The 144,179-nt window shown below is 47.0% G+C and overlaps 2 protein-coding genes across 2 annotated transcripts; both read left to right on the forward strand.

The window, feature by feature from the left end:
• Positions 1–5,777: 5,777 nt before the first annotated feature.
• On the forward strand, positions 5,778–17,144 carry LOC144163847 (uncharacterized). The gene is made up of 2 exons (XM_077694530.1): positions 5,778–6,333; positions 17,077–17,144. Exons 1-2 carry the CDS (start codon positions 5,778–5,780, stop codon positions 17,142–17,144), a joined length of 624 nt encoding a protein of 207 aa, XP_077550656.1.
• A 12,635-nt stretch (positions 17,145–29,779) lies between these two features.
• Positions 29,780–115,949, forward strand: LOC144163848 (uncharacterized). Its single transcript, XM_077694531.1, has 10 exons — positions 29,780–29,990; positions 40,585–40,718; positions 47,258–47,459; positions 57,605–57,714; positions 64,838–65,040; positions 73,077–73,245; positions 74,950–75,225; positions 77,183–77,327; positions 85,628–85,885; positions 115,783–115,949. Exons 1-10 carry the CDS (start codon positions 29,780–29,782, stop codon positions 115,908–115,910), a joined length of 1,836 nt encoding a protein of 611 aa, XP_077550657.1. The 3' UTR covers positions 115,911–115,949.
• Positions 115,950–144,179: the final 28,230 nt, after the last annotated feature.

The following is a 144,179-nucleotide window of genomic DNA, read 5'->3' on the forward strand; positions in this document are numbered from 1 at the left end:
ACCAAACACGTTCTTCTTATTGACTTTTTTACATGGGATGCAGTATTTCTCCTGACTATTGCTTACGGTGTCCAGATGTCAAAATGTTTGCAACAGGGGGAGACAGCCCTGAGTGCCGAAAGGAGTTTTGCTGCTGTTTCTGGAATTATGTGTGCTAATCCTGGCCATAAACATCAAACTGCGCATTTTCGCAAACTTTGGTAGCACTTCAGCGATTGTGGTGTGTCACGTCACCGCCAAATAAAAACTGTTGAATTGAACAAAGATGATCATCACTGGTCAACCCACATGTTGTGCTTGGAAACAAGTAAGTGCAAGACGAGGCCAACATCAAATTTAACAGCCATGAATACCAGTCAGCCATTTTTATGTAAAGCCAGACATGCTCCCGCAACATTGGTGCAAGTGACAAGAAAAAAATTCCCGCGCCTTCCCGCGAGGGGAAGACGAGTAAATGCAGAGCATTGGGGCCTCAGTTCTGGTTGAAGGCAGTGTTTCTTCCATCGCTTCTTCCGTGATGCTGGAGTATCAGACACGAGTAAACGTGGGGGCGAGCGTCAACCAAGGAAGGAAGGAGCAACGCAGTAACTGAAGCACGAGCGACCGCTAGACGCTTTATATTTGCAACGCGCGCAGTAGAGGGAGAGCAGTACGGGGGGGGGGGGGGGGGGGGAAAGCGTGCATGCGCAAGCAGCGCACGCTCTTCCACTCCCCACCGCTCTGCTATCACATACCTGTTATGCCGAGACCGCGACGGAGCGAACGGACTGACTACGACGCATGCGTGCGCCAGCTGCTGTTGAGAGAGAGGAGGGATCGAGGAGAGGCGCCCCTGCTGCGGACGCGGAGCTGTTGACACCGTCCGACTCAGGAAGAGGCGAGCCTAAGAAATGCTCTGCATTTAAAAAGGGGCCGGGCTGTTGCAGCCAACTGGAATTTGGTAGAGGAATCAGAGGCTACGTGTAGCCAATGCAAATTTTGTTGGCTGGTTTTTCAGCCGATTGAAATTTTGATTACAGGCCCAAATACGGAATTCTGGAGACGGTGCTTTTTTGGCAAGTGAGCCAGCCAGTATGCGAGTCATCACACATTAAAAAAACGTTAAGAGCACGGCATAACCATCAATGTGAGCACGGCTCGGAATATTGGCGTTTGGGGAAAGTTACCTAATGCAATATACTTTACGATGTCAGGGAGGAGATTACTAACAAATTGTTCAGAGGCAAATTGTTTTTAAACACAACGACCAGAGCTAACTGCACAGGTGTTTAGACGGCCAGCGTTTTTCAGCCGTCCGAGTGTTGACCCGCCTTTATGCTGTAAATAGGCAACTTATCCAGTGCAGTACGACTGCTATGCCAAGGTATGAAACGTGCGCCACGTAGTATAGCGAGACACGACCGATAGCCTGCACAATGTTCGTCAACGATATTGAAACGGGCAGGATTGTGGCTTCAGCGCCGGATTCATGAGTTGTGAACTTGTAAAAAATTTCATCAATTTACGTGGAAACGGCAATGGAACATGTACAGTTCGTCGACATTACACCCAATTTGCAGTTGCATTGAACAAACAGGAACTGTACCGTAGCAGTAAAAACGTTCTGTTTACTTAAAAACACCCAATATCCCTGGGGAAAGACGCCCGTATATACGGAAGCCGTGCCGCCACCCATTTCCAGCGCAATTTTTCAGAGCACGATAAACCTGTTTCATGCATTTGTAAACTTGGTTTCACAATCGTCTTGCTCTGGTGGGCAGCAACAAGTTATAGCTGCGGCTGTGTGTGCCAATTACGGCGGGCTCCATGCTCACCGTGCAGGCAGAGTGCTAAGGTGGTGCGCTTAATGTTTCGGCCGGTAAAATACACTCCGTGATTTTGACCATAAATTCTGATCTTATAAATGACAGGGTATGTCAACATGCTTAGCTAAGTTCATGTGCACGGCGGTATTCGACATTGTTCCTACAAAGATATGCTGTGCCGCACTGTCGCTCGCATAGATACCTTCCAAACAACCGAAACTGTGCTGGCGGCTTCCCACACTAAGAATGGTGATTGTCTGCAGCATTTGTTGGAACCCGCCAATAGTGGGGCCGTAGTCGAAGCCCGGTTGCTCGAACTCCCACTCCACTGTGCACCAAGTAAGCGAGCCACTTGCGCCGCCTTGTGAGGTTTATGCTCCCGGGCTCCCCGAAACCGACTACATTGTCATCTGCGGACCTCTCGATGGCCTGAGGCTAGACACTTTGAGTGATCGGCAACTAACCCACGGGCTGCAGCAGGCTAGGAACATCCCACAAAACATATTTGACAAGCACGCCCAGCTACACGTCTGTGCTACGCAGAACCTTATGGTGGCTACCTTTCGTACACCTTCCTGTGCCGCCACCATCGACGAGGTCACCAATATCCAACTCGGAACCACTACACTTGCGCTGGCGCCATACCTCAAGCCTTTTTTGACACTTTCTGATGTGTAATTTCTGGCCTAGATATATGCGCAACTACCGAGCAGATGCCAGACATCCTCGCCTCACCACGTCACAAAATCCTACAAGCCGGAGATCTTTTCTCGTCTCCATTGGCGGTACTCTATTTTGAAGGGCCACACATCTCTTTCAACGTCAATCTGAACAGTCTACAAACTAGTCGTCGGCCACTCCGCCACTCAATGCAATGTTGTGCCATCTCCGAGGATGTGGATTACCGCCGTGACATCTGTCCACAAGCTGACGTCCACATCGGTTCCCAGGGTGATGAACGCGGCCAGAGCAACAATCACCAATCCGCCCCTAAATGAAAATTTTATGGCATAGAACACCCAACGGCAAGCAAGAGGGGTTGAAAAAAATTCAGGCCTCCTCCACCCCCGTTACGAGTTTGCGAACGACTTGCCCAACTCCCCCCCCATCTGATGTATCAGCCAGCCACATTCCACCCCGCTGCTCAACGTATAGACGCTGCACCATATGCTGCGTGCTCCGGCCACGTAGCCTGTGTAGTAGTTGCACATACTGACCAATGGATCAACACCGCCACTGCTACTGCAACCTGAATTGATGTCGCTGAAGAAATAGCTATTTCCCTGGCCTCTACTCGTCCACTCGCAGATAGCCAGCCGAAATTATCAGATTTTCCGCATCTTTCTAGGAGCGTTACTGATCCTCAAAAACGGCTCAACGACCATTGACATCCATTTTGTCTAGGCTCCTGACACGATGCCATCCCGGGCATGAAGGGGCTCACGCCACGAATCGAGATTTCACGCACCGAGCCCTTGCAGACGGTGGCCAATTTCTACATCGCAACAGGAGCCCCACCCATTGACTGGCTGCACAGTACTTCTCGCTTATCATAGGCACACTTGCCGCAGCCTACCACCTCCATGCTAGCGCCTGTCCCAAGACGAAGCTACGCCCTGGAGGAGGCTCCAAAAATACCTACCTCCATCCTAGCCGCCTCCATCTCACTAAATCCCCACGCAACAACCTTTCCTCTGTGCTCACTCCCCCTGCATGACACTTTATACCACATAGTATGGGCGTGCCAACGCACTCGAGTTACCTCCCGTTTCCAACCCAGCTTTCGAGTAGGGGAGGGCTTCCCTAGCCAACCCAGACCAGGATACGCACCTCAAAGGCAAGTACAGCCAGCCAATGCCACGGAGGATGCCTTCCATGGGTAAGGTGCATACATCAGCCCCTGCTCGACGAATGACACATTTCTCTCACTTTGTCCTTTTGCTCTTCAGTGTTGCTCACCTATGGACAAATAATACCATACTAAAGGTTAACACGGAAGCAATACCAGCAAACTCGGCAAAAAAGAAAACGCAATCTCGCGCAATTTACATGTTGAAACCTTCTGAAGTTCACTTGTACATAGTAAACTCCCCGGATGTCAATTTTAACGTAAATGCAAACCTTGTGAAATCATGAGAAGCTGGTATACAAGATATGGACGTGCCACAGATACCAGGCGGAACACACACCATAGACGCTTGGGTGGCTATAATTTTCAGCACAGATCTAGAAACTTAACGGACCATCATAGGTCAAACTACGGCAACCGCCAGGTCCAGCAGATACTGGCGGACTCCTCGAAAGGCGGTTTAATGGCGCTCTTTCATAAAAATTAAATAAAAGTTGCCTATTATCATTAGTCAAAACACAGTCATCTGGGAAAGCCCAAGGATCTATAATTAACATTGGAGTTTATAAAAAAAATTACACCATCTTCCCGCGAGGGGAACCATGGGTATATGCGACGCATCGTGGAGTTTCCGTTGCGGGTCCTTTATGTTGTTTCCGTTTAATGTGTCAATTTGTTGTTGTTTCCAATGTATTACGTACGGTTGCGCATACCATCGCGATAGCAGGCCTGTTAGTCTCCATTCAAATCATCGGTGGTCATTGGATGTCATCGGAGCAGCGCAACGACTGAGCGGAGCGCCGCAGTTACCGCGTTTATATGTACCGCGCGCTAACGGTAAGGGGAATATGAGAGCGCAGCGCATGCGCATGTGTTCGATGTTTAACCGAGCTTACGCACAGCTGGCACGGCGACGGGAGCGAGCGCTAACACGCAGATGGCGCTGCAGTGAGACCGGCGTTAGCGCGCAGCTGGCGCGGCGAAGAGAATGGGGGAGGGATGCGGACTACGGACGACGGAAGACACCGGAGGGCAAGGCGAGTTAAAGCGATGCGTCGCATCTAAAACTCAACTGACCCGCAACATCTCTCGTATGACGCATCACTGGTTGCCTCAGAGCGGATATATAGCACACCTCGAAGTCTTTCTAAGCATTCCGCCCCGTCTACTCACGTCAATAAGCTCGGCCAGCAAGTCGGTACTTCCAGCTTTGCAAGGACGACTACTGGACAGATGCTTCGAGGATAACACACAGTTTGTCATTATAACTTGCTTCACGTCTGAGAGGTACTGAATCGTAGTTCTAAAAAAATCCTTCTACTCTTCCTCACGCTCGGCCCATATAACCAGATGAAACGCCATTCGATGGTGTTCAGCGATATTCGCACAAGAAGAAATGAAGAAAACACATTACCGGACTCTTTCTGCACAGAGAGTTTTGTCAAAACCACACAACAGGCAGAACAGCTGGCTGATAAACGCCTAGACATGAAGAGCTGCACTATGATTAAGGTCTCGCTGTTTCTTTCAAGTTTTGTTTCTAGCTGCAGTGCCAACCCATCCGAATCAGGCTGAGCAAGTAGACGCTACACCTGAGTTTGCTTCCTTTTGTCGGCGACCCCTCGAATATTAAGCCCAGCAAAAGGTCAAGGGTCGTAATCAGCACCCTCTGGAAGCTCACTAGCCTCCGTCCTCTCACTATAGAGTGGCCAGGTGCACAATACCGCGCTCTCTGCACATATTGCCACTGGTTCCAGAATTGTAGGATCATAGCATGCAGCGGGACACGCGCAACTCTATTTTGAGGAAGCTTTCGTGTGTGTCGCCAGCCACCATGGCTAAGTGTTTCGTGCCAAGGGAGGAAGAAACTATAGAGAAGAAAGTGATAGAGAGAGAAAAAACGAGCGAACGCAGTGCAGCAATAAAGAATCCGTTGATAAGTATAGCCAGGTCTGCAAAGTTCGTAAGTTAACTTAAGTGCCTTAGTAATTTTGCTTCTGTTCTTGTTGCTTTGAGGCTGCCAGTGTGCGCCTCGGAATAAAGGCTGTTCCTGAAAGAAACCGGCTCGGCCGATGCTACAACAAATTGGAGACGAGGATGGGATTCGTCACGACGCAGTGAAGATGGCCACAGCCCCGGCAGCGATAATGGCTTCTAACTTCGGCAAGCTTCCGGAGTTCCAGCCGCACAGCGGAAACATCGATGTTTATCTCGATCGTTTCGAGCTGTTCGTCACCGCCAACGACATCGCGGAGATGAAGAAGCTGCAGCTATTCCTGACAGCCATCGGGGAAAAGGCCTATGTCAGTCTCCGCAGTCTGCTCCTGCCAAAAATTCCGAGCAAGGTAACTTTCGAAGACGCTACCAGCGTGCTTAAAAACCACTACGCTCCAAAACGTTCAGTGGTCACGGAAAGATACCGCTTCAACCAACGTAAGCAAGAGGCACACGAGAGCGTGACGGAGTTCGTGGTCGAGCTAAAGAAATTGGCGGCCACATGCGAGTTCGGCGCGTTCCTCGAGGACGCTCTTCGAGACCGTCTCATTGCCGGGATACAAGTGGATGCCATACGGTGCCGACTTCTGGCCATGACGGATGCTGAACTTACCTGGGACTGGGCCTGCAGCATTGCTACAGCCATGGAAACCGCAACGCAAGACACGAAGAAAGTGTTCACTGGTAACAACGCTGGACGTGCGCCTGGCGACACCGAAGTGCACTGGCAACGACAAGAAACGACATCGGGGCCAGCGGCGAGAAAAGCACCGTTCAACCGAACCACGCCCCCCAAGCCCGGCACGCGGAAGAAAGCAGAGCCAAATACTTTTCACCCCGGGTCGAAACCATGTCACCGGTGTGGAGGGCCCCATGCCTTTGTAAGTTGTCCATTTTTGAACAGTACTTGTTTTAAGTGTGGCAAGAAAGGACATGTTGCAAGAATGTGTAAAACGAAAGAAGTGAACCAGCTGCTAAACGAGCGCTGTGATAACGAATTGCGAACGATTTCTCACACGGACCGCAGCTCGGGAACGCCTGCCATTGTAGTCAACGTAGAGTTAGACGGAAAAGAAATAGCTATGGAACTTGACCCTGGTGCAGCTATGTCTGTGATGTCGGAAGCCGAATTCGCGACGCATTTTCCAAATGCCACTTTCCGGAAAGCTAATGTGAAACTCGTAACGTACAATGGCACGCCAGTACCGATAAAAAGTATCGTGGATGTAACAGTGCAATACCATGACCAGGCTGCGACTGCCCCTGGTTATCGCTAAAGAAACTGAGGGAGCAAGAATGCCTTCTTCGTTCGGGCGTAACAGGTTTGAGAGGATAAAGATAAAATGGCAGGACGTGGGCCGAGTGAAAGCAGTTGACGCTGAAGTGCCCCTGACCGAAAAATATCGGGATGTGTTTGCACCGGGGTACGGCTCGATAAAAGGATTCAAAGCTAGCATTTTACTCAAGGAAGGAGCGTGTACCGTCTTCTGTAAGGCGCGACCAGTGCCGTACGCTCATCGCGATCGGGTTGAACAGGAAATAGCGAAGCTGGAAAAAGTGGGAATAATCTATAGGGTCAGGCCCAGTTTTTGGGCCACACCACTTGTGATCGTACCTAAAAAGGACGGCGTAGGTCTGAGGATTTGTTGCGACTACCATTGCACAGTGAATGGGGTTATAGAATTGGATCATTATCTCTGCCTGTGCCGAGGATATTTTCGCAGCACTGCAAGGCGGAACCGTGTTCTCGGTCATTGACCTTTCCCAGGCGTATTTGCAGCTCGAACTGGACGAGCGAGCACAGGAATTGCTCACTGTCAACACGCATTTGGGCCTTTTCAGGTTCCGGCGATTGCTTTATGGCGTAGCGAGTGCCCCGGCTGCTTTGCAGGCCATGATGGATCAGATCCTGCACGGAATGGTAGGCACAGCCTGCTTTCTAGACAACGTGATAATTGCAGGCAAAACGCACAGAGTGCAAAGAAAGAGTGGAGCAAGTGCTCATGCGCCTCAGTACGCACGGTATAAAGGTGAACGCCGAAAAATGAAGTCTGTTCGAACAAACAGTAACGTACTTGGGGCACGAAATTGATAAAAATGGCTTACACCCCACCTCAGAAAAAGTGTTGGCTATCAAGAACGCGCCAAAGCCTGCAAATAAGACTCAACTGAAAGCTTTTTTGGGCTTGGTTAACTTCTACGCGAAATTTTTGCCAAATCTAGCCACTGTGCTGGAACCCTTGCATAAGTTGCTTCGCAAAGAGACAGCATGGCACTGGTCACGTCACTGCGACGACGCATTCGAAAAATGCAAGATGTTGCTGACTGATAAGAGTGTTCTGCAGCGGTACGATGTGAAAAAAGAAATACAGCTTACTTGTGATGCGTCAGACTATGGATTGGGAGCGGTGCTATCGCACAAAGTAGATGGTGAAGAAAAACCGATTGCCTTCGCATCACGATCCCTTTCGAGAGCGGAACGAAACTACGGGCAAATTGAGAAAGAAGCGTTAGGCATTATGTTCGCGGTAAAAAACAATTTCACAAGTACTTGTACGGCAGATCATTTCAGGTATTAACAGACCACCAGCCACTAACTAGACTGTTCGATCCAAACCGTCAAGCAAGTGGTGTTGCTGCAGGCAGGATACACCGCTGGTTAGCATTCCTGGCGAATTTCCAGTACAAGGTAAGTCACAAGCCTGGAACAGCAATTAGCCATGCTGACGCTTTGTCGTGGCTGCCTCGGGCTGAAGAGCAGGTGGAAGATATTTTTTATTTTTCTCCACTTGCTGAGCTGCCGTTGACAGCTAAAGACATTGATCGCGAGACGGGCAAAGACAACCTGTTAAGAGTGGTTCGAGACACGATACGGCATGTTTGGCCCAAAACTGTTTCAGATGAACTGAAACCGTTTTGGGTTCGACGGTTTGAACTTTCCGTCAATGATGGATGTGTTGTATGGACAAACAGGGTTGTGATTCCTGAGTGTTTGTGTAATGTGGTGCTGGACCTGTTGCACGAACAACACTTGGGAATAACTAGGATGAAAGCGCTAGCCCGTTCAATGGTATGGTGGCCAGGGATGGATGAAGCTCTCGAGCAAACAGTGCGCAAGTGCAAAATAAGCCAGAGTGTGCTTCCTGCGGCACAACCACCACCACTTTCGCCTTGGCAGTTGTGTGAGCACCCGTGGGAGCGGGTGCATTTGGATTTTGCAGAGAGGGAAGGTCAGATGTTGCTGATAGCGATTGACGCCTACTCAAAGTGGTTAGAAGTGAAACTCATGACCTCCACAACTGCCACAAAAACTGTCGAAGTTGTACGCTGTTTGTTTACAGCGCATGGTTTGCCAGTGGCTGTGGTAACTGATAACGGGCCTCAGTTCCGCGCGGTAGAATTTCAAAGTTTCCTAACGGCAAATGGCGTCAGGCATCTGCTTACGACTCCCTACCACCCGCAATCGAATGGGGCTGCCGAGCGCGCTGTACAAACAACAAAAAAGGCGCTGCTCAAACAGTTACTTGAAGACAAAGAAAAAGCAACCAGGAGGTCGCTGCAACACAGGATCGATAATTTCATGTTTTGTTATCGAACAACGCCCCATATGTTCACAGGAAAAACGCCCGCAGAACTGTTCCTGCGCCGGAAACTTAGGACTCGGTTATCATTACTACACCCAAATGTGGCGAGCACTATGTCACAAAAGGTGGAAAGAGTAAAAATGTCGGTCGATAAGCGCAGAGTGGGGCCACGTTCGTTTGCAGTTGGTGATCGAGTACTTGTGCGTTCTTTGAGGGGGGAGTTGTTGCGTTGAGGCTGCCAGTGTGCGCCTCGGAATAAAGGCTGTTCCTGAAAGAAACCGGCTCGGCTGATGCTACAACAGTTCTTAATTTCTCTGGACAGCTTCACAGCTTTCCTACATTAAGCAGATTGGCACGCAAACGCCGTAAGAACTTTTAGCATTCATATCCTAGGTACATACGGAAGAAATGTCATAAAGACAAACTTTCATTCTCCGACAAAATCAGTAAGCGTAAAAATAAACGGGTGATTAGGAAGATGGAGCATAGGAAATACCGTGCTGAAGGATGTAGGTTTGTAAAAGCTAACACACAACATAAAAGAAAAACAGCGGATGCAGAGTTAAAATAAGAGCAAAATGTTATGATGACTACCAAGTTATGTTTAACTACTTTTAAGCCAAGCAAGTACATCAGTTAAAAACACGATAGCAGGCCATGTGTACGATGACGATTATTATCATGAGTTTCCGATCTATATCTCAGAAAGAAAATGTGCACCGTACCACTGTCAGATTTTGGGAACCACAAACGCACCATAAACATCCATAGTGGTCTGCTCGAGATGGCCCTTAGACATAACAGCGCCATCAGTGCATGGAGAGGCGCAGCATGCGGAACTCCGAAAGAACCGACTGGACTTCCGCCGCTCGTCGCTGAACCCACTTGGCTTGTATCTTCTATTATACAGAAAGACCGCGCGACCCGAGTAAATTGTCATGCTCCCAGTTGTATGTCATGCTGTCGCTAGTCGGTGCATTCCCCGAACGCAAGATACCGCTGTGTTGAAAAGAAAAGATGGACGGTTCCATGGCCAAACGAATATCTTGGCGTTACGGGATAGGCGATGGGCTCGTTTGGCTGTTCATTCTCAAGTCTCAGTATCTCCCCCAACTGGCCCGCCTTGGATCCCGCAAAGTGCGACAGCACACTTACACGGACCATTCTTTCGAGATATGAATTTCAACACAATGGGCGTACCGGCCACATGTTCCAAACCGAGAAGGTGCATTTAGAAGAAGCTGCTGGTAGCAGATGTGCAAGATACTGATTGGGCAACCGTGCCAGAACTCCTTGGTGCAATGCGGGCCGGCCGTGCAAACCGCCAACTATTGGGTAGCGGGCGGTGACCAGCGACAAGGGCTCGGGGCTGGTCCGCGCCGTACGCCGGTGCACCAGACTGCGGCACGAACAAGGAGTGGGAGACCGACCCGCTTGTGCCAAACAATCGACTGTACCAACAAGTGGCCGTTTATTGCCGATATCCCGCAACCACACGCCTACACACGTGCTTGGTAACCTCCAATTACGTGTGGTGTTCGACAATAACATCTATTGAAGGAGGTCTGGCACAGCGGCGCACCTAGTGCATATACGCTCCGAAAAGGGGGCCACTTAACTACTGCACATTATCTCCTCCGTCGACATAAAAGTCAGCAAAACCAAAATCTCATATTCCTGAAAAAAGCACTGGTTGACTCGGACACAGTCTTATGGTCCACAAAAAAGAAGATTCACTCGCGCTCGAGCAGTGGAAGGAGGAGTGGAAGTCTGTATATTCTACATGTTGGCATTACTACATGTTGGCAAGAACACGAGAGAGAGAAAAGGAAAAGGAAAGGCCATTTCTTCAGCGGCAGAGTGAAAACTACAAGAATATAAGGGAACATCCTTATGAAAAACCGAGTAAAAAACACACACACGACACATTTCCCGTGGTGTCACGTCGGGGACCTACATCAAGCCATGGCATCATCAGACATTCTACGTACGCGAACTAGGGCACAAAGTCGCTAAGCCACTAAGGGCGGTTGTTATCACGGCGTGGACGCATAGAAGTAGAGAAGGAACTTGGTATAGCGTGACCCATGTCGGTCAACTTTGAAGATCCAGACACCCCCCTTTCCCCTTGATGTATTGGTTAGTTGGTTACTAGAAGAGGTATGCTCAAGAGAGTCCTCCTGACAACCCGAAGTTCCCCGGAGCACAGCTAATTCAGATCTTGCGGCGAAAGAGTGCTTTTACGTATGAGAGCCGGCGTGAAAACCTAGGGCGGACACATCCGGGCAAGGTGAACTAGTGGACTGACTGGCACTAATAACAAAGTTAGCAGAAAGAGTACAAAAATTCTTTATGCCTACGGGAGAGTCTATCTTTTTCAGAATTATGTGGTGCGGAACCCAACTCTTTGGGAATGTTTGTTAGGTTGGATGCGTTACACGTCTATCCATCACTGAGCACGCAAGTGGAAACTGCAACCAGAGCGCAAACTGTAAGAGGCTTACGATGCTTCATGAATCCTTTCTCATAAAACTTTATTTTCACTACATCTCCTACCGCTATTCAACTCTTCTGCGCACCCTTCCTTTTGCCAAAATACTGATTATATTTTTTCTACTTCGAGGCGTCCTGATCTTAAACATTACGCAGGAAGCTGTGAAATTCTGATGCCTTTTGGCCTACCCTAAAGTTTCTGACGTCTACTTTAGAACGAGGCTGACTTTCATGTGAAAACAAGCTATCGAAAGGCCTGTCACAGATTGTGGTGGGACCCTAAACGAACCACGGAATCGTGTAATGCTTTTAGAAGCATCTTTGCCTTCCAGGTTGGAAACCTGTAGGTGTTCTTTAGTAACCCGGTTAACCGTTCGACTTTGAAGTTAGCATGGGGAGGACAGTTAGACCAGAAGACATCGCGGATGCCTTTTTGCTTCATCTAATTCTGAAATTGTTTGGAGACAAACTGTCGACCATTGTCTGTAATCAAAACCTCTGTAAGCTCTTCCCGCCTAAAATACGAGTCCAACAACCTAATGGCATAGTGTGAACAAATGGAATTATGGTCCAGAACCGTTTGAGTTTTAGTCGGCTAAGTAACGAGATAATTAAGAAGACACATTTCATAGACCCCGATGGTCCAATCGTAACTTTTGCAAGGCCTTTCCGGTCCCTCAGTACTGGCTACATGGGGCTTGGCAGACTTATCAGCGACTTGAAAGATGTGACGATGCTTTACAGGTTCTTCAACAGAACGATCCATTTGGGGCCGCCAATACCGTTCATAGAGAAGTTGTTTTGTACGTACTATTCCCTGGTGATTTTCATGCGTTGACTGGGGAATGTTGGTACAAGAACGCTAGGAACGACTACAAGGTTACAACGCGAAAGTAAGCCATCCACAAGAGAAAGTTTATTAACAACACGAAATGAGCTGTTAAGTCAGTGTTTACGCTTTTCTTATGTGACCAACCCTTGGACATATACTCAAGAACTTTCTGTAGTGTCACATCTTCATTTGCTTCCAGCTGAATGCTTTATTTATTGACCACTGAAGTCACCAGTAAGACTTTTTTTTTCATTCCTAATGATTACCTTACAGTTCTGAGTTGGTAATCTGCACAAAGCATCAGCGGCTACATTTTCTGACCCCTTGCACTATTCAATGTCAATGTTGTAGTACAGAAGTAAAGCTTGCCACCGTGAAATTCTCAAAGGCCTCCGACCTAAGTCTGCTGAGGCTAACAGAGCAACTACGGCCGGATGGTGAATTCTGAGGGTGAAACGACTGTCCCACTTGAAAATATGCCATTTTCCGACTGCGAACAAGGAAGCAAGCTCTTCGCGTTTCCCCACAGAGTTTTTTCTCTCAGTTTGTGACAACGTTCGACATGCGAAGGCTACGGTTTCAAGCTTACAACCATGCCGCTTCTGTAAGTCGGCTTCAATTCTTACTTCACATACGCCAGGTGTAACTACCAAAGGCAGTTCAGGAATTAGTACCTTAATAAAAAGAGAACAAGTGGGGCCAACCTTCAGCTGGTTGAAACTGCCCTCGGCAGTTTGAACCAGCTGAGTTTCTTAGTTTCAATCGGCAGTTTCAAAAAGGATTGTAAAGACGATGTACGTAGGAGCCGGGGCATTGACCATAGCTTTACCTAACTTTCTAGAGGTAAAGTTCAATCACTTGAAATCCTATGCCGCCCAAAATTCATTTCTTTCAAAGAAGGAAAAAGACATTTGTCAGTTAAATTCATGTCAGAGTTGGCTATGCAAGTTAGCACATTAACCAGGCAAGCGTCATGCTCAGGCTGAGTCTTCCCCATACAAGAATATCGTCAAGGTAGCAAACCACAATTTTTCTATTTTTCAGGACTTGAGGCAGCATCTTTTGAAAGACTGCAGGCGCCGGTGCCAGACCAAAGACCACACGTTTGAGCCTCAAGAAGCCTCTATGTGGTATGTATGTAGTATCGTCTCTACTGCCCTCTTCCAAGAACAGCTGATGATAAGCAGACGCTGAGTCTAGCTTCAAAAAACAGACAGCTCGATAGAACATTTGCAACAACTCTTCAACATGCGGTAAAGGATACCAATCAATGACAACTGCCTGATTTGGCTCCCTGAGGTGAACACACAGCCTTATGTCACCATTCTTCTTTGGACGATGACGAGCGGCGAGATCCACTCGGAAGCGTCGACACATTCTATGACATCACAGTTTTCAAGGCGTCGCAGGTCATTGGACACCTGATCACCTAGAGCTAAAGGCAGTTGTTACAACCTGGATGCAACCGAAGTCGCAACTGGACGCCGTTGGATACGATAGATGAAGCCTTTGCAGATACCAAACTCGTCGTTGAAGTGTGGCTCGAAGCCTGGAGGCACGCTCACAGTACACTGCACTGAAAAAACTGATGCCAGTCGACAAATCAGAGACGCTCCGTTGATCTGGATGCCTAGCTACTGAAGGGCGTCAAAATCAAGTCCAATGTGGCTTTGTCGGTGATGTGAAATGTAAACTATAATGACACAAGATCGTTGCAGAACTTGGCCAGGAGCTTGAAAACCGCCGATGACGCTGATACGTTGTTCAAAAAATTCCGCAAGTCGACAACAGCTTTTGATTGACGTACTGTTCGCTGAAGAGACGCTTGAAGACTTCGGTAATCGTCAAGGACACTGATGACGCGGTATCAACCAAGAGTTACATGGTAACACCGCTGACTTCACCTTGGACGAACTTCCTTGGAGAAGTGCAAACTGTTAACACGGACGTCGAAGGATGATCATTAGGTGACCGTGACACTGATCTTTCGAAACTGAGTTGACATCTGCATACCGGTGATGCTGAACAGGAAGGTGTGGAGTCGTGAAGTCAACAGCTTTTCTCGAACACACTCGCTGCACTTGCGCGGACTCACGGCACACCGACGCGAAATATCCTTGTGTTGCATGCGTTGCAACGCCGATTTACGGCTGGACAATTTCGAAAACTTGAGTCGTGCGTCTGCTACCGCAGCGGTCGCAAACTTGCGGCTGGACGTGGCTTGGAGACTTGTTTTGCTGAACTGGACCACGGGTCTCTGAACACGGTTGCGGCTGGAGGCGGCCATCTGGCCTTCCCGAAATAGAGTGATGTCGTGGCTTGCCTGAAGCGCTGTGACGTAACGGCCTGCCCGACAACCCAGCCTAGTTTTCTTCTTCGCGCCTATAAAATGAGAGGAGAGACCAAGAACCCAGACGTCCCGGTGATGCGGTGGTGATCTATTTTCAAGATGGCGGAATGAGGCAGATGAAGCAGCCCAAGCGAGAACTGCTCACGAGAGAATATGGGCACTGATGATGATATTCGCACCGGTGCCGCGATGATGATAAGAAAGTTTCTTCATATTCCCTGGCCCCATTTGCCCCACCCGCACAAAATCCGGGTCAGCCCGCATCCAGTAGGGGCCTTAAGTTTGTTCGTTCTTGACGGATACACTGAGGCAACCGGTAGGCGAAGCTGCATCAGGGGCCGTCTTCGAACCACAAGCCGGCAGTGTCGGTGCAGACGACGAAGCCATGCGGCAATTCGAAGTTTATCATCGACGCCCCTAAAATCGGATATGTACACAACCATTTTATATAAATCTCGACCGGAAAGCAGCTTCCTAGCTTATTCATGATTCTTTCTGGACGTTTGCAATTTCCTTGTTGGACTGTCATTGTGAGATGCATTCCGTTTCATAAAAAGGGCTGCTCGCAAACTCCTCGGCCCTGTTGTACGATGCGTGTAACGACAATCCTCATGCAATATCTCTCAAAAAGGTCAGTATTACACTGTAAATCGTCGTCCATCGATAGTATTTTAGTTGAAAACACGTGCGTCTCATCTTCCCCTTTGAGCTTTCCAGGGGGTACATCCGTGCTGTCAGTTTCGCAACCCTCTCGATCCGTAGCTTGTGGTGACGTCGAGGGAGTCGGGGTGATGCCTGACCTGCTCATGGGAGTGTCGGCAGTTACTTGGAATGCACAGAATATCAAGGCATCTTCTGTCTAAAGACCACGCGCCGCCAACGAAGTTGTCTCATTTTCACGCTGTTCTTGCGGTAGGAACTGTGGCTCATGCAAAGTTTCTATTGCAGAGGCTTCTAGGAAATTCATCACATGAAGCGGGTCATATAAGTCTTCTGTCAATGTATAAAACTTATTAAAGTTTGTACAGTAATTTATTATCTCGTCGATCTGGCTCGGTTTTTTTGTGTGGTACTTTTTGTATATCGATTCATAGTGGATACAGATCATAACATGAGTGATTTCATCTTTATATTCTGCATTGGTGGCATATTCCTCATCCTGGAAGTCTATGTCAATAAACGGTTTGATATCTCCATTCAGCAATTTCAATATAAACACTGTTCTTCGCAACTGGCGCATAAATTCCTTCAAAGCATCACATACCTCCCTAGTCATTACGGTCAACCCGAAAGTTGCTTCTCCGTCTCTGCATAGTTTTCCACAAATATCATATCTGTTTCCGTTTTTGTATATATTTTCTGAAGGCGCATCCTAGAAAATGAAAACTCGTGGTTCCAGATGAAGCGTCTTTCGTTCTGCACTGCGCTGCGGCACTCCCATCACCGTTTTCTTGGAATCGCTGCCCTTTGAGAGAAATTGTTGGAGGTGAGGATCTGTCGTCGTCGAGTCCGCCGAACGCCTCAGTCACTTTCAGGTACCGGCACTTGTTCAGGCGATCATACCGGTCCATCATCGGTATCAATGGGTCCGTCCTCCTTTTATAGACCTAATTACGGAAGATTCCGAATCGCAGAGGGCCTTCTTCCCGGATTTTGGCACCCTATAAAATAAAGAGTTAAACACCAAGGGCCGGGACGTGCCGGTGATGCGGTGGTGTTCTATTTACAAGGATGGAAGAATGAGGAAAATAAAGCAGCTCGAGCCAGAGCTGTTTACCAGATTTCCGGTAGCGATGATGATATTCGCATCGGTGCCTCGATGATGATTAGAAAGTTTCTGCAGCGCCACCATGTTGCGCGCCCTGACGTACAGCCTGAACGTGGTGAGTTTCCCTGGGAGCAAATGCTTGATTTCCAAGCGACAACGCCTGGACGTTTCGGCAAATTTTAAATCTATTGATAAAGACTGGCCATATGCGAGGACCCTCTTTCCTGTTTGAGGGCTGGACATCCCATGAATGATCTCCGTACGGACACGTTCCGCCGAAGTCAACCCAAACTTACACCTTACAGCTTTCTTCTTGAGAACGGTCACATAGTGGAGAACTCTTTCCCTTTGGAGCTGTAAACGACTTGTGAACTCGCTACATAGTACCTTCCTGTTCCAGGACGCGGTGAAAAACCGGTCAAGCTGATCGAGGAGTTTGGCGTACTTCGAGACGGCCTGGGACGATGAAACGGGCCCAGACACGGGCGGGGACGCGGCGTTGCTTGAATGGTATGGGGCTTTTTCTCGTTCTGCGTAGGCGAAGTATTCTCCTTCCCGTCCCAAGAGGCTAACGAGCTCGGACGCACGCCCAGCGTCACTCCAATCGCTGCCACCAGCCGCTTCGAGGTGGGCCTGAACAATGTGCTTCCAATTAGCCCACGGCATCGAGGGGCGGTCCCGGTAATTCCAGGAACACGGGAAGGCGGTCGAAAAGGGCCATGCTGAGAGGTAGGCAGTATTAGCAGAACCCGAAGAGTGTGAGAGTTGCTATGACGTAGGTATTAGCTCGCAAAAGTCAGCACACAAACCACGCTAGGCCTCGCGCCGCTGGACGCGTAAAACAATTCACAAAGATGCAGTGGTACCGGGACCACACTCGCGGGTTCTTGTTTCCACAGCCGGAACCAACTGCCGAAGGACATCATCATCGCCATGATGTGTCGCGAGCGGTGACTGCCGACAGGGGCCCGGCGACTGCAGTGGACCCGACGTACGCCGGCAGACCAGACCACGGCACGAGCAAGGAGTGCGAGACCGACCAGCTTGAGCCAAACAATCGACTAAACCCGAAAGCGGCTGTTTATTGCCAATGACCCACGACTGCACGGCTACACACGGGATTCACGCGTGTTGTTCTACAACGACTTCTATTACGCAGGGTGCGGCCTAGCAACCCTAGTGTACATGCGCTCCGTAGCGTGTCGCCCCTAAACTACACCACACCAATAAGCTCTACCTACATGCACAAGAAGGTTCTCACGGCTTCGAAGTTACCAGCTGCATCCCATGTTTGCACAACGTCTTTGCCATCTTTCGATTGCACATTCGCCGACTGATGGAGTCATAGCCGAAAAATTAGACTACAGTGACAAAACGTGCAGGCGGTAATGCAGTGGAAACGTTCTAATACGTATAAAACCACCGAGAAGGGAAAAAATAGGCATTGGTAGTCCTTAAAGAAGAATTACTCGGACTCCAGGCCCGGACTTAAGGCCAAAAAATACGAAGGACCATAAGCGGGTGACATGCAAAAGCCTCATACCGTGATATAATCCTTTTGTTAAGGACTGAGTGGGCTCCTTTAAAATCTGTTAAAACATTTTCTGTTTCCCATATGCGGAAAATGTTTATTGGAAGTGAACTCGTTGTTTCACAGTGTCTCCGACCGACGCGTCTTTTATTTAGACCAAGAAAGTAGCTGCATTTTGGCATCGGCAATGAGCTTACCTGTTAGATAGCGACACTTACCATTCAAAGATGAATATTATTCCTGCGAAAACATTTACTCCTTTGCGAATATTTTTCTGCAGTTCACAGAAAGGTTTTGTCTTGTCGAGACTGCAAGGAAGAGATGAAATGGGACACCTCCCAACCATACCGCTCCATGAACCCGACTTTCGCGTCCCCGTTTAAATGATTCCCTCTTGTAGCTGTCAATGCAGAAGCGGCGCGGGGCCAACACAACCACTTTAGCACTCGGGAATTGCCCGTGTACGCACTATGGTGCAGTAGCATGTCTAATTCCAAGTGCAGACAGACGATATGCTGTGGTAGAAATGTTACTGTATCACAACCTATAACAATAGGGTGCAGCTTGCTTTACAGAAAGGCATGTTTTCTTCGTGAAATAATAATGCTACGTTGGAAATGTCCGCAATGGCGGTGAAGGCAGATATAAAAGGCAACGTATCATGTGGCTAACCCTGTTATGCACTGGGTGCGAGCGCGGTTTTGCGACAGTCAGACGTCTTCATTGCCTGCGGCGCGTCATGTCGCAGGAATAGAAATATCAGAAAGCCAACGGAAATTCGATTTCCGCTCTAAGATGCGTAAGTATGCGGAAACAAGTCCTTGTGACAAAGTAATGAAATGAGCTCCAACGTCTCAGACCGCTAAACTCATCTTCTTGTGGAATAAACTTACAATCAATATATTCATCGAAATTCCCTCGCAAACGTAGAGATAACCTGGGAGGTTGCCCATGTCGTTTGGGCAGTGGAAGGTAGAGAAAAGAAAAGACGTGGACATTAAAGGGCAATGATGACTGAGATGGCACGTGAATTCAGAAGGCGAAGCGTTCAGTTTCGCCCACCCTTCGCTGCATCGCGCAAGGCCGCAGCAGTCGCCACCGATTCAGGAAGTTCCGCGCGTCTCCCCACGGCCTCGCATTTCAATGGTAGGGGTGCTGCTGCACCTCTTGGGTTCGAGGCCCAGCTTCAAATTTAAAGGGAATTGCACAAAACGCACAACGGAGAACTGCATTTGCCCAAAAGCAGTTGTCACCGTATCGGACATAATGCTCACGTATGTTATACGGCAGCTAATGATACACTCCATGAAATCAGGGGTCTATTCGAAGAGTCCAACACTCATTGTACTCGTGTAAGCGTTGGCGCACTCCCTTCGAAAGCTGCGGGGGGTTGGATGCAATGTTCGCTCACCAAAACTGACCACGTACTGCTCTCGTGTAAGGCGGAGTGCAGGCCCAGGTCCGCTCCTGCACCAACGAAGAGTAAACGTGCGCATCGTCTCCCTCTTTCCAGTACGAAGAATAAAATTGCAGTTCCATTCTTGTACAGTGCGGCAGTGAGCATGGAGATGCACTCCTACCATTTAACCACACCAATGCATCACCTATGTTTTATTTGAATAAGTATTTGCATAATGCAGTTGTGCAAATGCGCCCCGGCCGTACGTGCCTTGTTATTCTACGAAGCCCGCTGGAGCCACCTGACCATTTCCTGTACAACGGGTGCGTACTTCGCCCACGTCCATACAAAGCCGGAGTGGTGCACTATTATCGGTGCTTTCGTCAGGGACACATAAGCTAGTCGTGCCCATTCCCTGCACCAGAACCACCGGCTACCGATGCATCAGAGCCACCAGCTACGCAGTTGCCTGTATCGCCGCAGACCGAGTTTCGGTGTGGTCTGTGCCGTGCGATCACTGACCATGCGATCACGGATAAAAAATTTCCCACTAAATGCAAAGCTATTCGTGCTAAGCGAAAGGCGTGGCGGCACCTGTCTGGTCCCAGCGGAATTCCTGCGTTTAACCGGTTCGGTTGCTTGGAAGATGAGTAGCAGGACATAATGGAGGAAGACCATGTGTCCCCTCCGGAGAGCGCCCAATCTCTCACTACAACGTTGTCCCGACCGACGTACCTTGACGTGCTCCGCCGCTCGCGCCGCCAGCGGAATAAGCAAAGTCAAAGTCAAAAGGAATATCTGGATATGGACGAGCTGGTTGAGGCAGACTATCAGTTGGCCCTCCTGCAAGCTCAGGTCACGAAGCTCACCCAGCGCCGTGCTCGGCTAATTCATCGCCCGCAGCGCCAGCAGCCCCCACAACGAGTTGATTCTAATCAGACCCGTTTCTCACCCTCCAGCCTGACCTCGGCCAAACCAGTATCCTCTGTCCTTAACCACCAAGACCTCCTACACTTTGTGGTGCAGCAGCTACAGCAATTGGTGTCGGTGTTAGCGGCCCAACTCCGTTATGCCTGACCCACAATACTTAGTGCAGTGGAACTGTCACGGGATCACAACGAAAATTGCAGAGCTTCGGGAACGCCTTCGCCTGGGAAAACTTAGTGCTTGTGCTTTCCTATTCCAAGAGACCAATTGCCTGCCTCGTCTTCCAAATTTCACCGCTCACGCTAATATATCCATACCTGATCGCCGCTGGGGCCCGACCAGCTCTTCGCCAGGCAAAGCCGCCGTTTATGTACTTCTGTCTTTGCCACAAACTCCGATCCCCTTACTGACGTGGTGCACGGCATGGCAAGAAATGGTGGCGGTTAAGGCGCAACTGCCCCGGTGCGCTGTGATTCTTGCGTCGTGTTATGTGCGCCCACACTGCGTGCGTGCACCTCGGCTACGATTGGACTGGCTATCCTCTCTGCGCCGTTAGAACGCAGCCTGCCCCATAGAGGTGGCTGGTGATTTCAATGATCCCCATTGTGACTGGGGGTACCCCACCTCAAGTGAACGCGGGCGTGTGCTACTAGAACACTTCAGTGATGCTAACGTTACGCTTCTTAATGACATTTTGTGCCCTACGCCCCGATGTATTTATCCTCGGATGCCACCGTACTCACCTGACTTAACATGGTGGCTTGGGGGTGTAACGGTATCATGGCAGCGAGAAGCAGACTGCTGGGGCAGTGACCATCACCACATTACGATTAGCATTATCCCGAGCTCGACGCGTCGCCTTCGCGGTAGCTGCACGGTTGTGAATTGCAATGACTTTAGGGGTAAAACCAACACAAACCTCACGGCGCTCAGCCCAGAAACCATCGCTGTTATTAAGCATGCTCTGAATGACGCCTCTCAGAAAAGTCGGGTAGAGGAGTTCCGGCAAAAACCTGACGTCCGACTCTTGCAGCTATGGGCCCAGCGCAAGCAAGCTGAAGTGGCTGCCTCACAAGATCTCTCGTCTGTGCAGGCTCGAATGCGCTTGCAATGGCTAAATGCGGCTGCCAGGCATCATGAGAAACGTCTGTCAAGGCAGCGATGGCTGAGCTGGTGTGAATCACTCGGCCAATCGGCGACTACATCATCCATCTGGTGCACCTTTCGGGCTATGGAATGTGGAGGCTGCACTCCGTGTGCAGCAGCCAGTCCATGTCTGGACGCGGGCAAGACTCCCGACCAATACGCCACCGATGTTGTCTGCGCCTTGTACCCTGCTTATGACATCCTTCCAGCCAGTAGACCGTGCCCGTTTCTTCTGTCACATCGGGTTGGTTCACCGCCCTCTGACCACACGGCTACTGGAATTCAATCTGCTTTTACAATGGCTGAACTCCTAGCGGCGATTGACCACGCAAAACTTCGGACGACTCCGGGACAGGACGGCATCACATATGAGGTGTACAAGAACCTCGATGAGCCAGTGCTTAGCCATCTCCTCAACTACATCAACGACGTTTAGCTCTCTGCCCAAAGACCAGAGTCGCGGTTTTACGCAGACATTGTGCCTATACCGAAGCCAGGGAAATCACCTGACCATCTTCCCAACTTGCGCCCAATCGCCTTGATGTCCATGCTTTGCAAGCTTCTGGAGCGCATTCTGGCAGCCCGCCTTCAATGGTGGTTGGACACCTTCCAATGGTACTACCCAGACCAGATCGGGTTTAGACCTCGCCTGGGTACAAAGGATGGGCTGGGCCATTTGTCGTCAATGGTGCTACTGGGAGGTCGTTCACACAAAGTGCGGACAGTACTTGCTATGGACATCCACAAGGCGTACGACAACGTCAGCAACGAGGCAATCCTGGAAACTCTCCAAAGTCTTTGTCTACCAGGCAAGATGTGCGCTTTCATCGAGACCTTTCTTACTGGAAGATCCTTCTCTGTACGACTCGGCGGGGCAAGCTACGGACACTTTACACCAGTTTGCGCAGTACCTGAGGGGTCAGTTATTTCACCCCTCCTCTTAATATAATATGATGATGCTGCCGCTTGCCTGGCATCTGGGCTCCATACCGGACCTGCATTTCCAAGTCTACGCAGACGATATAACGGTATGGACCTTAAACCCCGACCTGCATCTCCAAAACGTGTGCCCTCAACAGGCCTTGAGAGACACGCAGACATGGTGTCAATACGCTGAACTGACACTTTCAACGGAAAAAAACAGCCGTTCTGCCTGTGGATAGTGTGTGGGGCCGTCGCAAACTAGTTATTTCTCCCCTCATACTGCAACTTTCCGGCCAAACCGCACGCACCACCGCATCTTTTCGTGTGCTAGGTTTGGAAATCTCTGTGTCGGGGTCGACTGCCATGTGGCTTCGATCTGCCCGACAAAAAGCAGGCCAGATGCTTCAACTGATTCGACGCATGTCGCAGAAGTCTGGTGGTTCCTGCTCTACGATGGCGCGCCTCCGGCTGAGGTCAGTACTGCAGCCTCGACTGGTTTATCAGGCCCAATTCCAGTACATGATTTAGACGGAGTGGGCCCGACTTGAGGCTATTAACAGAGCCGCTATGCGCACCATCACCGGCCTTCCTGCAATGACCCCGATACCATCGCTCCGAGCTGAGGCTCAGCTGAACAAGCTTGACGAACTCGTCGAACAACGTCGCTCAGCCCACATACACAAACGTATTTTATTTTGCGGAACTAGCAGCCTTGGCTAGCTATATTTGCTGTTCCCTACCTGCTTCACCAGATAGCTCTGTAACCAGGCCGCCATGGCGGTATCACCAGGTGACCCACAATCGACCACTGACTAGACTGCACACTCGAACTACTGGAAAAGCATGTAGGAGATTACCCCTACTGACGGCTGCGGCCCAGTACGAGACGATAGAGGCCTTCCTGGACGCTGGTGCCCAGGATGGCGTTTTATCTACGGCAATACAGTGTCCCGTTTATCCTGACGCCTTTCAAACGTGTCTCTACCAAACCATCCGCACCCTGCCCTCTCTACTAACGGAGCTCACAACCATCCGGGATGGCCTACAGGCACTAACGCCGGCCCTACAGCGCGCCCCCGTGGGTTCCATCCTACATCGTTATACGGACTCCACCGCGGCGATACGGAATTTACGGCAAGTATCGAACAATTGTACTATTTCAAGGGACATCCACACACTAATAGACACGTACCCCTGCCCTATTAGGCTGGTGTGGGTTAGGCGGAATACGCTCCTCGCGCACATTGCAGTGAGTGGGGGGCTTGTCACCTGATTTCGACCAGCGGACAAAAAGGAATGATGTACTCGCAAAGGCTAGAAAGCTGAGAATGACTGCCACGGACCTTGGTTTCGAGTCATCTTTCCCTGTCTACGTTAACGAGCACTTAACGAGACAGAGCAAACAGCTTCTTGGTGCTGCGGTTCAGAAGAAAAAACAGGTGAATTGGAAATTTGCGTGGACTGCTGGAGGGAAAGTGTACGTGCGGAGAGACGAACAGGCTCCCGCCTTGAATATTGCTAGCATGGCAGACCTGGACAAGATGACCTCGGTGCCGGGGCGAAAGGTGTTCGTTGACATGACGTGGCGATTACAGTGTTTAGTCACAAATGCAAGTTTCTGAAGCAAGTGAATATCATGATCTATGTGCTCTAAATATTTTTGTTTAACGATCGTCCTAAGCAGTTTTCTGTGTTTCATTTAAACGCGCGGAGCCTCAGGAACAAACAAGATGAATTGTATAGTCTATTCCAATCCATTTCCTACACTTTCGATGTCTTGCTTTTTAAGGAGACATGGGTGGGTGATAAAAAAGCCCCAAATTTCCCCAATTATGTATATAACGGGCTGACGCGTTCACATGGCAGGGGTGTGGGCGTTGCCATTTATGTTCAGCAAACAATACCTCATGAAGTAGTAGCAGAATTTTCTTTTATCAACCCTGACATCGAATGCTTAACAGTGAATATGGGTATCTGTACCGTTGTTATTTATCGCCCACCCGCTGGGAACAAAGTTCATTTTTTTTAATTTCTAGAAGACCTATTTTGCCACCTTTGCAGCAACCGCAGGTCCTTTGTAATTATGGGTGATTTAAACATAAATATGCTGGTAGATGATGCTCCATCCCTACAGCTTAAAGAACTTATTAATTCCTTCGCTTGCACAAGCCTTATTACTAAGGCAACACGACTCACTGGGAAAACCGCCACGCTATTGGACTTGTGCATTTCAAATGTGCATCCACCTGATATCGCTGCAGGTCTCTTATCACTTGACATAAGTGATCACTTGCCTATTTTTTGCTTCTTGCCGGTATCACGAAAAAGTGAAAATAAACAGCATGAGCTGACGCGTAGGATTGATGAACACAGTCTGAACCGCTTTCGCTTACTTGTATGCAATACAGATTGGAGGTGCATACTCATTGAAAAAGACCTAAACACTGCGTACAACATGTTCTATGAAAAGTTTTTTACATGTTATGACTGAACATTTTCTCTCAAGCGAGGTAAAGCGGGCCTTAGTAAAACACGAAAGCCCTGGATTAGCGCAGATTTGTTGAAAAAAATTAAAAGGAAGAATAAAATGTATCATTCTTCGGTAAAAACCGGCGATAGAAATAAGTTCAACTCTTATAAAAAATTTCGGAATCAGTTAAACGCTGAGATAAAAAAAGAGAAAATCAGATATTACGAAAACTTGTTCTCCAAAATTAGTGGTGACCCGAAAAAAGTGTGGAATGAGATAAAAAATCTGACTTAACAAAGTATAGTAGCCCTACGCTTAATATAGAAACGCCCACTGGAGCGTTGACGGGTGACAGTGCTGCTTCAGCAATGAACACATATTTTGTAAATAGTGCTAATTACGATGAAACTCTTGTTGATGTCGATGTACACACACTCTGCTTGACCGAGTTTGCGCTTATGAATTCAGTAGCCCTAACACCTGTCACACCGTCCGAAATTGAAACAAGCATCAACAACATTAGGAATAATGTTGCCGCTGGTATCGACGAGATAAAAGCAATTCCAATTAAATATGAGCCCGACATCATATCTCCAGTTTTATCCGCCATCATAAGTACAACTTTTGATACTGGAATTTTCCCCGACCGTCTTAAAATAGCCAGAATATCTCCTGTACATAAAGGCGGCAGCGTAAATGAATTGTCAAACTGTCGACCGATTTCTGTCCTACCTGTCTTGTCGAAAGTATTTGAGGGTGCCATAAAAAACAGATTAGAGAATTTTTTCAATAAACATGAGGTAATTAGCAATATGCAGTATGGTTTTCAGATAGGGAAATGAACAGAACAAGCACTTCTAAGTATCAAACATGACATTATACTTTATTTTGAGAATAGACTGTACACTCTCGGACTATAAGTTGACCTACGCAAAGCATTTTATTCTGTATGCCACGATGTTCTCTTGACTAAGTTACAAAAATACGGTGTTCGAGGCGTTGTGCTAAAATTAATTGCAAGTTACTTAGCTAACCGCAACCAATTTGTGAAAGTGAACCAAGCGTCGTCATCAATTTTAGGCATAAAAAATGGTATACCCCAGGGATCCCTACTTGGGCCATTGCTGTTCATCATATACATAAATGATCTGTGCCATTATCCTGGCTCCCCCAAATTGATCATGTATGCCGATGACACCAATATATTTTTTATAGCATCTTCGCTTATCCAACTCCAAAAGATAGCGAATGCTTATCTAAAACAATTATCTCTATGGCTTCACATAAATAAGTTACAGCTGAATGCTAAAAAAACCAAATACATAATCTTTGCACCTATTTACAAACCGTTGGATAAAAACATCGATATTGTTTTTCGTGGAGTTAAGCTTGAGCGTGTAAAAACCGAAAAATTCTTAGGCGTGTGGTTCCAGGAAAACTTGAGTTGGAACACTCATGTCGATAAAATAGCTGTGCAACTTAGCAAATCGATTGGTTGCTTATACAAATTGTCACGACTTATTCCACTATGGTTAAAGGAAGTTCTGTATTACACATTGTTCTATTCTAAGTTAACTTACTGCACGCTTGTATGGGGCACCACGACCTGTAGAAACTACAACAAACTAACTATACTTCAGAAAAAGGTTTCAAGGCTATTCGAAGGATATAAAGGCCCACCTCGACTTCTCCATACCATCCCACTGTTTAAAAAACATGATATATTGCGAGCAACCCAAGTTTACTATGTCAAGTTATTACATTACATCAGCTGCAACAAATTACACGTTAGCGACACTAGCGCCCTAACTCCGCATTATACTTTCCGTGAACCGCAATTAAAGAGACCACTCACTAGAACAAACTATGGCAAGCAAGACGTGAACTACCAAGCTCCTACCCTTCTAAATAAAATCGGCCACCTCATCGACCTTAGTAATATAAGATGAAAGAAGAAATATAAAATACTACTCATAAAAAATGACATACAATTGTAGTAATGTTTCAGATTGTGTATGTAAACAGCATTCTCGAATTGTTTTTTGTTTACAGCTGCTTCACTTCCAGGCAAACTTTGTATCTTGTATCTTTTTTCTGTGTCTTTGTTGCCTTTATGTAACATGCTAACATCGCACGTTTTGATTTATTACGAGTTGTAAGCTTTTTAGAGACTGTGTTATTTTTGTTCATGTACGTGTACAATTCTGAAATAGTGTTTCGGGGTACATCAAAGATGTGTGCTGTGTAACTTTTCCTAACATGTTCTTGTGTAAATGCATAGCGGTGCAAAACTGCCATCGGGGGAAAAGCCTCTGTCAGGCTTCTAGCCTTTTGCTTTTTCCCCGGTCTTTCCGTCATTTCGCCCTGTATGCGGAAAGAAAAAAAATAAACTTCAACGTATATTCCTCGGCCGCTGCCAATGTTAAGAAACGGTTCGATAGAAAACTTTCTCCAACGGAAGGACGATCTGCGTCGCGCCACACGTGCCCTCATCCCCCCGTTAGGAACAACCTCCCCAGTAGACTTGCTCGCTGGGAAGAAGTTTTGCTGCGCAGACTTCGCGTTGGAGTGGCGCTTTCACCTGCTGTGACCCGGGCGTGGCCACCACGCTACCATGCCCGTTCGACGACACCTGCCCCTACTGCACAGGTCTGGCCGCACAAGCTGATGCGAACTATCTCATATGGGCGTGTCCTTCACTGGCCTCAGCCAGAAAGCGACACCTCAGAGCCACAGGCCTCCATCCTGGAAGACCCCCAAACCTGCAGTGGTGGCTCTGGGGACCCCACCACCGCTCCCTTCTTGGCGTCCTTCGAGAGACGGTTGCCCATGTATATTTGTAAATAAGTTATTTTCTATGCCAACGGGCATTCTATAGCAAAAAAACGCCAGATTACATCCTGCGGGTTTTCGAACGTGCAAGAATATGAATTCGTGTAACGATTGCTCGAAGCGTTCAGTGACATGAACGGTGCAAGCATGAACGGTGCAAGCAAGAAAACGTATGTCTCGGTTTGGTTTTGTTTTTGTTTTTTTATTGTTTTTCCTCGGTCATGACTTCGTTATCGACATTTAAAAAGCAGCCAGACTATGCTTCATAAAAGGTGCGCACTACGGAGGAAAGAACACTGCGCCCCTATTTCAGTGGAGATGCCGGCAATTTTGGCTCGCTGCGCGCGGCACCGTGCATGCCAAACATGCATGCGTGCGTAAAGGCCAGTATACATGGAGTGATCGTCCGATATAAATACGACGAAAACCGTCCGGTGGCGCCCGCCCGACGTTCGGCGGCGGAACAAACGTCGTCCGCCGCCGATATAGATGTGTCAGGAAAGTTCGGCAGTGTCGGAGCGGCGGTGAGCGCAAACCGAAGGTATCAATTTACGAGCAGTTTCAGACGGCCGCTTTGGGAGAGCTTGATAGACGCACGCTTGTCCCGCGCCTAGTCGAGCTAACGAGACAGATTGCGAATCCGAGGTCTATTGAGGAAAATGGTGTTGCAAGAACTAAAGTCCACGCTCCCCTGATATATCAAGCCGCAAGCGCAAACACGGTCCCGACCTAACTACCGTGGCTTCTGTCGCCGAGATAGGCAAGCATGATAGCGTTTATTAGGTTAACCAAAGGAAATCCGGCTACATAAATAGCAATCACAGCAACATGGGGCCCAACTGCAAGATCGGCGTGTGAGGAACAGGCAATATCACTGCCAGGGCATCTCCAATAGAGAAAATAGAAGCAGCCAGTCGGATGTATTCAGAGCCAAGCTTGACATGACCGATGTGGCACTGAAGCGTCCTCTTCCTCTGGGGAGGTGGAATTGAATTACAACGCCGGTTCAATGTTGTGGGAGTCACTGGTTCGAATCTCCCCGGGGATGCTTTTTTATTTATTTGCTGCCTTTACCACTTTTCTGAACTGAAAACGCTTATTTTAGGAGAAGAAATGCCCCGAGTCAGGCACAGTCGTCAAACGACGTACGACCCAATTGGGAAGATCTTTCACTGGGTCTCTGTACTGAACGCCGACGTTGATTATTGGCATTGAATTAGCCACACTGCCAGCATTTCAGCGGCGGCGCGGAGGTGGACGCTGTGTCTTCAGAGTGGAGCCCGACGAACATACGGCGTCCGCCACCCAAGATTTTCCGCCGCGCGAACGTCACCGGGAAAGTTCGCATTATGTATTCTGGCGTTAAGACGTCGGCGGCGATCGCGATGATCTCTCGCGTCTACGTTGAAAACTGACACAGGCGGTGTACCCGTCAAGACCGGGTGGGCGACCGACCACAGAACAGGTCGGCCAGACCGTGATGGTCCGCCAGTGCAGATTACAGGGCTGCGCTTTGTAAACAAATATGTGCTACGGACGAACTGGACACATACTTCTTGCAACATGGGAAGTTGGCCCTGCTCTTGTCGTAATTCTTGCTTCTACACAATACGAAGCGTGCTCGCCAACAGCTTGCATGCCTGTGCGTGAGTGCAACATCACGAACACGCGATGAAGCCGTATATTTGTTCGTACGTGCGTGCAGCTAGTTTTTCTTTCGGACAAACATCGCAGAAGTGTCGGTGCGTAGGCCCATACGGAAACAATGTGCACGGCGCAGCAATGAGCGCCGAATTGGCCGGAGTACATTCGGTGCCTTATCATACTCCAAACGGCATCGACAACGTCGCCTGCCTATATACACCCAATGTACAATGGACGAGTACCCGAGTGACCTCTGCAGTGTGTGCAAGAAAGGACCGGCCAACTGGTGGCACATCTTGTGGGACTGTGCCACCGACCCAGACGGCGGGCACTTCGAAGAGTATCCGGATGAACTCCATAGAGCCCTCGAACCTACAAGCAAGACCGACCAGTCATGGACCATTCAGCAGGTCTTCGCCGCCCTCGAAAGGCACGGGCACGGTAAAACGGCCTTGTGACAAGTAGAGTCGCAGAAGAAGGCGCGACGCTGGGCAACGTCGAGGCGGAGCCGTGTACCCGGCTCCTGCCTACTGCAGGAATTGTTTCAATAAAGTTATTTCCAGTCCAGTCCGGCAGGCGTCGAGCCTCAATTTGGGATCTTTCGCCGCTATTACGACCTCGGATTTATTTACCGGACAGAGAAACGCTGCCCAGAAGTAGAGGTAAGCTGTTGGTTAACCTCGTCTTCTTATCCTATGTATTTAACGAAGCATAATTGCTCTCTGACTTCCGTCAGCGTAAGCGGTTAGCCCTAAACTTTTCGTGACTTGTTTTGATTGTTGGGTAAATTTGAAGGGCGCCTTTTGTACCCATCTGAAAGCAGCATCAATTCTTGCACCTTTTAAATCCCTTTGTTTGGAGAAGTGTTGCTATTTTAGCCGGATGTTTTTGCTAGCTGAATGTTTTAGCAGGTAAGAAGCATGATAGCACGAATATTGGCAGCGCTATCCTGTAGCTCTAGCTCGGCGGCTAGGCTTAGAGTGACTGCCGTGTAGTGCCTGGCTGCCTTCAGGCCTACAAAGAATAAGCTGAGTGATAAGAGCGCGGGTAGCGCGTGGCCGCCTCTAAAATTACAATAATTTTTTGTGACCGGCGCGCGTACAGCAGCAGACTGAAATTCTGTCCAGACAGGTTTCTTGCGTTTTGACTGAGATCACGGTGGATGGAAACAGGACTATTCAGGACGTACGCCCCGCACAGGTAAGGGGTAACTACATGTGTCTACGGCGATCAGCGGCGCGAGAAACGTCACTAAATGGGTAAAGCAAACATGTATTGTGGGCGACACTGAAAACATTTTACAAAGGCCGCCGGCAGCGGCGCCACATGATAGGCGAGGGGCCGTCGCCGTCGCGGGCTTTTTCCCGGCTAGAAGCAGTCCACAAGCAAGCGGCAGCGACGGTGACTGAGGGAATTGGCGGCAATGCATTATTTTTTTCCATTTTGGCTGTCGCCCACACTAATCGTTGTACCCATTACGTTGCATTTTTTGCGTAGCTTGTCGCCTTCGCTGCATTTGGTGACCCCTTTTATTTTCCAGTTTTCTGATTACTAAATAACGAGACTATTGGTTCTCATCAAATGTTGCGATCTGCAGCGTGAATAGAACGAACCGTACTAAAGAATGAAGAAAACAGTACCTATGTAAACCACTAGCAACTTTGTCACACTGAACTTGCGAACGTATAATGTGTCGCACGTTGCAGTCGGCTGATGACGAGAAAATCAAATGGAAATTATAGCGAGATTATAACCTTAAACAAGGAGTTATCTGTATTTAAATTTTATTCAATGCTTTTATACCGGGAACCACAACGCGGTACACAATGGAAGCTACGAACACGTTAACATAAAATCACTAATGTCTTTGGTGCGCAGTGCGTAGGCAGACAGAGCTGTAGGGCGCGCTGTCTGACATGACATTGGCCAGCTGACACACGGAGGGTGGCAGCATCCAAAGTTACCGGGCATTCGCATCTAGACTCATGACCACGCCAAGAAGTAATGCATACCAATACGGGCTCACTGCCTGCTCTCGACGCAAACACTAAGCTATCACCCAATAAACTTCATTTAACCTTGTTCAACCTTGTCAATTTTTTTTTATTGTAGAACTTGTAGGAACAAGAGGAAGACGTCGATTGCTCGAAGATTTTTTTTTTTAAGAGAGAGCCCCGAGGCGTCAGCAGGAGTGGCCCTCGTACTCGAGACAGTTCTGCTCACAGCCTTGGACATCGCGGATGGGTTTTTATTGCTGCTGTCTGTGTTTGGGCTGTTCAGTGTGTAATACGTTTCAAAGGTGAAGTGCATCTTCATCCTTCTGGAGACGTTACTTTGGTTCAAGCCAAGTACCCTGGTCCGTACAGTTCTGAAGGCCGCCACCAGCATTATGAAGCCGTCAGCTCGAACGTGCTGGTTTTTATACAAAGTTATGTATATATTTATTCTTGCTAGCGCATTCTTATTTGAGAACCTCCCCTGCTAAAACATCTAGTAGCAACGTTTCGTGCGGTTTCCTTTTGTCCCACCAACATATCTCTGTTGTAGAATTTCTGTGTCAATGTCTTTTTATCTTTCTGTTTACGGCATCTTGTAATGCGTTAAATGCACGCTGAATTGTTTTAGTGCCACAATTTTGTTTCCCATTATTTATTTCTAAATGTTTTTAATGTGTCTAAATCAGAACTGCCTTTCCAGTCCGTGTTACGCACTCACTGATGTACTACAGCCGTTTTGTTAAAGTTCAATACTGTTAACTGTTCTCCCACTGCTGCATTCCTGCTTATGCATTTCGTGCTAATGCCAGTACCGGTTTATTTTTGGGTGGTAATGTCACTTGTTTTGTCTTAATTTAAAAATTTCCCCGCATTTCTCCGAGGGGAATAATGTGAAAGTGCGAATGCAGGAGTTGAATTTGCGCGGTTCGGTAATGTTCGCGAAAGAGAGATCACACACACACACACAACTACAAAGAAAGAAAGATGCATTTATTCACATACACTTATTTGTGTTGTCGTTGTACTTGATTGCTAGAGCGGATCTCAGCTTTGAAATTTCGTGTCAGTACTCCTTTAAGCGGGTGCATTAGCCCTTCTCACGCCCGATTCCTGGCCAATCCCCCACGTGGGTATATGCCATGTCAGCGGCCAGGCAGCGCGCGCCCATCTCCCCCCGTTGCCAAGGAAGACGAGGAGATTCCTAGGCAATCCCCGACGTGGGTATGTGCCATCTCCCCCCATTGCCAAGGAAGACGAGGAGCGCGCGCACCCGCAGCTGTTGCTATGTGGACGGACGGCGGTCAACGGAATTCAGGGTCGCTTATAAATTGCATTCGCACCTAATATATGTAGTTTGTGTTTTCAGTTGCTTTAATAAAATTTTATTTTTGAATTTTTCTTGAATGTGTCCTAAAGGGGATGTATGTCTCCTTCTGTGTAGATGGGAAGTAGGAATCGTTTTTGATGGTGTGATATTTTAATTGCAAAAAAATTGCTTTTTCGGTGAAACGGCAAATGAACCGATTGTTGTGATATTTTCTTGAAAAATAAAGTTTGGGCTTGTATTTCCTTCTTTTTCAAGTTTCAAAATAGCTTGTGCTTTTTGTTTGCTTGTAACTGCCTGCAGTACCATTGTGGTGAGGGTGGGGGTAGTAGCAGGCGGAGCGAATACACGGTGCCCCGAGAGCAGTAGCAGAACGCTCTTTGGATGTACCGGGATACTTTCCAGAACAGTAGTAGTACCCCTCGGCAGTAGCCGGTAACACCGCATTCAATAAGGCATATTCATGCCTAAAGGGAGTGACGGAACGTTGCCTTGGAGATGGCATTGAAATTCTCCCACAGGGTTCAAGTACTAAGCCTCGAAAGAAGCAAGTAAATCTCACGAGGAGTATTGCGCCTCTCGTTTTGAAGGCCACGCGCCAGTCCTGGGAAGAGTAGACCAATGCTTCAAAAGGGAATGAAATATAAGACAAACGTTTTTCTTGCTAGACAGAGTCCCCAGCGCTCCTAGACTTCTTAGAGTGTAGGGAGAAAGACAAAGAGAGAGAGAGAGAGGGAGCTAGCTCTTAATTAGAGAAAAGCACAGAGGCTAGCCGGAATGTTGTCGCCTACCTACTACTGTACCGGGTTGGCGAGAAGGGAATACAATCACTATAGGATATAAGGCACAAGAAAGAAAAGAAAGGCGAAATAGACGAAGTGGAAAGCGTAATGTAGACTGTTTTGGATTCAGTGAGTATGCCACGTGAAACGATTTTATGGTTGCCTAGTCTGACTATGTCTCAGAGGCTGCGATGTCGTGGAGGTTATCACATAATACGGCTAGCACTTTCCGCTGAGACGAGGGAGAAGCCCATGGTCCCAACATAATTTTGACGTTGTAAAAAAGTGGTTGACGAATTCGTATTTTGTGCGAGGTCATTTCTTGCTTGACTTTAAGCAGGGTACTCCAGTAAATTATGCTCAACTGTTTCCGGGGATCTGCAGTTGTCACAATAAGTGTTCGACGTTTGACCGAGGTGATACGGGTATGTATTTGCGATGGTCTCGTTGAGACTTGAAAGATGGAACGAGTGCTCTATCCGACGCGAAACTCGCCCAACTAGGCGCATTTCCAAAGCAGGATCTGCATGATGCAGAGGTAGCTGGTGGTTTTCCTAGAAATACCTGAAGCTGTTTCTTTTTCCGTAGACAAGAGTCTTTGCTAGTCTGTAGGCATCAAGCTTCGTGAATGAAGTATACTTGCCGTTCCGCAATCATGAGCTTATTTCGGGTGCATCCTTTGCTCTTTCTTTGTCTGTCATGCCGCAGTGCGGGGAAATCTTGTGTGGTGTCAGGCGTTGCCCGCCGGCGTAGACTAGAAGATTCATGTAGGAGAGGTCGCGGGATATTTTCTTAAGGATTCGGATGCCGTGACTACATCGAAGATAACGCACATTGCTCTGTGGCTGATGAGAGGTGGGCATCAACGCCCAGAAAGCATGCTCTTGTGGATGCGATTTTGCGTTTTTCAGAGCGAATGTCCCGTCACGTGCCAAGCAACGTATTAGAGGTTTGTTGTCCCGGAATCCTAAAGCCTTATAAATATTTGTTTTAAATATCTTAGTATTGCCTTAAAGTTAGGCGCAGCTAATTTAGAAGCGCACCATTCTGCTTAAGATCTAACTGCCCCAATCTGCAAAACGAATCGTTGCATGTTGACCGGCAAAGAAAATTTCCGCCGCCGTAACTAATAAATAACCACATACTCGATTCAGTGACAATTATCCTTTGGCTTCCCACTACCAGTACATTGCGCTACCACATGCTATATCCGCACATTGTCTGCAGTAGAACAAAAGTTGTCATAGCTGCTTTCTTTCTGGAACATACCTACTCGGGGGATTAGAAAGAATAGAAATCTCTGAGGGCTTAACTGACCCTCTTCACAAAAATCACAATACTATCAATTGGAAAATAAAATTTCCGAAATATTTCGTCCCGCTTGATGCCCTAAGTTGATGACGCGTGGAAAGACAGTTGCATATCATACCCTGAAAACCGAGATTCTATGGAATCGCTGGCATGTCTGGTTGCTGATGTAAGCGGCACCGTACGACGATAAAATGCAAGTGAAAATATACACGCAAATGAAATTTCGAAAAAAAGAAGGCGGATGGAGTACTATGCGCCAAAAAGACAAAGAAACAAAAGCGAAGAGTGAGGTGCAGATACGATATTGCTAAAAACAGAGTCAATAATAGGTGTCAGCATTTTTTGTCTTTAAATCAAGTAAACACATTTGGCCGCCAGTTGAATTTTTGTATTTCTTGATCGGCATTTGGACGAAACTTGTAATGTATGCTAGATGCGGAAGTGTAAAACCAAATGTCGGTTTCGTGCTGCAATACACCATCGCTTTTTTTGGACGTCTTATGCCTCATCCACAACCAAATGTTTTGAAGCGCTTACACAACGACTGCCTTATCTACCTTTCGATCAGCCCAATGCGAAGCAGTTTGAATGATCGCTGCATCATAATTCCGCGAAAACATTTCCGCCTTCAGTAAACCTTTTTGTGGTTAGCGTAGACGGTGAAAAGTTTTAAAAGCACTTATAAAACTTACTATTTTCTCCACCAAAAATTACATTGCGCTTGGTTCCTTTTGTTTCCTGAAGGTTTCTTCTCACATGAATAATAGAACCGCCTGTGTGGAGCTTGCTTAAGACAATGACGTATTTCACAGCTCTAAATATGCCTATAAACCTCTTTTTCGGACAACTTTGTGCGCATTAAAATGTTGTCGTTGCGTTAGCGCCTATACTCTTTCAGTGATGATATAGTCCAATATATTTGTGTGGGCTTATGTTTATTGCGCGTACATGAAATAAAAAGAAGACGACGCTGTGCCATCGTTAAAGACGCCCTTTGTTTGCAGCCGTGGGTTGCCTCCATCTGCGCTTCCATGGCCGGGAGCATGCCGCCAAGGAGGCCGAACCCTGCCGGCGGCGTGGGTCCTGAATGTCAGCCGCTACACACCAAATGTACGTACTCACAATTGAACAATTGTGCGCAATAAGAATACATATTGCTTTTAATGTTTTCTCGTCAATGCTAAGATTGGTGCTCTGTTTTTTTATTGGATTAGACAAATTTTTTAGGATTGTTCTCTCCATATGGGGGGCACCAGTGAGTAAACTGGTAATTGTAAAATGCAGTGTTAAGTGACCCCCGACGGTGCTACTGCTGGGCGGTTGTATCCATGCGTGCAGTGGCGTCCAAGAACATCTTTTTAATTTCTGATTGATTGATTGATTGTGGGGTTTAACGCGCCGACGCAACGCAGGCGATGAGGCGCGCCGTAGTGGAGGGCTCCGGATTAATTTTGACCACCTGGGGATCTTTAACGTGCGCCGAAATCTCGTACACACGGGCGTCTTTGCTTTTCGCCTCCATCAGAAAAGCGGCCGCCGCGGCCGGGAATCGAACCCGCGACCTCGTGCTCAGCAGCGCAACGCCTTATCTTTTCTTTTTAATTTCTACTATTCTGGGGTATGGTAGAGCGTCTGAGATTGGGATGTAGAGTTTCTGTCATAGCTTCGTAATACCGAACTTGATGTTTGAGCCGTACTGTACGAGAATAATTTTAAAGGCTATAGTCTGTGTTGTGCTACTAAAATGCAGACATTTCGCCCCGTCGGTCTGCCTGCCTGCCTGTCTGTGACTCAATTCCGCCACCCGGCCAAAGTGCAAAAAAATTCCCTCGCACTTCTCCGAGGGGGAGAGTGTGTAAGGCGAATGCACGGTTGTTGATTGCGCGATTACGGTGGATATCGTGATCTTAATGGGTAGTCGAGAGATTACACACACGCACACAACTACAAACTAAGATATTTGACTCTTTATTGCTGGTACCGCTGCCCGGTCCGCCATCATCGTAATCGAGATGCAGGACCAGCGACCGCTCTCGACGACGGCGCGGGCTCGACTAATACCCTCCCGCGCCACGCGGCCGCTACACGAGCGCCCTCACGCGTCGGAATGCGGTGCGCCCGCTACGCGAGCGAGAGCTCTCCCGCCCGAAGTGGAGAGGAGGCGCCCAGCACCCGCAGTCACTGAGCGGAGAGAGGAGAGTAGTGCGCGCCCATCTCCCCCCGTTGCTAGGGAAGACGAGGAGAGCGCGCACCCGCAGCTCTTGCTATGCGGACGACGGCGGCAGACGATTCAGGCTCCCTTAAGAAGTGCATTCGCACTTACAAATTTTGGCAATATTCTCGTATATTCACAGCTAATTCTAAAGGTCCACGTCCTGTGTAAGTGTTCGTACTTGTCAATATTGTTGAGCAAGAACAAGACATTACGCAAACAAAAGGCTCAAAATCAATCAAGTAGGTATATTTGCAGTGTTGCTTTATTAAAAATTCATGAATGCTTTGTTTTTGCCGTAGCAAATAAAATGTATCAAAGGCAGAAAACTGTAGCTTGCTGATTCCAGTGCTATATACCGACGGCATTTCAGAAATAAAAAGGCAATAGCAGCGAAAGGTTCCACTAGATGACATTCACGTTACGCTTTAATTAGATGGGATCCACGTTCGCTTGGACATGGCCTCCTGTATAAACGACTCTGCCCCCTGTATCGGCCCGAAACACATTGGAGCAGCCCGATCACCCTGGCTGCGCCAATTTCCAAGGTTTTTCGATGGCTATGCCGATTCGAACTTCTGTTTGAAGCGGAGGTGGACCGAAACACACCTCCGGATCGTCTGCTAGTTAGAAAATGGCGCTTGGAATTCATGAGCTAATATTAAAAACTAAAGCTTTATGCGTAGCGTCGCAGAACTACTAAATGGCGTTCCGTGTACTGTTCCCCCCGGCAACGATCGCCCTTTCGGTTTCACTACGGCAGTTTTAGAACAAAACGTATACATGTCCTCCTCGTGGTTGTCACTGCGATAAGAGCCACTTAACTTTTCTCTCGCTCTATAGGAGTAGATAAGTGAAAAATAATGAGCTTGATTCGGCGTTTAGTTATATAGATGGTCCATACGAAATAAATTTTGTTTAAAGAAGTCCAACGGGTTGTGGTCCCCTTTTTAACTTACCAGTCCATTCATTCTTGTTCTGCCGCCTATAGTTTTTACTGTCCCCGAAAGGGTGGTACGAAACCACCTTCAACCACCCCTCGCTTGTTTCTCCGTCACCGCTGTTCCAAGAAATGGTTTCAGCGCACATGTAGTAGATATATTAACGACGCGGTAATTGGCATTCCCTGGATGCTCCGTAAAGAATGACGACTTCAAACTTTGGCTTAATGCGATGGTCAGTATTTGAGGTCCCCTATACAAGCTTAGGATAAACATTCAGCGTGCACTGAGCTCGTTTCTCTCAGTAGTTCTCTCCGGTACATTCATTCTTCCCTCACCAATCACATACCGAATAACCGATAAAATTCCAGTGGGTCACAAAACCACTAGTAAAATCACCCGTAACATATCGGGCTGGATCAAAGGGAATGGAGAAAAAACTTTTGCGTAAAAATATTTACGAATGTACAAGGTAGCCTGAGAAAGACTACCTCTTTTATAATTACCCTGTCAACTTCTAGCGTCACCCTAGCCACTTACTAGATGGTTTATTTCTGGCCCCGAGAATTTTTATATGTTTTTTGTTCGAACAGGAGTTGGCGGTCGGTGATAGAGCCAGAATCACCTTAATACAACACATTTTTTTTTGTTTTCAAAGGACCTGACAACTTTTTTTTAAACCAACCGTTGTTGCCAGGTGTGTAGACAAATGTTGACCGTGCCCTCGCCAACACAGAAGAGCCTGGGATTAGGGTGCCACCAGAGGGAGCGGCGGAATTTCTGGAACTGAGCCGGCACAAGGCGTTATAGAGGGGGCTATGTATTGGAACACTCGTGCAGTAGACATCGTTGTACTAGAGACATTGTAGGTGCCTCAATTGAAGCAACGTCTCCGCCCTACGGCAGCGCTGGCATCGAGACACCCGACTTGTAGGAGTAGTGAGGCAACTTTAAATTGAATTGAGAAAACCTTTAGCGTGTTCTCTTGGCAGGAACGACACGGGGAACGAACAGCATGAGGGGTGAGCGGTAAAGAGAACGGATGCCTTTACTTGGCAGGGGCGCCGTCGACTACAATCTTTCGGCGACATTTGCAACAAAAGGAGAAGATATGCAGGAATTTTTTGAGCTTTCGTTTAAACTAGGATGGTATTAGCGGTCGCTAGTTTGTGGTGTTTAGGATGGTAGCCTTGTCATCGTTACATTTTATGTTAGGTTAGGTTAGGTTACGTTAGAAAGAGTAAAATTGTGCCAGACGCGGCATTGTTTTTTTTTCGAAACGGCTATGGACGTCTTTTTAGTGCAGCGCTTGGAGTGTCCTAAGGCCGCTGTCTATTCACAACAATTCTACAAGAGGAGGGCCCCAATCACCTAATGAAATACAGGCTGCTTTAGGCACTATCAGTGGTACCGTGATCATGAGAGTAACGACTATTATGATAATGGCGACGACCAGAATGTTGAGTTTTAAAAGCCCAACTTTCATTAACAGCCTTGTTACGCGCGTTGATTAAAAGAGGGGAATTCGAGGTTTGGTAATTTTGGCGTGGTAATTCATATTGACAGTGCGGCGTCGGATGGAGCACTCTAGTTACTTGTTCTGGATTTTTCTACAGAAAATGAATTTATTTCATGTACCCAAATTTCTTCACCTCTTGTTTTGTCGTAGCATATATTTTCCTCGCAATCTGAATGGTAGCGGGATCACTACAAAAATGCCAGACGTTTCTGCTTTTTCTCCGGAAAGACATTCCGGCCATTAAGTTTCGAATGCAAGACGCAAATTTTGATGATCACGTGACGGAAATATAGCCACAACCGCATTGGTCCCAACGTTTCACGAAAACTCAAACTTAAGTGAAAGAGCAAGCATGTCTAAAACCTACTAGCAGAAACTAGCCGCTAAGAGCAATGTGTGGTAGGAATAAAACTTGGAAGCTAAAAAATAAAACGGGGAAACGACGTTCGCACCCACAACTCTAAACTTGAAAGTGTGGCTTGAGTGGGGCTACCTTGGCATGACATTAGCAGGGTTTAATGTAAAGAATGGTTTCAGCATTTTCTTTTTCGCGTGTGTTTGGTAAGTCCGCACTGCCCTTGTTACACTTTTTTCTTGAACACGGACCTCATCTCGTCCTTTTACAAATAGAAAGTTTCTAGTTATTGAAGGTTGCAGTTAAAGATTCATATTCCCCACACAACATGGCGGTGTATCGGACATGGCATCATGAGTTGAGCTGTTTCTTTGAGCACAAAAGATATTGTTTTACAGTGAAGCCAATAAACTCTAACCATTCATACGTAAACCTGTCGCCTGAGTGCACCTCTGCAAAACGTCATTATCACGAGTACCCACAGCCCCTTTTTTGCTTAAAACAACGTGCACATTTTCTATGTTTATAAAAGATAAAAAGCAGAAATTCTATCTGCCTATCCGGTAATTATAACCAGTGTTTCAATTTCTGCAGTGACAAAAATTCTGAAGGGACGTATGGAAAATGGAGTCATCTACTCTCCACACCCAAGAGTGGAAATTCCAGTTTGCTCCCTATACACAGTTGTAAAAGCCCACCTCAAAATTTCGGGGGATAAGATTGCCGTGGTGAGTACTGCATGCGTGGATACCTAAATTTTTGGGAAGATCCGCACTTCTACGACCTATAAGTACTTCCTTATGAACAACTGAACAAGGAGGCCGTTTCTCATTAAGCGCACAGAGGAAAAATATTGCTATACGGCGTTCTTGTTAACTTCGCGGCTTGAAAAAGCGTAGTCTTTCGAAAAAGCAAGACAGAATTCATTTGAAGTAAGAAGCGTCAGAAGTTTGCTTGGACCAGGTGGAAAGTGGGGATATGAAAATGACCTAGGCATTCTGAAAGAAAAAACGTGAAATAGTTGATACAGCATTAAAAATATTCGGTATTCTCAATGGGCACTCAGGATCTCCTGCCCTTCAAATATATTAGGGCATACATTTTGATTTTAAGGAAACGCACACCTGGAATCCAAAGTAAACATCAAGTGCAACCCCCTGAAAAGTTTTAATAGTTGCAGTGAATCAATATTTGATGTGATTATTCAACAAAATGGCTGAGGTTTCGGATCCTAAAAACGTGCCTCTGCACAGATGGTTAGTGCGACTGCATTATAGGTTCGCCAGTACACCAATAGAATTGTTTTTATCAAGCTATCTAGCTTTGCTCTGAAATTAAGCCCGAGTATGGCGTTGAAATATAAACTGCTGGACGCATTTTAACAAACTGTCTACCACAAGTTGAATGCAGCGTTAGCACATTGACAAGAAAAACGGAGTTTTATGCATGCCGTCGCTGCTCTGTCCTGTAAAAAGGCTTGATAGCTTCCTCCCATATATCTGTGCTCTTTATTTTCAACGTCTCGTTATAGCCGCAAGCTAGCAAAACGAAGGTTTCATAAACACGAACACTGCTATAACTTAGCATTAGATTTACCTAGCAAACAGGTGAATGCGACAGAACATTGAAGGTTTGAGTGCGGTCTTCGGTTCTGGTATTAAACATTGTCAGAAGACCTTAGGTTGGATATTCATGTGAGCCCCGTCACATCAGCTGCATTAAAACGACTGTTTTTTTTTTCGTTGGAGCCTCGATTCTGGGCCACATGATACTAAACTTCTCGCCTAAAAAACATTCCTCGGACCCGTCTTAGAATATGCAAACGTCACGTGGTTTCCCTTCACCAACGATCGCATAAATGCTCTAGAAAGAGTACAACGAAAAGTGATAAGATTTGTCTATAATAAATACCGAATAACAGACTCCCCCACGGAACTTTTTAAAAAGCAGGTCATTAACAATAAAAAACCAAACTAAACTTGCATGTCAAAAATTGCTGTATCAATTAGTTCAGAAACAGCTGAACATATACAGTTAAAAGTATATATCCTACACAGAAACGAGGCCAACACGACAAGAGCATTTGCTGACACTGAATGAATATCCGTGCCAGACTGACTGTCTCAAATATTCTATTCTACATTAGAAATTAGAGAGTGGAATAATTTGCCCATCAGTATAACAAACAGTCAATCATTGGAAACCTTTTCATCCCTGCTCTAATGTTATTTATTGTCTTGGAATGACGAATTGCGTTCTTTGTCCACTGTATGAAGTGCTCACTACTCTTCTTTCAGTAAGTACTTGGTATTGATGTCCTTTGGTAAATATATAGTTATAATTGGTATGGTACTGATGTAGTCATAAAATGTATTGCTGTCAGTTTTGTCTCCCTAGTAATGTAATATTTCACTTGTGACGCGATTACCCTTGGTATAAATCTTGTCATTTTACGGTGTATGTGCCCTTCCTGATTTAAGCCCTAATTGGGGTTGGCAGTATATGTATATAAAATAAAATTGGGGCCGTCTTTTTGTAACATCAAAATGATGTCTCTAGAGAAAGTGGATGTACGCTTACCTTATTTATCCGAAAACGATCGTTGAAATACTCGCCCCCAGAAAGTCATCTCATAGCTGATAGTAATAACTGGCGCTTTAGCAAAAAAAGCGTGCAACTGAAAAAATGCAGCGAACGTCAGGGGCATTTCCTACAACGTAGCAATCACATCGAACAAAGAGAGCCAACAATACACATTAGAAAAACTTTCCATATGAAACTATATAATAGGTATAATATATATAATATATAATATATATATAAATATATATATATATATATATAATATATAGTATAATAATATTTAATAATGGGTAAAATAATATATAATAGGTATAATAAAAGGTATCATAATACACTTGTCCAGCATCGTTCTCTTGCGCCTTTGAAGACAAATCGGAAGTGCACGAAATGTAATTAAAGCTCTTGATGCAAATGACATGATCGTTTGGATGGGAAGAGATCAGCTCGAAGTCCAGGAAGACAACCTAAAAGTGGTGGCACCTACCATCAAAAAGTATGCAAAGAAGTGTGGCTTGCGCCGTCTTGCCAAATATAGCTGCGGTTTTTGCTTAGAACACGGCAATATACAATTTCCCTAGTGGATTTTGATTCATATTGTAGGACTGTACACCTAAAGATTGTCATCCTCTGCCTGCAATCTCAGACTGCAAAGTGTGATAAAACACCGCGGTACAGAAGAAACCTATGGTCATTTTTAAGAACATCGTAGTTTCAGCTGTATGCTCGGGCACAAAACAGTAACCGTGAGTTGTCTAGTTTTTTTATTACGGTAGTAGACACAATGGTATCAACACTACATTACAAAAAAAAGTGAACTCCCCTTTCGCGACAAAACACGAGGAGGGAACGGTGGTGGGGTCCACATATCCACCGATGGAGGTAAGGTGGCCTTCCAGGGTAGAGACCTGTGCCTCCATGGTGTGTTCTGGCCACTTCCAATGAAGGACACGTTCACCGTAAGTGTTCTGTGCCCCGTCTTAGCAGGAGCCATGCAGGAGGGCATTTCTGTGCGAACTGGGCATGGTAGCGTGGTGGCCTCTGCCGTGTAAAAGCGGGAGAGAGGGCTAGACCAACACGACGTCTTCGCAGCAAGACCTCCTCCCTGAGAGCGAGTTAATAGGGAAGTCCGTTCTACACTGTGGAACTAGAGTGCGTGTGGCGTGACGAACATCGTTCTATTGGAGAAATTGTCCAGGGACATCTATTGCCTGTAATGGCAACGGTCGTGGAACGAATGGAGGGTGGCAGACACCATCCACTGCAATGTGACCGGGGGTGTGTTTCGCGAGACCCACGACAGCCGAACAGGGCAGCCGTACGTATCCAGTATATTATGAATGTCGCTCGAGATAGCCGGCTAGGTATTTACTCGATGTAAAGAACGTATGGCCGCCGTAGACTTTGTATAGATTTGTAAAGTAGTACCTCAGGTGCTTTAAGAAGAGCAGGAGTTATGGCTGGTAAGCCGTCCCAGGTGGCTGTAATCTTGGCCAGCATGGCCGGGCACGGCCTATTTGTAGAAGCAAGTTTGACAGGCCTCTGAGTAAGGAGGGGGGGTGCTGTAGTAGTGTTGGGTTCTTCAGGTCTTCTTTGGCCCCAGCGTCCACAAATGCCTGCACCATGTGAGGTTAAGACTCAGCCGCCAGTTATTGTGCGACCGCGAAAAGCCTGTCACAATGTCCGCTGGGTAGATTGTTAAGTCGCTTAGTGGCCTCTTGTAGGTCACCTGGTGGTATGGCCAGGGTGCCCTGAAAATGACGCAGGTTTGGCATTTGGGTAGTGAACGATCCCTGCAGTTGCCTAACGCCGCCGCCTCAGCAACAAAAGTCATTTGATACATGCGGGTGGAACGACACTGATGGACTAGCTCATCCAAGGTGTTACCTTGACCTCCAGCGTGAGGAGCGGGGATCGGTGTTATCCTTGCGAGGCAGGTAATGGTACGCATTGCGGCTCGGCTAATTGCCTCAATTCGGGCCCACTTCGCCAGGTTCAGGTGTTGGAATTGTGCCTGGTAAATAAGCCGAGTCGGGAGCAAAGATCGCACCAATAAACGGGCCACTTTTGAACAGGAGCCACCAGAACTGTGTGAGTTGCGTCGGATGAGGTGACGTAACTGTCCCGCTTTTACGCGAACGGAATGTATCCACATGGACGCTGACCAACACACATAAATTTCCAACACAATGACACGATGTGAGCTGGGAATGCGTACATGTCGGCCGCACAGTTGTAAAGTGATTGGAGACACCTCCAGTCGGCAACGGCCACAAGTGCTGGCCACGGGGAGAATAGCTGTACTTTTAAAGGAAACTGTTAGCCCAGCATATTCATATTATTTCTGTGTGTCAGACAAGGTTTGTTGGAGGCACGCCATTTTCCGAGCCAGGTCAAACTGTACAGTCCACACTGTAATATCGTCTACGTACATAAGAAAGTGTGTGTCATGAATAGAGCGAAGATGCCAGGCAAGCGGCAATATCATACTAAAAAGGAAGTGAGAGATCACCGATACCTGAGGCACTCCACGGAGATGCGTAAAGTCACCACAGCTTGTCCTACGAATGCGAAACGGAAAGGATCTTATTCTGAGGATGTTTCGGAGGAAGGAGTAAACCTTTCTCTGAAGAAGGGGGCCTTCTAGAATTAATACTAGGATGGCTCAGGCTACTGTACGTGGTATGAAGCTGCAGTTCGGCTTCGTGATTCAATTTTTTAAGGCCCTTTGACGTAGAGGCAAAATTAAAAAAAGAACTGCAATTTCCTCAATCAGTGGACATTCATGAGTTAATATCTAGGCAGAAGGTTAGAAGTACGAGCTTCTCAGAAAAATTCTGATGTTTAAGATGGCCAGCCAAGCTTAGTACTCACGTGGTTTAACCAGGTGGCCATATGGCAATACTATGTCTACAGACCTCTTGGAACACCTTATAACTGCTATATAGCGGATAAGCTTATATCAGGTTTCTATTATATGAGAATTGTGCTGCTTTTTCTGCGAACTGCTCTGTGATTAGGTTCTTCCTTGGAGCGCATTGCGATTCCGAATGTGTTTCGTTTTCCGGGCCATTATTCTCGTGCCATCCCCTTCGGAGAATGTCCCCGCGGACGACACATACCTAATAGCAAAAAACCGCCAGTGTATAGGGCGGCTTGATGGTATTTGTCCGCCATGTGGCCTAAACTACCACCTGTACTTTCACGGCGCTGCCACGCGAAGAGGAGCGCTTGAAGTTTGCTTTAACATTACTTCTCCATCACTTCGACTCTTCAATCGTGCACCACAACCAGTTCGGTCCGTGCAAAATCAATGTGGTGTTATTCCAGTCTGTTTTCGTGCGGTAATTTTTATATTGGGCAGACGGGGCACTGCTTCAATGTTTGCCTGCGCGAGCATAAAAGCTCGTTAAGAGGAGTTCCTTGTTCGTATTTGTCTACCTATTGCTCCACGTGTGTCTGAAGTTCGCAATATGGTGGAATGGTCATAAACTATGTGCAACAGCGATTGCAGCACAAGGAAAATTGTGAACACTTTGCAATCCCCAAACCTGAGCCTGTGTAAGCGTGCCAGCGCTTGCGGTCCTAGATTGTGAGATTAATTTCCTCGAGATGAGCTGATAATGCCTGCTCGCATCTTTCTTCTCTCGGTCTCTTTGTATTACGTGTATACAGGCGCGCGCATGCCCGTGTTATTTTTTGTGCGAATAAAATATGTTCTTAGTCAGCGCTCGTCCTGCATCTCTCTGCACCCCATGGCGTCCCGAGTGCTCTTAAATATGAATCCGAAACAACTGACCCAACGGCCCTTTTTGTTTCACTTGTACCCATTGGTGAAAGGAGACTGGTAATAATTGAGCTTGGCCATTACGACGCCTTGCATGTATGCCTGCGTAGCCCTTTATGGAGATAAAGGGTTAATAATAACGCGTAGCCGATGTGTTGTTCATGCTTACGGAGAGCCGCAAAATACGCGAATAAAAACTAATGATGGTAAGAAGAGAACACGCCCGTCAGTAGGACATGACTGCATTCACGTCATCTACATCATAAATAGTGCTTAGGTGTTTTCGTTTATTTTATTCTTTTTTTGCAAATAGCAAAGGCACCAGTTGGAGCAAGAAAGTGTTTGGAATAATATTATAGGTTTTTCTGCGACAGTTTAGCGTGCACAAAAAAAAACTGAACCAGATTTTTAATAACCATTTATATGGTGTGCGCCCCACTATCTGCCTGCAACACAGTTCCCATATCAGATGAAAGAGTTCTGATTTCCGGAAATCCGCGTAGCATTTGTAGGTTTCATGAAAAGATCACGTTATAGTGTGATTAGTTACGCTAAGAAACCATAGACGAGAAACACGACACGGACAGGCAAAAAACACGTGCTAACCTTTATTTGCAAATACTAGCATGGTACAATAATACATCGTACATCGCGTGTTGTTTTTATCGCAACTAATCGTGTGCTAAACCATGACTAACAATACCAGCAAGAAGTTATTCAGAAACAATAAATAATGTACTTGCTTTGGTCATTCTAGTGACTGCAAAGAATAGCGAATTAGATGACTCAAGCTGGCTAAAAATATTCCTTGTTTGGCATTGGTAAAGAAGAACCGTTCTGTTATTTTTGATAAGGAACCTTGGTTCACAATAAATGTCATTTTTTCTATAAATGTCGCAGATGGACTACACCAGGACCTACACACGTGCGGAACTCCTTCGCGTGATGGAGCGCTATGCCGCTGGATACCAGGCCCTGGGAATAAAGCCGGGTGATCACGTATGCATCCACATAAAAAACTGCGTGGAGAGCTTCGTTGCGATGTTCGGTATTATCTTCGCTGGAGCAACGGTTATTCTTGCAAAGACGTCACTGACGCATCGTGAGTATCAAAGCCACTCAATAACCAATGCCACTTAATAAAATGCTTTTTCGGGCGCACTAGTTCATGGCATCAAAAAAATTAAGAGCTCTATGCACGAGGGCGGAAAAACACTACACTGGATCCGCGTTACCTACAATTAGTCGGTAGTGCGCGCTCGTCGAGTCTACTCGTGTTTCTCTTTTATCGTGTTTCTTTTAATTTGTTGATGCAATAGTAAACCACATTGACAAGTTCACTGTACCGGTTTAAGGTGTTTTATCCTATAGTCATCGTCGTTTTCAAAACAATTGGCACTACGTTTTATTTATGGATCAAATTGACCTAAATTGAAATTGCCCTAAGGTACTATACTTGAGTTCCGGGACCTTAGTGGCTCAGTTTAAGCACGCGCTGTGAGACACCACATTGCTTGTATAGCAGGTGCGCAGATTTTGCTCTCAGCAACTATGGCAATGTTAATATTCGTATTTTTGTATTGTGCAGAGGAAACAGCCTAATTGCTCATAGTAGTTAAATTTTCTTAGTGATTTGAAGGGCAAAGCAGTATAGCCGAACCTGGAGATGCTGATTGACTCATTCACTCCTACGTTTTCTTTGTGTCTTTTTGCATTTTTTTTCTTTTTTTATGCTGCTCTTTGACGGACTTGCTGTTCGACGGGCAAACTACGGAACTGTGACTCAGCATCTTTCCTATGCTCGCACTTCTCAGTCGCCGCGGTGCTCTTGTTCAACTCACGTGAAATCACGGTCAACTATCATGCAACCTTGAACTACACTGACTGGTACCGGCATTTAACACGCCCTGAGGTTGCGCGAACGCAACACTATTGGTTTCTACTCTGAGCGCTGGTTAGATTTTACATATGTATTCTAACATGCTTTTCTATTTTGTCTTTGCGGTGCCTGTTCAGAACAGTGAAGACGCGGTATAGAAACACTGTACATTTAGGATTATCGCAGTAAACTTCTCCTGGAATATAGTCATACTCAGTTTGTACACATGCGGTGAAAACCTGAATCTTCCAGGAGGCCAAACCAGAGGGCAAATACTTGGCTCACTCTTAAGACGGTATAAAATATTAGGTTACCAAAGACGCTACCCAATCGTTAGACGCAGAAGCACAAGAGGGATAACCTCGTCATTTTGCTTTTGCAAATCGGGAAAGGTATGACTACTCCAAACAAAACTTTCTGTCGTAATGTGTTTTGAAGGGTTCGTGGTTTTCGCTACTGCTTTGCCTTGCACAATAATAGGGCTTCTATAGTGTAGTAGTAACATAAAACAATAAGCCGGCCCTACACTCTGCTTTGTGAATTACTGTGGCAGATGACGCTGATGACCCCAATACTTGTCAGCTGTGCGAGCTTTTTATCAATCACGACAAAAAAATGAGTGATGTTCAGCGACAGAATTGACGTGAGAGGACATATAGCGTCAACATATAGGTTTACCTTTTTGGTATGTTTTTTTAGTCTTCAAATGGTGTTCACCATTGCCGACACAGCTCACTAATTCTTATTGTACAACAAAGGCGCCACAAAACAATGCTGCCGCTACTAAAGAAGGTTTTATCCATCGTTCCTCTGACCTATCAGTCATTTCTAGACATCTAATTTGCACGTAACCCCCTGCTGCACTTCGCATTTCCTTTGCTTAGAGCTGGAAAATGAACACGCGCTTTTGTGCACGCAATTGTTTGATGATGCCGTTCAAGGCACTATACTTTGCAGCACTGAGATTGCTAACATTGTCGAGCTCATTCCCGTGGCGCCCACAACACGCACTAAAACCGAAGGAAGTTGGGCGCATACTTGACGAAAAATTGCCACTTGAGAAATCTAGCCGAAAATTTGCACTGCGTGGCAATGCGCTTGTTAATGCACACGCAAAGTGAGCAGTGAGGGACAAAACGGGGTTCACCAATCGCTGTTGTCGTGCACGCATAAACACCCAGGTGGTTGTGTCAATAATACCTGTCACCGCATCGCTCTTTGCTGGGAAGTATTCTGAGACAGAACCTTAAATCAAGTTAACACTTTACTAACCAACTGAGTGCGGTAAACTATAGAAGTTGGTGTACATCGTTAGGTAGCCCTTGAAATGGACGACAGCGGAGAACACAAACGACGGCCAATTGACACTGGAAATAATGCAAGTTTTCTATATAAGAAAGAACAATGAAAAGGGTGTCAGCCATGAGTCGGTGGCACTATACATGACAAAAAATTTCTGTACTTATCAAAAGCATTAACTTAGGTGTTTTGCGCGTTGTTTGTTGAATGTGTATTATCGGCGACAAATGAAGCGCGAACACAAATATTTGAACCTGAACACACACATAGCGCGATTTCTTTCCATGCAAGCCAAAATGACGCGTGGTTTAGTTCCAAAAACAAAGTTGGGAAAAGCGGATTTCCAAACATACCAATAGCGTGCCATTATATGAACTCTACGCACAGTATCTTTCAATTTTGCACGTTGTGGTTTATGTTTACGTGTTCGTGTTTCATTTGACGCATTGTAACCTTGTGTTTATTGAATCTCTAATCCTGTACCCTTTTGTGTTTATTGAACTGGAGTTTTGGGGGGTTGACCTGGGTACGTGTTCATTCCGAGTTTATATTTGTGCTTATGCCTATATTAAAATCAGTTGTGGTTTAGCGCAGTCGATGTCTTCTCTGGTGTTGTCCCGTTTCAAGCCCTACATCACGATGTATCAACACAAACTGGCCCAACTGTCGATTTTACTGAAGTTGGTAAACATTGATGATGAAAACACAGCAATGGCAGAAGAGGAGAAAGAAAGGGCAAACACAGACACGGCACAAAACGACACGGCGAACAAACGATAATGCGCATTTTTTAGCAAAAGCGTTCAATACGAATGTGATAGAACGTACTTGCGGGCCATTTGTGAAGGTATCAATCATGTCTCCCTTATCATGCATAGTGTTTTCGTATCCCCTCATGCGTTGACAAAAAAACTGAACTGCAGAAACCAATGGGCTAGACCAAAGTATCCATACTTTTATTCAACACAGGTAAGACAGCAAGGGTTCTGTGCAGTAGAAGATAATACGTTTGTTTCCTCAATCCATAAAAACATTTCGCAATCTGCCATCGACAAGTCCTTTCCAAAAATACTTGCTAATTTTCAACTTTGTTAAGGTCGCATAACTAACCACTGTTCTGTTGCACTTTGTCGTGGTCCTAATTTTTTGCTATTTTAAACAGATGCCCATTGCTGTTGCATTTAAATGAAAAATCATGGTAGGATCAGAATCCGCAAAATCTCGCAGGGCCATTAATGAGATTGTTAAGCTCTTATGAAGCAGAAATCAGTGGAATTGGGGCTCTAATTTAACGTAATGTTTAAGAAATAGTGCATACACAAGTGGTTCCAACTAATGTAAGCTTAGACGCTTTATTACTTCGAGTTATTCAACCAGGCCATGGAACTGATGGCATGGGGTGCCTGCCATGATAATTTTGCAGATTGAACGAGACGATATTTCCCGAGTCAAGGAATTAAGTTAATAAAAAAAATCCGGTTTCAATAAAGGCACGCACGGTATTGGAAATAGCAATGCGTTAGTTTCTAAAAAGTTCTCTGAGGTTTTACTATAGCGATTATGTATTTCAGGCCGAAATCTTCGCCCATTCAAAACAAATAGAGATATGTTTTTATTTGTTTCATTGAATTAAAATTGCTCTTACGCGGGGGGAAATTTAGGAAGGTAAAGCTTGGTTTTGTTTAGCGGTGCGCCGTACCAAATCTGTGTACGCGTTCCTCAAACCGAGGCGAAGCTGGCTGCAGCACGCCATAGGCTTGATAGTGTAGAAAGCCTGGGTTTTTTGTGGGCTGTAGCGAGCTTAAGCTAAGCTTGAAACACATTATATGCGTGGGGTACTGGGACTAGTACGGTTCAACATTGGGACTAAGGTCACGTTCTGAGGATTAGCAACATGAACTTATAGCCGCAGGACATTGAAACCAGCTTTAACTTTAGCTTGAGTGTTGCAAGGCGAAAGTTGAAGTAACGGAACTTTGACCCCAAATTGTGGCGTTTGTAATAGCACGGCGATTCGAGTTTGAGCGTTGTCATCCAAACCCATCACGAAAAAGGGCTCATTCTACTCAACGCTACGTAAATTGCTTATACGGGTGACGTCATGACACATCAAGAGAAATTATGGAGCCTCAATTACTGTGTTCAAAAAGATGCTCGCACATTTCTGCGGATAACTTAGGGAAAGTGATGCATATCCACAGAGTTCTCCGTAACACTGCTGGGAAATTGGACAAAATTTTAAAGTCATGCAAGAAATACGATGCAGTACGCAATGTTCACGGATGTTGCTCTGACATGCCATCAATTATTTGTATTCTGTGCCGGCAGAGCGGGTGACACGAACCGGTTAATCCGGGTGAGCGACCCATTTACAACATTTACATGGCGGGAGTAAGAGCTCCTCGCAGGAAGGTCGCCAGCCACTGCCTTGCCTTCATCGGTGGAGGGCGATGTTTCCGTGGAGCAGCTGCCACTCGTGCCGCGTGACTATACACACAGCGCAAGTGCAGACGAGGATGAGTGCATATGATCCATTCACATTTTCCGGACGGCAGTTTTCATACTGCAATGCCAATAGTGTTGTTCAACGTACGGAGAGCTCGTCGAAGAAAAATGGGGTTTCTGACAATGCTTACACTTACAGCAATGTATAGTGCTCTCGTGCAAAACTCAATGGTTAGCATTGCCACACCCCTAGGCAAAGCGTTCGTTAAGTTCTCGGCACAGTAGCGTGCCACCCACACGCACGACACCGAGCCTCATGATAGTTTCTTGAAGACCAATGACGCTGACGTTGGGCTTAGAAAACGTATTCTCAAGGAAGCCTGCAATGTTCAGTTTTTTTTTCAGCGGAATGGCCACGTTATCACGTAAAAATAACATCCGCTCGCGTCTGCATATCTTCACTATCATGGAACACCTAAGAGGTCTCTAAAGGAATCTTCAACTCTACCCCGCTGTGCATATAATTTTCTTTCATTTCTAGTTTCGGAAGTTTGCTTCCCCAGTAATCTCAAAATAAGGTGGACCATGGCAAAATATTTACATTACGCCCTCACGGATGGTTTCGTTGTAATTTATTCTTTGGGATAGTGTCCTTCCCCTAGTGCTTCGACAGATTTTGACTTGATTGGCTGTGAAAACGGCACTAAACTGTGCTTTCAACCACAAGGAATTAGGGCAACCAGCAAACCAACGGCCCTGCTTAATGCCCTATGTAAAATATGTCAGTTCAACAAGACTGCAGATGTTTATTCCACCTTAGCTGTCTGCGTCCTGTGATATTTATGTGCTCATGTTTAGCAGCAAAACGCAGCAACCCACGCGAATGCGTTCACTGTACGGCACATTCGGACGTGTGTTTTCTAATCTTGTGTTTCCTAAAAACAGAAATTGTGGGGTCGGTCGAGCATCCGACACATAACTTCCCTTAATAAGACCATCATTACAGGTGCATATTATCCCATTCATTGTACAACAATTGTTTGCATTTTTCAGTTAAGAGCGGGGGACACTCACGTAAGTTAGTTTTCAGTACCACTGGTGCAATGGCCACGTTACACGTTTTTGAACAGTTGCAGCCCTGATTGTTCGTGTTTGTTAAGGCTTTATGGCATTCGCAAAAAAAATTTTTTTCATACGATGAAGGTTTCAAGTGTGGGCTGATGTTGATGTATTAAGATGAGAACCTGAAGTACCCCCTTTTGGAAAAAGAGCGTTGTTAATGTTGCTGCTGTTATTGCTCGGTAAAGAATATGGAGGACGGTGCAAAGAGTAAATATTAGTGGCTCACGTTTACCCCTCTAACCGTGTGGTCCATGAGCGAAAGCACATTACACAGTGCTAATGGGAACGTTACCTCTAACATTTCCTGCGCCGTCAGTCTGGCAACATCTACTGCGAGATTGTATTCGATCGTTCCTTCATTTGATTCGCACCCATAGGCTGCCCAGCCGACGTGCCATCGATGGCGAGAATGATAAACTGTGTTCCGGCAAATCAGAACTTCAGTGTGGGTCCATTTTTGTGCGTTGCTCTAATGTTTGTGATTGTAAACTCTGTCAGCGCAGCATCTCCATATACAATTGCTGAAACCGGCTGCCTATTCACTTGGTTAGTATGTCGTGAACCGCAAGTAGAGACGGGCCAGCCGCCGATTAAGGCCAAGGCAGTGGCGTAGCAGCCGCTAAACCTTCGACTATAAAGGTGGAAATGTAGAGGCAAAACTCGGTGCATAACAAGCGATAACACAAACGCTGCTGGCACATCGGAAGCTGAAGGTCATGGCGACGCAAGAAAGAACCTTGAAAGATGTAGCCTAGTGTAGCTTTTTTTTTTTGAAACGCAAGTGTGATCCGCATCAATTTGTAACCACGACTACACAGTAGCAGCCAAGTTTACTACGAACGGTTCCATGTTCGCACATTGCAAGAGTATAACGAAGGTTTTTGCTGTTGTTGATCCAATATGCGTGGTACGTATTTACTAGAGCCGTTTTTAGGAATGGGTAACATTGATTCGTTAATGCGCGCGCTCTCCGAAATTCACAAGTCCAATGGTCAAAGCCGCATGGCACGTGAACGTTTTCCATGTGACTAGAACTGGTGCACACCAGCCGTGCAGAACCCTCACTCTAATGAAGCTATGGTTTTTGCTAGGCTGGGTTTGCTTGCTTATGTAACTTGCGCAGTAAGAAGAAGGAAGCGAAAGCAAAGAAAGCCACGCGTACACGGTGTAGCAAGAACAAGCGCGTGGAAGTAATTCGTGGAAGAGACAAAAAAAGGAAAGAGAGAAAAATCCTGCAAATACAAAGGAGTGTGGAACAGTTGTGCAAATGTTTCTCCAGGCTCTCGCATTGTAATCATGGAAAGCACCGTAAGGGTCCTTATTTTTTTGTGCGTGGAAGTATCGTCCTCGCAGACGTGGGTAAATATATTCTAAAATTAAGAAGTTTAGGTAGTGGATAAGCCAACAAACATTTTATAAAATCACCAAACACGAACAGACAGTTCTTCTTGATATAGATATATGCTCGCTAAAGTACAGGAGGTTCCCATTTTTTATATAGGAACACCAGCGATGCCTGTGGTTTTCGACCGCCAAAGGGACGTTCTCAAATGGCGCAAGCGTGCTACTTGCGGAGAGTGAAGTAAATTGTTAAAGGAACGGAGAACCGATTTTTGTAGCGTATATGTTCTCTAGCTCATATGGTAGCCAGCGTTTTATATAGCCCGGTAGCCATCAGCAATTTCTAAACAAATTGGCGGAAATAATTTTCATTTGGCAGCAAACGACCTGAAATGGGAAGGGTAGCAGTTCGTAGTGTCGAAACTTGCACTACAATATGTATCGCTGTCACGTGACCTGCAAACCTAGCAGCTACTGTAACTGCTGAAACGTTTATTCACGCATTGAAAAAGTTTTGACACAAATATTTGTGCCAGGTTAAATTGTGTATGTATTTCTAAACATTATTTTGAAAATTTTAAAGACACGCCGCCCGCCGTGGCTGGGTTGCTCTCAGTGTGGCTAACTGAGCCTTCATGCCCACAATCAACGGCAACGCTCAGTAAACAAACCCAGTGAAGGAGCTTTGACAATTCTGCCTGACTCAGGGGCGTTTGTTCTGCCAAAATATTTGATTTCAGTTTCCAAATACGCCAACGGGTGGTTCAAAAAAAAAACTCCAACCTCCCCTCGCGGGAACCCTGTGTAGATGCGACGCATAAGCGGAGCGGCTAAGGGACCGCGTTTTATAGCTCGCATAACGTTGAGGGGACTGCGTAAGCCGGTCCCAGCCGGTGACGACGTTGGCGTACTTGTAAAGCGGCGTGGACTCTAGGTGTTTGAGCCAAGCGTGGACGTTGCTTCGCCAGAGAACGGCACACCGGTTATATGCGCAGCGCTCCCGAAGGAGAGGAAACCGCCGAAGAGAGAGTACTGCACATGCGCCGGCCACAGTGCGTCGGCCGCGGCTATGACGCAACACAATCCAACACAATCCACTTTAATCCAATCCAATCCAAATCCAATCCAATCCCATCCAAGCCAAGCAAATCCAATCCAATCCAAGCCAATCCAATCCAATGCCCCTCGCGAGAGAGTGTTCGCTATCGGAGAGGAGAGGGGGTGAGTGGCGGAGAGCGCAGCTGGCGCGGCGAGGAGAAAGGGTGAGGGATGGACAACGCCGACGACCACGACGATGATGACGACGCCGGAGCGACAGAGCAAGTGAATGAGATGCTCTGCATCTAAAAAACGTCGCGCCCGGGGAGAATCGAACTTCCCACCTCCACAACCTGAAGCCACATTCTACCTATCCTCTATCCCAACAGATGGTGCTTTAGTGCAAAATAGACCATTGCATTAAAAAACACTTATAGGAGCAGGAAAGCCTGCGATTAAAAATTTTAGCTGGGGACAACTTTTTATATATCGTTTTTGATTTCGCATACAGACAAACGTATGTTGCCGAGCTACTCTACGTAATGGTTTCCGGCATTATTTTTAGGAGGGGCACATACGGCTCGTAGATCTAAAAATTTCGATTTAAAAAGTTCTAGGGCGTTATCAGCAAAACCGTTTCTCGTCAATGTGCTCTAAGTGATGCCCTTTCATTTGGGTAGAGAATATATACTCGACAAAAATCGGCTGTCTGTCCCTTCAAAGCAGTGAGAGACGGGTGAGAGTACGGGCTAAGCCGTATGAAGATGATTAGTAGCAAGAGAGAGAATAAGGTTATCCAGGAAACTAAGAGCATGACAAGAAATCCAGTCACGCGCTTGAGCGAAATTGGATGCCACGAGTGGCTGATTTCAATTGAATTTGCTTTTCATGGTGCAGTGTATGAATTACGTGTCTGCCCTCTCGGTAGTACACTCTCTGTCACACTTATACCGCACAAAAAATTTATAGCGCTAAAAAAACCTTACAGCAACACAGTAAACAGAAAAGAAAATTCCGGTGTAAAAGAGAACCCTACGGCGGTTTGTTTAAACGTTATCCCTTACCCACTGCCGCCCTTGGTTGTGCTCGAAAGCGATGTAAGAGATTCTAAAAATCGCAACACTACGTCATGTTTCCTCAGTGGTAGAGACAAGTTATCTCTTGCAACCGGGAAGGTGTATGTCCTCGCTACCATGCTAGTCCGGTGTTCCAGGTGCTGTAATAGCTCTTAACATCACGGGAAGGGGTGCGTCTGCCCATCGCGCATGACTGAGAAACTTTATGTTATCAGTTGAAAGGGTGCGGTCCACCGCACCGCTAGCGTGGTTGGGGCGATTATACGTTGTCGAGGTAGGCGGTTGCTCGCGTCTTACTTTGTGTTGGAATTAGCAGACGTGTAGTAGCAATGGCGCCGAGTTCATTGCAAAAACTCGCTGAAACACACCCGAATTGCAGATGACGTAACGTAAACTATGAACACAGAATAAGAGCATTTTATTTATCATGAACTGAGTGTTGTACTTCTTTAGGCTACAAATCTATATTACTTTCGACACACCCAGTTCCGCTGGGCGTATCGACCATTGAGTGACTACTTGCTCCAACTACTATATATACTTCTTTTGTACTGCTGGCTTAATGAGAATTTTTGTTTGCTTACATATTGACCTACTTTTCACAGTAATTGCGCTGGGGTAATTGCCTTTATACCGAACACAGAAGCCTGTCAAGGTTTGGGGGGCCTGTACGATTAGTGCTAATGATTGTTTTGTACCACTTCCTTAGCTTTACCGTGGGATTAAATATAATAACAGAGGCATTTTTGTTGTTTGCGTCCATCCAAACATATTGCCGTGGCTAACGACTTTTGCTTCTATTTGGTGTCAGTAGAGAACGTTTGTTCCGTCAGCGATTTCCCTAACAGCACCATCACAAGACTAATAACAGAATAATGCTGGGAAACGGTCGCTCATTTCTTTGACGACTCGTAGAAAAATTTAGGCGTTTTTTTTCCATGCGACCTTTTAATATTCGACGTAACTGCCGTTGCTTTAAATACTTCATTCTTAGCGTGAACAAGTCTGCATTTGTATCTAAATGAAGCAATAATTTTTATTTTGCAGGGGAGCTGCTGTACCAAATGAAAGATGGAGATGCAAATTACATTCTAACGGACGAGCCCCACGCTGAAAAAGCTCGGAAAGTGTGCGACGAACTGAAATTCACAGATAAGGTGATTATTTCACTTTGTCACAAATATGCCACCTAATGCACAAAATTATACCAATACAATCTCCCAAGTAAATATTAAGGCGCCGGAAAGATTTCAGACTGCAGCAGCTACGTTACTACAAGGAGGCAAGATTTGATTTAGTGGCGAGGACCTAAGACTACACATTTATTCCGTAGAAAATTTAAAATTTCTCGAATGCGAAACAGTTACAAATGTTTCTGTGTAGTCCTAAGAATTCCACGACTGTCCGGCTGCAGACTGAGCAAACGTGTCGTGCCGGCTTAGTGGCCGAGGAGGTTAGGGGTAGAATATATTTGGAAACGAATATCAATACTCGATTTCCAAGGGGGGTGGCAGCTGTGCGAACGGCATAACAGAAGTACCGTGGTTGTTCCAAATTGGCGGAAAGCAAATATCTGACCGAATGCGTAATGACGTCCAGCAAGACGCCGGAAGCGCGCGAATTCTGAAACAAACGATAGCGATGAGGCGACCAGGAAAAAGAGGTGATTTGCTCAGCGTCGCCGCATGTTGGCAGGCATAGAGTCCCCGCTGGGTTAGTGCAACTTGTACACGTGCACTTAATTACGGCACCCTCCAAGACCGGTGAAAGTTGCAATGCTTACTCGGCGTTGGGTTCTTTGTGCCCTGTAGATAAACGTCACGAAATACTTCGTGCCTTGCAAGATTGGTGTGAAAAACGTACACTGTAATAAAGTGCCCATTGGCTACACATTTACCAAATGTTTGTTTCAAGCTTGTAATCCACTTTTAGAGGACGTTTTGCGTAAAATATAAAAACAAGGCTAAGACCTTGCGACAAAAATTGAGACACGTACACCGGTATTAACTGGCAACGACCCTCGTTATTTTCACTCCATTATCTACGTAGTTTACAAAGCTGCCACATTCTTGTTCGGATAACATTAAAAGTGCAGTAAAAGGGAAGGGAGGAATTGACATGCATCAATTTATTGACTCGGTTCAATTAAATACACTCATAAGAAAAATTTGGCCACGTATTTTCTCTTCTCGTTGCAAATTTGCAAGCACGATTCTGGTCGCCTGGCGCCCCTACCAAGTGAATGCACAACTTCTCTTTCCCAGACACTTCTCATGCTGTTTCTCTCACGTCTCATTCCTTTCAAGATAGCGCGCTAGATCTTAGCTAAGGTAAATTTAATTTGACCGCGTTCCAGTGCTCTAAGTAGGATACCTCGATGCAGCGGTGCCGCACGGCTGAGATACGCGTGAATCGAGGCCTCCGACTACAAAGTTTATAGAACCACGTTGCCTTACCCCACGAGCGTTCGAAGCGAACGGGGATATCCAGTGGAACCTGTCGTTGCTCTAGCGGTTAGATTATGTCGACTCCCGCCTGGTAGGGCGGGCAACAGCAGGCGATGCTTTTCTGTGGTTATATGTAGTATTTTATTTGACAGCGCCTAAAGCAAGCATCCCTAAATTTTTAATCAAGGAACACTGCAAATGTCCCTTATGTGTACATTTTCTGCCTAATATTTGCGTTATGTCTTGCCCGTGTTCAACAATGTTGACAAGTATGAACATTTACACCGGAATTAAACGTTTAGATATGGCTCGGAGAATATAAGACTATTACGTGGCATTAGTTTCGCTTTGGGGGGCTGCCTGAATCGAGTGACAGACAGACATGCAGACAAACCGAAATTTTTCTCATTCATATAGACCAAGAAAGACTGTCGTCTTTAAAAAGCTGGTAAAAAGCAAGTAACGGCTGTAATAACTAATTCCTTATGAACTTCACCATCCCCCAGAACTGCAGGTGGGTTTTGCCAAAATATGTGCAACAGTTACAAGTCTAGGCTGCGCACCTAGTAACTGCTGCATGTTTATACTAACATAAAATGGTAGATTCAAAATTTTCATAAATTATAAAACTATAAACACAGCACCTTTTTAACTACAAATCGCAAATAAAAGGTTTTTGCAAATCTGCCAGTTATTTTTAGGTGTTTACAAACAAATGCATTGTTTAGAAACTATTGCTTAAATATTTATTTTCCTTACAAGTCTTCTAACACTACAGAGGACGTTCTGCTGCTGGCTATATATGCTAAAATACAACACGTCATTGCAACAAAGAATCCCCACAAATAATTAGTGGCGTACCTCTTTTATCATTGCGAATTTCGGCTAAAGACAATAGTCCTTATCTACATTGGACAAGTAAATCCCTCCCTTCACTTTACCGCTCAAGTCATGTTGTTCCTCTTGCGTCGCACTCCTCCCAAGGTAAAGACGCCAAAGGTTTGCAAAAATAAATCTACATTTACCGCGTTCAACTGCTACAGGCCGGGTGCTTCGATGCCAGCGCTGCCGTACGGCGGAGACGCTGGTGAATCCAGGGCCCTATTTCAACTCTTATAGAACCACGTTGCGGTACTCCACATGCTTTCCAAGCAGAAGGTGGAGCCAATCTAGTGGAACCTTTTGCAACTGTTGCTGCCTATTTCATAAAATGCCACGAGAAGCTCTAGTTGCGTGGGGGACAGCAGGCGCCGGTGGAGTGATTTTTTTTCTGCAGTGAATGAAGAATTTACTTTCGCAGAAATCAAGCATCTCTGATTTTTTTTATAAAATACCACTGCAAATATCACTTATTTATAAATTGGTTGTCTTATATTTACGTAATGCCTGGTTTATCTTCAACAATGTTGACAAGTATGCACATTACACCGGACGTAGACTGGTAGATTTGGCTGTGACTATATAAAGTCATGTCTCGTTAATATGAACACCTTCGTTATCAAAAAAATCTTCTATAATGTGGGTCATCCATTGTAATTAATCAAGGATATCAAAACGAACATTAAGGAATATTCGTTTAAGCAAAGCTCATTTCAGGATTAATCTTCCAAGGAAACATAAGAGAAAGCTCGGTTCGTTTACGATTAACACCAGCCATAGCCTACAACAAACTGCCTAAAGAAGCCTTGCCTTTTAAGCGCAGCAAATACTGGCACGACCTATTATCGTCCAGATATCTTGTCGAAAAAGAAAACTGTGCATAAAACGAGGACACATGAGAATATTAGACACTGGGCGCAGTCGTATCTAGTCGTCTTCTCGTGTGTCCTTGTTTTATACGCAGTTTTATTTTTTGTAATGTATGAAGTAACCCAAGTTTTTATTAAGTTAGCTTGTCTACTATGCCTTAGGACTTGTTCTTTCAGGCGTATGTCGCCCTGGCCGATCTTACTACTAATTACTAGCGACCATTGTGCAAAATGCAGTGCCCTGCTACACTGTGAAAAAGGGTGATCATCGTACCTGTCCAGAATAATAATAGAGTCGTCTAAGTTGCGGATTTTCATTAAATTTGTTTTATCAGATTTCTGCTAAAACAACACTTAAAGACATTTATTTGTAGCCAAACTACCACCGTAGACAGCCATTTTCTGGCAGCAGACTATTATTCTGAAACGTTTACAACTTCAGTGTAAACTTACCATCCGTTTACGAGTAAGTGAAACTTGGTTAACAGAAAAGTTGTGTTATAAGCCCATTCTTTAATCCGTTTACGAGTAAGTGAAACTTGGTTAACAGAAAAGTTGTGTTATAAGCCCATTCTTTAATCATATGTATTAAGATGCTTTCGATAGCGCGAGAGTTACAGCCATTTTTTTCTATTCATAACTTCTTAGAGTTGGCCATGCTTAACGGTGCAACAACAGTGTGGAACGGCCAGTTTACAAAGACCACGCTTACACATATTCTCTAAAGTTAGGTTCCCATCTTAACGATATTGCAATGCTGGGAAATCATTCTGATAAGGCAATATAAGCCGTGATGTGACGAGCACCGTACTATTTAACACATGCGCACGACAATCGCACATACAATTCTCGCAGTAAGAGAGCGCAGGTAGTTTATCCTGAACAATTGCACTTGTTCAATATAACGTTTTGGATGTACAAAAACTCCTACAATAAGACAAACACATCTGTCGTTTGCCCAAAAAATGTGCTGAATGGTTAAGCCAAAATTTGTGCAGGTATTTGGAAATAGCCTTCCGGTAGATAGCCTTTCGAACAATTTGAATGAAATACGAGAGAAAATTGTGTCCTCCACAATAGCTTCCTCTTTGATTCGCGATCCTGCTGCAACCAACAGACGACGAAAACAATCCTTTAGCAGGAGATATTGTTCAGGCAGATAGCCTTTCGATCACGTTGTATGAAATGCGTCACAAAATTTTGCTCACCACAATAGCTTCCTCTTTTGATTTGTGAGCCAACTGCAACCACGACCCGACAAAAACAATCCGGAATCTGTACTCCATCATAAAAATTGAGCCTCGGCCCCCTAGTGATCGAAATAAAGCCCATTATATCAGACTAACTTTTAAGAAATCAGCTCATTCTGCCTGTGAACCTTAATTTACATTTGTGTGGTGCAAGGAGAAGGATTATTTCTTGTGTTTTATGTTGATCCGAGTTTTAAACTTGTTTTGGCGGATATATATGAACTGCCTACCTTTGAATGCAGGCCAAGGCCAGCGAAACAGAAAAACTCCAATCTAAATCAGCTTTTTTTCCTCAGGTTGTACTCGGTTACACGAAGTCTGAAAAAGTTTGTCTGTACATAAAAACACTCGAACTTACCCATTGGTAATAGTACTGGTACACAAACACGTTCTCCCGCATGCTCGTACTCAATTTTTACTCACTTTTGCTCATGCGTATTCTGTACTCAGGAGTATTCGTGTTCAATGTGTACTCATGAGCACTCAACTCATGTATATTCGCCTGTACTCGTACTCAATCTGCGTTTACAAGCGTACTCAATCTGTACACATTGTACTCGTTCTCAATCTGTACTCCCTCCCACACAACTTCAGATGTACACATATTTATTTGAATTCAAAATCATTTCTACTACTTTATTCCCGTAATCAACAACTTGAGTTCGATTTGCCGCATGAGGTCTAGGGATTCGACTGAGACAGAGAGCCAAAGAACGTCTCCAGCAGGTGGCATTTTATTCTAAGGTTCCTTTATAACTATACGGCATAACTTAAACAGACCAAAGCTTTTTGGTTACTAACTCAAACACCGATAAAGATTGACTTCAGCATGAGTAGTGCGTGCTAGCAGTCTCCTATGAAGCAGCGTTAAATGCTCCAAAAGAATGTGCAGCAAAGTCGGCCATCCTCGACCGGGCTTTCACTATGGCAACCCTGTGACTAGAGGTTGACGTGAAAGGCCACACCGCAGCACAGTCATTAAAAAAGCCGCAGGTTTCCCCCTTATTTCAAACTCATTAAATTTTCCTTTACCGGGCGCTACAAAATGCGTAAGACTCCGGGAGCTGACTGACTCCGGGAGCTGAATGACTCTGGGAGCTGAAAGACTCCGGGAGCTGAACACACTCCGGGAGCTGAATTAGTTATCCAACGCAAACGTTTGCAACTCGCGAGAATATGTAATCAAGAGTACGGCACTTGTCAGTACTTATATCACGAGTACATACACTCGAGAGCTCTGTATTCAGGAGTACTGTAAGCACAGGTAGTGTACGCCTAGGTAGATTACTAACGTCGGTACTCACTTGTCATGGTCATCGTTTTTTTTCTGGGTCTGTAGTCCCGCATCTCCGACTTACATTTCGTGCCTTGGTCTGCACGTTCTCATCATCGTACGTACTTGTTTATTAACAAAAATTAGTGTAGTCACCAGTGAGTACACTAAACTATGCCGCATGATAGTTATTGTGAGAGCAATATACGAAGCGCAAAGCTTGCAACAGTAACATTGACTGTAAAAGGACGTACGATTTTACCTACAAAAATGCTTCCGAGAAACCACAAAGCAGTCATGGCTTTAAAAAAACAGTAAAATTCAGGGGCACAAAAGTTCTCGTCAGAGTGGTAGTAACCGGACGGTTGAAAGTTTTACTTGCCTTCTGCAGATACCGGTGGCCGCATTGCGTATGGCAAGCTAAAAATGAAAAGGCTGCAAGAACATGAAACATCCCAGCTGCATTGCACGTGCTGCCTTTATGGGACGTCGATAATATGTTGAATCCGTATGCGAAGACCTTTTTGTTTGCTGGCCACGGCCTTTTTCCGTTTAGCCAATAGAGGAATACTTTTGAGAAGACGTTGTGCGTATGATAAAAAAATGTCAATTTTTGTTGCACTAGGGTGTCACTTTATTCATTAAATTTGATTGAATTCTTTGTGAAGCTTACTTATCCCGGCGTCTGTAGCAAGTTAGCGCAATTGAAAGGCGAAACAATGAGGATATTGTAACAATGCTATCAGCAAAACATCTGGGGAAGGAGGTGCTTTCAAGGTTCGGGCCCCGCGCGGGCTTTGTTATGGATGAAGTGCAAATACTATAAATAAACCCTTCGCCCTTCTCGTGGTTCACGTCCGTGGTAGTTCCAGCACGCAAAAATACTAATTTCTTTCTGATGAGTGGAGGGAGGTGATATTTTTGACATGTCCACTTTGCCAACTAGTCTTCGGAGATATTTTCTTCGAAAGTGAGACAGTCGACTCTAATCTCTAGCTGGCATGACGTTTTCTCCAGGCAGCTGCTTAGGAAATGTTTACCAACAAGCTGATATTTTTTTTCTTTTTTTATATAGATATTGTAACGTGTTTCGTTGCACCAAATCCCCTAAAATACGTGTGCAATTAACACTACTAAACCTCAATTTCTGAAAATATTAGGGCGGCACTTTTTCATGACGACCGCCAGTAATGTTAAGACCACATTGTAGGCAGTGTCGTTAAATGCTGCTGAATGCATACTACTATCACAAGAAGTGATGAAAATCTGAACGGGGAATGTCGTCAGTATGTTCATACCCATCTGTATTATGGTCTCCTCTGATAGCAGCCGCAGTTGTGCCGTCATGTTACTAAATTTATGAGGAACAAATATCCTGCTTTTGCGTTTCAGTGCACAGCAAATACTTTTATATGACCGTTGTAACTAGTCCAAGTTCCAATTCGTAAATATTATTGCCGATACACTAGGCCAGACGTAAGCTTTTGTCGATTGAGTGGCTTCTGCTGCCCACAGATACGACCGCATTTGTTTCTAACAGGATCACTCCTTGGTGCTTGCAGGTTCGCCTGGTACTGGGCGAAGCACCCGGCTTTATTTCAGTTTCAGGTTTTGCTCTCCTGGAGGAGAAAAATTTTCGCGAGGTTGCCGTACCCGACCCTCGGCAGGAGCTGGTGGGACTTATCTACACCTCAGGCACCACGGGACTGCCAAAGGGAGTGGAAGTGTCGCATTACTCCTTCGTTGCAAACTTGGTGCAAAACGCGTGAGTTTTCATGTTTGTTCGAGCTAAATAACGATGATAATGACCCATGCTTTTTTTATTTCTCGTAAACGGTTTTTTCATACACACCTTCGTGGCATGAAAAAAGGTAGTTTGTTGCTTTCGGGTGGAAATTACTTAAAAAAAATTTGCCTAGTACTAGTTTCAGCGATCTACGCATCAATATGACGCCTGATGCAGTCTTTACAATTTTCAACCATCAACACAAGTTGTGTTTTCATGGGACGCATCAGCTTATAGAAGGAATATAAATTGGCGGAGCAATCAAAGGGAGGCCCAATATTTACCTTCCTTTAACAATCTTCTTCTCCTTCCCACTCACACTTGATATAAAGTGAAATGGTATGTATTTTGTTTTCTCTTACAACATTGTACTTCCCCAGAAAGTATTTGTTTCCGTTTTTCGAGGTTGAAATAATTTCTGTTTGTTTATTGATGTATAGTATTGCACAAGAATTTTGCCATGAACAGCTTTAGTCGAACTTATTTCCGGCGTCAAAACAGTATTAAAAGCTGACACGGCCATTTTTTGTACATAAACTAATTATATATCATCGGGGAACCAAACAGGAACTTTTTTGCATCATTTCACCTCCACCAAGGATTTTGCTAAGTTGCTTAATAATGTTAATTCTCGAACGATGTATCTTCATGTCAATTTGTACACGGTACCGTGAACACGCCTCAGATGTGTAGCACCAAAATGTTGGTTCGCTTATTTCTCAACCCTCAAGCATAAGACAAACTACATTACAAACAACAGCTTCATTCAAGACATGATTCCTTGGTACGTGATCATTTTGTCGTACGCTTTTTTGTTATGACGCACCGACACCATCCAGCTTCCTTTGCGCACATGTAGTTTCAAAAAAGAACACAGTCAGCATGAAGCGTTGTATTGTGGGGACATATTATCATTGCAAATTCGGTACCACCCCGTTTGAGTGACTGTTACGGTGCTGGCGTGCTATCGTTAATTTTGTTTGTTACTAGCTGAATGCATCGACGCATTTTTCTTTATTCCTGCTCGAGGCATCGCAACAACAGGGCCCTGCATACAATGGCTGTGGCACAAACTGTCACCCACTGCAAACAGAAGCACAAAGTGTCTTTTTGCTTCAACATTACGGTTGTGCAACCGACCCTTCACCACACCAACCCAATCGAGGGGCTAGAACCAACGCTGTTTATGCGCATATGTGTGCTTTGGAAGTTGGGGTCCCATTTCAACTACCAGATAGACGCCGTCAACGCTGCTGATTGGAAAAGTTTATCATTTTAAGAAAGAAATTATAAACGGAACTTATAAACGAAACGGAATACCCCAACAAGACGTACCACCCAAATATGGTTGTTGCCCTTTTCGTTTCAGAGGAGCGAATAGGGGACGCAGCTACCTCCATTATGTTTTCTTCCAAAATCGAATGTGCACCCGTTACCGTTGCAATTAGGTCGTCGCGTGGTGCATGCTTTATGAACACTCGTTCTTGTGTTTACCTAAGGGAAAACATGGTGGGGTCAGCGAACGTTATTTAATTTAGTGGTAAAGGGTAAATCAAAACACAGATACATACTAAATATGGGGAGCAAAATAGCAGTGTAACAAAAATAGTACATTGGGTTATAAAAACTGTACAAGACATACCTGGATTTCAGTCTTCGCAATACTGCACGAAAGTGGCTGAGAGTGCTGATTGTTCTTTTTCGAAATCAGAGTTATTTTTCATTGTTTGGGAACGTTTGACTTGTTTATTGCGAAAACTCAAGCTCTCAATGAAGATGGGTAGCAAGTTACTTCAAAACGCCGGCGATACCTTCGTATATTAAGGAAAGTAGTCCAGGGGATAGTGCCTGACTTTGCTTTGATTGCCCAGCCGAACACATCACTTGGCTGAACATCAGAACGGCTCTATCGTTTGTTATTATACAGTGGGGCACTTCGATACTTGTGTTAACACTTTAGTTTTGGCCATTTTCATGCGTAAACTTCTGCGTATTGCCAACTGTGCAAAGGATAATTTATGCGCACAGCGGGCAGTTTCTTCGATCGCTGGTATTGCGGTCCTAGTTTGGAGGTTTTAAATATTAAACAAACGAGTTATCTGCTCGCATAAGAAATCAGCCGTGCTATCGGCGGAAGTTTATTCGGCCCGCATTTATTTTTTCTATATTCGGTCGGTCGGTTGTAGTTCTTTGTCTATGTGTCAGCAATATATTTTCATTTCATTTCATGTATTAAACACATAGGGGCCAGGAGGCAAACTTCTGCACAGTTTAATAAGATCCTCAATACCCCACAAATAGTTCACTGGATTTCTTGCTTTCTTTCGAACCAATGTCAATTTGTATACTTTGATTCCGTTGCTTCTTACCCGGCCAAAATCCCTTCTGGTGTTCCGCAGGGCTCAGTTCTCGGGCCTGTGTTATTTTTGCTTTATGTTAATGACTTGCCTGATATTGTTCACTCTAAGATTCGTTTGTACGCTGATGATTGAGTTATATATCATGTAATTCACTCGCCCAATGACCACATCCTTCTCAACGATTCATTGGCATCTTTCTGCAACAGGTGCCGTTCTTGGCAAACGAATATTAACTAAAAAAACTGTGTTCACGTCCTTTACTAACAAATTAGTTCTTTCAGATTTCAACTACTCATTTATTGGACGGTCCCCGCTAAGAGTTTACCAATATAAATACCTTGGCGGTCTTTTTGCTCCTAAGCTCTCCTGGTCCCTCCATATTGATTACATTATATTTAAAGCCCTAAAAAGCTTGGTTACCTCCGGTCCGGCGTACACTATGTTCCACCCCTAGGGATACAAAACTAACTGTGTACAACACCCTTATCCGCCCAGTGTTCGAATACGCGTCACCTGTACGGAACCCCTACAACCAGTGCGAAGTACAATAAATAGAATCGGCACAGAAAAAGGCCCTTAGATTAATCTTCAGGCGATATGACTCTGGTTTTTCACCTACGTCAGCAATACCATCTTTGAACCTATCTCTACTTTCATTGCGAAGGAACATTGAGTATCTCAGTATATTACATTCTACAATTTTTTCGACGTGGAAACTTTCAAAAGATCTGTACTTAACATGTTCCAGACCTTCTTCAACACGCCACTACCATCCTTTGAATATGACACCATTCTAGGCCCGTACTAACACGTTTAAATTTAGCTTCTTTCCACGAACTGTTGACCCTTGGAATAACTTATCCGGTGACATACTTTATTTGCCCTTAAACGAATTCTTGTTATCCATAAATACCCTTTGACTGATTTTTTTTTTGCTGTTTATGTTTGCTGTGCACTGTATGCACAGTATGCACAGTTTTGCACAGTATGTTTGCGGTGTTCTGTTCCTTGCCACCATGTCTTCATTATGCCACCATGTGATGCCATGTCTTGCCACTTTGTATTTTATTTTCCTTTCCAAAGTATTACACCATGTTTGTTTTGTACTGGCCTGTTCCCCAGTCTTGCCATAGCCCTTACGGGTTGCAGTATGTATAAATAAATAAATGAATACATAAATAAAGAAAATAAATACGTAACGGAGGGGGATAAAAGAGATTCCAGGGGTGTTATTGAACAAAACATGCAGAAAAGAAGCATGCAAACACGACAGCCGGAAAAGACACACAAAGGATACCTAAAATAAACTAACAAAAAAAATGCACAAAAGTAACGGTTACAATTACAAAATTACAAACACAAATACAAAATACTAAAAGTAGTTGAAGAACCAATAGCACCATGAAAACAGAAAAGTAGAATTTCATCCTTACTATATCGTGGGAATGTCGGTTCAAGCTTATCTCCAAAGTGTTTGTTATGGGTTTGCGAGGCATCGTCGGTGGGAAAAGCGTTCAATAGAATAATGGTATTAGGAAAAAAAGTACCGCACCAATGCTGACGTACCGCCCGTTATCGGGGCTAATGGGCTATGGTGGTTTAGGTGGTCCTTAGTATGTGTCCTTAAGGAGTCCTTAGTATGTGTGTCTTGATTGTGGCTGATAATTGTGAAATAAAGTGTGTAGCATGCATATACGAACAATGACGCGGCGTGATTCAAGGGTCGCGAGGGAGACAGATAGTTTAAGGGTATTGACGCTGGCATGATTTTAATATAGAGGTCATAAAGCGGGCAGCGCGGTTTTATATGGCTTCAGTTTGTAGGGTAAGGTATGCTGGGGATGGATGCCAGAAGGCTGATGCATATTCCAGTTTCGACCTAACGAATGTTAGATAAAATAGTGTTTCGATTTCCTGAGCGGCAATTGTATTATTACGGCAAAGACATCCGAGAGTACGCCCAGCTTCCGAGCAAATGCTGTCGACATCCGTTGCCAAAGAAAGCGATGACGTCATGTGCGCCCGAAATATTTATATATGACTGAACTGACTGGGGCATTGTTGTCGTGACACGTGCACTGAGAGATGGCATGTCTTCGAGAAAATGGGAGTGATTTGCGTTTCGATAGGTTTATTACACCACGATACACCATGATGAAATTCTACCTATGTGAGATTGCAGGTTAGAATGATCACCGTCGGTGTACATGGTTTAGTACAATACGGAGTCATATGCGAGGAGTCTTAGGTTTGCTTTAATGTTGATGGAGAGATCATTTATGCATATAAAAAAGAGTGGAGGCGATAGGCTTGCACCCTGCAGGACACCGGACGTAACGCTGGTTAGGCAGGACTTGTGCTCGTTTGCCAAGTGGAATTCTGTGCGTCCTTTTAGAAAGTGTTCGACCCATGATATCAGCTCAGAAGAAAAGTTGAGTGATGATACATTAGCAAGCATTTGGTTGTACTGGCATGATCGATTGCTTTAGAAAAATCTAAGAAACTTGCGTCTACTTGATGGCTATTGTCCATTTCTGTAGTATATCAATTACGAATACGGCGTCGCACATAATAACCGCGTACAAAAGTCATTTTGGTGCGGAAGTCATTCGTGCGTTTTCGTGTATTTTTGTTTACCCCTGTAAGTAGATTGCTTAGTGATCGAGGGCGTAGACGAAATATGTCGAGGTGCAGTTTAAGACAAGGCACTCTTAAGGTTGTTTTATTCTTGTGACCACTACAAAGTGAGTAATTCAAATGAAAGCGGCATTATTCCCACAATTTTGTTGAGAATGTCGCCGGTGACTGCAATAATTTTCAGAATGAACCACCAGTATCAGGTTCCTCAAACCACGAAGGCTTTGTTTGCATAGAAGATGGCGAGTGGTGGAATTGAGGGCTTGCTTCTGATATTACATGTAGCTAAATTAAATATCCACCGGTCATGATTAACAATGCTGGAACACAAAGTACCGGCTGACCGCCCCAAAAGATGAAGGCGGCAAGCGAAAATTAGACCAGCTTTCTTGGAGACAATCGCAGCGGTGCCATGGTGGTGATTTTATTCTGTTGACCCAGACAACCCCGCAATACAATTTAAAGCATATTGGGGTCATGGGCGATAGCTGCGACAAGGAGGAAGCTATGCGCGCCTCAGAATTGTGTCCAGTGTTCTGGCAGTCGCGCACAAGAAAACCACGAACAGGCAGATGAATGACACAAAGCTCGTTTTACTTCCCTCCACCTCAGCAGCCGCCTTTGTATTGGAATATCGTCAGTGACCGTCTTGCACGCACACCATAGGCGACTAACTGCTTGCCGAGTGTTCATGCGCACATGCTCGTTGCGATTTCCGTCATCTCTTGCAGTAAAAAGTTGGTAGCCAATTTACTTTTCGCAACGCCATTCCTATATACAGCAAAAATGTATGTGTTTCGCGATTAGCTGCAATAAGTAGCCTTATTTCTTGCCGAAAATGATTTTCTTAAAAAGCCATAACATAGAGCTGTGTGGGAGAACTCATCGACCTCGCGTAGCGTATCTTTTGGGACAGACGTAAGTGGGACACTTTATACTCACTCCTGGCCACGTCTACTCGTTTGCTTTCAGTATTCTTGCCATTATTGAGGGCAACTTCTTAAAGAAGCACAATATTTCAAATGCTGGCCTGAATAAACATGCTGGCTTGACATTGGGAATTTAAAGGGTATTTTCTTTTATTGTAAAGCAAAAGAAAAGGCCGAGACAATAGGCCTTGAGGCCTGTCATGTTTTTCGTCCTCTTAGCAGATTGAAAGTCATCAGCGAGCACGCACATGAACTAGATATAGAATAACCATGGGCACAGAGCCACCCGAAACGGCAGTCTATCTTTACACACATCCTGCACACAAAGGAAACCAAATTCACAAGTAATGCAATGCAGGAAGTTTGTGATTACGTGTAGCCCGAGGCACACTTGAGAGTAAAACAAATGATAATAACAAGCAATCAGGAAATACGTACAGGTGCCGCAAAAAATAAAGGGAACACCTGTTGCAGATATTGAGGGGATTTCTCTGCCAAATGCCTAGCCAGCAGCTTCTAAATGACTATTCAAGAAAATAATTCTAAAACGAGATTGCACCCAAGTATTCTATTTGTGCTGGCAGCCGGTCAAAAAGAAAATATTTTAATTCCAGGAAGGCCTGCCCCGAATAATTTTGGGGCACCTGTACACCAAAAAGACGCTGCAGTAGCGTAAATGCAGCAAAAAAAGAGAAACCTGTCTTTGCAGACATCCTATACTCAAAGAAACATCAACTGAAAAGCTTTGGTATGCAAGAGCGGAAGGTTAGGCGAGTTGGCAATACAATTCATTGGCGGGAAGCGCGAACTAACACGAGGATAGAGAAGAGAATGAGAACCTAGACGTGGCGAAGCGCTACTGTCAACTAAAATTTTATTTTGATACGACACACTTATATACAACAACATGGTGTTGTTATATACATGGTTATATACAACAACACAAGGGACCTATCAAGTAGCCTAAAAGATAGCCTTAAAACTATACATTGTCACTAGAAATACAAAGCCATTTTACGTCTTCTCGTCCCAAGCCGGTAGATACATCAGTTCTAGGCCGACACAGAGAGCACACTATCTGAGAAAATCTCTAAGCCACGTAAATTCTTAGATTAGGCTACGACTGCATCAGCGTTCCGTCCGTTCACTTCAGATGTGGTTGAAGCACACGCTAAGCAGCAGCTACCGATTCCCGCCGTACACCCCAACCCCAAACGTGAGGTCTGTAGTGTACACCCCACAGTTACTCTGCGTATTTTAGAAAAGTGGTGCGTACCGGCAGAGTAGCACGTACTCGCAGTGCCGGATTGCATAAACATAGAATCAATTACGAGAATGCTTCGAGGTGAACCTTCGTCGTCGTTAAACGGAAGTGTGGAAGATTTATTGTGCTTCAGCTTCGAATTATCGAGGGATTTGATCTCTTGAATTGCGCGTGCAATATCTTGTACTGACACGCCACTTTTGAATTTGTCTAAGATGCCAATTAGGCGCCTTCGAATCATAAAACGTACACTGCGCCAAAACCTCTTTCTAATACACGTTTACTTTTGAACCGAAGGCTTCATCGATTTAAACAGAAACAGACGGAGAGTTTGGTGTCTAAGTAACAAATAATAGAGTAGTGATTTTACAAAGGGTCACGAGCTACGTCTTTTGTTGCCCCATCAGAACATACAAGCGGCAATGGTCACGCTGCTCCACAGCAGGTGCCGTGAATGTCGGAAATACGTCATAGGAGAGCAAACGCCTACATACGCTTGTTAAGAAAGTATGAATAGAAATTCAGAAATCGCGCCTGGCGCGCAAGTTTTGTGAGCCACGACCGGGACGAATGGGACTCCACATGTCGCAGCATTATTATTTTGTGGCGGTCCGCTACCTACTGCAAATACCGCAAACTTTTGCGGCCGAGTGTACCTTGTTCTTTAACAGAAATCATCGCCCATGATAAAAGAAGGCATACGTGTTCGGCGTAGCGTTGTGACCTGTTCTTTAAAGAAAGATTATGTTTGAGAGTTCTGTTATTTTGAATCACGCATTTCACGTTATACTGCGTCCACCAGATCTAAAACTGCACTATTTACAGGTCGATCGTGCCGGGCGAACCGACGGACATATTTCTTGGCTGGAACCCCATCACGCACATCTCAGGATTTTTGTACATCATGGCGGTTGTCTGCGCTGGTGCGTCATCCGTAATTGTTTCTCCGGCGCTCACCTATAACGAGTTCATCGAGGTTTGCACCAAATACCAGGTGTGGTACCCTAATACTTATGTGTAGGTACAACTCCAGTGCAACTACAATTTAGTGTTTGCTTGACTTATTTATTCAACTAGGATTTTGTGGTGGTCTGAGCTATAGTCCAATATATTCTCTTGTACACATTTTTTTCTTGTACAGCACTCTAATATTTTGGCGAGCATGTGTATTTACCAACAAACGCCTCGGCAGGTTCTGTATAAGGGATCATATCTGGACGTTCGTAAGTTTATGTGTATAATCAGGGCGAATTAATTTTAAGCAGAGCCATTTCGTTTTCAATTCAGTCTGTCTTGTTAGACGGGGTGGTTGCTAATACTTTTAAATGCTTTAATTCTCTAAGCGTTCCCACCTAGCAGCCAAAGTATAGCCATTGTTCCATGATGTCGTATTTTCAGTGGAGGAATGACCGAGTTGTTCTCCGTATTTGCACTCCCATCGCCTTCATTGACCAGTTGCGACATCTAAATTAATTTCGTTGCTTCCGTTCTATTAGCCTCAGCCCGTCATTGCATACAGTTCGTATTAGAACAGTTAAACTACGATCTGAGCTGATCAAGATATCCTGCACTGGCCACTTTCGCAGTGCACGCAAAACTTCCCTGCTTCTCACATTGCGATGGTAAAACAAAATAAGCAGGTGCGCGTTGAGTTTGTGCCCTAGGAAGGTAAAAAACGTGAGGACTTTCATTGAAACTTTTTAACCACGGGGTTATGTTTTTTAAAACGAGTTTGTCATGAATAAGGAAGAATCCACGGGACATGTAAGTCGCCTGCAAGACAAAATGTCTATGCATGTTTCTGAACGATCTGTCTGGCTGCTTAAGAAGGCGCAGGGTGGGTGGGTACGCGGCGATCAGCGAAGGTACTCAGACAGTGCGCAACTGGTCCTCGCTACGAACTCGTGTCTGGGACGGGACTGCTTGTAAAGCTGTCTTCGAGCTGTCCATCTTGGGGACGATACCGGTGCTAGAAACCTGGTACAATATTTTTAATTAGGCCATTCGATGCAAATGCACTGGTACTAATTTTTTTTTGGCATTCATGCCTACTATACCTTTTAGGCTAATGCTTTATATGTGTACAAAATATTCGACGCAATGAATGAAAAATTCACGCATCTCCACGAAGTGAATCATAACGAGTGAGCGAAGCACTGGGGATCGTTCTTACCGTAAATCACCCGTGGCATTGCCCACTCGCGTATGTAAATGAGTAAAGAACGCGTGTGCACAGTACATACAATTACAATCCAATCCAATCCGATAGAATACAATTTTGTCTATTTTATTCAATCCAAATGCAATCCAATCGAATTCTCCATGCGCATGCGCAACACTGTGTACACAGACACAAAGCGGCAAGCCACGCATAAAGCGAGGTCCTAAGGTGCTTCGCCCCTGAAACAAGGTAGTGTTAGAAGTAGGCGCAAGATACACACGATTTGCATACTTTTAAGGGTAAGTTAGTGTCATGAAATTCCCAGAACGCGTTTTTGATGAAGGAGGTTTTAACAGCTGCCAATAACCTTCGCCCTGTCCTTGTATTACAAATATTTACGCAGAGCCACTTCCAACTGGCAGTGCCTCGCAATATTAATATCGGTTAACTTGCTTGCCTAATCTGAGCCAAATACAGGCACTGTTTAACTAAGTGCATAACCCATATAGTTGCGCACTCCGCTCACCGTCCTCACAGGTTTCATCGGTGTTCACGTTTGCTAACCGCCTCAATGGCTTGGTCAACGAAATGCTGCGGACCAACACCTGCCTTGAGATGGTTCGAAAACTACTTTCGGGAGGAAGCCTGGTGTCCGAACAGCTGGCTCGCAACGCTGCGAAGGTGTTTCCCAATCTCATCAACTTACGGTGTATCTACGGCCTCAGTGAGGGCATGGGTATAAACTGCTCACCTGGTGTAGACGAGATCAACTTCACAGACATTGGAGTGCCGCCGCCCAATGCTCAGTTGAAGGTAAATTTTTCCCTAACTTCAGATACTAATAATTTTCTGGTACATGTGGATCACTCACTATTGGGACATGCCTTTGCATAGCAAGCTTTCCGAAATAATAGAATATTCTGTTCGTAGTTTCGGCTTTTGAGATAGGTGAACCAGACTTAGCTTTGGACCCAGTCAGGAGTGATTACGTAGCGCAATTTTGTTACGAAAGGGTAATTCAACAGCTCACTGTATACGGCCTCTGGTTAAACAGGAAAACTTTCTATTTGGATCTTCTGGCCAATGTATTGTGTGAATGTCTATTTACGGAATTAATTTGTTGTGACTCACAAAGCAGAGTGTGTTGTTGCGTCCTCGTAGACGCAAGAGTAAACAGCAAGGTAGCAACCTACCCGTTTATTATATATGGCACATCAGGGGAGCTGCTAATGCTTCTGGCAGATGCACTCGGACGATGGGTCAGGTATAAGATGGTTGAATGTATCATGCACGTGGGGGCGGGGCATACGCCGCCGTTTACGAAATACCAGCTCACTAAAATTACGTCCCGCACCCCAGGAGGATCCCACAAAAAAACCACAAATACACACCTCAAACAAAAAATGGCTCGCCTCATTCTATACCATGCTCTCAAAGAATATGCGCTGCCAGTTACCTGGAAATCGCAAGTTGCTCTGGGGCAATATTTTCGTTTGAGATCGTCCGGTCTTACTTAAAAAGTTAACGGCTATACCTCCGTATTCTAAGAAGGCGTATTTCGACTCATTCCGCACATCAAACGTGGACTTCAAAGCTCGGGCTATAGCATTGCTAAAGCAAACTCAACTCAAAAGTTGCAGTCGCTGTGTACTCGGATGTGGACGGCCACTATATTAGCATCGGAGGTGTAGTTACTCTCCGTATCAATCCTTTGCAGGAAAACATACCTGGAAAATGCTGTGCTCTCGTGAGCGCGTATCTTGCGGCGTGCCTTGCGGCGTGCCTTGCGGCGTGCCTTGCGGTGCCTCCACCGAGCGTCCTTGGCAGCGCAGGCGCAGGCAGGCAAAAAAAAAACAACTGGCAAAAACTCAAGGAGCGAGAAAATGGCGAGATCTCGTGAGTGCTTACATCGGAGCGACCGCCGAGTCTTTGGCTGGCGCAGTGGATGAAGAAAAAAGTACAGCGTGATTGTCAATGGCTACCGCGGATGCAAAGAAACAGTTACAAATATAATGCTAGAGGTGAAAACACAGCCTGTTTGGGTGAAGGCACTGCGGCTGCCGCACTCTCTAGAAGTCTTTATGGAGAATAAGGGACAAGGCTACAAGTGTACCAATCCTTCCTGAGGCGATGGCAGATCCCGCCGTCACTGCCTCATGTCCAAGATGAAGAAATGGTGGAAACCTACACTGCTGAAGATGAATTTGAATGCACCACTGGCTGCGATGGAGACAAGGAACTCTTCGATTCATATGACAACGATTACTAGCACCTTAACTATGCAACCAAATAGTTATACTGAAACGTATCTACGCCTGAGCCAATTCTCACGTACAAGAGCTTCAAAAAACAAGCGTTTTGGATGAGCACAAGCTTACCTGAATTTTTTTACATTTAATATCAACCACACTACATGCAAACACGAAAGTTAATTCTCGAAAAATTTCTTCTGATGAGAAGAATGCACGCGCTGCTAGCGACACATACACCGCTCGTTGGTTTTAACTTTTCATAGTAAGGCTTCAGTATGTCCTACATTTACTTTAAGAGGGTTTTGCTAATACACGAATGGGTTTGATAAAGAGAAATGCCGAAAGACAGAAACAAATTTGACCATATCATCACGATGTGTTCCAAAAAGGTTGCTTTCTAAGTGAAACTTCTAGAAAACGACAAATATTTTGTGATTTCTCTGGGGAAGGTGCGGATAATATATTGAAGAATTAAGCGGTAATTTGCCCTGATGGTCTATCTCTCTGATTTCGTGCAGTTGCTTTCAATTAAGGATGGCAAACCCGTGGGAGTCAATGAACATGGCGAAATCTTTTTGCGTACACCAGCCATAATGCGGGGTTACTACAAAAAGCCCGAAGCAACGGCGGAAGTTTTGGATGGAGAAGGATGGTTTAGAACTGGTAAGTGCTTCCTTCGCTTCCCATAAAACTCAAGAGGTTTGCGTCAGTCTTTGAGATACTGCTGCCTGGTGCTGTGAATTGCATAAGCTGCACTCCTTCCACACCCGGCTTATTTTGTGCCAGCTGCACATAAAGGAGAGTTGGAATAATGAAAATATGACAGTCCTACATTGATTCTAAAAAGAAGTAAGACAACTTAGATAAGTTAACCGTTTGCGTATTCCTCCTTGAGCAGTAGAGAACACGGCAGCACTTCAAAGGCGTTTGCTGCCTTTGTTGAACTCCTTCTACACTCACCAACCAAAGGCAGAAACAAATTGATTGACTGACATTTTCTAGGTACATTGTTGCTTGGTTTATTACTAAACTTGTTTACTAACCGGCGATTGTTGCAAGATTTTTCAATTGCTTTCAGAAGATAATGCCAATCGGTTTTCCGAGCTGAGGAATTTCATTTTATACGCTGCATTTTGGATCCATGCTTCAAATCATCTCATTACCGCCTGTACATAGTTCACTTGAAGTCCACGTACAATTCGTGCTACTCACCGCCATTGGTACTACTCTCCAGAAAATATTTTTCTACGTGTTTGACTTCTTTTTGTCGTCGGAAGCCTGTAATACCTGCACCTGTTTGGGCTGTGAGTCACTCATAGATGTACGTTTTCAGTTACTGGCAGTTCGGCGCCCGTTCACTATCAAAGAACCGCGGGCCGTTAAACAGTTATTCTTTTCACGGCATCCAACCACTCCCCGTACAGCCGAATTCTTGGTATATATTTTCTCTAATTCTGCTCTGATTTACTGTTACGGGCGAACACTCAACTTGATCTTCCTTATTTTCAGTAAGGAATTGCGAAGTGCTCAGCAGGCCACCATTTTGTCTGCTGACTCAAACCGGTTACCACAGCAATATGATACATACACACTATTAGACGCATTTTCGTCCGTGCTGGCGGCATGGAGTTACTTCTACCAGTGCTCACCTTCTCCTTAGGCACCATGTCGCTTTGCCTGACTCCATCGCCGCGGTAATCCAAAACCGCGTGTATCTTCCCTTCATTGCTTATGGCTTTCCAGAGAAACACAGGTAAAGGGTTCTATCAGGTGCAAGAGATGAGGCTACTGATGATTACCATGTTTTTTTCAGACTGTTGCCGTTTGTGTTGACCGTTCAAGCGATGCCCGCTTGGTCAATGCACCCAACAAAATTTCCTAGTAAAGGTATCTACTGCCAAGCCACATCTACAGGCGCCAAACCCTTAGATTTGTTTTCCTTTAGTTGAAACACTTCCAATATGGACACCCGTCCTTTGGTGAAACAGCAAGTATTAGGCGCAGCGTAAACTCAACCTATAAATCACTATTCTACCACGTCCTATCGTTTGTCTCTGATTCCACAGTTGGTTATGAGAGTGTCAAGAAATTGTTGGAATGGCTATATTAGAAAGTTTATGCAGACCGTGCTGGTGTACCGTCATTTTATAAAAAAAAACGTTTCACGCTCGAGATACTGTGGCAGTTGCTGCTACAATAACATAATTAGCAAAAAGACATCTACCTCGCGTCAATGACGCGCGTTGCTGTTTTTTTTTTGTCGTCTGACTTCCCGTCAATATATCTGTTCCCTGGATACTGGTTGATCGTTATTTAAACCCTTTCTAGGCAGGAGATGGCGTACTCAAAATTTGGTGGTATCGCTGAATTATAACTGTTCATTTTAAGTCTCTACAAAGAGGAGGCTTTATGCTTACAGATGCTTCTTTGCTACAGATGCTTTATGCTTCTTTGTCCGTGTCTACTATGCGCTTTCACTTCTCATGATGCATCACCAACAGGCACAAACCAGACCCCTCTGAAGAAGCGAACGCAAAGTTATGCACGCCGTGCTTCGTTGGCATAGAAATCGTAGGGCCGTGAAGTGGTGTGGCTCAGACACGGGCCGACATGCGTGCCCTTCCTACAACTCCAGTACCAGACAGTACAATACGTTGTTTTTCCTTTCCTTCAGACAATTGATACGAAAAAGAATTAGGGAACCCGGCAAAAAATGATATTGCATGCCTGCCAAGAAACGCGACTGAAACTGATGGACAGCTAAAAGAATTGAGAAATGAAAGGTTGATGTTTGACACAAACATTTATAGCGAGGAAGTTGGCCAAAAAGTGTGGAAGTCACGTTTAGAGCTTTGAGAGCACATGTTTGTAGAGACGCAACTACAATCCGGGGGTTTCCAATTTTGAGAAGAACGTGCGCAGCATTCTGACAGCAGATGGATTTTAATGCATGCATTGCTACATTGAAACGACTATAAAGATATACGACATGCGTCTATATTAGCAATGTAAGGGTGCATATAACAGAAGTGGCGATTTGGCAAATAGGAGAGTAAATTTGGTGTAAATGTCCTCCTTGCTTTGCGTTGCAAAGGCCGGTATGTTCTAAGCTATTCTCAGGGAGGGAGAAAAGCACGGAGTTTGAAGCGGAAGATGACAAAAAATTCTCTGACCTCAAAATTCCTACAGAGTGTAGAGGGGCAAAGCTAACAAAGCTACAGAGGGCTGTCCCAGTGTTTATCTGAAGTTTTAAGACTTCTGTACATCACATAGCATCTGTAAACACCTATGTGTCACTTCAAGCTACCATTCATGCCAAGCAACAAAGGCTCAGACACTTTTTGCAGGGTTTTACCACAATACGTAATCAATTGGCGCAAACGCCACTTCGCGAAAGCTACGGTCAGTGAATGGCCGGTGGAGTAGGCCCAACGTGTACATTTCTGCTGGCGGAACTGCTGTTGGCGCTCTCCCTGCACAGTTCGCTGTGCCATTCTTCGCAAGCGACGTTTCCGTGTTCCTTTCTCACTTTTGGCGTTTCCGCGCTCCCCGAGGCTGCGCTAGGTCACACTCACTCTGCAAGAAAAACCAGACCTTGCCATTAATTTCGCTTCCTCACACTTGGCGCGTGTGCCCTCTGTGCGTACGGTGCGACAGTGTGCGTCCAATAGGCCACAAAATGCGAGACCAATCGAGCACTGCGCGAAAACTATCGGGGCGACACCTTTCCGTCCAGAGCTGCTGTCGAAACAGCTGAGTTCACGGGTGTGTCCTGCGTATTCAGGCACTGCTTGCCCATTTCTCCGAAGTTGGCGGCAGGGCCATGTTTCTCTTGCAACCGGATGTCGCGCATTTTGCTGCACGCAATGCCAGCGTGACAATTCTTTACACGTCCGGTAGCGTGCTCAATGTGAGGGAGGTGTGCGATGGTTCGGGACCTGTTCTAGGTAATATGTGTCAGGATTTATTGTGAGGATCAGCCCAACGAAGACGGCAAGGGTGACAGACGGTACAAGCGAGACAAGAGCCTGTCTCATCTGCCACTGGCCTCACCTTCTTTGCGCTAAGATTTCATTCAGGCATGCACCAACTCTATAACAACACGTTTTATTGAAATCTATCAGGAGCTCGGTTATTATAATTGTGGTGTCCTTTCCGTCGATTGGAATTCGAGCAACCCGAAGGTAAATCTTTGCGTGACAGTGAACGGCCAACAGCCTGTATCCCATGGAAAAGACAGAGAATATGGACCAGGTGTAGGGGAAATCTTCAATGCGGAGTGAGTTTCGGCAAAGGACAATTACACATCCACATCTGTTGCCATACAGCTGCATTGAGGTAGATGTCGGATATTCCTTCCCAGAGAGCTAATACGCAGCTTTACTGCATGGCTTCTCTACAGGCGAAGATTGTTCTTTCTTGATCTATCCATGTACATTTGTTTTTTTTTCTGACAAATAAACGTGCCAACTCAGCCAGTTATGCATTTGTGAGTATAAACATGGTGTCGAATGGTTTTCTAAATTCAGGAATTTTCATTCCAGTTCGGGCTATTTTTCGGGGGGTGTACTGATTTCTCCATCTTTTGATGGCGCTTTATGAGGCATTTTTGAGTTGTTTTTGTGCTAGATAATTATTTCTTATAATCTTAGTTTCTTGTTTTTCTCGGTATTCAAAAATTTCCGCTCCCCTTCACATGAAAAAAGTTCAATTTACAGTATAATAACAATCAAAAGCGTTAACTTCGTAAACCTTCATATTTCCGGGGATTGCGGGTGTTACACGGTTGGTGCTTGTGGTACTCTACCAGAAATGCCAGCTTATTAGAGAAGCACCTGGGAGATGTGTTTCGGTTCTGCACGAAACAAAGAATTCGGCGCATGCAGCACGCTGCAAAAAATCATTCTGCGCGTGCCCCTTCCAGGGAAAATGCTTCTCAGAGAAACTCTCGAGGGAAAGAAAGCACTGACGCCTAAATACAGAATGGATATATGCGGCGACGTGTGAGGGACCCGCATGTGCAACCCGCTATCTGGACAGCAGGTGCTGGGACGGAAGATGTCACACCGATGGGTTTTGCGCTCCGCTGCCTTTGATCTGTTTTATTATGCGGCCGCATGTAGTCACCAAGACGTGTTAGACTGAGTTTAACGTCCTTAACGTTCCCCTTCGTGATGCTGCAAATTTTCTTCATCTGTTATTTTTTTTCTCATACGCAATGGTTTCTGCCGAGCACCCTCGCGACAAGAAAAATATTCATGCCAATCCACCCCGTGAATGTGGTTGAAAACCAAAGCTGTAAACGGCACCCACAACGATTACCCATGCGACGCCACATAAACACACTTATGTAGCTCCACAAACAGCGAAACCAGACTGACGTTGAATGCACTTAACCACACCCTTTATAACTTCAAAGAGATAGTTTTGGTAATGTCAAATCTATGCATGATGCATGAACAGTGGTTTGTAAAGTTGAATTCGTGTTGCACTTGAGTGAAAATTCTTTTTTATGAATTTAAAAGACGCTCAAACCCGGCGTTATATGATCTCACTTCTCCGTCTCTGCCGCCACGGGCGGAAGCGATGAGATCGGCGGCAGAGACGTAAGAGGAGCAGGAGGAAATACTGCTATTCCGATTTCTCACCTGGTCAGAGGAGTAGTTCCGTCTTCACAGGAGCCCATATGCACTCCTCTCCGCCTGTGTGCCGCTTGCCCACCAGATCAAGCCGGGTTGGCAGAGGGTGGCTGGACAATAACATCCCGCATTGCTCTTGGTAGTTGACGGAAAGAGAGAGGACGCTCAGGGCCATTGTCGCACACCCGATTAGGTGTCTGATTATTGCCACTTCTGAGTAAAATCTGCATTCAGCGTCGTAACAGTTCATGTGCATTAAGTGAAGACGCGTCGGGTGTTGGAAGGAGCCGGATCGTATGAGCCGTTGGATAGTTTGTTGTTCTCTGGAAAGGTCACGGTGGGGCGAAGGTTGGGTCTATCTCTGAAAGTGATAATGCAAGGTTTTGTCCCTCAACTAGACAAGCGGCTGACTGTTTTTGTGCAGCTCCATTGTACGGCTGTAAAAGTGCAGTCTTGTTGGTGAGCGTATTCGTTGCCCTCGATGGAAGCGTGAGCGGGTGTCCATATGAGCTGAATGGAAGCGCTTGGGGAGTTGTTTTTTAGCACACACCGGTCGGGACACCATACCTCACTGATAATTACGGTGGGCTTGTTGGGGATCAGTGACTACGTTTCGACACCCTGGTTAAGTGAGAGTCTAGGAGATGGCTGCGTCTTCTGCAGCCGTGATGTCTTGGTTCTTGAGTGAGACACACACAATGATGTCGGTTCCGGGTGATGATGGCGTACTGCTGCCCTCGATGTTGGAAGACGTTTATGTAGATAACTGCATAATGTCCACCGAGTGTGTTGTCTAGTGCTTTAATCCTTGCTTCTCGGCGACCCTCGTTGGATGAGGGGTTAATATTTCTAAGCAAAGGGAGCGTCTTTAGTTCTTGTCCCTAAATGCCTGGTAGTACATTAAGCGGACTGACATTCTGTGGTGCCCAGCCAATCTGGTAAATGATGCATCGACCCGCCGCAGTTCTGCTCAACCGTAGCTTCTTCTTAGAACGATGACCCTGTATCAGCTCTTCCACCGTGTTATGGAGCAACCCGCGATGCAGCCTCTTTGTGGACGCACTCATGGGAAAACCAAAAGCCTGATCAACCGCCTTTATAATCATTATAAAAAGCATGCTAACATCCTCCTCGCCGAGAAGAAGACAGGGTTGGACGTAAGTGATTCTGAAGAGGACAATAGTGCGAATTACTCGAATGGTAATAGATTCCTTGAGGCCTCCCTTTTTGGTGGCAACCCGCCTGTTCATGTGAATGATTTGATTGATATTGTGCTTGAGCCACTGCAAGGATACACAACTTTCGGTGTCGGCCTGGGGATGGAGGCCCACGTTCTTGAGGCTGGGGCTTGGAATTATTGCCTGGCTCTCAAGGAGTATTTGATTGTGTTCCTTGATGTGCACTTTGGCGTGAGGGCGGGCGACAAGGAGCTGTGATTTTTACGGGGAACAAGCCACAGGCTTCAGCACACTGGCGTACTAGAAGTGAGATGCCCTGCGTTGGTGTGACCTTCCTTGAATTTTTGCAACTCCTACCACATGCGCAATGCGTGCACAGGTCCGCTAAACGTGCCGTGGGCGGAGCGGAGCGGTGCGAGAGGTCGCGTGACGCTATCACGTGGCATTCAGCTAGAATGCAGGTGGAGAACACGTATATGTGATTGGTGAGGGCACCACTGTATTCCCCATCTCCGCTTGGGCTCGCAGCTAAATCGATTACACAAAGGGGTCTCGCTTTGTTACTCTATTAGTTCCAGGTTCAATTCTTGGCGGTACCAGTAATTTCTTTTATTTGTTCGCGGGCGTTTTCTTTTGACACTAACGCTCTCCAAAGAACCCTTGCGTGGTAGGGTTAGAAAGCTTTGCTTTAAAACACGTTTCGGCCAGGTGTACACAGCTTTGGTGTAGATATAACCAGGCAAGTTCGGCAAATGAACAGTAAACCTTTCGTAATCACTCCTTCATACGAACTGCTAACTTGGAAATTCCCATTACCACCATCATCGAACATCAAGCTTAATCTATCAATAATAAATGAAATTGTACATGAACTGGAAATCAAGTAATATTATCTCGTAATTAAGGCTGTATCCATGAATAGGCCGCGCGCACTACAGAGAAAATAATTTATACCGTTTTTGTTTCGTTGTGTATCGCATTTCAGAAGATAGAGAAGACGACTATGTTGTGCTTGGTTTTTCATTTTGCTTTGGTACTAAAGCATCGGGAATATTTTTTAAGGTGTGGAGTACGTTAGGACCGCACAATGCCCCTACGCGTCCGGGCGCATAGCATCTACAATAGCAGAAAATTACACAGGTGCCGGCAGGATTCGAGCCTGTGCCTGGTACACCAGACAGGATTAGTGTCAGTCGTCTTACCCATTGGGCTACGACCATGAGTTTCTAATCCGAGTTTCAATCGGCTTACTCCTCCGCCTTATTTATTATAATATGTATCATAATATTATATTCATTATTATTTATTATAAACTTCATGCAGCGTAATTTGCGATCGACATTTCTCTCTCTTGTCTGTTTTTGCTGGGCGTAATGCTCACAAAGGAACAATTTTGTTCCTTCGACGCTGTATAAGAGGAATTTTGAACTTTTTGTACTAGACAGTCATGCCCTCACGACGTACATACCTTTAATGCACAGATAGACATCCGATCCTTTAACGGGGCCCTGAGAAGGCCCTATTCCAGCCGAACATAGTAAAGCAAACGTTCTCTGCAGACGGCCGGGCAGACCGGCTGGAAAATCGGTGTGGCATGCATAACTGCAATGGGGCTGCTCGCGTCCCCTCTTTCGCTTGCCCTACGCCTGAAGGTCGTACATGCCTTTACAGGTCTTTCCAGTTGCATGGTCATTTTGATACTTTTTCACTGAAACACGACAATGACGCTTGTGAAGTTACATATTGTTACTCAATACACCGTGGCACTAGCGCAACTTTTCTAAATTTAGCGCATAAATAAAAAGGACACCATTCCAACTATCTCTTAATTTCTCGCGCGTCGAAAACCTTCATATTACACTTTCGTCGAACCTAAATCCTGTGTGTTGTTGAGAGGCCACCCTAAAAGAGACGCTTAATTGGACAGCTAGGAGCTGAACAGAAAATAAAAATCTTGCGCTCTATATTTAAAGCTTTCTAGGCTTTGTGAACAGTTTTATTATAAAGCATATTTAGGGTGTTCGTTGCTTTCCGAAGGCTTGTAATCGTTCCACAAGGGTGGAACCTGCACATTTTCTGTCCTGCTTGAAACAAAAGCTGCACAGATTTTTCAAATCAATATTGAATTTTGTGCTGTTCAATACAGGTGATTTGGGCTACTACGACGAGAATTACCGGCTCCATTATGTGGAACGATTGAAGGAGATGATCAAGTGTATGGATAACCAAGTCGTCCCTTCGGAGATTGAACTTCTTGTTTCCTCTCTCTGCCCTGGAGTCCAGGAAATCTGTGTGGTGGGGCTGCCGCACCCTGAATATGGCGAGGTCGCCACAGCATTCGTAATTCTGAAAAAGGACTACGTGGGGAAAGTTACCGCTGATGATATAAAAAACATCGTAGCAGGTGAGCCAATTTATCGATCTTTGCTCATGTTAAGTAGCCTTTCCAAATACGACATGGTTCACGCAAGCGCGCTCGCAGAACTAATGAAGTGAATATTTTTCTACCATCCTTACTTTTTACCCATTGGAGAGCATTTGAGAGGGCAATTCACTCGAATTTATTTACTACGCCATCAAAATGCACGAAGGCTACAAGACACTATCATGAATCTTGGAAAAGTTTGAGTTAGGATTCAACGTGCTCATGCGCGTCGTCCCATCAGTGCAAAAGCGGCACTTGCTGCCTCCCTCCTCCCCTCAAGTCGCACCAGCATTTCCGCTGACATTGATTATAAGAAACTTTCCAGAAGGATTAGTGTGACCCCAAAGACACGATAAAGGGGGTGGTGGTCTTTTTTGTTAGTCTTTTATCAAGAATAACTCAGGTAGAAGCCAAAAAGAAACATTTAAGCAACCCACCCCTCCAAACCTATAGCGTGCAAGTCCATCGCCTGTCCTTTTAAAAACAGAAATTATCACTCTGGACACATTCGAGACGTGCCTTGTCCATCCCCCGAGTAGCTATTGCTGGGATTTAAGTAACGACCCCATCGCCTAACGGGAGGGGCTGAACTAAACAACGGTAGTGTCGAATGTGCTGAAAGGATAGGCTTCTGTGCTTGCGCCTGGAAACTATTTCGATCGGAAGTGGCTCTTTGTCATTGAAACGTACACTTGCTTTGTCTGCAAAGCTTTCGTAAACTGCAACTCCACTGCTCCGAGGAACCAGCTTCCAGTGAATATGACATATCGTCCCAACCCCGCGGACCCAAAGTGTGTAGACGCAAAAGTCCAGGGCACCTTAACATCAGCAAAATGCGTAGAGGCAGGCTGCTCAGATGCGCACCTTTTCTTATGCAGCTCGGTCAAGGTGCCTCTAGGAGTGCGCTACAGCGCATTGCTGCCAAAGACGGTCATAGACTCTTTAGGCCCTGTTTCCACCTCTTACTACCGCTGGTTCCTCGTGAGTGGAAGTGGGAAGTCGCTGCAATGGCCTAAGTCACTTTTGCAGTTTCTTTTCATAAGGCGGAGAATTTAATTTAACCGACTGGTTAAATCGGCAGCACCAAAGTCCGACCATTCAGCAGGAATAGCGTCGCTAACTCGATTACTTACTCCAGCAGCCTTTTCACCTAAGCCACTCGTGGCCGCAGTGTGCGGCTCTTTGGGTAAACAAACAAAAAGATGTAGCAAAGTCCGGCTCCTGGCCTCCGTGCGGGAAGTTGCTGTCAACTGGACGCGAAAATAATCTCGTAACTGTGAGCGTCGTGAAGATATTTAAGGAAAACGCGGCATCCTCTGCAAAGTTAAATGGACATCAGCAGTCTCTATAAAGAAAATCCAGGTTCCTCTTTTAAGGGTATGCCTGTTTGATAAATTAAGAAAAAAAACTTTAGGATGTTGTCCACGAAGCTGAATACGAAGTCGTTGTTCCCGCCGCCGGCGCACCTACGCAGACTCCGTTATCGGAAGACTCAGTAGATGTCGCTTCACCCTCAAATCATAACTTGCAGGTAAACGTCCTCAGACCCAACAGTCCGGCACCACTCCTTGCCCATCAAACCTTTTGGGCAGAACCACTTCTTGAACCAAAAGACTTTAGGTTAGATTCATTGAAAGCAGTATTCTAGTTTTAATCTTGCGGAATCAGTTGGATCGTCGTGTCCAGCCCGGGGAGCTAGAGTGTTCCCACGTATGAAAAAAAGTTTCGGAGAAAAAATGAAGCATGCCCCATATTTGTTTACTGTGTTACTTCCGCTTTGAAAAATGCACAATTTAATGGACCGATGGATAGCTTGAAGGTGCAACAGCACATGTGTGTCCAGATAAGAAGTGTCAGTGAGCCCCGATTAAAAGGACGGCGAGGTAGTCACAGGAAGGTGAGACAAGAGGGCAAGGTAATGAGGTCAATGTGCTGCTATGCATTGCTGGCGAAATGTACCGGTCAAAGAATCCGGAACTCCGAAGGAATTTTGCACTGTTATCTTAATAATTCCGCACACTCAATTCTACCAGCCGCTGACAGAATTCTCGAATATCATTTCTTCCTGCAGTCACTTCATATTGGCTATCGTAAGTCACATGACAAGCTAAAATATATATCGGTAGGAGAACGGGAACACCCGGCGAAGCGACAGTAATTTAGACGTTTCCTGTCGGTAGTTGGAAATTTGGGTTTTGGTTTTTGACTCACTATTTATGGGCAGAAATTGTCAACCGAAGGATAACATGTGGGATGATAGGCGGTCGCGCAATGTCTAGCTAGATGTTACAATAAAAGGACAACGCATTTTCCAGCGTACCCTTTGTACTTGCTTTAATTAGCTCAGTTTGATTGTTAGAAAGAACTGTTTTGTTTAGGTTTTTTAGGTACAGCCTAAGCAGCATGGTGAAGTCGAAACCTTCATGGCATGATAGAGCACGTTAGGGGAGGTGTTATAACTGCGATGTGGGTCGCTCATCTTTGACATCTCGTCGTCTGTGTAAAAGTCGCAAATAGGGCGTGGCTTTATTAGTTGATGCACAGGCCGTATTCACAAACTTTCAATTTCGGTTAATTGTGCACGAGACTATCGCCATACATTTGTGTATAACAGGATAGACTGCATTTGCAATGCCTCATTATCTTGCGGATAGCTTTCTTTTCACGCAGTTCTTCGCCCATCCGAATGTTTTTGGGTACTTCTAGAGGTGCATAGGTAAACAGTTTTATGCGCTGTCAGCTGAGTTCCGCGCATCAAGTTTATTGATAGTACCGGAGAAATTACTCACCATTCGGAAGTCGAACTTTGCTGGCCCACCATTCTCATGCACTTGTGAAACACTCAGTGGCCTTAACATAGCGTTTGCGTAACGTAAAATAAAGACTGAAAAGAAATAAACCCTTTAATGAAGCAGCAAAGCCTTTCAAAATCACGGGGTACTGCTGCAGGGAGTAGTTACAGGCATCTTTGTGACGTGACTTTCTCGTCACGTCAGGATAAGGGCGACTGTGGAAATAAATTATTCTCAAAAAGCCTGGCCGCAGCGGGAAGAAGACTGCCTTATAATTTACTTGGGGCCCATGGTATTCGCATGGGAAGAAAACATTAGAGACAACCCCCCATTTCGCTTACCTTTTTCGCATCACTCAAAGGGGTAGAGGGGACGAGCAAGATTTCAAGACCGGAGCCCGGCGAGCAAGTTCAGAAGTTCTCTCAATTCGACAACTTCGACAGTGAGCCCTACCTTTGGCATTGGTCAGTCAGGACTACGTGGTTAAATGAAGAACCCAATGCATTTTCTGGCTTCCGAAGGTTCTCTGGGAAGCCCTCGGCAAAAGGTAGTATTATTGCCTGCGACGAGGTGTTAGCGTTCGGTTGGCGCATTTCGGCAAGTGCAAACGCGGCTTAGGTTGCCCTTGTCCGACTACCGTCGGTGTGATCCCGGTATGGCGTTTTTGAAGTGCGAAAAAATCTTAAATAGAAGGATATCGATCGTCAACAGACATAACCACATTGCACTGTGCCCGCCCGTAGGCGCACACAGATGGGTGAATGCAAGCCCAGGGTTCTGGAAACAAAAACTCCCACCTCCCCTCGCGGGAACCCCTTTGTAGATGCGACGCATATGCGGAGCGGCGAAGGGACAGCGTTTTATAGCGCGCATAACGTTGAGGGGACTGCATAAGCCGGTCCCAGTCGATGACGACGTTGGCGTACTTGTAAAGCGGCGTGGACTCTAGGTATTTGAGCCAAGCGTGGATGTGGCTTCGCCGGAGAACGGCACACCGGTTACATGCGCACCGCGCCCGAAGGAGAGGAAATCGCGGAAGAGAGAGTACTGCCCATGCGCCGGCCCCAGCGCGTCTGCCGCGGCTATGACGCAACGCAATCCAACCCAATCCACTTTATTCCAATCCAATCCAAATCCAATCCAATCCAAGCCAAGCCAAGCCAATCCAATCGAATCCAATCTAATGCATCTCGCGAGAGAGTGTTCGCTATCGGAGAGGAGAGGGGGTGAACGGCGGAGAGCGCATCTGGCGCGGCGAAGAGAATGGGGGATGGGTGGAACGCGCCGACGACGACGACGACAACGACGACGACGCCAAAGGGACAAGGCGAGTGAATCAGATGTTCTGCATCTAAAAAAAGGCAAATTTTTTGTAATCCCGCCTCGCAACATCCTTTACATTAAAGGTTGTCTGTTCGCGCAAAACGTGTGTTTGATCACTTTCTTTTATTAGATATTGCTGCCATGTAACTCAGTAGATTCTCGTGGGTATGTTTAAAAGATAATGAACGTATTTAGGTTTGTAACTCTTAAAAGCAGAATAAAGGTTTCTTCATTTTTTATGTCTTATGCCTAGCATGCTGCAAAGTTTAGGGTATACTAATTTAGGGAACTCAACCACTTCCTCTTCGTTCCGCGTTGAAACGGGTTGCCCCCCTCCTCCCCTCAAGACAATATCCTGCTGACGCCATGCATGCGCTACTTTCACGAACTTGTCTCAAGTGGTGCCTGATTCAGAAAATGCTAGTGTGAACTGTAAGCAAGGCAGGACATGTGACAAAACAGAAAAAAACTAGTGTCTCTTATATAAACTACATCCCATCGACATATGACGCTGATGTTTTCCAGTTTTAGCTCTAATGTATTATGAGAAATAAACACCTCGGTATTGCTGGCATTAGCAGTTTCAGAACACGCAGTATCTGAAACAGCATATTCTAATAATTAACCCCATAAAGCGGGGATGATTTATTTCTCAATTTTAGAATAAATATACAGGTTAAGATAATGTTTCTATACCTGTATTTTCGGAGTAACCTTAAAAACCTGTTTCACGATGAAAATAATAAAACCCACACGGTAGCAAAATTCACAACTTATTTGGTTAAAAGAAGTACATGGTTGGGTTTCACTGGGTAGTTTCAAGCGTTTACACATTCGTGTACCTTAGTTTTGTGAAATACCCAACCTCTTTAATGTGAAATTCCTTTTCATTGTGGACATAAAAAATCATACACTATAGTATAACTGTAAATTTGAAAACACTCAAGACCCTGAACAGGATAAGGACTGATATGTTGTAAGTGCACTTGTGACGAAACATTGCCGCATGGTCTACAATGTTCATAACCTGATAGACACCATTATGGCAATATTGCCCTCTCATACCCCCTCGCATATCAACTACTTTTGTTACTGTGCGCAACCACGATATAAAATGATACAGAAATTTGACACTGAAAATAATGGCAGCCAGTGTATTAGCATTTTTTAAACCATGTTTCTGCTGAAGGACAACTGTGCGCTTTTTTAGCCCTAAAAATACCAATTGTTTCGACGCGTAAGGCAAACTAATTAAACCTGTAAAATTTGTAACCGACGTCGTAGCTCTAGTGGTAACATATTTTTAACCTATCCTTTTACTTGGCCATTTTTCCCGAAAAAATGCATAGGGCTGGCTTTACCCCAATTTATAAAAGAGGCGATCGTAATAACCATGTGAACTACCACCCTGTGTAGAACACTCGTAAAATATCACGAGTCTTCTAAAGGAATAGAAAAAATTATCCATGCTCGTCTCGCATCCTTTGCTGAAAAACAAACAAAAATACAGAGGCACAATACGGTTTCCGCCCTCATCAATCCACATAAATTGCTCGCCTTGACCAAAAACAATACATTCTAAAAGCTATATGCAGGAAGCAATTTGTACTAGGAATATTTCTCGACTACATTAGGGCGTTTGATTACTTAACCCGAGATCTTTTACTTCAACTATGCTGTTCTGGAATAACGGGCCAACCGCTACAACTATTCAAATGGCACCTATCCAATAAATAATGAAGAAGCACAAGATAGCTAACATACGAAAGTATATTATGGAGAGGATCGAATACGCTGTAAAGAAGAGAGGTAGCCTGAAAGCAGTGAAGAGGTGTCTTGGCGAGGAGAAAAATCAGATGTATGCACCTAAAGACATGCGAGGCCATGCCGTCACACATAGGGATAAAATGGTCACAGTGGCCGAAGATTTCTACAGGGATCTGTACAGTAGCCGGGACATCCAGGATAATGCCGAACGAGAAAGTAGTTCCGAGGAGATAGACATCTCACCAGTAACGACTGAAGAAGTTAGGGAGATTTAGAAAGAAATGAAAGAGGGCAAAGTACCTGGTGGAAATCAGATAACAGCAGACCTCTTGAAGGATGGCAGCGAAATTGTACTTGAAAAACTGGCAAACCTGTGTACGCAATGCCTAAAGACCGCAAATGTACCCGAAGTTTGGAAGAACGCGAACATCATACTAATACGTAAGAAAGGTGACATGAAGGACTTGGAAAATTACAGGCCGATCAGCTTACCGTCAGTCGGCTACTAGGTACTTACCAAGGTAATCCCTAACAGAATTTCTGCAACTATAGAATTCAGTCAACCTAAAAAACAAGCAGGGTTCCGTAAAGGTTATTCAACAATGGACCATATTCACACGATCAATCAGGTGATAAAGAAGCGCGCTGAGTATACTGAACCCCTATTTATTGCCTTCACAGATTATGAGAAAGCATTTGATTCTTTGGAAACGCTAGCAGTCATTCACGCATTACGGAACCAGGGGTCGATGACCATTATGTAAAAATACTAGAGGATATCTACAACTGCTCCAAAGCTACCATCACCCTCCATAAAGAGAGCAGTAAAAGACCTATCAGGAAGGGCGTCAGACAGGGCAACACAATCTCTCCACTGTTATTAACAGGATGTGTACAAGAAGTATTGACAAGGCTGAATCGGGAGCAGGTGCGAGTAAGGGTTAATGAAAAATATCTCAATAACCTCACATTTGCTGATGACGTTGCCTTGCAAAGTAACTACGGGGTCTAATTGCAAAGCATGCTGTCCGCATTGGACTGAGTAGGACCGTGGACCTGAAAATTAATTAGTAGAAAACGAAAGTAATGATCATTAACCTCGGCACAGCACAGCCGTTTCAGATAGGTGGCGTGGGAGTGAAAGTGGTAAGCGAATATTGTGAGATGTCGCAGAAAATGACATGGGAGCGGCGAATAGGCAGATATACAGAGTGTGCGAAGGGTGACGGCCGTTTACAAGGTATTATGGGGAGTATCCGGTTTGCTCTGAATTGCGGTATTGTAAGCATAGGCAATAAGAGGTAAGATGGCATCCCAGTTACGATGATCAGGTTGAATATACAATGAGATTATATCAGAAAGAGTTCGGTGGAAGCGTTCTGTGAGGCCGTTTGTTTGGGGATTATAGCTCTCAATATAGAATTTGAGACAGAAATGTCTTGCCTCGATCAATTAGCAAAACGCGGGGCGCTCCATGGTGCAGCAAAACAGCGTTTAAGAAGAAGTCAGCGATCTCGGGGGCACTAGCTGAAAAAAGTGGAGCGGTTTCGGCGTAGCGAGTAAGGGGATCCACGGCAGTAACTATCCAGCGATGACCGGCCGCTGTCGTAGGCGACGGACCGTAAAGGTCAATACCGCCCATCTTTTCAAACGGGCTTGGTGGACATCAACGAGGCTTGAGTAGACCGAAAGGAATGACTTGGAGAGTTTCCGGTGCTGACAAGGCGCACACGAGGCGACGTATTTGGCGACACTCGTAAAAAGCCCTAGCCGAAAGAAGCGTCCTCGGAGGCGGTCGTACGTCTTCTGGAATCCTGGCTTGGTGCATATGGACGAGCCTTGAGTAGACCGACAGGAATGACGTGGAGATTTTCTGGTGCTGACAAGGCGCACACGAGACGACGTATTTGGCGACACTCGTAGAAAGCCCTGGCTCAAAGAAGCGTCCTCGGAGGCGGTCGTACGTCTTCTGGAATCCGAGGTAGCCTGCAGGCGGGTCGTCGTACAACACTTCCAAAATGCGCGGACGGAGGAAAAGGGGCACAACTGGAACCCATCTAGCTTCTTTGGTGTGGTGGTTGATGCGGTAGAGTGCGCCATCCAGAAGCGGGAACTGGTGCGGCTGAGGATGCAGGCGGGTAATCGGCGGTCGTGTGGAGCCGGTGAGCCGATCGATTATTCTCCGACAATAACTGTCTGCGCGTTGAAGGGCGACGAAGTCGGGGATATCTTTGATAGGAATATCAATAGGTGCAATGTGCAAAGGTGGCACATTAGAATGTCGGGCAACGTCGTCTGAAGACTTCACCAGCGGACACCGGGAAAGCGTGTCCGCGTCGAGATGCTTGCGACCAGACTTATAGATCACCTTGAAGTCTTATTCTTGCAAGCGGAGAATCCAGCACCCAAGTCGTGGTGATAGATTTTTCAAAGAAGACAGCCAAGAAAGGGCATGGTGATCTGTAACGACTTTGAAATGTCGGCCGTAAAAGTATGGCCGGAATTTTTGTACAGACCACACAACAGCCAGACTTTCTTGCTATGTAATGGCGTAATTTTGTTCTTTGGACGTCAAGGAGTGGCTTGCGTAGGCAACCACTTTTCATGTGAGTGAGAGCATCGGGGTGTAGCAAGATGGCACCAATTCCATGCCGGCTAGCATCCGTATGAAGGAGGGCTGGCTGTGTTTTATTGTACACAGCAAGCCCTCCTGTAGTGCTTGCTTTAGCTTTTGGAAAGCCTTCTCGCAGTCGTCACTCCAGACAAATGGGTACCGGAATGCAGCAGCTGATTGAGGGGCGAGGCCAGGGTGGCGAATTTGCAAACGAAACAGCGGAAATATGATGCCAGACCATGGAAACTTCGAAGAAATTTTTGCTCTGAAGAACGAAGGAAATTCACAGCGAAAATTTTGTCTGGACCGGGCCGTATCACATCTTTGCTGAAAATGTGACCGAGAGCTTTGATGTATTTGCGGGCGAAGCAGCACTTCATGGTGTTCAGAGTCAGGCCAGCTTTGGCCAGATTAGTCAAAACTTTGTCGAGATGCCGGAGATGTTGAGGAAAATTCGACGAGAAAATAACAATGTCATCCAGGCAATACAAGCACGTCTTCCACTTAAGGCCACGAAGGACTGTGTCTATCATGTGCTGAAACGTGGCTGGGGCGTTGCATAAACCAAACAGCATTACGTTAACCTCGTATCAGCCATCTGGAGTAGCAAACCCTGTCTTTTATTTGTAAGGCTCGTGCATAGATATCTGCCAATAACCAGATCGCAGGCCTAAGCTGGTGAAAAGTTCCGCCCCCTGTGGGCAATCGAGCGCGTAATCTATACGCGGCATTGGATAAACATCCTTCTTAGTGATCTTATTCAAAGCTCGAAAGTGCACGCAAAACAGCACAGAACCATCCTTCTTGCGAACCAAAACCACGGGGGAAGACCACGGGCTGGAAGACGGACGAATGATGTTTCGTTCCAGCATGTCCGCTACATTCCCTTCGATCACTTTTCGTTCCGACCATGACACACGGTATCGGCGACGGCAGACGATGTGGGCCCGATTCGTGTCGATCCAATTCGCTTTCACAGACGTCTGCCCCAGTTTGCTAGAAAGGCATTCAAATGTGTCCTGTGTCTTTCCAGAAGCTGAGGTGGCTGGTTTGTTTCTGTTTCTGAGCGATAGTTGGTGATGGTAGCCTTAAGTATAGAAATATATGGCTCAGATTTGGCAGGTGTTGGAACGGAAGAGACGGAGCACAGGGGATTTAATGGGTTGCGATCGTCAGGCAAAACCGAAGCAATGGTAGTGCCCGCAGGGCGCAATATGGATTCCGTAGTGGTGTTTGTAGCCAGAAGCTTTGCTGATCCTTGTGCGAAGCGGACGAGGCATATCGGGATGACGACGCATTTGGGAAGAAAACGTGCAGAGGGAACTATAAGATCGTCTCCGTCACTGATTCGTTTTGAGCAGACAGAAAAGGGCGTGTCGCGGCGGGGGTTTCAAACACAATCTGAATTCGCTACGAGGTGTAGCTGTGCTCTGTATCCGTGAGTTGAATGTCAGGGTGATCGCATAAAATGACGCGGATTCGGAGGAGAGAAAATCGCAACCCAAATTAAGATGATGAGCAGAGGGGGACAACACCACACACTGCGCATGTCGAAGAGAACCAACAACAATCCGCACTGTGCATTCTCCGGATGGCTTAAGGACGCTGCTATTATATCTATGTAAAAAAAGGTTCCGTGTAGGGTGTTCGTACCTTGCGTAGATGAGCACACAATTCCGCACTTATCACTGGAACGCTCGCCAACGTGTCAACAAGGGTATCGTCGCAAACACCTTCAACCAAAACCGACAGCAAGTTTGACGGACGCTCTGGAGGACTTGTAAGCTTCGCAGGAGATGCAGTTTTGCCTCTCAAAACTGCAGTAGCTAGTTTTCCTGGCGGTGGTCGGTGACGTAAGACGCAGAACGAAGAGGGAAACTGGACAGCGAACTGGTGAAGGCGAGCGGGGTCACGGCGCACGGGAGCTGCAACGAACGTTGTCAGTCTGAGGTGGAGACGGGGAGCGGTGTGGAGGCCACGGGTACGCACGCTGCCAGTAGCCGTAGTAGTTCGGGGTTACGTTGTCGCGCTCATAGGCAGCATAGCCGCGTCGTTTGTCCCCTTGGCGGCGTCGACACAAGCGGGACATGTGACCTCGAATGCCGCAATAGTAGCACACGGGCTGGTTAGCGAAGGCATCCAGACTTCGTTGAAAGTAGGGCTTTGAGCTCGGAGCATGAGGCATGGCCGCAACATAGCCAGACGAAGGATGAACCATGATCGGGAAAACGGCAGAGGTGTCCGGCCAGCGACTTCCGGGTAGGACGGTGTTGATGGGACAACTGGAAGGACCGGCGGCACTAGCACAGGCATAGCCGCAAGCTCCTCTTTAACCATCTCCCGAAGGCCAGGAGCGGTAGCGGCTTGGTGAAGACCTTGCGCAAAATGAGAGATGTTGGCGTACACCTCTTCGCGAACTATAGCTCGATTCAACGCACGACGGTCTTCGTTCCCAATATGAGTGGTAGACGCCGTATCCCGTGGGAGGCGGATCGATTGCAGCTCGTCCATACACTGACATGTGGGTGTTCCATTTGCTACGGTGCAAAGCTTCTGCATTACAAGAGCGTTGAAAGCGAACTCGCCGATTCTTTTGACATTGTGACCGACACGGTCGGACTCTAACATATCTTTGTCGACGCGGCGACACAGCGCTAGAAAATCCTCGATGTATGAGGTGTATGTCTCATTACCTTGCTGCACGCGTACCTCCAGTTTCTTCTTCGCGTTGTTACTCTTTGCTTTAGGGGAGCTTAAAATTTTTTGCACCTCCGTAGTGAAGCCAGCCCAGCCGGTAAATTTCTGTTGGTGGTTTGAATACCACGTCTCGGCACTTTGCTTCACAGAGTTGCCAGCGTTGAACAAGGTGAGGCTATCCCCCAACCTATTGAACTGGCTGACGCGTGTGTAACTGTCCAGCCACTCCTCCACGTCTTCGCCAGGAAGAACAGTGAAGTCGGCCGGGTCGCGCTGGTGAGTGCTCCCGATGCATTGCAGAGGCACGGAGACTGCGCCTATCAGGGTGTCTTGCAACATGGACATCGGTCTTCAGCCAAGCGGCGACCGGAACGGAGCTCCAGGGGTGTCAAAGGAGAGGTACAGCTCGGGATCGAGTTGCAACTCCACCACTTGTAAGGCTGTAGTTACAAGGAGATCGGACCGTTGGTTTCGCAGCTCCTTTTTTCCGAGGTGCCATGCGTGGAAGAACCAAGATGGCCACTCAGCGTCCTTGCTGATGATGATCAGAAGTAGAAGAGGTTGCGCCGGTGATGATGAGTATGTACAGCAGATGATGCAGTATACGCAAGCTACAGGTGATGATCATTGTTACCGATAGGTACAAATATCTTCTAGCAGGCAGCAAGACACAAACTCAGCTCATAATATATCTACTCAGGCCAAGTTGTGACCGCGTATCCCAACAATGAAATAGAGATAATTAGAAGAATAAGAATGGGGTGTAGTGCATAGGGCAGATAATCTTAGATAATGAATGGCAGCCTACTATTGTCTCTGAACAACAAACTGTATGACCGCTGGATCTTACCGGTACACACCTACGGGGCAGAAACTTGGAGGTTGACTAATAGGATTAAACTTAAATTGAGAACGACTCCGCGGTCAATGTAGCGTAAGATGAAAGGTGAAACATAAGGTTAGAAGAAAAGAGCGGAGTCGGTCAGGGCATAAACGCGTGTTATGGACCAATCAGTAGAATTTAAGAAGAAATGGATGCGGGCCGGACATGTTATCCGAAGGCAAGATAACCGTTGCTCATTAAGGGCAACAGAGTAGATCCCTAGAGAAGGCAGGCGTTGCCGGTGGCGGCAAAAAGTTAGATGGGCAGATGAGGTAAAGATGTTTGCGGGCATAAATTGGTCGCAGTTAGCCCAGGACCTGGGTAATTGGAGAATAATGGGAGAGGCCTTTGTCCTGCTTCGGGCGTAGATGGGCTGGCGATGACGTATCCAATCGATTTCAGTGCGTGAAAAACAAGGGGTATTCGTCAACTCTTTTGCAGACCCCAAATGGAGTTTCCCGGGGCAGTGTGTGAGGATGTTTTTTGTTCAACATATATAATAAGAATAGTACATATCGATACTATGGCAAAATTTGTTATATAAGCAGAGGACATGTCGTGGGAAGAACACTTGCATATTTGGTTACAGAAACTTCCCACAATAATCGGCGCAGTTTTCAGGCATACAGCACACCTCCCGAAAACCATCATGATGCGATTTTACAAATCTTTGTTCCTGCCCTTTTTGAATTATTGTGTGCTTCTCTGTGGTCCCACCACGTCCGGGAATTTAGAAAAGTTGTTTAGGATACAGAGAAAAGCGCTTAGGGTTTTTCTCACTCCACATTTGATTTTCAATGGCAAAATGTATTCCGAAAGCTTAAAAAAACAAGCGGGGAACATATGTGTAATTACTACCTTTGTAATGCATTAATTGAGGGTAAAAGCAAATTACCTTTTTGCAAAAGCTCAGCCAATTGATCCAAGAGACACCGACACAATATTGTACACGTAATCCCCAACACCGGTGGGTGCAAGCATATCGAACCAATTATTCCTTGTAAACCTTAAAGCACCGAATTCCCACCGTTATAAACAATTAGCTCCAAGAAAATATATATTTTTTCCAGCGTACTGGTAGACAGTTGAAATGCATGTTTTAACATCCGCTTCCTTATTATATCCTTCTAACGTTCTTGTCTGTCTTCTTAAGAGGCAAATACACCAATCAAGGGAGTTTATTCAAAGTGGTCCCAACGTTTTGGAGCCAACTCGGCTCCCTCATCAGGGGCGACTATGTACGACAAGAAGCAGCGGTTATATAGGTATCTTCTTCTTCGTCTTCTTTTTTCTTACTGGATTCTTACCCTTGGGTGTTGGAGGCCGTGGGCGTAGATGGTGGGAAGTGCTCCGAGGGATCTGTTCAGGCCTTGCCGGTTCCCCTGTATGTGCCAGGACTCTAGCAGTAATCTTTCTGAGTAATTGGTTTTGGTGCCCATCACCTGCGCGCCGTCAAAGTTAATCCGGTGGTCAGCTTTTTCGCAGTGCTCGGCCCATGCACTGTGCTGAGTGTCGGACTTCCGAACGTCGTTTTTGTGTTGTGGTTTTGTGGAGGCGTTCCGGGAAGTTCATGGTCTCCCCAACATAACTAGAGGGGAATTGTGCGCAAGCAATTTTGTAGATGACCCCTTCAGATTTTTCTTTTGGCGGCCGCGCTTTTGGTCGAGGTGTGAGCCGTCCAAAAGTTGACAGTGGCTCGTGGAGATGAAAATGCCTTCCTTGCGAAAAATGCGGGATAATGTTTCACGCGTTCCTTTATCATAGGGGACGGAAATACGGGTAGGTCGGCGTGCGGAGGGGGTGGGGGGGCAGACGGCGGAGACAGCAGAGGGGTTGTTGAACGGCGGCGTCAGTACAGAGGAATTTCCTTGCTTGCAACCCGGCTGAGGGAGACGGTGTTTGACGCGTCGTATGAAGTTGCTCGTGTATCCATTTTTCTTCAGGTCTGCGATTACGGCCTTTTATTCTTTCTTCCTGTACTCTTCTGTTGACCATATAGTTCTGGCTCTAAGTAAGAGAGCTGACTCCACAGATGATGTGTGGGAATTTGGGTGGCAGGAATCCAATTGCGGGTAGCGGCCGGTGTGGCTGCGTTTCATGTATACTGTGAAATTTAGTCCGTCTGGCTGTCTTTTTTCTGTCAGGTGTCTGCCGTTCGTTTCTTTTTCCATGGTGAATTGGATGGCTGGTTCAATCGAATTTAGCAGCGACAGGAAGTTGTCTGCTGTTGTTTCTTTGATGACACAAAAGCAGTCGTCCACGTACCGGAGAAACACCTTGGGCTTTTCGGCGAAATTTTCCAGAGCGGTCCACTCAATGTTTGATTACAATGTTGGCTGTGGTCACGGAAATCCCGCTGGTCCTGACCTGTCTTCTGTAAGTTATTCTGGATTCTGGATGCGTAGCAATAACCCTTCATGTGTGTTATAAGCCATTCATATTTAACCGACAAATAAGTGTGGATTTCGTCAGAGAAGCGTAAAATATTTATATATATATATATATATATATATATATATATATATATGGATATGTATATATATATATATATATATATATATATATATATGTATATATATATATATATATATATATATATATATATATATATATTGTAAAAGAGATGAATGGTACAGGCGCTTGTCAACGAAACACGTTAGTGCGCCAGACTCCGCAGGCGCGAAAGCAGGATCGACAATGACAAAAAAAATGAAAACCACCGACGACGAAGACGGCAGGCGCGCGTCTGTGAACCCGCTCCATCTTAGCTAACGGTAATTAAAGGCCTTTTGTCAGCTACCTTGCGTTGATCAATACATCGCCTTAGAATTTGTGGAGGTTGCTGTGCTGCTGACCTGTCTATACACTCAAATTCCGCTCCCGGACGCTCCCCAGCGCCATGGCTCCACCTCGCGAGACTGAGCCCCCGGCTGCACCTACTTCAACGACTATCATCTGTTCCGGTTCCATTCGTGAGCGGGATCACCCGTTTTTCAATGGCACAGACGAGCAGGACGTGGAAGACTGGCTCGCCACGTACGACAGAGTAAGCGCCCACAACAACTGGGATGACAACGTGAAGCGGAACAACGTAGAATTTTATCTCACCGGTACGGCCGACCTTTGGTATGGCAACCATGGAAAGCGATACCCCACGCGGTCGGAATTCAAATCGAGGTTTTCGGAACACTTCGGTCGCCCTTCAGTGCGGAAGCTTCACGCAGAGCAGCGCTTGAGAGAACGAGCGCAGCAGGCCGGTGAGAGCTTCCTCAGTTACATCGGCGATGTTGTGAATTTGTGCAGGAGGGTGAGCGCCACAATGAGTGACGAAGATACAATTAAGCACATCTTTAAAGGCATTTTCGATTACGCCTTTCAAATGCTGCTGGCGAAGAATCCCCGAACGGTCACCGACGCCATCAACCTGTGCCACAGCTACGACGAGCTCAGGAGACAGCGAGCTCTTACACGGCGATCTGTTGGCCCGGATGTGTTGAGTTTAGCTGCTGGTAGGGACAACACTCTGTCTCCGCGCATTCAGCAGTTCATCCGGGAAGAAGTTGCCCGTCAGCTTTCCCTAGTTCCCTTCACACCGACGTCTGACGCCAACCTTGCCCTTTCGTTTAGAAGTGCTATCCAGCAGCAGGTGGCCGATACCATTCCATGCTCCCGCCAACACGCGCCTGCGACTGCTTCGCTAATCGGTGCCGGCATCGCGCAACCCACACCACCTGCTGTTCCGCCCACGTACGTGACCTCGCTGCAAATACTACCGGTTGCCGGACCTCTAACCTACGCCGACGCCATCTCCAGGCCTATTGCCGGAGCCGTCACAAGTCAGCCAATTGTCCCGGTCATGCTCCAACAGCCCAATGAGCTCACAGGAAGACCAACGTATCCCAGCTACCTGCCGATGCCGCCAGTGTTGCAGAGGCCACCACGCGTACGCCTTGACTCCTCATCTTCGACCACCGCTTGCCGCACGGCGGACAATCGCCCAATCTGCTTTGTTTGCTCAACTCCCGGACACGTGGCGCGTTAGTGCCGCTCTGGAAGGATGCCTGCACGGCAGCCTTTTTGGAACGTGCCGTATTTCTCGCCGAAGTCAATGCGTCGTGCTCCGGCCAGTTTTGCCGAGACGTCTACTGCCGCCAACTCTCGTGACACCACCAACCGTCACCCATCCCCGCGACGCCGTTCACTTTGGCCGATGCGTCAGCGCCCCTTTCCTCATGAAGCGGATATTTAGGCGCGGCAGTTCCGGAGGCAAGAGCTGCGTCATCGTCGAACTGTTCAAACCTACCTTCTCACCCACCAACGTCGTCGGAGTCGCCACTAGACAATAGACGGAGTCGCCACTCATGCGCTTGTCGACCCTGGAGCCGCCGTTTCTGTTATCCCCCTAGAGCTTTGCAACCGTCTGAAAAAGGTTAGGACGCCATATTTTGGACCACCCTTACGTACTGCTTTAGCACGTTCGATCGAACCAGTCGGTACGTGTACTGTGCGGGTGTTCATCCGAGATGTTCTGTACATTGTTCAGTTCATTGTCCTTTCTTCATGCTCACATGACGTCATCCTGCAATGGGATTTCCTCTCCCGGCACAACGCTATCATTGACTGCGCCCGAGCCGAAGTTCAGTTGTTTTCGCCGCTTGATATCCCGACAGAAATTTCTCCAACACAAATTTCTGTGGAAGTTTCGGTCGCTGACGACACAACTATTCCTTCATGCTCCAGCGTCCCTGTGCCCTTGATCTGCCATCTTCCTTCCGACATCAATGAAATTTTCACGCCGTCGCAATTGTTCTGCCAATGCCGATGCCTGCTCCTTCCTTTCGCCTTGCTCAGTATCCGCGATGGCCAAACCGCCCTGTTCGTTTCTAATCCTGGAGCTAGTCCTCGCTCTTTGGTCCGCGGCGAGTGTCTTGGACGCGCCGAGTCAGTGGAGTCCGCCGTTTACATCGCCGATTTAGACGACCTCCCGCACGTTGAGGTGACCGGACTCTGCCCACCTCCTGCAACTGCATCTCGGGTATCCCCGGAAGTTTTCGATCGTGCCATCGACGTCGACCTTACGCCACCCGAACGAGACCAACTGAGAAAACTACTGTGTCAATTATATTCTTCCTTGGACTGTTCGCAGACGTCGCTTGGTCGCACCACGACGGTCAGCCACGCTATCGACACCGGTTCCCACGCCTCTTTACGCCAGCGACCTTACCGCGTTGCCCCTTCCGAAAGGAGCATAATTGATGAACAAGTCGGCGACATGCTCCAGCGCGGTATCATTCGACAATCGAACAGGCCTTGGGCGTCGCCGGTAGTACTCGTGCGGAAAAAGGACGGCTCCATCCGTGTCTGTGTCGACTACCGTCGCCTGAACAAAATAACTCGCAAGGATGTTTACCCGCTACCACGCATTGATGACACCCTAGATTGCCTTCAAGGAGCAGAATATTTTTCGTCCCTTGACCTACGCTCCGGATATTGGCAAGTCCCGATGGCAGATGCGGATTGTCCGAAAACAGCCTTTGTTACTCCAGGTGGTTAAATGAATTTAACGTCATGCCGTTCAGCCTGTGGAACACGCCCGCTACATTCGAATGGATGATGGACAATATTCTTCACAGCCTCAAATCAAAAATATGCCGGTGTTACCTGGATAACGTCGTAGTATTTCCATCCGACTTTTCCACGCATATACGGCGGCGCGGGCAAGTTTTAGCTTGTATGAATGACGCAGGCCTTCAAGTAAACCTAAAGAAGTCCAGATTTGCTGCTCGCCAGCTTACGATCCTTGGTCACGTCGTTTCCAGAGATGGCGTTCTTCCTGATCTGGACAAGCTTCGTGCCGTGGTTGAATTCCCGAAGCCAACTACGATCAAACCGCTTCGTAGCTTCATCGGGCTATGCTCGTATTTCCACCTCTTTGCGCATAACTTCGCCTCCATCATCGCGCCATTGACACAACTTCTGTGCAACAAGACGGGTCTTTTTGCATGGTTGTAGAAAACCAAGGAGAAGAAGCGAAGAAGAAGTGAAGAAGAAGAAGCCACCACACGCACGTTCCAGTTCTAGTCATCATCATGCTTTTCTAGAATACATTGGTGTTCGTCGCAACGTCGCCATGGCCTCGGCGATTCCTTCGTCTCAATGGTGCCGTGACCAGGATTCGGGGAAGACTACGCGATCGACGCTGCCAGCCTCCTCAGCGTCAATGAGCTGGCCGGAATATAACGTTGATCGGACAAGCGTCGCTGGAAGGATCAAGGCCGTGGAGAAGCATCGCAGAATCACGAGAACAGGCGAGTCTTCAGTGCCGTATTCCGTAGAAACATGAACAGAGACATACTCGTGAAGAAGCGCAAAGCGCTGCGAGGGCAGGCTACCACCCTGGTGAATGAGGTTGATCAGAAGCTTGTGACACAGGTAGATCGGAGCGTGTTGGTAACGCTACGTAACCAAGTAACAGGAATCTCGGAGGATCTAAAGCAAATGGACAGCCAAATAGAGCAAGTTTTGACAGTAGAAAATGCCTAAGCCGAGTTTGAAAGAGTGCTCGAATATGAAATGGAGATAGAGACTTTATCCAAGATTGACTTGAAACTCGAGGAATACGAGCTGAGTTCTCGCACAGCCCATCGTGCTCAAAAAAATAATGTCAATATTGACATGCAAGGTATTAACAGCACGCTACCAAGTGACATAGTGAAGCTGTCAAGGCTCGAAATGATCAAGTTTGACGGAAGGAGGAAGCTATGGCCCCGGTTTTGGAATCAATTCGAAACGACAATACACGGCAGAGAGAGCATGCCAAAGACGAAAAAATTCAATTATTTGCTGGCATCGCTAACAGGGGAAGCTGCTTCACTAGTTGAAGGATTGCAGTTCTCAGAAGAAAACTATGACCACGCCGTAGAACTGCTGCGGGAAGCCTTCGGCAAAGAGGAGAATCTGCGAGAGGTTTATATGAAGGAGCTTGCAAGTCTCGAAGCTGTTAAGAGCAAGAAAGACTTAACGGGAGCCAAGCTGCTTTATAACAAGGTACAGCTTAACATAGGAGGACTCGGATCATTGGGAGTAAAACTGGAAAGCTACACGCCAATGCTACTGACATTGATCAGGAAAGCTTTGCCTTCCGATATGAAGGTGGACTTCAAGATGAAGGAAGCCACCAAAGAAACAAACTACATTACGGGATAATCGCTGTCTGCATCGGACGCCAGTGTTCAAACAATCCAGAGTCTGTTAGATTTTCTGCGAATTCACATCAGCAGCAGAGAAGGAGAATTGGACGACCGAAGCAACAACCAAGCGGAAGACCATCACGCACCCAGGACGAACGTCAGACCTACGTGCAGGACGTGAAGTTTCCAGAGCATCGCAAGCAAAAAGTGCGTATTCAGTGGAAAACAAGGACATTATGCGGAAGACTGCCGACGGACCATTACGCTTAACGAAAAGACGGCTGTGCTTCAACGGGAAAACCGATGCTTCCGATGCACCAGCCCAAACCATACGGCGCGAATTTGCCGAGCCAACATTCGCTGCAAGACCTGTAAAGGAAGACACGCCACTTCAATGTGCTGTCCCAAAAAACGCGACCACGATAGGAGCGATGCAGAAACGATGCCTAAGGGCCAGGAAGAGTCAAGCCAAGCTGCATCTAGCCGGTCGTGCAATATGCACACTCAACAGTCAAACATCTCTTCGTGCATCTTGCTACAAACTGCAGCTTGCTCTTGGATGGAAGGGCAAAAATGTGGCAGCTACGCAAGAATAATGCTTGACACCGGGAGCCAACGATCCTTCATTCTTCAAAGCTTGTCACAAAAACTAGGATGCAAGGAGAAAAAAATTGAGAGGCTAACCGTTGGGTCGTTCAGTGGCGGCGAGAAAGAAATAGAAATGAGGGTTGTGGAGGTGAAAATTAAGAGGCATTCGTCCGAAGAACAGATTATAATTGATGCACTGGAAATAGACATGATCTGTAAAGACACGCTGCCATCACCACCAAAGAGAGTGGTGCAGGAAGTGAAAGCTCTAGGACTGACTTTGGCAGATGACCTGCCGCAATATCACAAGTCAAAGGTGCCATTAACAACATTGTTGCTCGTCGGAGCGGATTATTATTGGGGGATCGTTACGGGGCGAACAAAACTGCTTCAACACAAAGTAATGGCCGTGGAAACGATTTTAGGGTGGACGTTACATGGGCCAACACAATTTCGAGCCCAACCAATGAATTCTTCAACAGTCATGGTGCTGAAGGTAACCACAGCGAATGAAGACATAAACGAAGAAGTAAAAAGGTTTTGGGAGCTAGAATCAATAGGCATCAGCGACAACATAGCTCACACCAAGACAAAAAGACAACGATGGAGTACATACGTACATCAAAGACACCAGGGCTTTCCAGGACGGAGGTTACGAATTCATGCTTCCTTGGAAAGAACACGTCACGCTGGACGAGAACAAGTCGGTCGCTGAAAAAGACTTTTACAAGTAACCAAAAAAGTACTTAAGGATCCCAAAAATCTTCAACCATACGATAAGGCAATACGAGAGTATATTGAATCAGGTATAGCTGAGAAAGTGAGCATGGAAGAAGACAAAAAAAGGAAAAACATCGTCTACTACATGCCACATCAGGCTGTGATTAAAGAGGACAGAGCGACAACCAAGATTCGAATCGTGTTTGATGCATCTGCGAGTTGCACGGCAGGTCGGTCGTTGAATGGCAACTTAGAGACTGGACCAAACCTTAACCCTGACATCGCATCTCTGTTGATGAATTTCAGGCAACACAAAATAGTGATGGCTGCAGACGTGGAGAGAGCTTTTCTTCAAATAGCCATCCACGAAGACGATCGGGACGCAGTTCGTTTCTTGTGGTGGAAGGACCTACCGAACAAAGACTCAGAGCTCGCGAAATTTGAGACCTGGAGGATGAAGAGAGTTACATTCGGAACGAAGCCCAGTAGTTTTCTGTTAGCTGCAACGATTCATCATCATCTAGATGCAGTAAGAGAAAAGTTCCCAAACACAGTGGGTGAACTAAAGAAAGGAATTTACGTCGATGATGTGTTGCTAGGGGCTGAAGATATGTCAACAGCAGGAACCATGTACAACGAGGCACGAAGTATATTTGCTGCAGCCGGAATGAATTTAAGGGAGTGGACATCTAGCGATCCATCCCTACGAAGTGTCTTTGACAAGGGCGGGAAAGACCTAGACCGGCGACTGAGACAAGAAGGAAAAACTAAAGTGCTGGTGATGAAGTGGAATTTCTTAGAGGACCAAATTACCACATTAGCTGGAAGTGCTGGACGGGTTTTCGTTACGAAGATGCTCACACTTCTTTGGAAAAGTTGAAGAGTTATCGACTCTGCACGTATTTTCTGATGCAAGCCCAAGAGCATACGGAGCAGCGCCATATCTTGTGACCACATACATTGATGGAAGCAAGAACACCCAGCTTTTAATGAGTAAAGGAAGAGTTGCACCGCTTAAGGACGTAACACTCGCAAGAGTAGAGCTTCTGGCAGCCACGGTCGCAGCACGGTTAGCCAAATACATCGTGGACAACTTTGTCAGAAAAATCAAATACGTCAAGTTCTGGACAGACTCACAAATAGTGCTTTGCTGGGTCAAATCAAGCAAAATCAAGGACATTTTTGTTCAAAATCGAGTAAATGAAATCAAGAGGAAATGAAGTTCAAACAAATGGGGCTACGTAAAAAGTGAGGAAAACCCTGCCGACCTGATGACGAGAGGGATAAAAATGAAACAACTGCTTGCATCAGAAGCCTGGTGGAAAGGTCCAGTTTGGCTAATAGGATCTAGTGAGAGACCGGGATATCAAGCACAGATAAACAATATGGAAGAAAAGGAGGTCGCGAACATGGAGCATTGTATGCTTACGTCGTGCGATAATCAAGAAAAAGTTATTGACGTGAGCAGGTTCGGATCTTATACCAAGGCAATAAAGATCGCCACATGGGTGTTACGTTACGCTGGGAGCCTACGAAAGAATAAAACATCAGGTCCTAAAACAGCAGAAGAACTCAACAAAGCGGAATTATTTCTCATCAGGCAAGAGCAAAAAGAACTCATGCGTACAGGCGAGACGGTCAAGAACGTCGCGACGGAAAGGAAAGGCGCATCTCAATTACATTGCATTGGAATTTTCACGGACACAAGGGGTAATCAGAGTGAAAGGATGGCTGGAGCGAAGCCACTTGAGTTTCGATGAGAAACACGCCATCGTACTGCCAAAAAACAGTAAGCTTTCTGAGCTTTTGGTACGACATGTGCATCATCAGACAATGCACGGGGGTGTCTGTGTAACGTTGACCAGATTACGAACAAAGTTTTGGGTCGTTGAAGGCCGACAGTTAGTCCGAATGATCATTAGGAGATGCATTACATGCAGGAGATTCAACGCTCGACCGATGACTCAGGAAATGGCGCCATTGCCAGCTGACAGAATCACCCAATCAAGTCCTTTTGAAGTTATAGGAGTCGATTTCACTGGACCACTGTACGCTAGAGAGGAAAAAGGGCACACTGAGCAAAAAATGTACATTGTCATTTTCACGTGTGCGGTAACCCGAGCGGTACATCTTCAGCTGATGAAGAGCACATCCTCTGAGTGCTTTATACACGCTTTTAGGAGATTCGTGGCCAGAAGGGGCATGTGCAAGACCATCTACAGCGATAATGCCAGATCATTCAAAAGGTCCGAAAAAGAAATCAATAAAATATTGAGGATGGAGGACGATAAAGTGCGTCTACTCACAACGAATATTCAGATCAAGTGGAAGTACATGGCCGAGTTAGCACCCTGGTGGGGCGGGTTTTATGAAAGACTGTTAAGAAGTTTTAAGTCAGCCATCAGAAAGACCATTGGAAGACGGCTTATGACAGAAGAACAGCTCCGGACAATCGTTGTGGAAGCTGAAGCGATACGCAAGAACAGACCGCTCACATATGTACACGACGACCCAAACAAACCACTGCCAATTACCCCGGCGACGTCATAGGCGGTAGATAAAGACTTCATCAAGACCCCACAGCCGCCAAAACATGCCTAGGAGCTTTTTGGAAGAACTCCCGGGAAAGAACAGCAGCGTGGTGGGAAAGATGGCAGCAGGAATACCTAGCAGAATTAAGAAGCGCAAGCTTGAAGTCGTCAACCAACACAACGATTAAGGAAGGGGACAGTTTTACTAGGGGACAAGACACACCGGGCCCATAGGAAGCTGTGCAAAGTTGAGAAGATATTTCCAGGCAGAGAAGGCCTAGTCAGGGCATGTTTGCTGAAGACACCTGACCGGCAGTTAATTAGGAGACCGGTACAGCTTTTGTACTTCATGGAGGGATGCTACAATTGAATCTCGTGGGCGGGAAGATGTAGAAAACCAAGGAGAAGAAGCAAAGCCGAAGAAGTGAAGAAGAAGAAGTCAACACACGCACGTTTCTGTTCTAGTCATCATCATGCTTTTCTAGAATAAATGTGTGTTCGTCGCAACGTCGCCACGGCCTCTGCTATTCCTTCGTCTCAATGGTCACTGGCTTGCGACAAGGCCTTTACAACCCTACGTCGCCTCCTCACGTCCCCGCCAATTCTTCGCCATTTCGACCAGTCGGTCCCAACTGAAATCCACACCAATGCGAGTGGAGTTGCTCTGGGTGTTGTTCTGGCTCAAAGGAAGGCCGGGTTCCAGGAATATGTGGTCGCTTACGCGAGCCGCACACTCTCACCTGCGGAGTCGAATTACTCTGTCACTAAGCCTTAATGCTTGGCAATTGTGTGGGCACTCTCGAAGTTTCGTCCTTATCTGTATTGCCGACCTTTCGATGTGGTTACCGACCATCATGCGACTTGTTGGTTGTCGTTCCTGAGAGACCCTTCTGGCCGACTAGCACATTGGGCACTCCGTCTTCAGGACTGACATCCGCGTGATGTATCGCTCTGGCCGCAAACACCACGACAATGACGCCCTCTCCCGGTGTCCAATGTTGCCTGACAAGACGACTAATTCCCCTCTGAGTGCTTAGTATCGCTCGTTGACGTGAGTTCCATTCCATCAGAACAGCGAAAAGATCCGTGGGTCATGTCGCTTTGCAACTAGCTTTCAAACCCGTCGAACTCGTCGGTACCTCGAGCAATTTGGCGCCAAGCGTCCCACTTCGGTATTCGTGATGGCTTGATCTTGATCTACAGGCGGAACTACCACCCTCATGGGCGCAAATGGCTGGTAGTCATTCGCCGCCATCCGCGCTTTGGAGTGTGCGACCAGTTGCACAGTGAGCCTCAGTGTGGTCACGCCGCCGTTTCAAGACCTACAAACGCCTTAGACTGCGATATTACTGGCGTGGTATGTGTGGCTTCGTTCGTCGTTATGTTCGCTCTTGCACGCACTGTCAACGGCGCAAGCCACCACATCCTCGTGCATCTGTCCCGATGCAGCCTTTGGCGTGCCCGAGTCGACCTTTTGACCTGGTAGGAATCGATCTCTATGGACCCCTCCCCTGTACTTCGGCTGGCAATAGGTGGGTCATCGTAGCCGTCGACCACCTGGCACGGTACGCCGAAACCGCTGCGCTGCGTGCCGGTACTGCCGAAGCCGTTGCAACGTTTCTGCTCAACCGCATCATCTTACGTCACGGCGCTCCTAGGGAAGTTCTCAGTGACCGGGGGCGTGTCTTTCTTTCTGGCGTCATTGAAGCGCTACTAAAGGCCTGCCGCATTGTCCACCGTACGACTACTGCATATCACCCACAGACGAACGGCTTAACCGAACGTTTTAACCACCCACTGGGGGGTGGTTAAAACGTAAAATGCTGGCAATGTATGTATCATCCGACCATTTCAACTGGAATATGATTCTTCCCTTCGTACCCTACACCTACAACACTGCCAAGCAAGCCACCCTGGTTTTCTCTCCTTTCTTCCTTGTGTATGGACGCGAGCCGTCATGCCTGCTTGACACGATCCTCCCCTACAGACCCGACGTGTCTGAAGCCTTGTCAATCTCGGACGTCACCCGACTTGCAGAGGAGTGTCGCCAACTGGCTCGCTCGTTCACGTCAGACGAGCAAGGACGACAAACGTTCCGCCATGATGCGTCGACGCCTACACCAGAATTTTGTCTTTTGGCTCTGGATTCCCGCCACGACTCCTGGGGTGTCGAGCAAGCTCATTTCAAAATATCACGAACCGTATCGTGTACTCGAACGGACGTCGCCTATCAATTATGTGGTCGAGCCTCTGAATCCTTCCTCTGACAATCGCTCCCGGGCCGAGAGACCGTTCACGTTGCACGCCTTAAGCGATACGTCCAACCTGCCATGGTCTAGTTCCCCTAAGTCGCCAGGATGGCTCCTATTTGTCCCGGGGGATTGTAAAGGAGATGAATGGTACAGGCGCTAGTGAACGAAACACGATAGTTTTCCGGACTCCGCAGCCGCGAAAGCAGCATCGACAGTGACAAGAAAACGGAAAACACCGACGACGAAGACGACAGGCGCGCGTCTGTGAACCCGCTTCAGCTTGGATAATGGTCATTAAAGGCTTTCGTCAGCTACCTTGCGTTGAGTAATACATCCCCTTTGAATATATATATATATATTTGTGCTTGTTTAGAGCTATCTTTTTGTGTATATATATGTGTATGATAGTTTATGCGTATATATACATATATATTGTATTCATTTGTTAGTACGTAGCCCATATACGTACATCAGAACCATTTGTATCAAACAAATATTTTGTAGCGCCCTCTCGTTGGCGCTCTTAGCCGGCGCCTTGGATCTGGCTATCAAAGACTAGAATAAAGAAATCAGCGGCACGTGCTTTGTGCGTCGGCACGGCAAGGGCAGTTCGATTCCAAAAGCCTGCCACGCAGTGTACTCTTTCAGTTGCACTGCACTGCGACCCCGCAGTTCGTGAAAGTGGTGACCCGGATTAAGACATGACCAACCACAGCAAGCTTGCGTCCTGATGGCCGCTTTTGCCTGACGCGTCTTCGCGTCCCCCGTACGTCGCAGACATAGAGCTCTGTCAGCTCGCCTATATTTCGGAATTCACGGCGGACATTCGGCACTTCAAAGGTACCGACAACGAGGCTGCTGACGCGCTTTCACGAATTACCTCCATGGGCAGTGCTACATTGGCAGTGGGCTGGGAACGCCCACCTCAGGCGCAGATTAAAGACCCTGAGCTGCAAGCACTGCGGGACCACCCGAGTTCCCTCCGTCGGCAACTTGTGCCTCGTCCGTTTGTGCCTGGCTCACTGTGGTGTGACATGTCAGCGGCGGCACCTTGACCCTTCGTTCCGGCTGCCATTCGTCGTGCTGTGTTTCACTCGCTATACGACATCTACCACCACATCATGCGAGCCACTCAGCGCCTCATTACACAGCGGTACCGCTGGCCAAGCATCCACACTGATGTCCGCCAGTGGGCCCGTTCGTGCCTCGCTTGTCAGACAGCCAAGGCGACCCGCCACTCGAAAACCCCAACGCAACCTTTTTTGCCACCTAGCTGTCGCTTTGACCACGTGCATCTTGATTTGTTCGGACCACTTCCTCCCTCCTGTGACTGCCGGTACATTCTCACAATGATTGACCGCTTCACCCGCTGGCCCTAAGCCGTACCAATTCCGGACATCACGGCTGAAACGGTCGCACAAAACTTTCTTTTCACATGTGCTTGCCGTGTCGGCTGCCCCGGCATTTTTACCACGGATCGAGCAGGCAGTTTGAATGTACTCTGTTCACTTCCCTCGGCCGCTTGCTTGGCACTAAATACTGCCGCACCACGGAATACCATCCCTGTGCAAACGGCATTGTTGAGCGGCTCCATCTCCAGCTAAAAGTGCTCTCACTGCGCGCCTGGATAGAGAGCACTGGGTCGATCACCTTCCTGCAGTGCTTTTTGGCCTGCGTGCCGTTCTTCGGGGCGGCCTAATCTTTTCAAATGCTGAACTTGTCTACGGCGCACACCTGCTGCTTCCTGGTGATTTGTTCGTCCCTATGGCCTACTCGTCCCAGCCGCTTGAGTACCTCCAATGCCTGCAGGGCTGCCTGGAGCACCTGGGACCGGTCCCACGTCGGTCTTCTGACCACCACATCTCTGTGCACCCCGACCTTCCCTCTTCGACACAAAATTTCCTCAGGCGTAACGCTATAAAAGTGCCTCTTACCCGCTCCTACGATGGGCCGTACCGAGTACTTAACAAGACGCAGAAGTCCGCCACCATCCTGTTGAATGGCCGCGAACAAGTCGTCTCCTTGCACCGTCTTAAACCGGCCTACCTCGAAACGCCACCGAACGAACTCCGCGCAGACATCGCAGGCCTAAAGACTCCATTGCTCGCCCCCAAAAGGAACGCCCACCATCCTTGCCATCGCGTGACATTTGACATTCCGTCTGGGTGGGGGGCCCTGTAGCGCCCTCTGGTTTGCGCACTTAGCCGGCGCCTTGGCGCCAGCTAATAAAGACGAGGATAAAGAAACGAGCGGCGCGTGGTTGGTGCGTCAGCATGGCAGGGGAAGTTCGATCGCAAAAGCATGCCACGCTTGTATTCTTTCAGTGGCGCTGCGCTGTGACCCCGCGGTTCCCGACAATTTGATTGCCTGCTCAGCGTACGCTTCTTGTTTTAAGTGCGAATGCACTTTATAAGCGACCCCTAACCTTCCGCCGTCCGCATAGCAACAGCTGCGGGTGCGCGCGCTTTTCGTCTTCCTTAGCAACGGGGGGAGATGGGCGCGCGCTGCCTGGCCGCTGACATGGCACATACCCACGTGGGAGATTGGCCAGGAAAAAGTGCGAATGCACTTCTTAAGCGAGCCTGAATCGTCGCGCTCGCACAGCGCCTCGTCTCCCCCCTCCCCTACTCTCCTAAAGCCCCTTTACTACTCTCCAGCTCGCAACACCCTCTCTCGGCGCGCCAGCCAGGCCACTACCTATATAAAAAAAACAGCATCCGGCGCCAGGTTTCGATCTGCGGACTTTGCGGCCGCAGCGCGACGCTCTACCGACTTAGCCACGGACGCGACGTTGATATCGGTGTTAGTAACGCGCCTTATATCTTTAACGCATTCAAACTACGTCGTCAGCGGCGTGCGTTGGCGACTCAGTGGCGTTATAGCGGCTTGATAACTGCGTGGTGTACACGTGATACTACAAACCCGCTAGTTCTGCATTCTCTCACGTGACTGCGCCTCCTCTCCCTTCACTCCGGTCGGCACTTCGCAGCTGCGGTGCGCTGCGGTGCGGTGCGCTCCTCTTGAACATACACGTTAATTCACCAAGATTTCCGCAGAGGGACAAACGAGGCGTGTTAAGCCGAACGTGATCACGAGGGGGTGTTAATGTAACTAACGGGCAAAATGCCACCAAACTTCAACAAACTCCCCCTCATAGCATCACCCCGTGCTTCGCACTTCCTCATACTCCCCTTCGGGGAAATGCGGGGGAATTTTTTTACGGCTTCGTCAGCCAAGGATTTTCTGTATGTCATACTATTATTGGTTATTTCGCTTTGTATACCGCATATTCCAGGGGTATTGGCATATTCCTATGACAATCGCTGTAGCCAGAAAGTGGGGGGGGACTTGTCAAGCTGTTCACGCAGCTTTTCTTCTCTCCTCCTCCATCGCGGATGGAAATTGAACCTAAAAAAAATAACAAGAGCTCTCCACCACTCGGCAGTTGTGATTCTCTTGCTGCCCTTCTGACAAAAACACAGGAGCATGGTAGCTGAATCGTCGTTTCTTCGAACAAACAGGCTAGGTGTGAAATAGGCGAGTCAATAAATACCACTTATAAAAACAATAGTAGGAACGCTTGGCCAGTACCCGAAATCTTTTCCCTTGCTATCGAGACCTGATACGACACTCAAAAAACAGCTGTGCTGTTGCTTGACACACATTCCTGGCCTTCGACTCACGTTCTCGCTTGCTAGATGCAAGTATGTCAGTACGTTTTATTTGCAAAAAAAAACAGCCAGTCGCGTGAGTAATGTTTACTCTCTCTTAGGCAGGCGGTTTTTGCGCTTGCTGGAGTAACATCGGCCTCCTTAGCATCTCGAGGTGCAAGTTACGTATTCGGTCGTTTTCGTGTTTGCAGAAAATCGTATAAGAACATTGGCACAAGCAATAACCAAGTTACAAGAAAAAGTCGAGTACCTCTGATAAAGCAAACACGCGTGCATTGTTCACAAATGGAAGTATTCATGACCCCTCTGAACTAACACAGAAGCTTCCTCGGGAGTACGGGTGTGCGTTCTACTGTTGAGTGCAGGCAATCAGGCAGTAAAAGGTAGGCGTGGAAAGGGTCCGCTTCTTATGCCTAAATTTTTGGGCGGTTCAATCCGCATCCTAATTTCATTGCAACTCTGAGGATGCAAGAAATTACAAACTTTATTTAGGAACGAAACACGCAAGAGCAAATTTAATCGAATACAGATCTTTCAAGAACAATGAAGCAGTCGGAGTTGAACGCCCATGATTGAGGTGTTTATATTTGGTAAGATAAAATATTCTCACAGATTGTGGTCTCAGTAAGTGACTTCGTGTTGAATACACTATACTGAAATTAAAGCATGATTTTCAAGCCATCTCCTGGACAACGCGTGAAGGGATTTTATATTGCAGTCCGGGAAAATATTCCGCGGGCCATGCGACATTGTTTTAGAAATGATAAGTACAAGTAATAACGAAACATTGTGCACACACTAGCATGATGCTTTGACGTACATACCTGACAGCGTGTTTCATTACGCAGGTAACCTTGCCAAGCACAAGCACCTCTACGGCGGCGTGTACTTCCCAGATACTCTACCACGTACTGATACTATGAAGGTGCGGCGCTCGGAGTTGCAAAAGAACGAAGCATACAGGAAGGGCCAGTGATTTTGGGCAAGAAATAAGGCGCCACTTTGGTGGGGAGACGTGCGTGAAGACAATTGGACAGCGTAGTCGTTACTGCTCGTAATGCGCTATCAAAATCAGACATTTCAAAGCTGATCAGGCACGAAATAAATTGCGTCCAAAGTGTTCTTTCGTCTCCATTTTGATAGCAGATTTTTAAGAAGAGAATTTACAGTAAATCAGTAGAGAGCAGAAGTAATACCACTAACTACTGAAATTACGGCTCCGCTGGATCTGATGGCGTCTCGCTACCATACCTGCACAGCAATTCTTCACTTTTCTAATGCGCGCCACAGCGCAGTCATTATAGGTATCAGACAGTTTATCTCATCATGGCTCTTTATCGCAGCAAAGTAAAAATTTGGGCTGGTTGGTAAATATGTAAGAATAGGAAAAACACAGCGCATGTGCTGTTTTTCTTCTTAGGCCCGTCCTTTGCGCTATTTTTGCTTTTTGTTATGGTAGGTTCATTTTCCTAGCATTTTCGAGTGCGACTCTCCTACATATATTGTATTTATAAAAAGATGCATGCATATAACTGGTAAGAAACAGGTATTGTGTGCATCGCTGTTATCGAAGTCCCTTTCAGCTATGCGTAGAATTTCCCTTTGGTTATATTCGCAGCACGGCATTCCGAACGCTTCACTAACCCCATACAAGTACGGCGTGTTGCCGCTTCACCGGAAACAGTAATACGTTTTGGACATAACTTGAATCTATATACCTGCATATAAAATTTTATGTAAAGGCAGCTCGTGAATTGCCCCTCCAGGGATACGCTAATGTTGCTTCCTTAAAATTTCTGCAAATACGTTTTACAGGGACTGATACACTGTACACATTCCGCAATTTGTTTCCTGTAACTTGGGCTCTGATTAACAGGCAGGGAAGCTTGCATTTCGAATTTCTAAAAGCCCCTACTACGGCATATTTACCTTCCACCTCATTACCTGGGCTACAGAAAGTCAGTCTCAGTTTACCGCTACACCACTCACGGGCAAGTGCAACTGAGACAGCCTAAGAGATTACCATGGTTGTAAGGTATCATTCTTGAGCAGCGTACGTTGTCCATAACCCCTTGTTTTTGGAAAGGCACACACTAAACTCATAAAACACGGTTGTCGTTCACATACCCCGCGGAGGTTTGTTTCATAGCGGCCGGAGACAAGAACATAAACGAAACATTACACCGTCACTATCTGTGTTCTTAGGTAAGAGACCACGACTTCAATACAAAAATACGGCGACTAAAACAAACCAGAAGTGGTTATGTTTTATTGCTAGTAGCCTTCACTCTCATGTACTTTCTGGGCACGTTATATATATTCCCTGTTTTTTTTGGCTTATTTGCTCGAACTTTATTTCTGTGTAAAGTGATGGAAACATTTCTTTGTTCGTCATGAAAGTTGGTTTTGAGGAGAAAAATAAAAAAACCTTATAACCAATTCCTTCCGAAACACAATAATGCGCAAGGCTTGACCGTAACGAAAACTGAAATCGAAACGCAATGACTGCCAAAGAAAACATGAACACTAATGTCAAATTCAAAGTTAAGTACCAAAATGAAATCCTAACACTACTGATTCAGCAGAAGAAAGCCCTTCTATTTCGGTCAGCTTTACGTGAACGCAAACGCTTGGTACACGTAACACTATTTTATTCTTCGATGATCGAACAAAATTACCATGCAATAACAACACACACAAGGACAATAAGGCACATACGCCCGCTGACTTCCAACTGATATATTATTGACATGGAAACATTGGTGTATGCAATATATAGTAACATAACAGCTTAAAAGCGGACAAGCAACCAAGATATAAAACGCCCTACACTTTATCCACACACGCCGTTACCATCCAGTTCCAAAACTAGGTTCGTGTAAATAAACTATTTCCTTCGCAGTTACTAAGAGTGACGCAACACTGATGCTGTTTTCGCCTAATCGCACAATCTCTTCGGCTTCAATTATTCCCCTCGTGGTTTGATAGGCTCTCCCACTCAACACAGTGCATTCTTCAAACTTCGGCACACACTTGTGAGGCCGACAAAGCGCTGCCAAGTGCCCTGTCAGCCCCGCTTTCACGTTGCAATTATGTTCACGCAAGCGGTCATTTAGGAACCGGCTGCTCTAGCCTACGTAGGGCTTTCCAAATGAAAGAGGATTACGGTACTTAATACCTTCAACACACTTCACATAACGATTTTGATGCTGTGTCGGACGCCATCGAGGTTGCTTGGTGACTTCAGTAGTCACTCGGCAAAGGCCTAGCATTTTATGTGGCATGGAAAGAACCACGTGAACGCATACACGCTTCAATATCCGTTTTAGGCCATGTCAGGCCCCATGAGTAAAAGCACCATTGTCGTTTTTTTTTTCTTTTTTTGTTTGTCGGCTGGTTTTTTTGTGCAGTGTCAGGGCCGGTGCCTAAATGACCGCTTGCTAGAAAAAGGTGGTAGTGTCAAAGGGGGTAAAAAGGCACTTGCACTTCGCAGTACATTGTAGGCATCACAAGTGCGTTCCAAAGTTTCGAAATGCACGGTGGTCACCGGAAGTTCCAGTCAAACCAGAATGGAAATAATTGAAGGAGGAGAGATCGTCTGGTTAGGGGGTGACTCCATTATTGTACCTTTAATCTTAATAACTGCAAAGGAATTAGCTTACAAAAACGAAGGACGTTTTGGAACTGGATCGTAACAGCGGGTGGATAAAGTGTAGTGCGTTTTATTTCTTGTTTATCTTGTCTATCTGCTCTAAAGCTGTTGTGTCACTATATCTCGCACGTAAAAATGATTTTTTGTGTAATGAAGTATCAGTTGGAATTCAGCACTGCGTATGTCCCTTACTTGTCATTGTATTGTTTTTTTGCGCTCTAACACCATCTTGTAGAACCAAGTAGCCCAGATGTCAACCTTACTAAATCATAGGAGAACTTTACCTTGTGCAAAAGTCGCCCACTCTTTCGTGGAAAGAACCATGCGCGGCGTGGCCATCCTGCCTATGCCACGCTTGAAAATGAACTGCCAGACGAGAACGAGCGACCAAGCCTGTGATGCGGCGTGACGCTAGCGACGATGCTGATTCGATTTTATTGTGGCGTGATATTGTGCGATATCTGTGCGTGTCCGCCCACACCATCTGCGAATGGTGAGTGAGAGCTGCCCCAGGGAAAGGGAATCCAACGGTGGGGGGGAAGAGGCTACTGTGGATGATTCAGTATAACCTCCAATAGGGCCACAGTCAAAACTATCCTTCGCTACTCCCGCCGAGTGGGTCCATTCCAAACACCTCAATGTCATCATGATTGTCCCCAGCGTCGTCCACGGAGAACGTGAATATACTTAGCTTTGCCGCAATGCGTTTCGGCATACGACACCACCGGTAGCGCGAGCCATCCTCTTCAAGATAAGCTGTAAATAAAGCCGTGTAACGCATTATTATCCCAATACTCTACGGTCTCCTAGAAAAGTAGACTCACCACTAAATTCAATTCCTTGGAAACCCCATTTCCAAATAGCTAGCTACGCAAACAACAGGATAAGACCACTTCCAGGTAAGCCGCTTCCATAATCGCTTTAATATGGAGGTTCAAAAGTAGCGTGTGTGTACGGCATAAATTTTGAAACTGACCAAACTGTATCAGCATGGCAACATGCTATACTTTACAATTTCTTTATTTCGACTGTTTCGGTTTCTGGTAAGAAAACGCTCCGCCTTCCAAGCCTGTGGACAATAGGCCTGGAAGTCCTACACAGCGATCACGTCACTGGATTTCGGAATTCTTCGAACGAACACTACGAATGCAGAAATATTTATATGCTACCTACTTCAGTAATAAGGACATATTAGTAATGAAAATTAAGAAGAAATGGACGTGGACTGAGCATATAATGCGCAAGGCAGGTAACCGTTGGTCATTAAGGGTAACAGAGTGGATCCATAGAGAAGGCAAGCAGGGAAGAGGGTGCCCTTGTGAGGCCGATAGACTGGCCAGATGAGATCAAGAAGTTTTAAGGGATAAATTGGTCGCAGTTAGCGCAGGAGCGGTGTAATTTGAGGTGAATGGGAGAGGCCTTTGGCCTTCAGTGGGCGTACATCGGCATTGACGATGGTGATGATGATGATGAACCTTCAGTAAAAATCAGAAATAAGCCATGGCGTTTTCCTAATGATGATGATAGTTGGGTTTTAATGGCGCAAGGCCGACTATGGGCAAAGCGCGCCAAAAAGAAGTTAATGAATTATGATGAGATCGTTAGAACATGTGACTAAAAGTAAATGTGATGCAAAACAACAGACAATGGAGATGGCTGGTGTATAGGGCCAGGATGATTACATGTGATATGACAGGAGCTGCACAAACTTCACTTCAGCTAACAACTTAGAAACACGCTGACTAAAAAACATTGGTTCGTCGGATAAAAAATATGTTGTGTGCAAAGGAATGTGTCGTCTGTATAATTCAGGGAAATGTTTGTGTCGTGTTGTTGCAAGTGCTCTGCATGTGATTAGTATGTGGACTACGGATCGGTCCTTTCCACACCTGCTACACGTGGGTCACCAAGTTCCAGTGAGCAGGTGGGAGCGCGTCGCATGTGTGTGGCCTATCCGCAGCCTAGCCAGGGGAACTTCAGTGTATCTGTTGTGTGAGTCAGGTATGTAGCGTCCCAGTTGTGGTTTCATTAAGTGTAGTTTGTTGTCTGTTTGTGGACTCCAGTGTAGTTTCTATGTTTTACGAAGGTGTCGTCTGATGTGTGTCTTTAGGTCGGTGTAAGGTACTGTTGTTATGTCAACTGTGGTCATGAGAGCAGCAGCACCAGCCATTTGATCAGCGGTCTCATTGCCAGGGATCCCCCACAGTGACCTGGTACCCAGCATATGGTTGTTTCTAAATCTGAATCATATGCAGTCATTATGACCTTTAAAAGAACATCGATTACATAGTTTTTTGACGACCGTTTTGATGACAATGCCTGCACAACGCTTAGAGAATCTGTGTAGACGATGGACTTTAAAATCTTATGTTCGACGATGTGATTTGACACGAGTAAAATACCATACGCTTCTGCCGTGTAAATACTGCTGTGAAAATTTCTTGTTTTGATAACTCTAAAATTTGGTCCGTGCGCTGCACAAGAGACAGTAGCACCAGTTTTGGACTAGCCGCTATATAATTCTCCGAACCTGTACTTGTGCTGCAGGAACAGGAAGTGCTGCAGAATTGCATTCCTGGGTACCCTATTTTTTCTACAAGAGTGAATGACAGGTCGCATTTTACAGGACGAAGATGCCATGGTGCGATGAAATTATGAATGGGTGTCTTGTGGGTGTCTGAAAGGGGGACATTGAGTGCAGAAGCCTCCTCCCTAACTCTGAGAGAGAATGGTAAGGGAATAGATGGCCTGTTTAAAAAGACTTCTAAATTTGATGTATCGTTCATGATGAGATTAAAAGGATGATTGGTCAGAGACACGATCTTGGATGCATACAACAGGTCAACATACTCCCGCTGAAGCCCTAGGCACCATTTGTCGCACTCGACATAAAGACTTTCAACAGGGCTAGTGCGGAATGCGCCACATGAGAGGCGAAGGCCAAGATGCAGCACTGGGTCGAGCATTTTCAGTGCTGTTTTTATAGCCGACCCATACACGACACTGCCGTAGTCGAGCCGAGACCCCACCAACGCTATGTACAGGCGCAGCACGAGTTGTTTATCGGCCCCATAAGATTGATGTAAGAGGACCTTAAGAATATTCATTGTTTTTAAGCATTTGCATTTGAGCTGTCTGATATGTGGGATGAATGTAAGTTTTTCGTCGAATAAAATACCTAAAAACTTGTGCTCCTTGTTCACAGGAATTAGCACATTCGCAAGAGTGATTCCTGGGTCCGGGTGGACGCCACACCTCTTTCTTGCGAGCCCAGCCGGCAAGTTTCTTGACGCCGAGCTGGACTTGACGTTCGCAGATGGACAGGTTACACGATTTGAAGGATATCTGCACGTCATCTACATACATAAAATAAGAGATTGTAGGTGGCAGTGCCTTTTCAAGAGAGTTCATTTTTACTATGAAGAGGTGCAGCTCAACACTCCACCTTGCAGCACGCCATGTTCTTGCACGTGAAAATTTGACAGTGCACAACCAACTCTGACGCGAAAGGTTCTCTCCGACATATAACTGCAAAGGATGTTCAATATGTTGCCCGCAACACCGATTGACTTTAGCTCACTGAGGATACCGTACCGCCAAGCGGTGTCATAGGCTTTCTCTATGTCGAAAAACACCGTAAGACAAAATTGTTTATGCACAAAGGCATCCTTTATATATTGTTCAAGAGCTACCAGTTGGTCGTTCGTTGATTGCCCCACCCTGAAGCCTGCCTGGCAGCTCTCGAGAAGACCGTTGTACTCAAGGAAGTACATGAGCCGGCGATTTATCATTTTCTCGAGAAGCTTGCACAGGCAGCTGGTCAGGGCAATGGGTCGATAGCTAGCAGCAGAGGAAGGGTTCTTCCCTTCTTTCAAGAATGCTACAACTATGGCCTCCCTCCAAGACTTTGGAATGTGCCCCGAAAGAAATATCTTGTTGTAAAGGCGAAGGAGTGTTACAAGAGTGTCTGTGTGTAAGTGCTGTATTATTGTATATGTAATGTTGTCTGGGCATGGAGCTGAGGGTTTACACGTGCTTAGAGCAGCCCTCAGCTTATGTAGTGAAAACAGGGAGTAATAAGAAGTCTGTGATTTGTTGTTGTCACGAAGGGACTTCTTTTCGCAAGAGCCTTTTTGTTTCACGAAAGTGTTTGTGTAGTGTGCACAGCTCAACACGTGTTGAGAGTGTTGTGCAAGTGTGTTAGCCTGATCTTCTAGTGTGTCCCCAGTCGTGCTGACCAAGGGCAGGCTTAGAGTATGTTGTCCTTTAAGTTTACGTATTCGTGTCCATACCTTGCGTGTGTCTGTGTATGAATTTACGGATGTTATGAAGGAGCGCCAACTATCCCGTGTAGCCTCACAGCGCACCGCTTTCCTAAGGCCTTTGCTTTTTTTAAAGAAATTAAGTTAGGCGACGTGCCAAATTCAACGCACAGCATCCGGAAATAAAGTCTATCCCCTCTTTCTCTCCCGGAAAGGAGGCATTTCTACAGTAAATGTAATGTAGGCGATTGTGGGGGTCATGCGCTTTCCGAAGGGACAACACCAAAGTTGTTCGAAAGTCGTTTGGAAAGAGGGTCTTTAACTTTGTGGTATCAGTTCTGTAAATCATTGTGGCACCGCTGCACGCTCTGGTTAAGATATTTTAAGAAAAAAAATGGAGCTGTATAAATTAATTGTTTACCCTTACACCGAAGTTAAAAGAAACCGTGGCGTAATATATTTTCATCCTGAAAAGGAAACGAGCCGGAAGTTAAAAAACGGCAGCTTCATTTTACTTGTGCCTAAATAGCGTTCCACAAATTTTAGTTCCGTCTGGAAAGATTATACTGTTGAATTACTGCAGTCGTAGTGATGTGTCGTCATTGACAACGTACCATTGCCGGCCTACACAACTAATCGCACTCTGACAATACTAGAAAAAATACGTGATTTCTGTAGGTGGTGACGTCGAATAAGACTCATAATTCAGCATCGAGTAGTGTGGCACAACAATATTGCTCCGATCACAATGGCATTGCCACAATTACCAGGAATGTATTGAATTGAGGAGTCATAAATGTTCAGCAAAACATTTGCTGTCGCCGCCACGCAGATGTTTGATATAGTGAGAGAAATACTTGGCGTGGTGGTGGTCTGCACTTCTTATTCTTCTTGTATACTTTCTTAGGCTGCTGGTTGTTCCAATCGCCGCTTTCACTTAATAAATCCCCCTTCCATCTGCAACCTGCTTAGTGTCTCGACATTTTGGTGGAGCGTGCTGGGAGCGTGATGTCCACCCACTTTAATCCAGAAGATTTTTTTGCGGACAGTTTGGGCTCGGTGGACACAACAAACCGTCCACACAACAGCCGCCTGCGAGGCTTTCAGCATGCGTTCGGTGGCCGTGCAATGCCAATTTGTTTCATGATGGCTTCACCGGCGAGCAAGAGAAGTCTGAAAGCCCCGCCGATGGTGCTCTATGCACCGCGCACTTTCACACTATTTCCCGATGGCAGGTTTGGAGACACCGAAGATGGGCTCGTCATCTTCAACAGCCTGGCGGCGTTTAACGAGTGGCATGATGAGTGGAAGCTCGAAAACATGTACTTATGTGTCGACGAGGTTCGCAGGACGTGGTTGAAAAACCCCAAAGCTCTATGACAACGTGGCAAAAATTTTGGTGGCAGTTGCTCGGTACTTACAGCGACAGCAAGAGGAAAGAGAATGCTGAGCTGGCTCTCCAGGTTAGAGTGCAGAAGCCAAATGAGTCGCTTGTCTGTTTCTTGAGGACATGTCTCGGCTATTAGGAGAACCTATGCTAACATGTCCGAAGGAAGCAAGCTGTGCTTTTATTGAGTGGGATAAAGCAACAGCTGTTGGCGGTGCTTGTACGTGATCAACCCAGCCCGATCGCTGACTTCGCCCGGGACGTCAAAATGATCGATCACGCACTGCAGCAAAACTGTCACCACTACGGGCGGCAGGCCAACCCCGCAACGGCAAACTGCCATTCGTTGTCCACCTGTGATAGCAGCGCAGCGCACCTCCGGGAGAATATAAGAAGGATTGTGACGGAAGAACTGCAGAAGCTCCACGGGAGGTCACCAGGCAAGCGTCGTTGCCATTTCCAACGTAGTCTGTAACGAGATTCGGCGGGTGATGAGGACCTCCACCTCTGCGCGGAGCAGATGCCCATGTCATGGTGTACATTGACGTGATGGGCACAACTGTTTCCGGGGTCCCGCAAATACGGCCCCAGCTGATGCCGCGATTCCAGCGGCATTCGGGTCGTGCTCCGCGAACTCAGCCAGCCCATTACTAAAAAAAGGAGACAATACGGCGCACGGCATACAATTAGACTCTATGTTATTCAGGTTCAAGTTCAAGTTGAAGTTTTTGTATACACCATAAAGATGTTGGTTGGCTCATGCAAAAAGTGAAAAAGATGTTCACTTGAAGGAGCCCTAGCCTCCCTTGTGCAAGGCATCAACCCAAAAGCAGTTACAGGTTACAGCATCCATCACAACATATGTTGTACACTGACGAGCATTTCAGACTATCACAACTGTACAGTTCTTCATTTTAACCATAAAGGTTCCACAAAAGGCACATGATGTTTTTATTACTTTCCCAGATCATCATGACATCACACAACGTAAGTCAAAAATAGCTGTGTACTAAAACAAAAAGAATACAATTGATTAAATGGGAACATTCCCAAAGTTCCAGAAATTCCATTAAGGCCTGTGACAGGGATGTTAACACAGAAAAACTTTGCGAAGATTACATGTAACACACAAGTCCAAAACAATGTTTGGGCTCTCAACCTGTTCAGTAGGGGCGGAACAGCATAACGGAGCATTTGGTGACCATACTCCGTGCGACAATCCAGTGAAGCCGGACATGTGAAGCTGGACATGTCCACACCATTGCGTTTATCGGGAGATCGGCCTACGAGGGTTTTCGCCAGATGCTCCACGGCCACTCTACCGTGAACGACCCCACAATACCCAAGAGTACCTGGCTGCCCACGTACGCCCTTCGCAGCCTGCGCAACGCCGCGAGTGTCGGTCAGCCTTGCCGCCTCGTAGACTCCCATTGTCTTCGACACTTCACGGCACCTACAAGCCCATTGTCTGCAGGGACGACAAGCGGCTGGACCGCCAGTCCTGACAGGGAAACTAAACTCTGTGTCCTCCGGATGTGCGGTCGCTGCCGCTTAGAAAGGGCATCCTCCAAGTACCTGAGGAACCCCCACAGAACCCGACTCTACCTCAGAAATTCACACCGACCACTTGACGCCACACACGCCACCGACGCGCCACCACAACAGCAAAATCGTTTCGTCCGACATTCCGGTTACTGTCCATAGTCGTCCCTTGACAAATTTCGTGGATACGAGCGCTGATTTCTCCGTGATTTGTAGAGGGCTAGCGACTAATCTGAAGAGAACAACTACACCAAGGCACAGTCCGCAGTCCCGTATGGCTGGTGGTCATCTGGCGGCGCCGATCGGCGGATGCACGGACGGGATCCAGATACGTGGCGTGCATTTCTTTGGCTGCTTCCTAGTGCTGCCGGATAATTCCAAACAGGTTATACTGCGATAACACTTCCTTAAGATGTGGGGCGTGATTATTGAGCTTATGGATGTACTCGTTGCCTTCTCCAGACAGTCAGCTCTCAAGACAGTCAACCACACATGTCGGCATGACACATTTCCGACGAGTACGCAAAGTACGGCCCAAGGTAGCTGTTTGTCACGGTACAATGTGAAGGCGACGCCACCTACGGGATCATTTACAAAGCGTGTCCCGCTAAGTAGGCCGGTAACTTTGCGTATTTCGAGGGCTTCTGGAGCTCCGCAGCCACCGGACTGAAATTCTGATAACCAACTTCAGTAACGGGAAACTCCAGGTGAGAAAGACCACCTTAGCCGACCTGGACGAAGTGTACGACTGCAACGGACAACATTCGTTGATTCAGATGGAGACAAAGGGTCAGCAGCAAAGCTCTGCTACGGTAACCGCTGAAGCCGCTTCTAACTTAGGCAATAATTTTGAGGTTATCCCAGGCCTGGTGGCAGACCAAAAACAGCTACCCCTTAGCATCATCGGTTCTTTGGCTAACTATTTTAAAGCAAAGCTTTTTACCTCTACCCCTCAAAGGGTTCTTTCGCGACCGTTGGTTGCACCCGAAAACACCAGTGAACAAATAAAAGAATTTACGGGTACCACCGGGAACCGATCATGGAACTAATAGACTAACAAAGTGAGATTCCGTTGTGTTACCGATTTGGCTACCAGCCCACGCGAAGACGGGGAAGACAGGTGATGTACTCACCAAGCACATCTAAGGGTTTACCCACTGCGTTTTTGCTGAATGCCACGTGAAAGCGTCACGCGACCACTCCCACCCGTCTAGCGGCCCTGTTGGCACCTTGCTCATGTGCTGAGTTACAAAAATTAAACGAAGCTCACACCAATGCATGGCATCTCACTTTTAGTACGCCAATGTGCTTAAGCCTGTGGCCTCCAGTGTTCACGTAAAAAATCACAGCTCCTTGTCGTCCGCCCTCACGCCAAATCAAGGAATACATTCAAATACTCCTTGATGTCCAGGCCATCACTCCAAGCCCCAGCATCAAGATCCTGGCCCTTCTCTCGAGGCTAACACCAAGAGTGACGTCTCCTTTCAGCGCCTCAAAAACAGCATCAATCAAATCATACGCATGATCAGGCAAGTTGCCACCAAGAAGCGAGGCCTAAAAGAATCCGGTACCTTTCCAATAATTGAAGCTTTTGTCCTCTCGAGAGTCACTTACGTCAACCCCCTGTCTTCTTCTTAACAAGGAAGACCTATAGATGCTTTATATAATGATTAGAAAGGCGATCCAGCAGGCCATTGGTCTTCTCATGAGTGCGTCCACACAGAGGCTGCTTTGCACGGGGCTCCACAATACGGTGGAAGAGCTGATAGACGGCCACCTTTCTAACAAGAAGGTCCGACTCAGAACTGCGGTGGGTGACCGCATGCTTCACCAGATTGGCTGGGCAGCCTAGAATGTCACTCCGCTTTACGTACGCCCAGACTCTTGGCGACTATAACTAAAGTTGCTCCCTTTGCTTAGAAATATGAACCCCTCACATGACGAGGATCAGCGGAAAGCACGCGCTCAAGCGCTAAACACCACCCTCGGTGGGGATCATGCAGTTATCTAGACAGACGCCTCCAATCGAGGGTAGCAATACGCCATCATCGTGGCTACCTCCAGAACCAACCTCCTTGCGTATACCTCGCTCAGGACACAAGAAATGACGGCAGCAGAAGAGGCAGCCATCACCCTGGCTCTCACTCAACCAGGGGTTCAGAGGGTAGTCACCGATTCCCAGCAAGCGTACTGGAATTACCAGTCGGTTTGGGTGTTCTGACCTGCAATGCACGTGCTGAAAAACCATTCCCCAAAGGGTTCCATTCAGCTCATCTAGACAACCCCTCACGCTTCAATGGAGGGCAACAAATACGCCCTCTCAACAAGCCTGCGCTTTTACCTCCCGTGCTATGGAGCTGCACGAGGACAGTCACCCGCTTGTCACGTTCAGGGAGATAACCCAGCATTATTGCATTCTGAGACAGACCGTGCCTTCGCCTTACCCTGACCTTTCCAGAAAACAACAAACTACCCTACGGCTCATACAATCCGGGCTCGTTCCCACAGCCTAGACGTCTTCACTTAATGTATCCGAATCGCTACGACGCTGAATGAAAATTTTGCTCAAAGTAGGAACACTCCGCCCTGTAATCGGGGTGTGCGACTTTAGCCCTGAGCACCCTCCTGTCCTTCCGTCAACTACCCAACAAGAGCAATTGGAGATGCTGTTGTCCAGGCCCTCTCTGCCTACCCAGCTTCAGCGGGTGGACAGAACACAGGCCGCGCGGACTGCATATGGGCCCACAGAAGAAGGAATCACTCCTCAGGACTGCACTCTGGTCTGTTCAGAAATCTCAACAGAAGTATTTCTTCCTCCTCCTGCTCCTTCTCTGCCGCAAATCTCGTCGCCTCCGTCCACGGCGCAGAGACGGAGAAGTCAGATCATCTAACACCGAGTTGGAGATTTAATTTTATAAAAAAAGTTTCCACTCTTTTGCTACACCAATACAACTCAACCGAACACCGTTCATGCGTCATTCATTTATTTAACCTTACCAAGAATATCGCTTTGAAGTAATAAATGGTGTGGTTAAGTGCATTTCACTTTTCTCTGGTTTTACTATTTGTAGAGCGATGTGAGTTAATTGAAGTGAAGTCGCATGGGTAATCGTTATGGGTGCCCTTTACAGTTTTGCTTTCCAACCACATTCACGGGGTGGATTGGCGCGATTTTTCTTCATCATCGTCGAAGGTCCGACAGAGGGCAGTCATAATGCACCACTTTGTTACAGATGAATGCTAGAGACCTGTTTGTAAACAACCATTTAGGGTCTTACAAAAAGAGCGAGATGCATTACGGCGCCAGGTCTAATACCGCTTGCACGACGACGTTATACAACCTTCGATGAGTCCATGGGCGTCATCTATGGTTGTAGTGGCAAAAAAGATGGCACTTGGATTTTGCCTGGACTCCGATAGAATGAATTAAATTACGAAAACTTTATTAAATGGGCTTCTGAACTGAAACCCTTCCCGTTCCACCGAGGTATAACGGGAAAAAAAGACAGTCGTTCACCCCTATCTCGGACTGACGACTCCTTAGACCGACTACCCGATTCCAGGTACTTCTGATCCATCTCCTTTACGCAGCGCGTATCTGCAGACCCAAGTGGATGAGCGCGAACGCTAAAAGACTGGGTATATCACCCCAAATGGGCCTTACAAGCTCAAGATGCTCCTTTTTGATATCTGCTCTGTCCCTATAGGACCTCCCAAAAAATGATGTACACTGGACTGTCGGACCTGAAATAACAACATCCCCTAGTTAACCTGGATGACGTTATTTTCTCTCAGACATTCGACGACCATCTGCATCACCTGCATGCCCTATTGAACGCGATCTGTTCAGCGGGGCTTTACCTCAACTCGGAGAAATGGCCCTTTGGGTTTCAATAGCTTAAGTTACTTGGCCACATGGTTACCCTTGGGGGAGTTAACACGTATCAAACAAGGCGGCAACGGAAAACGGATTCCAGACGCCCACTGACAAACTTGCGATGCGCGGGTTTTTGCATTTCTGCGCTTGCTGCCAGCACCTCGTGACTAATGCTTCGTTGCTTCGTTTCCTAGCATGTCACTCCTTTAACAAAGCTGGACGTGCCTTTTGTTTGGGGCCCTGAGACGAAAAAAGGTATCGATCAGCTGAAGAGGAGACTTCAAACTAACCCTACCCTAGGGCCCTTTAACGAAGAAGTCGACACAGAACTTCCTTCGACCCTAGTAACGTTGGTGTCGGTGCAGTACTAGAGCAGCTGCAGGGTTGGGGCTGAACGCGTCATTCCTTTCGCAAGTGACACGTTACTATCACTGAGGCAAACTATTTCACGACCAGTGCTTGCCCATCATATGAATAGTCCAAAATTACGTCCGTACTTTTGCGACCAAATACCCGTCAGGATGACTCGCGAGGTGGAGGCTCCGACTCCACGAGTTTGACGTGAAGGTGGTATACAAATACGACTACACCACACCGACACTCAGTGCCTATCAAGAGCCCCCTGGAGCGAGTTGCTGCTGACCAGTAAGATGATAACCCTTTCTCGGAACCTTGGGACTTGAGCCGTCACTTAAAAGCAGAACAAGGACCCAGAACGTCTGTAGCTCATTGAGTACCTCGAATGTCAATGTTCTTGTTCGCCACTGCTCTTCCAGCGGTCGCTGTTGTCATTTTTGCTGCATAACAGAGTACTACACTAAAATGGATTTGATTTTACAGGAGCCACCCACCTTCTTGTTGGCCAAAGAGCGCTACGTGGCGACATGTTCAAAGCCTCCCACGACGAGCCTTCGTCGGGACATCTATGTTTCTCCCGCGCACTGGCACGGGTTCATCGAGTACTGCTCGTTAAAGCTCACCCCAACAGTCAAGTGCTACGTCAAAATATGCCGTGCCTGTCAGCGGCGCATGACACCGCACACTACACCAACTGGTTTCGTTGAGCATCTGGATCAACCGAACAGCAATTAAGGCACGTCTGCTTGAATTTACTAGGGCCAACCCTTACGACGTCATCTGGAATCGGTAGATTCTAGTTGCTACTGACCCTCTTGCCGTAGGCTGAACGTAAGAACGTAGGCTGAAATTTGCAGTGAAATAAATTACTATGTCGGTGCAAGCTAGTTGGTACTTCATAGGTGGAACAGATTAAGCACCAGGCACGACTGAAGGATGGAACACCGACAGAAAAGAGGCGCTGCAGCAGCTGTTAAAGCGCTCTTTTTGAAGCACTAAAGCGCTCTAACTTAGTTGTTTAGCTCTCTTTCCTGTCAGTTTTTCTTCCTGCAGTTGTGCTTGCGGTTAGCCTCTTCCCATGAAATCCGAAGAGTTTTTGTTGACAACATAATGCTTCTTCAAGGAACACAATCATTCTTCATTACTGATAGAGCCACAGCGTTCACCGCATACTTACCGGAGAGGTATAAAACCCTATCATAGCAATCATCGAAAAACCGCTGCCCTCCCAGACAAATCCATAGACAAATGGGCTGACAGAAAGGCTGAACAAGACCATCGTCGACAGGGTCTGAACGTATATTGGCATTGACCACAACTGAAATGGGATGACTTACTGGCGTACGTGTGATTGGCATACTATACGGCAGTTCCAAAATACTTGCCTCTTCAGTTCGTCCATGGATGCCAACAGACAAAATATGTTGGATGCGATGGTGCTTACGGATGAAATTACCGTGTTTACTCCTAACGCCGTGTAATACGGTAGCCGCGCGGATGCGGCCCTACAATTTCCACGACAATGCATACGTCACCACCGAACGATTAATGCCCGCCGTAACAACTTACGGCATCAACACGGAACGTACCAACCGGATGACCGAGTCTGGGTATGGACCCTGTGCGCCCCCAAGGAAAGACGTTTACGCCTCTAATTTGGGCAGTAAAAAGTGATGGGGCAAGTAAGCGAAGTGAACTAGCAAGTTCTTCGTGAAGGAACATTGCTGCGAACGCGTAGGAGGACACTTCCTGAAGTGGTTCTTGTTGCCAGGATGACGCCGTGCAACTCTCTTTTACTGCGGTTGAAGAAGTAACTTTTTTGTGCGTGCTTTGCGTCTTGCTAATTTGCTTTTTTTTACATTTTGTTAACAAGCAATTCCAGGTTTTTAATTCACACTCCTCAATTACTTCTGGTAAGCATCGAGAGGATGCTTGGGAAAATACACGGGGTATTACCACAATGACACGGCATTGAGGAGGCACACTTTTAAGTGCGAATGCACTTCTTAAGCGAGCCTGAAGCGTCCGCCGCCGTCCGCATTCCGCCGCCGTCCGCATAGCAACAGCTGCGGGTGCGCGCGCTCCTCGTCTTCCTTGGCAACGGGGGGAGATGGGCGCGCGCTGCCTGGCCGCTGACATGGAACATACCCACGTGGGGGATTGGCCAGGAATCGGGCGTGAGAAGGGCTAATGCACCCGCTTAAAGGAGTACTGACACGAAATTTGAAAGCTGAGATCCGCTCTAGCAATGAAGTACAACGACAACACAAAAAGGTGTCTGTGCATGGAACATACCCACGTGGGGGATTGGCCAGGAATCGGGCGTGAGAAGGGCTAATGCACCCGCTTAAAGGAGTACTGACACGAAATTTGAAAGCTGAGATCCGCTCTAGCAATGAAGTACAACGACAACACAAAAAGGTGTCTGTGCATGGAACATACCCACGTGGGGGATTGGCCAGGAATCGGGCGTGAGAAGGGCTAATGCACCCGCTTAAAGGAGTACTGACACGAAATTTCAAAGCTGAGATCCGCTCTAGCAATCATGTACAACGACAACACAAATAGGTATCTGTGAATAAATGCATCTTTCTTTCTTTGTAGTTGTGTGTGCGTGTGTGATCTCTCTTTCGCGAACATTACCGAACCGCGCAAATTCAACTCCTGCATTCGCACTTTCACATTCTTCCCCTCCGGTAAATGCGGGGAATTTTTTTAAGCAAGGTGCGGTCGCCACCAAGCAGCTGTGTGGTGTGGTGTGCGAGATGCTCGGCCTTCTTCCTGTGTCTGCTTCTACCTCACTTCTTGCTTCGCCTGCTTGCTGTTCTAATCGCCGCTCTTCACTCATTAAAGCCCATTTTATCTGCAACTGGCTCGGTGTCGGGAAAATAAAAAGGAGCCGCCTGAGTAGGCAGAGAACTTCAATCGTGCAGAGGTTCGTTTGGAAACGAATCAAATGCAGATAAAGAATATTATCTTAAACATACCCGTTCGCTGCGTGTACAAAATGAGGACCTGTGTGATGCTCGACGGCGATTTTTGGTAATCTCATTCGGGGTTTCGCCATCATTTACATTCGTCACCACAAAGGCATGGTTCCTGCAAGCTGGGGCAGGTGACTTACACAAAACGTATTTATTGATAGTTAAAACTCTTCCGCAATTCGGGGAAATTGCGGAGCACTGTCCACGTGAGCACTCCATTAGTAGGATCACTTTGCAAGCGCTGCTGTTGTAGAGAAACATCATGTTCGTTGACCGCTAAACGTCATTCATAATTATTTTTTTGATTACCGGCGTTGCCTCACACAAGGAGACCGTTGGAGTATTGCCCCTTTTGCCATAAGTGTGTTTCCGCTGCACCCTCTTAACTCTGTGTGACTTATTTCATTGAAATTAATCACTGTGTCTGCCACTCAGCACATCTTTGAATTACTGCTAATGGTGGGGCATGCTCTCTGTGTCGTGAGAATACGTGTGCGATTACTTAAGATTGCACCGAGCACATCCAGCCGCTGCTTCATGAGTTGACTTTTATTGCAGGGGCCAGGTGCTGTGGTTTTACTAATTTGTAGATCAGCGTTCTTTTTGCTGGAACACATACTCAAAATACAGCTATTCCTACATTGACCAGACATTTACTAAGTGTTTGTTTTGGATCTGAATTTGCTCTATCAACTCTGTTGTGCGCGACCCGAGCTGGGACGTGCGTAATTATTTGACGGCGAAATCCCCACCGGGTTGGTCAGTTTTCTTTAAAAATTGAAATATTGGGCCAGTCACTGCACCAAACGTTTGCATTCTTGTCTACTTTGAGACCAGGTGGGTTTAGATTAATCACACAGAATCGGTGTATAGGGCTGAGGTGTGCGGTACGGTTATATCAAGGTCCCATCAGGTAATCATGGCGTTTACATCCCTACCAATGATGACTTCGCTATGACGATACAAGACGCAATGTCGGATTCACCAGAGGTAATTTTCGCTTGTCATTTGTGGTTGTTAACACGAACGTACAAGGAAACTGCAATCTTGTGCCCCCCAAAATTGATTTCTTCCAGAGAAGGAAAAAGACATTTGTCAGTCAAATTCATGTCACAGTTGGCTATGCAAGTTAACACTTCAACCAGGCAAGGGTCCTGCTCAAGCTGAGTCTTCCCCTATACAAGAATATCCTCAAGGTAGCAAACCACATTTTTGCTATTTTTCAGGACTTGAGGCAGCATCTTCTGAAAAACTGCCGGCGCCGACGCCAGACCAAAGACCACCCGTTTGAACCTCAAGAAGCATCTTTGTGTTATGTAAGTAGTAAGGGAAAAGGAATCTCTGGATATGGACGAGCTGGTTTAGGTAGACCATCAGTTGGCCCTCCTGCAAGCTGAGGTCACGAAGCTCGTCCCGCGCCGTGCTCGGTAAATTCGTCGCCCGCAACGTCAGCAGCCTCCACAACAAGCTCATTCCAATCAGAGCCTTTTGTCACCCTCCATCCTGACCACAGCAAAGCCAGTCTCCTCTGCCCTTAACCACCAAGACCTCCTACACTTTGTGGTGTAGCAGCTACAGAAATTGGTGTCGGCGTTAGCAGCCCAAGTCCATTATGCCTGATCCACAATACTTAGTGCAGTGGAACTGCCGCGGGATCACAATGAAAATTGAAGCGCTTCGGGAACGTCTTCGCCTGGGCAAACTTCGTGCTTGGTCTTTCCTATACAAGAGACCAATTGCCTACCTCATCTTCCAAATTTCACCACTTACGCTAATCCATCCATACCTGATCGGCACTGTGGCCCCACCAGCACTCCGTCAGGCAACGCCGCCATTTATGTGCACTCCGCCAGGCAAAGCCGCCATTTATATACTTACGTCTTTGCCACAAACTCCGATCCCCTTACACACGTGGAGCACGGCATGGCAAGAAATGAGGGCGGTTAAGGTGCAACTGCCCTGATACGCTGTGATTCTTGAGTCGTATGTGGGCCACACAGCAGACATGCACCTCGGCTACGATTGGACTGGCTATCCTCTCTGCGCCATTCGAACGCAGCCTGTCCCATACTTGTGGCTTCGGACTTCAATGCTCCTAATTGTGACTGGGAGTACCCCACCTCATGTGAACGCGGGCGTGTGGTACTAGAACACTTCAGTAATGCTAACCTTACGCCTGGTAATGACATTTCGTGCCCTACGCGCTGATGTATTCATCCTCGGATGCCACCGTACTCACCCGACTTAACATGGTGGCTTGGGGGTGATACGGTATCATGGCAGCGAGAAGCAGACTGCTGGGGCAGTGACCATCACCCCATTACGCTTGGCATTACCCCTAGCTCGACGCGTCGCCTACGGCGTAGCTGCACGGTTGTGAATTGAATTGGGGTGGCTTTCGGGGTAAAACCAACACAAACCTCACGGCGCTCAACCCAGATCCAATCGCTGGTATTAGGCATGCTCTGAATGACACCTCTCAGAAAACCCGGGTAGAGGAGTCCCAGCCAAAACCTGACCTCCTACTGTTGCAGGTATGGGGCCCAGCGAAATCAAGCTGAAGTGGCTGCCTCCCAAGATCCCTCGTCTGTGGAGGCTTGAATACGCTTGCAATGCCTGAATGCGACGGCCAGGCGTCATACGAAACGTTTGTCAAGGCAGCGATGGCTGAGCTGGTTGGAATCACTCGGCCCATCGGCGACGACATCATCCATCTGGCGCACCTTTCGGACGATGGAAAGTGGCGGCTGCACTCCGGATGCGGCAGCCAGTGCATGTCTGGCATCGGGCAAGACTCCCGACAAAATGCGCCACCGATGTTGCCCGCGCCTTGTACCCTGCCTATGTGTGAGGAAGTAGCCGGAACTTTGCGTCTTTGGAGAACATTTTGTCCAAGACGGCCAATCCCTATGGTGGGGCCATGGGCCACTCGGAGGAAGAGGAGGTGTGCGAGAGGATCCCGGCGAAGGGGTCGGTGTGTTCCGGATTGCTCGGCGGTGATCGTGAGCAAGAGGGCAGCCTTCGGACCGGACGCCGCTGTTCCAGTACCGGGTGCGCGACCGTGGTTCCTCTGCGGCGGCCTGGAAGGCGACGGCCAGGGAATGACAGCACGGGCCAGCGCCCGATGATCTGCCCACGTTCGAGGAAGTTCCACCGGCGCGCCGAAGACGCTCCAGCCAATTTGCACACTCCCGAAAAGCTCATCCAACACGTGAGACTGTTGCAGTTGGCCAACTTGGCTTCCGTTTAAACGGACTCGTGCTTCTTTTTAGTTAGCAGCCCTGTTTAGTTTTTTTCCTGTCGCTTCTTACTCCGCGTGTTTCTGCTACTACCCATCCCCATGAAGCGTGCCATCTTCTGTTCTTCTCCATGTTCCGGTGCCCTGTCTCGTTATTCTCCAGTCCGTAACGCTGGGGATCGTTAGAAGAGCCTGTATTACATCACATTATGACATCCTTCTAGCGAGTAGCCCGTGCCTGTTTCCTCTGTCCCGTCGGGTTGATCCACTGCCCTCTGACGACGCGGCTCATGCAATTCAATCTGCTTTCTCAGTGGCTGAGTTCCAAGCGGCGATTGACCCCGCAAACCTGCGGACGACTCCGGGACCGGACAGCATTACATATAAGGTGTACAAGAACCTCGATGAGTCAGCGCTTAGTTATATCCTCAACTACATCAACGAGGCTTGTCTCTCGACCTGAATACCAGAGTCGTGGCTTCACGCAGACATTGTGCCTATATCGAAGCCAGGGAAGTCCCCCGACGATCTTCCCAACTTGCGCCCAATCGCCTTGACGTCCACGCGTTGCAAGCTTCTGGAGCGCATTCTGGCAGCCCGCTTTCAATGGTGGTTGGACACCTTCCAATGGTACTACCTAGCCCAGATCGGGTTTAGACCTCGTCTGGGTACAGAGGATGGGCTAGGCCGTTTGTCGTCAATGGTGCTACTGGGTGGTCGTTCACACAATGTGCGGACAGTCCTTGCTATGGACATCCACAAGACTACGACAACGTCAGCCAAGGGGGGCATCATGGAAACTCTCCGAAGTCTTTGTTTACCAGATAAGGTGTGCTCTTTCATTGAGAGCTTTCTTACTGGAAGATCCTTCTCTGTACGAATCGGCGGGTCAAGCTACGGCCACTTCACACCAGTTCACGGAGTACCTCAGGAGTCAGTTATTTCACCCCTCTCTTTTAATATTATGATGTTGCCGCTTGCCTGGCATCTGGGCTCCATACCGGACCTGCATTTCCTCGTCTACGCGAACGACATAACGGTATGGACCGTCAACCCAGACCTGCTTCGCCAAAACGTGTGCCTTCAACAGGCCATGAGATACACGCAGACTTGGTGTCAATACGCTGGACTGACCATTTCAGCGGGCAAAACAGCCGTGCTGCATGTGGCCAGTGCTTGGCGCTGTTACAAACTAGTGATTTCTCCCCTGATACTGCAACTTTCCGGCCACATCGTACGCACCACCGCATCTCTTCGTGTGCAAGGTTTGGAAATCTCTGCGTCAGGGTCTGCTGCCATGTGGCCTCGATCTGCCCGACAAAAAGCAGGACAGATGCTTCGCCTGGTTAGACGCATCTCGCAGAAGTCTGGTGGTTCCTTCTCTAAGATGGCTCCCCTCCTTGTGTTGTCAGTACTGCAGCCTCTACTGGTTTATCAGGCCCAATTCCAGTACATGACTGAGACGGTGTGGGCTCGACTTGAGGCTATCAACAGAGCCGCTATGCACACCATCACCTGCCTTCCTGCAATGAGCCCGAAACCATCGTTCCAAGCTGAGGCTCAGCTTAACACGCTTGACGTACTCGTCGAACAACGTCGCTCAGCCCGCATACAAAAACGTACTTTTGTGTCGGAAGCAGCGGCCTTGGCTAGCTATATGGACTATTCCCTACGTGCTTTACCAGATCACCCTGTAACTACGCCGCTGGGGCGGTATCACCAGGTGACGGACAACCGACCACTGACTGAACTGCACACTCGAACAGCCAGAAAAGCATGTGAGAGAGGACCACTACTGACGGGTGCGACCCAGTACGAGGCGATAGATGCCTTCGTTGACGCTGGTGCCCAGGATGGCGTTTTATCTATGGTTATACAGTGTCACGCTTATCCTGACGCCTCTCAAACTTGCCTCTACCAAACCATCCGCAACCTGCCCTCTCTACTAATGGAGCTCACAGCTATCCGGGATGGCCTACAGGCACTAATGCTGGCCCCACAGCGCGCCCCCGTTGGTTCCATCCTACATGTTTATACGGATTCCACCGCGGCGATACGAGATTTACGCGAAGTATCGAACAATTGTACTATTTAGAGGGACATCCACAAACTACTGGGCACGTACCCCTGACCTCTCAGGCTGGTGTGGGTTAGGCGAAATACGCTCACCGCTCTCATTGCAGTGGATATGGCTTGTCAACCGACGTATATTCCTCGGCCGCTGCGAATGTTAACAACCGGTTCGATAGAAAACTTTCTCCAACGGAAGAACGATCTGCGTCGCACCACACGTGCCCTCATCCGCCTGTGTGGAACGGACCTCCCCAGTAGACCTGCTCGCTGAGAAGAGGTTTTCCTGCGCAGACTTCGCGTTGTAGTGGCGCTTTCACCTTCTGTGACCCGGGCGTGGCCACCACGCCACCATGCCCCGTTCGACGACACCTGCCCCTTCTGCACAGCTCCGGCCGCACAAGGTGATGCGAACCATCTCGTGGGCATGTCCTTCACTGGCCTCAGCCAGAAAGCGACACCTGAGAGGCACAGGCCTCCATCCTGGCAGACCCCCCTACCTTCAGTGGTGGCACTGGGGACCCCACCACCGCTCTCTTGTTGGCTTCCTTCGAGAGATGGGTGCCCATGTATATTTGTAAATAAGTTATTTTTAGGCCATCGGTCATTCTATCGCAAAAAAAGCGCTCGATTACATCCTCCGCGTTTTCGAACGTGCAAGAATATGAATTCGTGTAGCCATTGCTCGAAGCGTTCAGTGACATGAATGGAGATAGTTTAACAAAACTAACAAAATGTATGTCTCGGTTTGTTTTTGTTTTTATTTTTTTGTTTTTGCTCGGTCACGAGTTCGTTATCGATAGTTAAAAAGCAGTCAGACTATGCTTCATAAAAGTTGCGCAACCCGGAGGAAAGAACACTCCGTCCCGATTTCAGCGAAAATGCCGGCAATTTTGACTCACGCTGCGCACGGCACCGCGCATGCCAAACATGCATGCGTGCGTAAAGGCCATTATACATGGAGTGAACGTGTGACGAAAATACTACGAACAACGTCCGGCGGCGCCCGCACGACGTTCGGCGGCGGAAAAAACGTCGTCCGCTGCCGATATAGATGTGTCAGGAAAGTTCGGCGATGGCGGAGCGGCGGCGAGCGGCCAACGAAAGCAACCAGTCTACGGGCCGCTTCAGGCGGCCGCTTTGGAAGAGTTTGATGGACGCACGGTTGTTCCGCACCTAGTGAAGATAAAAAGACGGATTGCGAATCTTAGGTCTATTGATGAAAAGTGTGTTGCAAGAAATAAAGTCCACGCTCTTTTGATAGATCAAGCCGCAAGCGCAAACACGGTCCCGAATTAACTACCGTGGCTTCTGTCGCCGAGATAGGCATGCATGATAGCTTTTATTAAGTTATCCAAAGGAAATCTGGCTACATAACTAGCAATCGCAGCAATATGGGGACCAAGCGAAAGATCGGCGTGCGAGGAACAGGCGATATCACTGCCAGGGCATCTGAAATAGAGTAAAATAGAAGCAGCCAGTCGGATGTATTCAGAGCCACACTTGACATGCCCGATGTTCCACTGAAGCGTCCTCTTCCTCTGGGGAGGTGGAATTGATTTACAACGCCTGTTCCATGTTGAGGGAGTCGCTGTTTCGAATCTCCCCGGGGACGCTTTTTCATTTATTTGCTGTCTTTAGCGCTTTTTAAAAACTGAAAACGCATATTTTAGGAGAAGAAACGCCCTCGAGTCTGTGGGATCCTACATTTCACACACTAGTGATTTCCCACCCCGCAGCCATCCGCGCTCAGCAAACATGCCTTGCGAGCGCCGGCTGCGGACGGGTCCGTTGTTTGCGGAGACAGACAAAGGCAGGAGGCGGCGAGGGCAAAACATCAATGGCAGCATTTATTGCAAAGTGCAAATCAAATACACTGCATACAGACTAATCGTAGGCCATAACGGTAACACTGGGAGCGAGGCATTAAACAACGCTAGAGATCGAGATGGTTCGACTCACCGATTGCATACCGGAGCAGCGGAGCGCTGCTCGTGCGAGCGCGGGTGCAGTCTCCCAGCTCGTCCGGACGCGTCCTTTGTGGCGCGTTCCCCCAGGTCAGGACCAGCGCGCCGAAACGTCCGCGCGCTACCGGATCCCGAAGACAAGAGAGCGTCCCCTCGTCATGCTACGTCCCACCAGACTTCGCCTTACGGTGGCGCTAGTATCGAGGAAGAACTGGTTCTCGGGTAAGGCAGAGGGGAAAAGGGTCAACGCTTCCACCAGGGCGAAAACAAACCGTCCGGTCACTGGCGCCCTCCCGTATGGTTCCCGTCGCGTGAGCGAGGCGCATGTGCACGCCGGCCGCGACGGGAAGCTAGCCAGAAAAGGGGTTCGCGTGAAAGTCGCGATCCCCACATCCCTCCCTCCTAAATTCCTTGCGTACGCCGGTGAGAGCTGACTACAGGACTAGAGGCGACGAAAAGTTCGTTCGTCGATTAAATCGTTAGTCACTGCATCGTGTTGCCTACGCCGGCTTCCACTCGTCCAATGCCACCGCCGGTAGTGTACCAGCAGGCCCGGTCGTTGCCCGCTGATGTCTGCAGGCAGGTAGCTCCGGGAAGAATCGCACCAGCCAACCCAAGCAAGCGTTGCTCAAGTGGCGGCACATCCGTGATGGCCCGTGGCCGCCGAGCGACCAGACTGCCGACTCTCTCAGCCAGGCTGGTGACGGCATGCCGCACCGCACCCCTTCAGCAGGCTCGGCAGCTCGCCCGGAACAGTAGACAGCGGCATAAACACGCTCCGTCATGTGGTCCAAGCCGGGGTGGCTTAGCTGCACAAAGAAACTCCCCGCACCTTCAGTGTACGGCAGAAAAAATAGCTCTCCGATCGCACCACCTTTGTGGCGCGATCCTATCGACAACTGCCGAGTTGTCAGCATTGCCATCGCTCTGTTAATGTCAACAAAGCCCAATAAATAGTCCAAACCCTACAATGTATAGGGCAGGACAAACGGGCTGCAGTAGCCCTTTAATCCCATTCATCACGTGGTTCGATGTCGAATATCACAATTGCCATGGCATCGGCATAACTACCTGCTTGTTAACGTCAACAAAGCACGCCAAAGTGTCCTAACGCTGCAGCGTGCAGGGTAGGGAGACTATCAACTCGATTGCATCAACAACGTGACACAATCTGACGGTTCAACTGCTAAGTTTGCCAGCAATGCAACCGCTCTGGAAATGTCAACAGAGCTAGAACCTGTTCTAACCCTATACGGTACAGGGCACAAAGAACACACACGGTCGCATCGACCGCCCGGCGCGATGCTTAACCACACAAATGCGAAAGCAGTATTTGCTCGCATCAGTAACACTTCGTTCATACACATGAACGCGGAAACAGTACTTGCTCCTAGCGACAGCCCTATGTTCACACACATGAACGCCGCTTGCGTAAAAATGCTGAAATACGTTTCAACACAGTGGCGCGTAGTTTACGTGAACAGAGCTTGGTCTCTCGAGCCGAACAAGAAGGCTCCTGCGATGTTACAATCAGCGGGCGCAAAGTTTGCCTCACGTAATTCTCCCCGTCAGTGGAAGAGGGATGAGGCCCCCCTTCAGTCCCGTCGCCCGCGTGGCGCGACAACAAAAACAACTACGCTGCGGAAAGCAGTTTTTCAAGCAGCGAGGGGTCAAAGCAAGTCTTTCCTGAGGCGGGAGAGATTCCTTTCTCTCGCGCGAGGCGATCAACAAAAGAGGGGGAGCGCTCCATGCGCCCTCGCATTGTTCCCAAGGTCGTGCCTTCTCCGGGAGGACCGGCTGTGAAAGCCTTCGGGTCACTCACTTCGGCAAACGACCCGCATCCAGAAACACAACAAAATAAAACAGACCAAACGAAAGAAACCCTGAACGTGCCCGTACGTGCAGCCGTGAGGAGACATCTGCTTTTTAGGGTCCTACACGCTCGCTGCAACACAAGCAGCTTATGAGCGAGCGGCGCCTACCGCATTCCGCGGTATCGGAGCGCCCATGCCAGGCTGCAATACCAGCTAGCCTTTTGCGGCACACGTGGCCCAGCCACACGGCTCCCAGAGCCTCGACTCCCGGAGTCGACAAAACAAAAAGAAAAACTCGGACCCAAATTGCAGCTTCCGTACACACCCACTTCGGGCTGACACAACGGCGCGGGCTCCCGGCCTCGCGTGGATGCAAACTCGGAAACCCTCGTTTCCATAAACAACAACGTCCCGACAAAAATTCGGAGACCACGTGTTAATTGGCAGCGATGTCCTGCCATATACACGATTGCTGCAAACTCGGCGCATAACAAATTAAAAACGCCGCAGCAATAAATAATTCGCCTCACTCTCAGGAAAGTTCGCCTCTGCTAATAACTCGCTCCAATCAGTTAGGCCTGAAGTCTGTTGTCTGTGCACGGATCGTCCGACGCCAGAACAAAGGATGCTGCCGTGCCTCCTGCTCGTCTCCGCAAACAAGGCCTCACGTTGGGGCGCCAGATGTGGGATCCTACATTTCACACACTAGTGATTTCCCACCCCGCAGCCATCCGCGCTCAGCAAACATGCCTTGCGAGCGCCGGCTGCGGACGGGTCCGTTGTTTGCGGAGACAGACAAAGGCAGGAGGCGGCGAGGGCAAAACATCAATGGCAGCATTTATTGCAAAGTGCAAATCAAATACACTGCATACAGACTAATCGTAGGCCATAACGGTAACACTGGGAGCGAGGCATTAAACAACGCTAGAGATCGAGATGGTTCGACTCACCGATTGCATACCGGAGCAGCGGAGCGCTGCTCGTGCGAGCGCGGGTGCAGTCTCCCAGCTCGTCCGGACGCGTCCTTTGTGGCGCGTTCCCCCAGGTCAGGACCAGCGCGCCGAAACGTCCGCGCGCTACCGGATCCCGAAGACAAGAGAGCGTCCCCTCGTCATGCTACGTCCCACCAGACTTCGCCTTACGGTGGCGCTAGTATCGAGGAAGAACTGGTTCTCGGGTAAGGCAGAGGGGAAAAGGGTCAACGCTTCCACCAGGGCGAAAACAAACCGTCCGGTCACTGGCGCCCTCCCGTATGGTTCCCGTCGCGTGAGCGAGGCGCATGTGCACGCCGGCCGCGACGGGAAGCTAGCCAGAAAAGGGGTTCGCGTGAAAGTCGCGATCCCCACAAGTCACGCAGAGTCGTCAAACGACGTACACCCAATCGGCAAGCTCCTTCACTGGGTCTGGGTACTGAACGCCGACGTTGATTATTGGGATCGAGTTAACCACACTGCGAGCATTTCAGCGGCGCCGCGGAGGTGGACGCTGTGTCTTCGGAGTTGAGCCCGACGAACATACGGCGTCCGCCACCCCGGATTTTCCGCCGCGCGAACGTCGTCGGGAAAGTTCGCTTTATGTATTCTGACCTTAAGACGTCGGCGGCGATCGTGACGATCTGTCGCGTCTACGTTGACAACCGACACAGGCGGTGTACCCGCCAAGACCGGGCGGGCGACCGACCACAGAACAGTTCGGCCAGACAGGGATTGTCCGCAAGCGCGGAAAACAGGGCTGCGCTTTGTAAAGAAATATGTGCTATGGACGAAGTGGACACATACTTCATGCAACATGAGAAGTTGGCCCTGCCCTTATTTATTTATTTATTTATTTATTAAAGATACCTTACAGGCCCATGGGGTGGGGCATAGTGTAAGGGGGAGCGCATAAAATCAGCAGGGTTAGTTTACAAATTATATAACACCGGTGGGCAAGAGTAACAACCAATATGAAGACAACTGTATCAAGCAAATACACACGCATACAAACACACACACTCGCAAAATCGAATCTGCGCGCGAGCCTCGAAACCTGGAGTCGCGTTAACAGAAATTTTGTTGATTTCCGCACATTGAGTGAAAAGTTAGTCAATAATACA

The sequence above is a fragment of the Haemaphysalis longicornis genome, unplaced genomic scaffold (genome assembly GCF_048455015.1).
Source record: "Haemaphysalis longicornis isolate Haplotype H1 unplaced genomic scaffold, Haemaphysalis longicornis Haplotype H1 scaffold_13, whole genome shotgun sequence".
NCBI lineage: Eukaryota > Metazoa > Arthropoda > Arachnida > Ixodida > Ixodidae > Haemaphysalis > Haemaphysalis longicornis.

Bases quoted from the DNA above. Each gene is read 5' to 3' on its own strand.
- LOC144163847 (XM_077694530.1), top strand. From the start codon at position 5,778: ATGGCCACAGCCCCGGCAGCGATAATGGCTTCTAACTTCGGCAAGCTT. The intron at 6,334-17,076 runs GTAACAACGCTG...TTCCTGTTCCAG, and splicing joins CACGAAGAAAGTGTTCACTG to GACGCGGTGAAAAACCGGTC.
- LOC144163848 (XM_077694531.1), top strand. From the start codon at position 29,780: ATGGACGAGTACCCGAGTGACCTCTGCAGTGTGTGCAAGAAAGGACCG. The intron at 65,041-73,076 runs GTGAGTTTTCAT...CACTATTTACAG, and splicing joins GCAAACTTGGTGCAAAACGC to GTCGATCGTGCCGGGCGAAC. The intron at 73,246-74,949 runs GTGTGGTACCCT...CCGTCCTCACAG, and splicing joins AGGTTTGCACCAAATACCAG to GTTTCATCGGTGTTCACGTT.